Genomic DNA, 141,297 nt, shown 5'->3' with positions numbered 1-141,297 from the left:
ATTCTGAGAAATGTTTTATTGTAAGTAACTGATACTGTATGTGATGTATTTTTTCTTTGTATTTTAACATCTGATTCACCACCAGAATGTTGCAAATCAAGTAACACCACAAACTAACCTAAAAACTCTGTGCCGCATGCAATTTTCACAGTGCAATTCCCCTCCTGCGGGCCGGTTGAGTGCCAGGTTGTGGAGGATGCAGAAAAATACCACGATTAGGCATACGTTGCAGATATTACATTCTCATTCATTTCTTATTTAACATTCAGACCAAATGCACAATTAATTAATATGCAAACATAGTTGGAAATAAAATTTGAACTGACCATGGTTCTTTTAATTAAAGGAAAAGACCTATTTACTTAGAAAAGAGAAATTAATTTTATGGTGTCACTCCTTTTTAACAAATAATTACCTTAACTTTTTCATTTATTCAGGATTTCTCAATAAGGATTTGTAACAATTATTTTCTGAAGATTGCACCCCTAAAGAATCATTTACAGTGCTGTTTTAAAGCTTAAATAAGTATTTATATATAAATCTACCAATTATATAAAGAAATAATGAATATGAATATTAATTATAGAAATTTCCATGATTTCAGATTGTATTAATATCCAGGCAATTTTGCAGGTGCAATCCAGACCCAAAATATTAATTCACTATTTCCAGATTTTCAATGACAAAGGGAAGCCTGAGTTTATGGTCTGAAAATAACAATAGTTTTATGTGTACAAACTCACAGTATTCTTCAAATATCTCCACCCAAGAACAGCTCTTCAATGGATGTATCCCCTCGGCTCTAATGTTTACAGCTCTGAAATAGGAAATCCTTCCTAAATACTCTCCATCTCCTTCCTCTGCATTATAACCGCATTATGTTGAAGTAATTGAATTTATTCGCATCTCCTCTGCAACATACTGATGTTTCAAATGGTATAGCAGCAATTTTCATGTGCAGATCCACCCATTGTATGTGTATTTACTAACTGTCCCTAGTGTATGCTTTGCTGCAGTTTATTGAATTGCTTCTCAATTACAAATCAGTAAAAAAAAAAATGATAAATGTTTTTGTTGCGTTTCAGTTTTAATAGCTGCCGAAACAGATTTTGCTCTAGGGAAAGATACTGAATGATAAACAGCGTTTCTTGCAAGTGTCCTTAGACCAGATGAGATCAGTGTAAATTCTTTATTATGTAATTAAGTCACAACAAACATATTGTTTTCTCAGTCTTGAATCTAATCAGCAGCTCCTAACTGATTGTTTAAAGGTTTTCCAAGGCAATACTCCTTCAAAAACAAAGAATCCATTATTATCAATCAAATTATAATCATGGAGAGTAGAAATTATTATCTGTCATTTAAGTTTTTATAACCGTATTTGGGAGTAACAGTTGTGATTTTTGCAGATTGGACTTTTTCCAGTGGCAATTTAATGGGTAATGTTACTCTAAACAAACTGAATTTGAAGTAAATGTGGTACTTTAAACTGTTACAAATGTTTTATTGTGAACAAAATCAATTGTACACACATCATAATTATGCTTCCCAAGAGGACATGAAGGCAGCAAATACAAATGAGTTTAAATTCATGAAGTATGCTGAGTTGCAAACAAACATTTGAGGGAGATGCCACTATCTAATGATGAGTTGGACTTCTCACAGGTCGAAAGCTAGCTGGAAACAATCATTACAGTTTCTGTGCCCATGCATTTTTATGACTGAGACAACAGTTAGTCATTTTGTCCCTATAATCAAACAGCGTGGTCCTGGGACTTACCATATTCCCCCTCTGCTGTGCCATGTTTGAAGTCAAATCTGTATGCAGTCTTTATGACAAATCTGCCAAATGGAAAAATGCCTACATTGTGTTGTCTTTGATTCATGGTTGAATCTGATTCAGCTAAAAAAAACAGTCATGAATGTGTAGATAAGTGGTAGCCACGTTCACAGTTTTCCCTTGAATCATACATTTACATTAATGCGTTTAAGACATTGATTTTTAGAGGGTTTCTAGTGTTGGAAGAAATGAACATTCTTACATTATGTAAAAGTGTTGAGATCAGTGGTTCTCAGTGGTTTTTGCTGTAGATCACACATTTTATATTGAGCAATAAGTAGCAATAAACACAATACCAAACTCATAACCCATAATTAATGTAATCTGTGCCATATTTTCTTTTATCTTGCATAGTTTTGTTCATAGTTTTCGAGTTATTGGATGCATGGCATTTGATGTCAACAACAAAAGATATGGTAAGCCTTTATTCTGCGATCCTAAATGCATGATCCCCTCTAAGACCGACTTACACCTTATTGTGGTGAGGGGGTAATACAATTACAATTGTTGAGGCAAGGCCATCAGTGGTGAAGGTTTTGGACCTCACAATGTGAGGTGGACAGACTCAACAGGCTTGACATAGTTGGCTAACATGAGTGGCAAAGGCTTGGGCAGCAGCGGGTCTTGATGGGCAGAGGAACACAAGATGGTGTCATTGGTCTTTTGCGAGTTAGAAGGCAGAGATTTAGTGTATCTGGAGCGTGCTGAAAAGAGAAGTCTATATGGGATTAAGAGACTTCAGTGTGAAGGTGGTAAAAACATGGCTATATGGATTAAGACAAACCAATGAACAGCTCAGAGACTTTTGTGCAGCCCATGATCTAACCTTGATGAATACGTACATGCAGGGCCGTATCTAGGCATAGGCGAACTACACGGTCGCCTAATGAAAGAGAAAACTTCCACAATGCACCCCAAAGACCAGCAATAGGGATCTCGCCTAGGGTGCAAGAATGGTCTGAAACGACCCTGTGTACATGGTTTCAACATCATTCACAACATCTGTATACATGGAACTCACCAGGTGGAAAGACAAGGAATCAAATTGATGACAATGCAAAATTTACCCGCAGGCAGATTACTACATAGATCACATTTACTTGTAGAAACAATGAGTATTAGGACTAAGAAAACAAAGAAAATAGAACATGGATGTTCAGTACTTAAAGGTGTAAAAGTATGCAAAGTGAAGATTGCAAATAAGTGGATTGACAACATCAAGAACTTGACAGTGGTGTCATTCGAGAGGGTAATAAGGGCAGCTGAAGACAGAGACAAATGGAGAAAAATTGTGCATTATGCAGCCAAACTTCAGATCGAGGATGGGTGAAGAAGAAGAAGAAATGCATGATTATATGGTTAAATTCATTTTATTATTGACAGCCGCCCCCCAAAACTCATCAAGTTCTAAACTCTAAAGTTTTATACTTAGAACTTTTCGGATGGTCTACACGCATTTTCCACAGATTTCTTTGTGTTATCCGTATGGCTATTCACAAAGATTACTGTACTTTTCTTGAACCAAACTACCACTGTTTTGCATCCTGGACTGCAATTATGTTATCATCTATTTCAGATTTATGCACCCTTGAACTTCAAGTATTGTTTATGTTTACTCATTGGTTAGACACCCACTTTCCAATCTAAATGGGTGGTTCTTAGCCAAAATAAACTTCAAAGTGGACATCATGTGGATAGTCAAAATCTAGCTCTGTGATAGTAGATTGCAGGACCAGGACAAAGAGGAAGCTTCCGCTCAGGGCATTAGAACTTTTCTAGCAGAGATTTCCTGTTGATTGGCATCTGGATCAGTGGGAAAACATCTTTTCTCCAAACACAATTCTGTAATGAGCGTTTCAAGTGTGTTTTCCACATCATGGACAAGTAAAAAAAGATGGTGCTGTTGTTTGTAAGGTTGCAGAGCACAGCCGAGAAACAATCTGTGTGGGAAAAAATAAAAACATTTTGGAACAGCACAAAAATTGGATATTGATTGACCACTTTTTTATAAATACATTTATATATATATATATAAGCTTTTAGCTGCAATTGGATTTGTTGTGAAATATACCATTTTGTTCAGAAAAATTATTAAAAAGGGAAAACTAAAAAGTTACATTCTTTGCAAGGATGTAACCAGTTGTTCAAGACTGCATGGGGTGGGGGGGACCAAAATGAGATGTTATGTTATGTTATGTTATGTTATGTTATGTTATGTTAAGAAAGTAAGTCTTTCTTCTGTGGATTTGTAACAACACGAGAATGAGTAAATGATGGCAACTGCATAACAGTTAAGCGTTATGAAATATCCCCTATCAACAACTATATAAAATATATAAATATAGATACCACACTGCTTTTATTCCAAATTGTTTGTGGGACTCTCATGAGGCAGCATTTCCAGACTTTAAAATAAATAAATAAATAAATAAATACAAGCCTTGTCATGCCACTTGGCATGGCACTTACATCCCGCAGGTCAAAGGTTGACTTAATTGAAAATACCAATGAGCACTCAGCAGTCCCTCATCTGGCAGCTCCATGTTGGTACCAAAAGACTCTTGTAGCCTTGGCCAGTCTACGTTCTCTGCTTATGAATTCAGTGCATTCATAATGTAGCAAGGTCAGGGGGGCAAGGATGGGTTATGCTTGCTGAGGACATCAAACATCCTTCAGTGTCTCTCTCTCCCTGTCTCTCTGAGAGGTCCATGCATTTATTAAATAGCCATCAGATTTGCTGTGCAATCAGGCATTGGTTTGTATTGTAGTGCCTGGGAATTTAAATGAAGGAGGTGGTTCATCATATTCTTTTGCTGTAGCCAATCAAATCGAGGCAGTCAATCAAGTGTGGTATAGCATGTAGATTGACAACTCTGTTTGCTGTTTTGATTTTAGACTGTTTTGGGTCTTTTGCTGATATAAGAGCAATAATTATTGATTTCATTATATATTTATACAGATCTGGAAAAATTTTCATTTTCTCTGGATTTACAATTTATAGGTATGTTTTTGAGTAAAATGAACATTTTAGTTTTATTTTATAAAGTACTGACAACATTTCTCCCAAATTCCAAATAAATGTTTTTGTTATTTAGAGCATTTATTTGCAAAAAATGCCAACTGGTCAAAATATAAAGAGATGCAGTTTTTTCAGACCTCGAATAATGCAAAAAAAACTAGTTCTTATTCATTTTTATACAAAACAGAACTAATTTTTAAACTTAGGAAGAGTTCAGAAATCAATATGTGCTTTCATGTGTCTTGGCATACTCGCTACCAGTCTTTCACACACTGACGTGCGGTCTGGGTAGGCAAACTAGGCACTGCCTACCCTGCCAAAATTCTAAAATAAAATGTTTATTAAATAATAAACTTGTATTTGGATTTTTACTTTTTATTCTTGTGATTTATATATGCAATATGTGTGTTATTCCAACTGTTTAGACGTTATGATGACAAATGTAGCAGTTACGCATAATCAACTAAAAACAAATGGTAGAATAAGCAGTGCTTTTACGGTCCATTCATTGCAAACGACAAGCGGAAAACCCATGTTGCGCATGCGCACTTCGATCCTGTATTCTTTAACATGTATGGCAAAAGCACAAATCTGCTGTGCCTTTTGACGTAAATATGTTATGCCCGTAATCATCTCCGTTACGTGATCAGACATGGACCAATTAAAATCGAGATATTCCTGGACATTTGCGTAGCTAACATCATTACACCACAGCTAGTGTACATGCCTAATCCCCACGAAAATTCAAAATGACAGCACCAGCCGTAATCACGGAATTAAGAAATTTTTCCAAGCTCGATTTTAATTCCAAATAGGAGTTAATTGCAAGAGGGAGGTCTACGCCAGCCTTAGATGGGGCCCAAAAATTATCTGATCATTTCAAACTGATTGGTATGTAAGAAAAGATTGGCTATGTGGCTGCGCTAACAATCAGCGGCTGTACTGCTATCCCTGCCTGCTTCTTTCAAACAGTCAGACTGTTTGGACTTCAGCGGGATATTGTGATTTGAACAACCTGCCCGCAGCTTTAACCAAGCATGAAAAGTCGTCAGCTCACATCCAGTGTCAAATTACACTGAAAACCTTTGGAAAATCTCGAATCGACCTTGCACTTGACGAGCAAAGGAAGCTGAATATAACCTACCACAATGAAAAGGTAAAGGAAAACCGAGAGGTTTTGAAGGATCTGATAAATGCGTAACGTTCACTGTTTACGCACTTGTGTGTGTGCGTGAGAGAGAGAGGGAGAGAGAGAGAGAGAGAGAGAGAGAGAGAGAGTGTGAGTACACGATATACATCCTGATTTGTACATTTCTTGATATGCCGCGCTTGTGCGTAACGTTCACTGTTATTACGTATTATTAGCTTAAACAATAAATCAGGTAATCTGGCTTTCATAACTCAGTGCCTAGCCTCTTTAAGACATCACCACACGTCACTGCTTTCACATTGCTGTTGGTTGATTTTATGCCACTCCTGGTGCAAAAATTCAAGCAGCTCGGCTTTGTTTGATGGCTTGTGGCCATCCATCCTCCTCTTGGTCACATTCCAGAGGTTTACAATGGGGTTCAAGTCTGGAAATTGGGCAGCCCATAACAGGGTCTTGATCTGGTGGTCCTCCATCCACACATTGATTGACCTGGCTGTGTGACATGGAGCATTGTCCTGCTGGAAAAAACAATCGACAGAGTTGGAGAATATTTTCAAAGCAGAAGGAAGCGAGTTTTCTTCCAGAATAACCTTGTACGTGGCTTGTTTCATGCATCCTTAACAAAGACGAATCTGCCAGATTCCAGTCTTGCTGAACCATGCCCAGATAATCACCGATCCTCCACTTGGTCATCTAATGGTTTGATGGAGACCTGGAGAGGAATTTGGGAGAAATGATGGGGAGGATGTTAGTGCCGAGAACTCCACTATGGCGCATCCCTCCTCCTAATATTTTTGTATATATATATATATATATATATATATATATATATATATATATAGTATGTATACACACTCACACACATATTTTCATTCTGTTTTATTTTAATTTGTAAAACAAGTAGTGTTATGAAGAAAATGAATCGAATTGTGTAATTATTTACCCAAATATGAATTCTAGTGGTGAAGTTAGGGTTCTAGAATTATTATTAAAATTTGGGAATTGAGCATTGGTTAAATTTTACAATAAGGTTATATATGTAAAATATGTATTTTGAACTTAAAAGCTTATATATTCATCATGATAAATGTTCATTTCTATAGTGTTATTGCATTTTTAACATTAAAACCTTTGTTAATATTAGCTGATGTATGAATATTATGATATATGTTGAAACCATCTGCAAACAATAGTAGCCTATTTTCATACATTAATATTAATCAAGAAGAATAAATCGTATAAAAATTAGGGATGAACTGATTTATTGGCCTCCGATATTTATTGGCCAAATATTGACAAAATTAAAACTATCGGCATATCAGTCATGTGCATTAAAACACATTGTTTATTTATCATTAATTACATACATTTTTTGTTGTCTAAAAAGTTTATAATCATGATTTTTTTTATGTGTAATATAAAGAAATACCTACCAAAATAAAACAAATCTGAAAAATGTTAAACATATCGAATATACATACAGTAATATGAATTTGTACTGTAAAATAATTAGTAAAAAAGAGTTCTGTTGTTTAGAACTGCAAAAACAGAAGCACAAAAATAATTCAGAAGTGCAAAATTGCTTTAATGCATGTTATATAAAGCAACTTTACTGTGTCAAAGAATTATTTGAAGAAATGTGTACTGTTCTATCTTAATATGGCTTGATAATATAAAATGAGTTCCATTGTTTAGAACCGCAAAAACAGAAAATATTTTAGAAATGCAAAATGCCCTTTTTTATTTAATTTTCAAATTCTCATAATGTTGTCATTTGTATTTTTTATGTTTAAATATTTTTATCTTTATATTTTTTTATTTTGTATGTATCTTCCTGTTGCTCACTCAAAAATGTTGGCTGTCATTTGTTTATCTGTATCAACCAATAGTTTTTCATTCGATACTGTATATCATGCATTAGCTCATATTAATGTACAGAGCCTTATTGTAAAGTGTTACTGAAACATTTTTGCTCATCAAGCTAGCATGCACCACCTAGTATGCTTGTGTAACCGTACAGAAAGCACTGCACTCCTCAGCAAATATTAATGCCAGATGTGACTTTGATTTAGATGCTAACTGTCAGTTTTAAGATTTTTGTCCCCCTCTCCTCAGACAGGGGGTTTAAAACAGTATGACCTTTTGATAGAGCTAGTATAAGTTTGATTTAACTCAGCAGAAATCCATTCTGTGTCGTCTTAAATACACCTGTCAAAACTGTTCTATCCGTCGCCTCCACAGACAGTGAACACTAGCATGGAATAAAAAACAATGTCATACACAAAATTATGCTCTGGGAAACTCCCACTTGAAAAGCCCCGAAGCAAAGCAAGAGAGAACTTCATGAAAAATTCCAGGCTTTGCATAGACATAACAGGGCAAATGCCTTGTCAGTAGAATTAAAAGGTCAAAAATATGAAATAACTGTAGTAGCTGGCTGGGAGCAATATGTGAAGACCCATTGAAGAATTGTTTGCATCACAGCTTGTTTACCTTGATCTGTGTGAGAAAATTTGGGAGACTAAGTTGATACTTAAATGAAACTTAAAAATATGTCTTATGTTAAATATGTTAAGTCTCTGTGAAGAACAAACTTAAATCAATCAGATTTGTTGAATAGCCTAAAATAGCCTTAACTAGAAACACTAACACCATGATTTTATAGAAAACCTATTTAAAAACATAATCTTTTAACATTACCTAGCTGGAGAGCAACCCTTTTATGCCCAGAGGCAGACATTGCCATTCAAAAACAGCCCAATATTTAAATGGGGGAATCTGAATTCATATCTTATTCACTCCTATAACCAGGGTATAATTAATGGAGCATTTTGTGCTATCAAATAGACATTACACAGCATTGTATCTAATATCTCTCTGTCTATGTGCTGTCATGTACAGATGATCTGAGTCAGGCACTGTAAACAGAGGCAGTGGGGAAAGAGATAAAATAGGAAGCTGTCAAGCGATAACAAAACCCAGGTTGAGCTCGTGTCTGGGGGAGGGCAGAGAGAGCTGTATGCTAAAATGGCAAGATACAGTGTGCTGATCCAGACAGGGATCTAAACATATAGAAAAGTACTTTTCAGAGAGATCTTTTGTCATTCTAAAGGCAAACCTTGTCTTGGCTTTGAAATTGTTCATGTTTGTTCAAGCTCCTTTGAGACTTGAGTCAATTACCCACATATTTAAATGTATGTCAGTGTATGGCACGACTACTGTGTTGCATAGCTCCTGACTATCAACAGAACGTCTGGTCCACTTTGCAGCTTATTCTTGGCAAGAATCGCCCAATACGCGCAACAGTCTGGTTAAAAATGCCTCCCCATAGGGGAATTCGATTCTTTACGATAATTCATAAACCTTTAAAGACAGACCTACCTTGAGCTCCAAGGTTGTTAATCAATGTATATGCTTCTGTTTAAGCAGTTGGGGTTCTGCACTACTGCACTACCCATGAGCCTAAGAGGGAATAATTCACCAATCAGAAAATCGAGGGAAACAAATTCGGCAAAATAGAACAGCACTAATCAACCACTCCAACAACACACTGAAAATGATGCAACTGATTCGGTCCCCCTACTGTACACTTACTAACTACTTATAATTTGGAAAACATTTATGGGAATAATGGGAACCAAAACGCCTGAAAAAGTGTACATACTGCTAATTATGTTGGCTCTTGTATGCTACTCGCTCTGGACACAGATTTGCTAAATGATTAAATGTAAATCAAAAGCTTTTAAAAGCTTTATATGTAGAGGGCACCACACAATAATGGTGCATACTTGGAAAGAAAAAAGAGTTTTTGATTTGTAATTGTAAAATATTTGGCAGTGTGCTACATTAGGAAACACTGAAAACCCTAATAAGTTGGGTCTATATAATGAATTGAGTAAACTCTTTCCCTCCATTGATTAAGTAATGGCATCTCCAAAACTTGTGTAATTAAGTTCACATAACTTGGTGTTCATATAGAATGAACTTAACTATTTAAGTTAAGGTAACTTGATGCAAGTAGACATAACTCAGATTTGCTTGAAATATTATTGTTTCAGCTTAATCGTTTTAATTGAACGGACTCAAATTTGGGTCACACTGACTCACACCGTTTTAATAATGAAGATTATAAATGATTATTGATTAATAATCAAATAAGCATATTTCTCCACAGAAATACACACATGACTGTACTTCAGTTGCACATGCTCAAGGAGAACTGTGATAGTGTTAAAAGGGTCCAACTTCACCAAAGGGGATGCATATCTCTTTAATAGTGACATCACACACAAAAAAAAAACTATTTGCAGTAAAACAGCATCAATAATATTTAAAAAGAGCTAAAACTCTTTGAATTCTTTGAATTCTTAATAACAACTTGCCCAAAACCTGACATTTCAGTACTGTTTAATTAAGACAACTTGATTTGTCCAGTAATGGCAACATTAGGGTTTATAGTACATGAAGCAAGACTGTATCTCACTGAGATTTGGGGCCTGTGATTATCTGTTCTGCTCCCTTTAATGAGTGAATGAAAGCTGTGATCAATACATTACCTCAAACTACCCAGTGCTCCTCCGCTTTTAGAAGACCGGTTAAAATGCAGTTAAAAGATGCTGAGCAAGTGGTGATGGACAGCTTGTAGCTCCTATCTCTGAGGAGGTAACCTTCCTCAGACACAGACACAGATATATAGGGGGACACTTTTGTACTTCTTTTTCTGTTTTCACTGGGTCCTTTTTATTTAAACCTCATCAAGAATAAAAAAAAGAAAAAAGTCCCTCCATAGGTTCACAACAGGAATCAAAGACTTTATTGCAAAGTAATTCGTATAAACTGCTTTATAAAGCTCATGGTGCAATCAGAATGTTCCAGATAAAAAGGAGGGGAATTATTTGTATTTTAAAGAACAGTTTGCCCAAAAAGAAAAATTCTGTCAGTCACTGTGGCAGCGGGGGCGTGGTCAAGCGCCCGTCCGGGAGAGAGAAGCGGTAAGGGCGCTCACACCTGGGCCAAATTATGACTAACACCTGTCTCTAATTGCAGTAGAGTGAGGAGAGCGGTGAAAAAGCCAGCAGCCTGAGAGCAGAGGAGAGCCGACCAGAGCAAGCCAACCCAGTGCGCTTGTGTTGTTATGTGTTGGTTGTTTTTGTAAATAATTGTGAGGCAGACAGCCATTAAAGAACCTTACCTTTCTCGTGTAACCTTCGTTTCCTGTCCTCCTTCCCGTGAGGGTTGTACAGTCACCATTCACTTTCAGCGTATGGAAATGAGCAGTAAACACATTGTGCCTAACATCTCCTTTTGCGCTCCACAGTAGACAGAACATCAGTGCACACAAGTGGAATTAAATAACAGGGGAACGGTTTGAATGCAAACCACAGCCAGTTTTCAAAATGCGTGAGAGAGCTCCAAGCAAAGCAATCTGTTGGAGGACAACAAACCCATTCTCTGTTTAATTAATTAACATGTTAAATATGGCCATTTAAATTCTACTTAAGTTCAATTGTGCTATGTGGTCTAGAAAGAGACACTATAAAGTGTATTTTTAGGTACTATTATTGCAGTATATAAGTACTTCTGATGGTAGAGAAAGAATATTTACGTAAAGAAAACAAGCTACACTTGCTTGCTCTAATGCAAGCTGGGCCCAAAACATTGAAATACTCACATTTACGAGCAAAGCTTACTTTAAATGTATGTATCATACACTATATATTATCGTTTACTAATTGACTTTTTTATGTACTTTAAGTAACTATGAGTTTACTGATAAACCATCTAAAGCATAGAGCTTCAAGTCATGCTGAAATGATGAAATTTGCAATTAATTTTACAGCTGAACTGTGTGCATAGATGTATGCTTATAATAAGTCTACCTCGAACAGCCTGACGAATTAAGTTTGGTTTGGATTAAGTTGGAAAATGGATTGCTGATGGATGGCCAATGATACATATGTTTAATTTGATTATATGGAAATAAACAGTATATTGCCTTCTAATTAGAGCCTCTCTTTGTGTTATCTAATCAACGCTGTACTAATCAGCCACAATAATCGAATGTATTTTAATTGTCTGAATGATTCATTATATATTTATAGTTATTTAACTATAACTATTATAACTATTTAATAAATATATATGTATTTAATCATTATATGTTTATTTAATTATTATATATATAAATCTAATTATTAAATAAATATATAATTTATATATATATATATATATATATATATATATATATATATATATATATATATATATATATATATATATATAGATGTGCACTGATTAATTGTGCACAATAAGACAGGAATGTGCAAAGCAATAAAATAAATAACTTATTAACTTATAATAACAAGCAGTCACTCCCTCTCTCCCTCTCTCTCTTTCTCTCTCTTCAGTTGGTGCTGGGTGGAGAAATTGTTTTAGATAGAGTTGATTCCCAGGAGGGGTCCACTTTCTGGACAAAAGTTCACTGTGTCTAGTAATCAAAAGTTTGTGGAGTCAAATTCAGTCAACATTGTCTTTGAAAACTAGAAAGTTGATAGTTCCACTAGGGCACTGAATCATCTTTAAAATTCCTTTAGTTTAAAGTTTAAAGCAGAAGTGTGTAATTTCTGCTCCACTAGCATCACCAAATGGAATTGCAAAAATAATGACTTTTTAAACAGCTTTCCAAAACACTCCCCTCATCTGTGATTGGTCAGAACATACAGACTTGCCTGTCTCAAATTCACATCATTGGTTGAGTCTATGTTGCTGTGCCAGGCTGCTCAAACAAACAGAGTAATGTTTTGATAGAGCCACAGTGTTCATACTTTTTTAGTAAATTAGCCTACAAATGTCTTACTTTTGGTTGTCTCTACATATCAAATGAATATTCTGGGTCCATTCAAAACAAGTTCATCTTAATCAGCATCTATGGATTACAGGGTTTACACGTCGACTTGACAACAAAGTTGCAAAATTAAATATAACGTTATGCAGAAAAGCTTAGTAAGTGATTTTATCACACAGAATCATGTTAACATGTAAAAATGTATGTCTTTCTTGCAGTTATACTTTTGAAACAGTGAGAATTTTGACTTTTATGGACTGGCCTCATTCATTTCCATTGAAAGTTCCTCACTTTTACTAAATACATTTTTGTGGTAATCTGAACATAATGCCACAAATTTCTGTTGATTGAACTTTACTTGGAATATTAATTTAAACTGAGAAAGGAAAAGTTTTTTAACCTTAAAATAAAATCAGCTTAATCAGTAGACACACACACATATATATATATAAAACATTTGTCAAAACACAGCTATTTGATTTGACTGTGCTTAAATCTCTCTGATTTCATGACACTGGCAGGCCTGTGTCATCTATGGTCTGTATAGACAAAAAAACATAAGGTTCATAAGAACCTTCACTCTTTATTTTTCTCTCATGCCACGCTCGCTAAAAAGGTCTGAATAGATATCCTCTTGGCAGTGGCAGCCTCCATATGTTTGAATAAACCATCACTGAAGTATGTTGTACAGCAAGGGTCGGACAGAGAGAAGACAGGGGATCAGAGTACAAACTGTTCTAACGATGGCAACAAGAATTGTTGTTTTAAAATACTCCAATATATGTGATGATACATAAAACATGCCTCCAGCTAAATAAACAAATGTCTCTCTGACAATATCAATAGTTCACCCAATAATGAAAATTCTCTTGTCATTTACTCACCCTCGTGCCATCCCAGATGTGTATGACTTTCTTTCTTCTGCAGAACACAAATGAAGATTTTTAGAAGAATATTTCAGCTCTGTAGGATCTCTGTAGGTAAAATGCAAGTGAATGGTGACTAAAATGCAAAGCTCCAATTAATCTCATAAAGGCAGCATAAAAGTAATCCATTTGACTCATGCTTTAATCCATGTCTTCTGAAGTGATCTGTTCGGTTATGGGTGAGAACAGACCAAACTGTAACTTCTTTTTCACTATAAATCTTGACATCAGCAGTCTTCATGATTTCATGCTCGATTACACTTCTGAGGGCCATCTGGCACTCTGTGCATGAGTCAAGCACAAGGTAAATGTAATCGAGCTTGAAATCATGATCGTGCCTAGAGACTGCAATGGCAAAACGGACAGTTAAAAGGGAGTTAAGGTTTGGTCTATTCTCACCCAAAACCCACTGGATCAAAAGACATGGATTAAACCACTGGAGTCTTCTGGGTTGCATTTACGCTACCCCAGAGCTGAGATATTCTTCTAAAATATATCATACAAATGAAAATCACTTATCTTCATTTGCGTTCTGCAAAATAAAGAAAGTCATACACATTTCAGAATAGGATATGGGGTGACTATTGTTAGCTATTTTTGTTTTTACTTAATGCCAGTGTAAAAACAGGATAATGTAAAAGATTTACACCAAATGAATAAAAAATGGAAAGTATAAAAATGTAGCAGCCTAAACTAGATTTACACTGCTAAATAAGGCAGAAACACATCCTCACAATCTCTGTTTGTATCCCATTTATCTCAATGGACCCTTTTCAGAGTATGCTCTAGGTATTATAGACCTCTTTGAGAATAATGTGCATCTATGAATTGTGTATACGCACAATAAGAATATCTCTCTCATAATCTGTGCTATGCACTTTACCAGCTAAGTTGCATTTGTTATCATATTACTATGATGTATATTAATTTTCTTAAAACTAATATTTCAACACGATCAGCCATTTTAGTACACAATGTTCTTTTCTCAAACCTTAAACAGTATGACTAACTTGTTGTTGCAGTTCTGGCAGTGCAAGTGAAGCATGTCTTTCAATTAGATTTGAAGGCTGGGAAATTACAAGTGCCATTTCCAATTAATGCCAAATACTGAACATTAAAAAAAAAGGCCTGTTACTCTTATACCACTTTGTCACTTTCAAAAATAAATAGAATTTTGTTTCACAAGATTAGTGCCTGTAGTAGTGTAATGTCAAATTCCAGCTCAAGCTATTAACTTATCTTTATGTTTTTGCGTCATTACCACATACAGCATATACTGTACAAACCTCAGTGACCACTAGTGAAAATGCTTCTATTTTGCCTTTAATAAAGCATTCATTCATTTTTATGGTGATAAAATAATTGTTAGAAAAGTTTGAATTTTTAATAAAAAAAAATGTCATATACCTGTAGTCATAGTTGCTTAGTATTTAGCATGTTACTCTACTGACAGCATGCACTCAAGCTGGCATATACTGATGATTCATTTTATCCTATCATAAGAATGCTCTCTTCTGAGAATTCTACAAAGAGCATCTTGTGTGCTCTTCTAGAGAAGCAAGGAATTCTGACCTTTCGAACAAGGACATACATATCACAAATTTGTTTACATTTGATTAATGAAAGACAAATTGTGTGGAGTCATATACATTTCTTAGTTTTTTATGTCAAAACTTTTCTGTCTTTTAATTGATCAAAATACTAAAATTGTGTCTACTTTCCAGGATTGAATGAAGAAGAAAAAATGCCACATTTTCATTGAGGTCTCAGACCTATAGAGCCCACTGTATGTCTAAATACAATTTCCTAGTGTTTATCTCCAAACTCTCTCTACAATAATTTGTTTACAACTAAATCAGTCTTTTAATATATTGTTTTTTGTTAATATGTTAATGTTTTGATTGCTCTGATCACAAAAGGCATTTAATTTTAAAAGATAAAACAAGATGATTACCTTACGTGTCAGACATTAAAATATATTTTTTTCTTCATAGATCTTCTCTTATAGTCTTAGCTCCCCTGAACAATAAGATTTTCCCAAACAACTTGCTTGTGAAGTAATTAAAAAAGGTATTTTGAGATAAGTGTTTACCAATAAATTAAGCCTTGCGACTTAAACTAAATAGGTATGATAACACATGTTTAGGTTCCGTTCTCCTGTTATGCTATTGCATACTTAATATACTTAATAAAAGACTGATTTAAATGCAGATAAAACATCAAAAATCACACTGTTTATTTCAGAGTCCTGGTTGCATTCAGGATGCAGCACTGAAGGCAACTTTTAAACAGGGTGCTCAGTTATACAGATAAGTAATTTGCTCTGCTTTTTTCCTAATTTCTGTGACGTTTTATTATTTTTTTAAATTTTCTCCCCAATTTGGTATGCCCAATTCCCAATGCACTCCAAGTCCTCGTGGTGACGTTGTGACACGCCTCAATCCGGGTGGTGGAGGATGAATCTCAGTTGCCTCCACGTCTGAGACCGTCAGTCCACACATCTTATCATGTGGCTTGATGAGCGTGTTACCGTGGAGAATTAGCGTGTGTGGAGGATCACGCTATTTTCCACAGCATCCACGCACAACTCACCACGTGCCACACCGAGAGCGAGAACCACATTATAGCGACCAAGAGGAGGTTACCACATGTGACTCTTCTCTCCCTAGCAACCGGGTCAATTTGCTGCTTTGGAAGCTTGACTGGATTCATTCAGCACGCCCTGGATTCGAACTTGTGACTCCAGGTGTGGTAGTCAGCGTTTTTACTTTATGAGCTACCCAGGCCCCCTCTGTGACATTTTTAATAATTTATCAGGTAATTACATTAGCTCCTTATCAGCAGAATGTATTTCTACCCAATTAGCACTACAACAATTGCACATATCTTAGGTTTGTCTTAGCAGAGACTATTTATACAACACCTGGAAAAAGAGTCTAGCTGTCTCTTTAGAGACCCAGTCACCTCTGATTTATTCAAAATGGCCAATGAGAATTGGCGAGTGGAATTTGCATGTCACTCTCCACCCTGGACATATGGGTATAAAAGGAGATGGCGTGTACCACTCATTCAGACTTGTTCTTTGGAGCCGAGTGCATGTTTTGTGTTCTTCCCGTCACCTCATTCCATACTGCTGGATTTAAGGTGCAGATCAGCAGTCACTCTCACACGGTTGCCCTAGCAGCTGTAAACTTCAGGCTTGAGTGGAACCTTCCGCCCTGCCATGAGCGGGGTGGCCAAGGGATCTGTCTAGCTCCCCCAGGTCGAGCGCGCAGTGGCGGTGCACCTATGCCTGCAAGGTGCAGTCCTTCCAAGGCTTGTAAGTTTACTTCGTCATTAGTGGCGAAGGCTAATAATGCCACGGGCCAGGCCGCCTCTGCCCTGTACACCATGGCCATCCTGCAGGTCCACCAGGCCAAGTTGCTTAAAGATTTGCACAAGGTAGTACTGACCCGGGGCTGATTCAGGAACTGCATACCGTGACCGACCTCGCTCTATGGGCGACGAAAGTCATGGTCCAAGAGCGACACCTGTGGTTCAACCTCACGGAGAGGCCGAGAAGGTTCGCTTTCTCGATGCGCCCATCTCCCAAGAGGAGCTTTTTGGCAGCACTGCCAAGAACTTCGCCCATCAATTCACAATGGTGTAAAGCAGACAGAGGCCATCAAACATATCCTGCCATGGAGCGACTTTTTCCAAGCACCTCATTTGTCATTATACAATTTACTTAAAGCTTTCCAAACAACTGTCTTAGTTTCAACTTCACTAATGTTGAGCCAGTTACATTTGGAAGATTATGTATTTTTAATCACTTTTTTATCATTTACAAAATCAGCATAATTGTTCCTCATCATTTACAGCAATACCAAGTGGTTGTTCTGTTTTAACTCGATTGCAACATCAACACTGAACTGGCAGGGGACACTGTGTCTTGGGAGTAGACTAAATTACACCATATGAGATAAAAAAAAAACTGCATTAGAGAAGATCCTGACATACCAAAGGGACTAATAAATGGTCTTGATCTAATCTGCCGTCTGTGATGAACTGGGAGAATTGCCTTGCAGGTGACACCTCCAGTCCTCTGGAGGAAGAATTTTTGGCAGCATGTACATAACGAGCTTCCACAACGAGCCACAAAGCTCTCCGGATAAAGCCAAGTTTTCTGCTTCTTCAAAAGCCATCTAGAACACTGTCAGATAGAGTTTACATAATGACTTCTCTGCACAATAGGATAGTGGCCAAGGCCTCATTACTTTCAGGCCACAAGGTTTCTCCCACTTAGCATGTGTCTCTTTAATAGCATCTGCTTTAATTCATGTTCATAGAAATAATTATTCTAAAATGGCTTCAATTTAGGGTAAACACACAGGAAAATTCGATAAAGAGTTGAGCCACTTTTGTAAGTGGTACTTTATCACCAAAACCTGCATTTTATTTACAAACCACCATCTGCAGTTCAACTGTTTGATTGATTCTTTGTAACCTGCCAAGAAAATGTCCTGTTCCTATTTTGCATATAGAAAATGAAGCCTATTTTTAGGGCCGCTGATTTTTGTAACTTTGTGACAATATTATTGCAACAATTTTACTCAATGCCAAAAAAAAAAAAAAAAAAAGCTCACTATGATATTCTTGCTGGTACATTTATTCTTTGCAGATTTAAATTTTTTTACAAAACATTTTACAATACCATCTGTTTTTACTATAACAGAGTAAACAAAAAATACTGTGTTATGTTAATGAGAATTGTCATTGAAAATAATGGGAAGAGTAAAGGCTAGGGAGGGTAAATGTGTTTAAGTGTCTTGAAAATGATGTCACAATGCAAAAAAAAACTAATGTAGGCATAATTGTTATTTGTAAAAATATATTTGCATGTTTTTTTGTATAAAGTTGGGGTTAAATATGACCAGGACATTTGTTTTAGAGTTTTTGTGAGAATCACCAATTTAAATGAAAGAGATGGTTCACCCCAAAATGAAAATTTTGTCATAATTTACTCACCCTATTAGATTTTACGGCAGCATTTCATCTTATTGATCACAAGTTTCTTCTTGAAAAGCTTGAGTGTTATGGATTTAGACCATCAGCAGTTGCCTTGATGGAAAGCTTCTGGTAAATAGATCCCACAGTGTATTCTTTAATGGAAGCTACTCAGATAGAATGTCTGTGGAATGTGGAGTTCCTCAAGGGAGCTGCCTAGAACCTCTTATGTATTCATGTCATTTTTACAATTGATTTACCTTTCATTATAAAACATCCTAAATTAACGATGTACGCAGATGACATTACAGTATATGCATCTGTAACAGCAGCTGCTGACTTGAATGCTATCTTGAGCAGGGAGATAGATATTATTGTAAAATGGATCTTTGAAAACAAACTGAGTACATTATTTGGTTCAAATCATTCTTTAAGGTGTGAGCCAGAGCTCAAACTTGATATATATATACTGTAAAACACCCATCCAGCAAGTAAATGATAGCAAATTGTCCTGGTCAAAACACATTGACAACATTGTTAATAGGATGGGCATGGCATTAGCTGTAGTAAGGCAATGTAGAAAATATTTTGCATCTGATATAATGAGACTTATAGAGTACTAAGCACTCTTAGCCGCACACCTTTCTCTCCTGTGTCCGTTTGATACAAATACTAATAGCATGCATTTACACCTTAACTGGTTGAAAGTTGAAGACAGGATGATCACTGCAGTTCTACTAGCAATATGGAAAGATTTACCATCCAAAATCCTGACATTTCTGTACAGTCAATTAAAACTCAATTTAGAGGCATATACATATGCTACCAGACAGGCAACAGAAAGAGGTTTTTCACTCCATAAAGCAAAAACTCATTTCCATAAGCGTACAGTACTATATAGGGCAATGAATACATGGAACTCACTAAGGGCACACCTTGGATCATCATATTCATAGGATGTAATGCATATGGGTATTTGTAGCTTTACTTTGCAGGGAACTCAGCTGAGGGAGTCATTAGAGTTAGTTTTTATACATACATATGTAACCGGTCCTGCTTGCCCTGCTCCGAACGGGACTCGAACCGACGTCTCCGGCATGGGAGGTGGGTGCGCTAACAAGGAGGCTAAAGGCTACAGCCTCTAGCGTCAGTGCACCTCTTGAGATCAGGAGAGTGAGGTTTACACACTGCACAGCTATCTACCAGCTTGCTCCCATTAAACTCATCCCCCTAAACCTCACTCCCATCCGGGTCACGGCACCATTGCAACGCTCCAGTTCTATCCGCTCCGTATGGGACTCAAACCAACGTCTCCAGCGTGGGAGGCAGGTGCGCTAACAAGGAGGCTAAAGGCTACAGTCTCTAGTGTCAGTCGCTAGTGCACCTCTTGAGATCAGGAGAGTGAGGTTTACACACTGCACAGCTATCTACCAGCTGGCTCCCGTTACACATATACATACACATATACTCAGATATACATATATAGCAATTCAAGTCTTACTCATAAATTCTTAATGTTATTTTTATAATATATGTCCTATTTTGGATATTTGTGCTGATTGTAATGTCAAGTCAAGTGGTTTTTATTGTCAGTTAGTATAGTACACAGCGAAACGAGACAACGTTCCTCCAGGACCATGGTGCTACATAAACACAACATAGGACAAACACAGGACCACATGAGACTACACAACTAAATAAAATACCTATATATACCAATTTACCTATATAAAGTGCACGTGCAAACATGTGCAAAAAGTACGGGACAGTACAAGACATTTCTGACAATGAACAGGACAATAGGCACAGTGAGAGACAGTGCAGCGCCGATCAGTACACAGTAGTCCAAAAAGATGACTGTTTCTAAAATCGTAAACATAACATACTATGAGATAGTGTTCTATGCACATAGCAGTTATTGAGGTAGCAGACAGTTATAAAGTGACAGTAATTAAAGTGCAACTCAGGACGTGTGTGTGTGTGTGTGTGTGTGTGTGTGTGAGCGTGTATTTATCACTTTGTGGGGACCAAATGTCCCCATAAGGATAGTAAAACCCGAAATTTTGGACCTTGTGGGGACATTTTGTCGGTCCCCATGAGGAAAACAGCTTATAAATCATACTAAATTATGTTTTTTGAAAATGTAAAAATGCAGAAAGTTTTCTGTGAGGGTTAGGTTTAGGGGTAGGGTTAGGTTTAGGGGATAGAATATAAAGTTTGTACAGTATAAAAACCATTATGTCTATGGAAAGTCCCCATAAAACATGGAAACACTACTGAGTGTGTGTGTGTGTGTGTGTGTGTGTGTGTGTGTGTGTGTGTGTGTGTGTGTGTGTGTGTGTGTGTGTGTGTGTGTGTGTGTGTGTGTGTGTGTCAAACCAGTCTCTGAGTATTGAGGAGTCTGATGGCTTGGGGGAAGAAACTGTTACACAGTCTGGTTGTGAGGTCCCGAATGCTTCAGTACATTAATGTTATGTTGGTATAATGGTATACCATTCATTATAATGGTATATTAATGTTAAATATATGTTCTTAAATGTGTTGATTTGGTATGGATTGTAATGTTTCATGCATGTACTTAAATGGTTGTTTTTTATATGTGGACCCTAGGAAGACTAGCAGTGCTCTAGGGCACAGCAAATGGGGATCCTAACAAATAAACAAATAAACAAAATAAGATTCATACAGGTTCCAAACCTGTACAACTTTCTCTCTTCCATGAAACATAAAAGGAGATGTTAGGAAAAATAACAGCCTCAGTCACCATTTCATTTCATTGTATAGACGAAAAAAGAAAAAAAAATATGCAATGAAAGTGTGGCTGTCAGTCCCTAACATTCTGCCCAAGATCTCCTTTTGTGTTCCATGGTAGAAAGAAAGTCAGACTGTTAATGTCATTCTTTTCAGTGCAAATACAAGCATCTTTTCAATGTGATTTAGACCATGTCAACACTTATACATTAAAAATTCGTTAGCCAAACTAAGCAATTATTGAGATCGTTTTCGAAGTCCTTTTTCAGTACGTAAAGTGCAATTCTAGTGTGGAAGAAAGGCGTAAATGTACCAAAATCAATGTGTTTTCAAACGAAATCTTATTAGTGTGTATGTGGCCTAAGGCTTATTATAGATCGCGCCTTATTAGCAAAACCCAGCACTACATGCCTGGTGCAATTAACACTGTATAATTCCTAACACTGCAGACAGCACATGCTAATACAGTAAATTACACTATGAAACACTATGCATGCGCAATTCATTCTTTGTGATTTCTTGTTAGTGTGTGCTGAATTAATTTTGAAGAAACAATACTGTAGCCTTCCAAAACATTTAGACAACTGACAAATTGTTGTTTGCTACTTTGGACTAGACGTGTCCTAAGAAAAAGTTGAAGTTAGGATTATTGCAAAGACCACACAAGGGTAAAGGGATAAATGTGGAACAAGCCCGAGGTCAGGCTTATACTTATTGCCTTGCTCTATCCCTTAGAACAGCACTTACTCCTTAGACACCACTGTGGCCTTGTGCGCTGTTCTGTAAATGCCGACTATAACAGTGGATGGCTTAAGTGTCCATCATATGTGACACCGCATTGAGGTGTGCTGTTACAGAGCTCTGCCTCGGGCGCAAGTCGGGCAAATGAGTCAGGACTGGTTTGAAAGGTGGGGCGGGAGCATTTCAGATCTCGAGGACACTAATGGGGTGAGCCAGCTGTGGCTGTGACAAATGCACCTGCACCTGTGGCATTGACGTTTCATGTTGCATCAACACGGCTGACTGACACATCACCTTGACAAGATTCAGAGGCCCTAGATAGCTGAGATGAAAAACAAAACTCTGAATGACTTGTGTCAAGTTGCCGGGCACAGACACACAAACCACCCTCTTGCTATTTCCCTGTATTTGTATTTTTATCTCTCCATCTTACTACCTTTGACTTGCTGTCTCTCTCACAGTCTGCAACTTGTGTGTTGTTAAAGAGACAGATTTAATGTCTGACATCTATCACAATCAATTGTCTTCTTTTCTTTTAAGGAACCATTAAACCTCTAAAGTAGGTCTGTTATTTTCCAAAACCGATTGGGTCACTTCAGAAGACATCTCTTAAACAAGTGGAATTGTCTGGTTTAATTTTATGCTGATTTTATGTGCTTTTTGGGATAGCATGAGGGTGAGGAAAAGATGGGGGAACTATCCCTTTAATGATCACTATAAGGCTGTATAATGCATAACATATAATTAGATATTGTACATTAAAATGGTCATGAAACTTTGAATGCAGCCTTCATGAACTACTGATTGGTAAACCATCACATAATGTTAGATGATTATTTATTAATGAAAGTTTTTGTAAAGAATAAAAAAAATGTCTCATCATAATACTGCATGTATAATTAAATACCAAAGATCAAATGTACCAAATGTACCACAGATTTTCATATATACAGCGTATTGAGGGGAAGCTACATTCTAAAACAGATTCTGTGGTAAAATCACAGTAACACACTGCCTCTTGTGGCTTATAGCTTCAACATGTTTTCAAACCAATTTTAAATAGAAAGTGGAATTCAACTTAATGTGGGTTTTCAAAAGTTCTGACATTTATGACAGATCACACAGTGAATTCGGCAACATATTGGTCTATGCTAGGATCCTGCGAATGCACTAACTGTCTTCTTCTTTAAAAATTAAAATTAAAATTCACCACTGTACTTCTCTGAGCAATTAGAAATTTTGCATTGCAGCACTTCTCATATTTTTGCCTCCTCAGAATCACTTTTGATGTATTCCTCATTTGTGAAACACATTTGAAGAAAAATAGAAAAATATCTTTGCTCAGTAGGTCCTTAAAATGCAAGTGAATGAATGGTGATCAGACCTTTGTAGCTCCAAAAATCAAAGACCGTCAGAATAAACGTCATCCATACAACACAAGTTGTTAAATGAATGTCTTCTATAGCGACATGGTTGCTTTTGGTTAAAAAAAGATAAAATATCAGTATTTTTTTTTTACTCTAAATCATGCTTCCATTCTGCAGCGGTGTGAGTGTCTGACGTAATCACATTGGCATTTGAGATTTGAAACACATGTGCGACACAGCTGGAAGAGCAGCGCTGTTTACAACTGTGTAGGAGGAAGACTACAAAGGTTTGTTGGTTTAGATATGTTTTTATCTGTTTCTTTACTCACAATGGTGCCTTTGTGTGCTTATCCTGGATGTCTCAACTGAGAGGAGAATAATAATAATTGATCTATCGTCACACATTATACATACATTTTTGCATATATATGCACAGTGAAATTCTTTTTTTTTCCACATATCAGAGTGCAGGGTCAGCCATGATACAGCACCTCTTGAGCAGATAGGGTCAAGGGCCTTGCTCAAGGGCCCAACAGTGGTGTCTTGGTAGTGTTGGGGCTTGAACCCCCAACCTTCTGGTCAGCAACCCAGAGCCCAGCAATCCACCCAGCAATCCACCTTCTCGTGAAGCTTTGCCCTCACATTGGATCATAGTTAAAAAAGCACATAAATATTTATCTTTTTCATTTAAACACTTGAGTCGTATGGATGATGTTTATGCTGACTGACTGACTTTTGGAGCTTCAAAAGTGAAATCTCCATTCACTTGAATTTTAAGGACCTACTGAGCTGAGATATTTTTCGTCAAATGTGTTCTGGTGAAGAAAGAAAGTCAAACACCTTGTGTGAATATTGAACTTGACTGAACTTGCTTTTGGCGCCCCCAGCTGGACATTTCACTGGATACCTGCAGCCAAACATTTTATACAGCATGTAAATTCTGAACTGGAAAAATGTGGTACATTTCATGAGATCAGGCTGAGAAACTGTGTCTATGGCTTACTTGAGAAACTTGCTATCAGTAAAGCTAGAGGGATAGTATTCACACTTGAACTGATGAAATATGTCATATAGGGGAACTTCCAAAAGTAACATGTTGATTTCCTGTGTAATCATGTTATATTTGTTGTGCTAATTTATTGCACTGAAATCACAGTTTGAAATCTTATACTAACACTGATCTCTCGTAACTGGCTTTCTGCTTGATTAACTACACCTTTGTGCAACTAATTGTTTCATGGCAAATGTCAGAATCCATATTTCTTCAGCAATCACTGGTGTCCATATGCCAAACGGTAACAGGGGTTAGACTGCAGACAGCTGTGCAAGCTAAGCGATGCTTGCCAAACATAGTGATAGGGTTCTGGCAGAGGGCTGACCACTCAAACACATCTTTAAGCAGCAGTATAAAACTTTGACAGGCCTGTTCTGTGACACATTCAGAAGACTTTATCTGTATAATTCATATAGGCTATGCATATTTCATAAGGTTTGTAATGGAAATTGCATCCATACTTAATATTCTCTGACTAATCCCTGGGTGCAGAAAACCAGTATGCATGCATTTATTTTATTTTTTATGCATTCATGACAAGGGCTGAAAATATGAAACTGGTTTTACATATAGGCCTATGACTGTTCTGATATAAAAAAAAATTTAAACAGGCAGACTGTCTTAGTTACATCCCTTAGTTCATTGGTGGTTCTGCTCCTAAAACGGCATGCCCATTCAAAGATTTTTGTGCCATGTGGATAAAAAACAATGTATCTTAGATAATGAAACAGGCAAAAAGTGTTTGTGTAAGGTCAAGTTTTTGGTTGAAAATGCATTGATTTAGCTATGTGTTTGCCTCTCATCCTCCACCAAAAACGAACCCTTAAAAATGCTCTCTAGTATCGTAGACTTTGGGAAACGATGATTTTCATCTGAAAATGTATGGCCTAAAAAGCTGTGGCAGAAATAATACATTGAAGAGTTAGTTCACCCAGAAATGAAAATTCTCTCATCATTTCCTCTCATGCCATCCCAGATGTGTATGACTTTCTTCAGCAGAGCACAAACAAAGATTTTTAGAAGAGTATTTCAGCTCTGTACGTACATACAATGCAAGTGAATGTGATCAGCACTTTAAAGCTCAAAAAAACACAGACAATGTTAGTAAAAGTAATCCAGTGTTTAAATGAATGTCTTCAAAAGTGATACAATCGCTTTGGGTGAGAAACAGAAACTCACACGTGATGTAAGCATGTTGGCATGTTCACACGAGAACTGACGCAATACAATTGGAAGTGCAGCTCGATTTGTTAACAACAGAACGCTTCACAAGATTAATTGATTTTGCTTTAATTTGAACATGCCAATGCAGTTATCACGCGAGAGGCAGCGTGAACTGATTCCCCTCATAGACAATCACATTGGAAAGCGACTAGAAGTACACAATTATAGTGAAATGGACTTAAATATTGATCTGTTTCTCACCCAAAGTGATCATATCGCTTTAGAAGACATGAAGTTAACCACTGGAGTCAAATGGATTAATTTTACTATGATTGTCTGTGGTTTTTGGAGCTTTAAAGTGCTGATCACCATCCACTTTAAAAAGAATGAACATTAACATTTATGCATTTGGCAGACACTTTTATCTAAAGCAAATTACAGTGCATTTATTACAGGGACAATCCCCCCAGAGCAACTTGGAGTTAAGTGCCTTGCTCAAGGACACAATGGTGGTGGCTGTGGGATTGAACCAGCAACCTTCTGATTAACAGTTAAGTTATTAAGCCCACTACACCACCACCATCATATGGACCTACAGAACTGAGATAATATTCTATAAATCTTAATTTGGTTTCTGATGAAGAAAGTCATACATATCTGGAATGGCATGAGGGTGAATAAGTGAAGAGAGAATTTTCATTTTTGGGTGAACTTTCTCTTTTACATTTCTACATTTGGACACGCCGATCCAGTCGCAACTTCCACTCATCATTACCTTTAAACTGAAACTATTTACCTACCAAAATATTGCTCAAAATATAACTTGTATGACTTTTTTAAAGTTGCTATTTTACATTAAACATGTATGCTGAATGCTAGCTGTGAAGTTCAGCTGAAATTTAGCAGCAAATATAAAAATAAATTTGGGTTGGGATTTGAACCCAGACCCCTTTCAACACAGTCGATAATTGAACCACTAGGCCAAAATATCTTAATATTTAGAGACAATAACTAATTGAAAAAAAAATGTTTTTAGCCAATAGCCAATGGCACAAAGGGAGACTTGACTGGCTCTGGTGGCCACACATTTCACTCCCTGAGATAATTGTACAATGTACTGCAAGGATTTTGAATATCTCTTGTGGTAAGCTCTCGAACCGCACCAGACAATCAGACAGCTGGAACTGGCTGCAGTCCAGAAGGGCAGACACATTAGTAAACCAAACACTGGGTGTAATGCGGCCCAAGTGAGCGAGTGATTAAGGCAGACTTCCACTGTGACAGATTCCCCTGGAAATCTGTTCAGCCCTGGTTACTGTCATGTTTCCAAATCAAAGGTTATTTGTCTCAGTGAGCGGTCAAGGAAAGGAGTATAAAACATATGTTACTCACAGGCTTTTGGATTTTATGGAACTAAATAGAATCTTAGCCAAAATAAATAGAGCACACATTCACATAATGAATGTGGCCATTGACTTTTTTTACATAACCATCAAGAATATGTCCTGGTCATATTGAACCTCCAAAATCAAAAGGAGGATATATGAAATTATAAATTATAAAGGATTCCAGAAATTCCAGGTTGAAAATACGTTTAGCTCAATCAAAAGCATTTGTAGCATAGTGTTGATTACCCAAGAAATTATATAACATAAGTTATATTAAATATTTACTTATCTTTAATAAAAGTAATAAATTTGACTCCAGTGGTTTGATCCAAGTCTTCTAAAGTACATGATAGGTGTGGGTGAGAAGCAGACCAATATTTAACTCTTTTTTTATTATTATAAATTGTTATGAACAATTAACGAGGCAGACAAGGAGATGCGGATCCAAACGCAGTTTGAGTTTATTTGAGCAGAAAACAACAAATGAACAACCCACGATGGGGAAAAGAAACATAAACTAAGTAAGCTGACCAGGGTCGACACGAACAGGGCACAAGGAAGAGAGGCACACGCCAGGACAACATCAAACAACGATCGACGAAGACTGAACAAAGACACGGGGTATAAATACACAAACATGGGAAAAGGGGCCAATGAAAGAACAGAACTCAAACAAGATAACAAGGTGATTAACAGAAACCAAAGGCAAATTAACAAGGGCAGGTGCAAACAATGAACAGTGAACACAAGACTATGGAGGTACAAGCGTGACAAAAGTGAAAACTAAGGAATAACAAAAGTGACAAAATCACAAACAAAGGGCAACAGAGGGACAAGACAGGGTAACCGTTACATAGCCCCCCTTAAGGATCGGATACCAGACGATCCTTGATAACAAACAACAAAAGACAAAACTCCACAAGAACAACATGAGGGCACCAGGGGCAAACAGACAGTACAAGTGGGCACATGGGCAGACAGGCAGACCAGGGGGGTACACTGGGCAGGCAGGAAGTCCGGGGGGCACAGAGGGCAAGACAGGCAGGTCCGGGAGGTGCCAGGGGCAGATAGGAAGTCCGGGGGGGAAATGAGACAGTCCACGAGGGCACGAATGGAGATGAGAGTTAGGGGGCCAGGGAGGTATCGACCGGGCAGGGACAGGTTTGGGGAACCTGGGAGGAGGCCACTGGATGGGGACTGGGTCAGGAGGCCAGGAGAGAGGACTCAGGACGGGAACAGGGTCAGGAGGCCTGGGTGGAAGCCACGGGACAGGGGCTGGATCAGGGGGCCTGGGGAGAGGCCACGGGACTGGGGCTGGGCCAGGAGGTCTGGGGAGAAGCCACAGGACAGGGACTGGGTCAGGGGGCCTGGGAGGAGGCCACAGGACGGGAACAGGGTCAGAAGCCCCGGGAGGTGGCCACAAGACAGGGACCGGGTCAGGAGGCCTGGGAGGTGGTCGTGGGCCAAGGGCCGGTTCAGGGGACCTGGGAGATGACCACAGGACAGAGGCCGGTTTTGGTGGCCTAGGAGATGGAGTGGCCACAGGGGAGGCCGGCGGAGCCGCGTGAGGCGGAGCCAAGGAGGACCTCTGAGGCGGAGCCGAGGGAGGTGATGGCTCAGAAGGCCCAGAAGGCGGAGCTGAGGGAGGCTCAGGAGGTGGAACCGAAGGAGGCTCAGGAGGCGGAGCCGGGGTAGGTGGCGCCGTGGGAGACTCTAGGAGCGGAGACCAGGAAGACTCTGGAGTCTCTGGGGGCAGAGACGTAGGAGGCTCTGAGGGTGGAGCCGTCGAAGGCTTGAGTGGCTTGAGAGGCGGTGCCGGAGGAGGCTCGGGAGGCGGAGCCATAGGAGGCTCGGGAGGCTCTGAGGCCGGAGCCGTCGAAGGCTTGAGTGGCTCGAGCGGCGGAGCCATAGGAGGCTCGGGAGGCTCGGAGGGCGGTGCCGTCGAAGGCTTGAGTGGCTCGAGAGGCGGAGCCGTGGGAGGCTTGGGAGGCGGAGTCATAGGAGGCTCGGGAGGCTCTGAGGGCGGAGCCATAGGAGGCTTGAGTGGCTCGAGAGGCGGAGCCGTAGGAGGCTCAAGAGGCTCTTGGGGCAGAGCCGTCAAAGGCTTGAGTGGATCGAGAGGCGGAGCAATAGGAGGCTCTGGAGGCGGAGCCATAGGAGGCTCTGGGGGCAGAGCCACAGGAGGCCCCGTAGGCGGAGCTGCAGGAGGCTCGAGAGGCTCTTGGGGCGGAGCCGTAGGAGGCTCAAGAGGCTCTGGGGGCGGAGCCGTAGGAGACTCGGGGGGCGGAGTCCTGGAAGGCTCGAGAGGCGGAGCCCTGGAAGGCTCGAGAGGTTCGAGAAGCGGAGCCCTGGGAGGCTCGAGAGGCTTGAGGGGCGGAGCCCTGGCAGGCTCGAGAGGCTTGAGGGGCGGAGCCCTGGCAGGCTCGAGAAGCTTGAGGGGCGGAGCCCTGGAAGGCTTGAGAGGCGGAGCTCTGGGAAGCTCAGGGGGCGGAGCTCTGGAAAGCTTGGGAGGCTTGAGAGACGGAGCCCTGGAAGACTCGAGAGACTTGAGGGGCGGAGCCCTGGAAGACTCGAGAGACTTGAGGGGCGGAGCCCTGGAAGGCTCGAGAGGCTTGAGAGGTGGAGCTCTAGGAAGCTCGGAGGGCGGAGCTCTGGAAAGCTCGGGAAACTCGGATGGCGGAGCTCTGGAAAGCTCGGGAAACTCGGATGGCGGAGCTCTGGAAAGCTCGGGAAACTCGGAGGGCGGAGCTCTGGAAAGCTCGGGAAACTCGGAGGGCGGAGCTCTGGAAAGCTCGGGAAACTCGGAGGGCGGAGCTTCGGAAAGCTCGGGAAACTCGGATGGCGGAGCTCTGGAAAGCTCGGGAGGAGGAGCCCTGGAAGACTCGAGAGGTGCTGGCTCTTGGACGATCGAGGCTTCTGGTGCTGGCTCTTGGACGGTCATGGCTACTGGCACTGGCTCTTGGACGGTCTTGGCTACTGGCTCTGGCCCGTGGACGGTCACGGCTTTAGGCGCTGGCTCAGGGACGGTCGAGGCTACAGGCGCTGGCTCAGGGACGGTCGAGGCTACAGGCGCTGGCTCAGGGACGGTCGAGGCTACAGGCGCTGGCTCAGGGACGGTCGAGGCTACAGGCGCTGGCTCAGGGACGGTCGAGGCTACAGGCGCTGGCTCAGGGACGGTCGAGGCTACAGGCGCTGGCTCAGGGACGGTCGAGGCTACAGGCGCTGGCTCAGGGACGGTCGAGGCTACAGGCGCTGGCTCAGGGACGGTCGAGGCTACAGGCGCTGGCTCAGGGACGGTCGAGGCTACAGGCGCTGGCTCAGGGACGGTCGAGGCTACAGGCGCTGGCTCAGGGACGGTCGAGGCTACAGGCGCTGGCTCACTGACGTTTGAGGCTACAGGCTCTGGCTGGGTTACCGTGGTATGCGCCGGCGTGGGTTCGCCGGGCGCTGAGGGCAGAGCCAAGGGGGGTTTAGGGCATGGGGCTGCGGCAGGCGGAGGCTGGAGTGCAGAGACCTCTCCTTTTCTCCTCTTCCTCCGGGCTGATGCGACTAGCGAAGCTGGGATGCTGTTCCTGGTCAGCGTGGCTTCAGGCTCACTGGCCGTGGTTGACGAGGGCTCAGGCTCGCTGACCGTGGTTGACGAGGGCTCAGGCTCGCTGACGGTAGAGGCCGTAGGCGCTGGTTCGCTCACTGTGACATGCGTGGCCGCTGGCTCGCTCACTGTGACATGCGTGGCCGCTGGCTCGCTCACTGTGACATGCGTGGCCGCTGGCTCGCTCACTGTGACATGCGTGGCCGCTGGCTCGCTCACTGTGACATGCGTGGCCGCTGGCTTGCAGACCGGGGCAGGCGTGGGCTCTGGCTCGCAGAACGGTGCAGGCGTGGGCTCTGGCTCGCAGACCGGTGCCGGCGTGGGCTCTGGCTCGCAGACCGGGGCCGGCGTGGGCTCTGGCTCGCAGACCGGGGCAGGCGTGGGCCGGGAGGCGGAAGCCTGTCTTCTCCTCCTCCTCCGGGCAGACGAAGAGGGCTGCGCTGGCTCGCAGACCGGGGCAGGCGTGGGCCGGGAGGCGGAAGCCTGTCTTCTCCTCCTCCTCCGGGCAGACGAAGAGGGCCGCGCTGGCTCGTTGACAGGCGTGAAAGGATGAACCACGGGCGAATGGAGGGTCAATACTGTGGGAGGCGCTACGGGGTTCTCCACGATGATGTCCACTGTTAAAGGAGAACCGCAGGCCTGTAGGGTCTCCTCTACAAACGCGTGGAGCGTCCAGTCGCGCGTTGGCGGTGGCAACCGCTCCTTCAGCCCGTCACTCAGGTTGCCTCGGAAGAAGACCACAAGGGAGGAATTAGGGAAGTCTGAAACGTTTGCCAGAACAAGAAAGTCGTGGATGTGGTCTTCTATCGGTCGGTCCCCTTGCTTCAGGCAGAGCAGTTCGTAGTTCGCTCTTTGAACCGCTGGATCCATGTTTTTGGTCGATCGTTCTGTTATGAACAATTAACGAGGCAGACAAGGAGATGCAGATCCAAACGCAGTTTGAGTTTATTTGAGCAGAAAACAACAAATGAACAACCCACGATGGGGAAAAGAAACATAAACTAAGTAAGCTGACCAGGGTAGACACGAACAGGGCACAAGGAAGCGAGGCACACGCCAGGACAACATCAAACAACGATCGACGAAGACTGAACAAAGACACGGGGTATAAATACACAAACATGGGAAAAGGGGCCAATGAAAGAACAGAACTCAAACAAGATAACAAGGTGATTAACAGAAACCAAAGGCAAATTAACAAGGGCAGGTGCAAACAATGAACAGTGAACACAAGACTATGGAGGTACAAGCGTGACAAAAGTGAAAACTAAGGAATACCAAAAGTGACAAAATCACAAACAAAGGGCAACAGAGGGACAAGACAGGTTAACCGTTACATAAATCTTCACGTTCACTTTCAAATTCTTCTACTTTTGATTTTGGCAATTTGCATTCTTTGTGCATATCGCCACCTACTGGGTACAGAGAATTCATAGAGAACATTTTTGGGGGGTGAACTATTCCTTTAAGATTTTTTGCAACGTGACATTACTTTCATGACATGTAAGCATATGTTTACCTCCATTTCTCTTTACATGATACAAAAATCTCTTTCTCGTGACCTTAAAGGTGCAATCAGTAATTTGGGGCTAATTTCATTTAATTTCATTTAAGTTTTACACATTAACAAATGAATTGTGTTTTTGTGAAGAGTGATCTGAATGGTATACACTCACATGCGATGAAGTCTGTACTCCTAATAGTTTTCTATAAAAAGTGTTTTTATTATACATGGTGCAGGTCTTCAATGTGTTTCACCATGTTGAAATGACACGGTTCGCTGTGTTTCGCTAAACGTCGAAGAAGAATATCTTCATGTTCATTGGCTGCTGCATATATAGATACTCGTGTCTATGCTTAGCACAGTGTTGTTTGGTGATGCGGAGCAAAAAGAATACAATGGAACATACTTATTATCGTGCTTTAGAAGCAGTGACAACAGGAGATTCAGTAGCTGTACTGCCGAAGAAGCAAAGGTCAGAAACAAGAAGACAGAACATGAGTAGTGATGCAGATGCTGCTTCTTTTTTCTTGGACAGGTAAGACATAATTTTTTTTCTCCCCTTTTCTTCCCAATTTGTCATGCCCAATTCCCAATGCACTCTAAGTACTCGTGGTGGTATAGTGACTTGCCTCAATCTTGGTGGCGGAGGACGAATCTCAGTTGCCTCCACATCTGAGACATTCAGTCCGTGCATCTTATCACGTGGCTTGTTGAGCGCATTACCGTGGAGACGTAGCGCATGTGGAGGCTTCACGCTATTCTCCGCGGCATCCACGCACAACTCACCATGTGCCCCACCGAGAACAAAAATCACATTATAGTGATCACGGGGAGGTTAACCCAACGTGACTCTACCCACCCTAGTAACCGGGCCAATTGGTTGCTTAGGAAGCCTGACTGGTGTCACAGGTAAGGCATTATTAATTGTTTAGACCACTCTCTAAAATATTATCAGTGGAATTTACAGAAAACTCATACAAGTTTCCCTCGAACTTTTTAAAATGATGTGTGTAGTCAACATATGTTAGTAATGGACAGTTTTCATTTCAGTCTGCATTTACAAACGCAACCAGAAAGCAACGTGTAATTTTCTTTTCTTAGTTATCACAGCTATAGCAAGGGGGGCCCCATCTACCTCCACCTCTATGAAATGGCATATGTCTTCATTTTATTAGCTTGGTTTGCAATTGTTGTGGATTTTTAGTAAACTATGACTTTGAAACAAAATGAGTTCTTCTAATACTGTATTCATGAACATGCTAAATTTGATCATCTTTCCTTTACCATAACATTCTGTATCGCTAGATAATTGAGGTTTATTTCATGCTGAGCAGGTATCTTATTGTCCCAACTTCAATGCAGCTGAAATATTTTTGTAGCCTTCCCCAGATGTGTGCCTCAACACAATCCTGTCTCTGAGCTCTGCTCATTTTACCTCATGGCTTGGTTTTTGCTCTGATATGCATTTGCAGCTGTGAGACCATATATAGACGGGTGTGTGCCTTTCCTGGTAGAAGTCTGCTCGCTTGAATTCTAAAGTTTGTTATTAGGCAAAGCTATTATATTATAGTACACACTTATTTCACAATAAAGTCTAATAAAGTTTCTAAAAAAAGGCCCCAAGAGCTCAAATGTTTATTTAAATAAAAAATACTTGAGGTCTTGGCTATGCAGTGAGTTCTCTTTTTGTAACTGGGCAACCACTGCAGTACATCTTTGAATTATAATACCACTACCAGAGCCCTGTAGGGTAGACATGCTGCTCACAGTGAGGGTTAACGTGATACTGAGAGAACAACTACAGTCTGCCTACAGGAGGAGCCAGATTCCGTTTATAACCCACGCTGGAGTGTTTCAACCTGTGGATAATAGGCAGTGTGGTTTAAAGGGCCTCAGTAATACCACTGCAATCAAGTCATTCCTCCGCTGCTAATCTTAGCTGGCCTTGTCATTCCTCTGTAATGAGGTGATCAGTTAGGGATACTTTCTGTTGTTTGTATGCCATATAATCTATTTACTGTTGTTCTGCTTACAAAAAAGTGCTCTCCTGCTGACAGTAGGAAAACTCTCTGTAGCCGCATGTAATCTTACAGCACACTGGGCCTTTCAAATACCAACCAAGCTTAATGACTATTAAAGGCTAATCTGAGAGCATTGTTTGAGACACAAGCAGTGATTATTGGTACTGGTGTTGCTGCATTCACAGTTGGCATTAAATATTAAGCAGCCTACATCACCCCATTGTTTCATGTCAAAATTCACTCTCTTGAGAGAGGGCCTGTATTTTGCTGAACTGTATACACCTAAACTGGATGGCCAGTCAAAATGAAGTCTGTGGGCATTCCTTAAACATAGTCAGGAAAAAATGTGTTTCTAATTCTAACAGTAAAAAAGAAAAAATAACTGTAACATTTAAGGTAAAAGAAAAGTTATAGTAAAAAAACTTAAATTAAAATAATAATAATAAAAGTTACAAAACTTCAGGCATTATGGGATTGCATTTTGGTGACTGTATATTTTACAGTTCATAACCATATCATTAAATGAGATTTACGTTATGGAACTACACAAATCTGCTAGATACTTAAAAATATACTGAATATTTTAACAATATTTTACCATAAAAATGACATTTGGCTAAACAACATTATAATTATTTAGGGGCGGCTGTGGCTCAGGTGGTAGTGTGGGTTGCTTCTAATCGCAGGGTTGGCTGTTCGATTCCAGGCCCACATGGTGAAGTGTTGTTGGGCAAGACACTGAAACCCAAGTTGCTCCCAATGGCAGGTTAGCACCTTGCATGGCAGCTCTGCCATCATTGGTGTGTGTGTGAATGGGTGATTGGGACACAGTGTAAAGTGCTATGGTAACCTCCAAGGTTAAAAAAAAAAGTGCTATATAAGTGCAGACCATTTACCATAAGGTACATTTTCATATTAGTCACACCTTTTACCTACTTCTCAAAACTGTAAGATGACATATGTTTTTAAATATATATAATTTTTCATTGCATGCCCATATACTGTAGTAAGATTTTTACAGTAGCAAATTAACTTTTATCCATTAAAATTATGACTACATTTACAGTGTATTCTTGCAAAAATTGTGATGTTGATTTGAACGCTACAAGTTATGCAAGAATGGTTTTAAAGTATGAAAAATGTACACAGAAACTCTTTCTGGTTGAAGTTCCGGTTGTACATATTAAATTGTTTTCTTGCATTTCTGTGGTGTTACAAACCTCAGTAGCCTAATCAAGGAGGTGATAAAGTTACTTCAAATGTTTGTGCATTTAAAACACGTGCTAGTATTCAGGTAAGTTGCTATAAATACAGTATATCGACTTTAACTTACTTGCTCAGCAATATTATCTTTAAACTGTTGCTCCACCATTACAGTAGTTGACTTGAAATAGAAATGCACAGTTTGCCCAAAAATGAAAATTCTCCCCTCATGCCATCCCTGATGTATATGACTTTCTTTCTTCAGCTGAACACAAACAAACATTTTAGTACAAAAAAACTTAAATATTGGTCTGTTTCACACCCACACCTATCATATCGCTTCTGAAGAAATTGATTTATGGATCACTTTTATGCTGTCTTTATGTGCTTTTGGAGCTTCAACATTTTGTTACCCGTTCACTTGCATTGTATGGACCTACAGAGCTGAGATTTTCTTTAAAAAATCTTTATTTGTGTTCAGCAGAAGAAAGAGAGTTATACACATCTGGGATGTCATGAGTGAGTAAATAAAATAATAATTTATCAAATAAATTGGATGAACTAGTCCTTTAATGTCCGCTATAGCGCCCCTCATGGCAATGTTGAGAATGAAACGCATACTTGCATTGATTGTGTTATACTGTATTTCAGAATCCTACAATGCACACAATTGAGCTTGTGTAGCTAGAAGCATCTGAATTTGTGTACTTGTGTATGTTTCGAACTTAAAATTTAAAGTCAATTTGCAATTGTTATGTGATTACAAAATCTACCGAATTACTATTACTCAGATCTCCATTGTTAAATGACATCTGAGCATACAACACTATAACGTTGTATTATTTTAAATAAAATTAAAATCATACTCTGCAATTTTGTCCTATTTTCTTCCAAATATCCTTAAAACACGAAGCAAAATTGTGTAAGACTTGTTTTCAAAGAATATTTGTTTAAAATACGTTTATTTTTCTCTCCCCATTGGCAAATTGTGTTTTCTTGTTTTGAGCATAAACCTCACAAGTTTTAAATGAGTATACTTCCTTTACCGTTTAAAAAAAAAAATTTGCTTTGTTTTTGTTTGTGGGCTACCGCTTGCCAAGAGGACAGACTGAAAGAGGGAGTTTTACAGGAAATGTGCTCCTTGGAGAGAATGATCAGTAAATAAGCCCCAAGGGACGCTTATTTGATCTGGAGCTGAAGAAAGAAAAGGTTTGGTACAGAGATGCACAAGATGACTCAACATCAACAGAAAGACACAATTCTCAAGACAGGTAATGCTTTTTTTATCTAGAAGAAGAATGTGCTCTGCCATGATCTGAAGTGCAGTATATGATCTCATATTTATGGACACACATATTAAAGGAATGAAAATAATTGCATTATTTATTCATCCTGGAGTTGTTCCAAACCTCTTTGAATATTTTTCTTCTGCAAAACACAAAAGGTGAATTTTTAAAGAAAATCACGGCCACTCTTTTCCATATAAGAAACAGTGATGACAAGCTCTGACATGGTAAATGGTCTGCAATTACAAAGCACCTTTTTAACCTGTATTCAAAGCACTTTACACTGTGACTCATTCACCCATTCACACACACATTCATACAACAAGGTGCTAGACTACCATTGGGAGCAACTTGGGGTTCAGCGTCTCACCCAAGGACACTTCAGCATGTGGAGTCATGTGGGCTGGGATTCAAACCACCAACCCTGCGATTAGTGGCCGACCTGCTCTACCAACAGAGCCACTGCCGTCCTCTAACTTAACAAATAAAAGTATTTTTATTGCTATATAAAAGTATAATGGTGACTCATGCATTACATTACATGTCATGAGGAACAGAGTGAAATGGAACCACAATATGGTAAATTACACAATAGCATGATTAAAAACTGTGGAGACTGCAAATCAGTTAGCGAGAAATGCCTCATTAGTGATTTTAACTGTTATTATTAGTGTGAGTGAACAGAACTGTTCCTAACGTTTCTCTTCAGTTACTATCACCACTACTATTACCTGAATCAATACCTACTGTAAATCTACACTAAGTGACAGTTTAATCCACAGCATGCACTTCAACATTTATTTAAAGGTTGGAAAAGGAAAAATACTGCACGTATCCTCCTTGGGTCACTATTAAGTGCCACAACAACTCTTTACAGTATTTTTAGATCAGTTTTGTAAACTTTTGTTTAAAACTCTCTAAATATCAGTGGAAATCCACTGACAGGTTGCTTAAACATATAGAGGAATTATTTTATAATAGTCATTTTATAGGAATTATTTTATTGTTTTGTATTTTATACTATACTATTATTCTATACTATATATAATTATTTTACAGTGTTAAACTTTCATTTAAAAATCAACCTACAAATGGTTAACCACACTAATATTTGTTTTGGCATATTAGGCTGGGATACAAGACAGACGATTAACATAGAAAAAATTACATGTATCCACTTTAAAGCAGGGCTTAGAAAACAATCAATTGTAGGCCTTAACCAACAGTACCTGCAATCATATATGAAAATCACTACTGATGTCCGGAGTTGGGATAAAACGGTGCACACAATTCCATCACAGATTGAGACACAAATGGATGGGCAGAGCATGCCACACAAGTCACCAGAGATCAATTAGAAGCCGCTCTCTGTTCTAAACATCCACGACCTTGTGGTGATTGACTATTTTGCTGGCACATCAACACTCGATGTTCATTCATTTTGTCAGGTCACACAGAGTATCAAAGAAGCATGAAATGTTGCCACTTACAGGAGCAATTCACTGAAAAATTATGGGCCAATTTTGAATCGTTTTCCTACCTACTGACTCAGGAAATGACCGGCAGTGGAATAGAAATAACGTCTAGAATAACGATTTGGCACAAATGCTGAAATGACAGTTGTGGGGATTAACAACTTTTCATTCACTCCCACTGAATTCAAATGTATAACAATATACTCGAAAATAATGTATACTCTTTTAGAAAAACAAGGCAACGTTAGAGCCAAATTTTGTGTTTATGTCTCAAACACAACTTTGATACCTTGACTTTTCAAACTGTATTTTGAGATAAATCAGAGACATTATAAGAAGAGGAGATGGACAATTTTAATGTTCAATATCTTGAATGCTCAATATGGCAGCTGTTGGAATGGAAGTCCCAACTTACAAAGTGTTTTTTGGCAATTTTGATAGTTTGTTTACTCTGAAACATGCCGTACAAGCACAGCTACTATCTACTTGAATGAGGAAAGACAGAAGACAAGATTACGATCAAATAACATTGCCTATTTCAAATCCGCAAAAGATAAAATACAGGCAAAGTCTCTATCAAAAAGGTTATTGCCTCTTAACAGTTTCAATATTCAACTATATTCTGATAAAGATTTATGGCTCTATTTTCATACCCAAGGTAAACAAAACATTATACGCCATGACAATAAGCTATATCTTATCCAAATTTCAAAAGAGTAGGGGTGTAACCCCAATGTCTTGGCTAAATTCCCCCCATTAGCCCTTTTAAAACATGGCCTCCTTGTAATTCCCATCCATGAATTGGCTCTATCGCTCTACAACTGTATCTCCTCTCCACCAGCTGGTGTGAGGTGAACGTACTGGCACACTATGGTTGCCGTCGCATCATCCAGGTGGATGCTGCACACTAGTGGAGGTTGAGGAGAACCCCCTGTTCACTATGTAAAGCGCTTTGAGTGTAGTGTTAGAAAATAGATATATATGTCTAACTTTAATTTCTTCATAAATTCAAATTTCTTGAGAGTCAAGTTTTCATGCCTGGTCGACCTGCAAATGGATGGGAGTGCCTCACAAAAAATAAAGAGTTCTGACAAAAATGGCCCAATCTTGCTGAAATCTTGCTGCAAATTTTCCTCTAATTATTTCCATATGCAAATGAGCTTGCGATTCACCGCAAATGTTTGCCAGAAGTTTGCAGCTCTTCACTGGTAGTGGTGATCCTGCAGCAAACCTTTGGTGACAATAAAGAGTTTTCTACAAAGCTTATTAGCATTTGAAAATAATGAGTGGCGAATTTGCAGCAAATTTGCAGAAAGTTTGCCACAACTCTCAATTTTTGTATTGGTGTTCTTGCTGTCTGTGGGTGTATGCATGCAAACTGTGGGTATTCGCAAATATATATGGGAGGTCCATGTAAATTAAGTGACACGAAGCCTAACTGGCTTTTATCAGATATAAGTCATTGTGCTTTAGACGTCTGAGAACCACATCTGTACTCAGTGCAAAGTCTGAACTTTTTCTGTGCATTTGCAGTTTGGGGATTCTACCAGCAGGTGCTATCAAAGTGTATTTTCAAACTCTAGAAGGACAATGGCATATAAATTGATTTCCCTGACTCTTACAGTTATTTGCCATGGTATTGAAAGTCAGTAGATCAATATCATTAATAATACTTACATTCTCTATAATCATCCATATACATCCTATACATCCAATTAGTCCTGACTAGTACAGCCTTTCCATGCGTATATAAAGAGCATGTCACAGAGGTATACCTGACATTTAAGAAGAACACAGCTACTGCTTAAATTAGACACAAATGGTTCTAAATTGTATTGTTCACTAGCTACTGTAGCAAAATCTTATTAATGAACTGTCTTCATTTACATCCCACACCATTTCGCCAACCCACGTATGCCTACCAAAACTACATGGCAATGCCCCAACTTTTTGCATATGGTGTATTAGCTTGCACTGTGCTTAATACTTACAAAAAATTGAGAGATCATTGCAAATTTGCCATGAACTTGCTGCAAATTCACCACTGATTATTTTCACATGCAAATGAGCTTTGCAGCAAACTTGTGGCAAAATGTCCATTGTTGCCAAAGGTTTGCTACAGGTTCACCACTACCCCTGAATAGCTGCAAAGTTCTGGCAAACATTTACTCAGGAATCACAAGTGCAATTGCAGGGGGCCTGGGTAGCTCAGCGAGTACTGACGCTGACTACCCCTGGAGTCACAAGTTCGAATCCAGGGTGTGCTGACTGACTCCAACCAGGTCTCCTAAGCAACCAAATTGGCCAGATTGTTAGGGAGGGTAGAGTCACATGGGATAACCTCCTCGTGGTCACAATGAATGGTTCTCGCTCTCAATGGGGTGCGTGGATATAGCATGTGCACAATTGCATGTGAAAATAATGAGTGGCAAATTTGAGGCAAGTTTGCAAGTAGTTTGCCAGAACTCTAGATTTTTTGTAAGGGTCCATAAAAGGGTCCAAAAGGTCCATATTAATCTGGATAAATTTGAAAACTGCATTTTCATTTCGAAATGCTCTTCAATCACACTGCAGTTTTCAAACGTTTTACAAAAGTTGCTAGTCCACACTGAACATCTGAAAACGCTTTAATCCCCTTTCTATGCATGCGAAAAATCCATTACATTTACGGTCTGAATTGAACAAATTGTCCTCGTGTTCTGCCATCAGACCGGGTAAACATCCCATCGCCTTTGATGAAATGCAATGTGAAGGTTGTACAAAGAATCATTTATCTTTAACAACGCTATCAAAGTAGATAGCAGGCACAACAATGCCGCTACAACGTGGGCTGCTATCTTGAATGTTTTGGACATAATGGATCACATGATTGCATAACATGACAACAATACATCATCGTTTTTGAATATCTCAGTTTGCCTGTCCACACTACAACTCAAAGACTGTGTTCTCAAATTTAGTCACTTAGGAGAGCATTTTCGAAAAGCTCAGATTTTGCTGGACAATAACGCCATCTCATTGTAGATGGAAGGCCAAAAACAAAGTGAAACAAATGCATTTTTAAATGAAAAACTTTGTGTGTAGGTGGCCTTTTAGACATTCCAGTCTTAAAATGAGGCCTCTCATTTGATTTAACACACCAGCCAAAGTCATTTTGTTGTTCAGTGGTGCTAAGGCCACACTGTCCAAACAACACTCCTTTGATTAGAAGAGTTGTGCTTACATAAGCGAACATTACAGGATTTTGAATCATGGAGGTATTTCAAACATACTGCATGTCAAATGAAGACACTTCCGGCAGAACTGTGTTCTTAAAGGGTTAAATAAAATAAAGCAGGAATTTGGGGACTTTTCAAATGTCAAATCAGCTCTGGTAAAAATGTGACGCAGGGACAGTTAATACAATTAATCTTGACAGATCCTTCTTGGAATCTGTACCTTGAAGGGACTGCTTTTTATAAACATTTTCTTACACTGGAGAGCTGGGACATTCCTACTCTGCAGTATATTTTCATGTCCCCATCTTAAATGTTTTAATATATTTGATAAAATAAAAATGTGAGACAATTTGCCACTACTGGCAAACCCATCTATGGCTGAGGCAACAATGAGGAGTTTGCCACAAAGCCTGTCTGCATGCTAAAGTAATGAGTCACAAGTTTGCCACGGGGTTTGCTAGAACTCAGGTAAGACATACATTTTGGACATAATTTATTCAGCACAGACATCACTCAGTATTTTATGAACTTTGTGATGTTTTGTTGTTTTAGTTGGTTTGTCTCACTATAACAGTTTGTTCTGTTTGATAAAATAACAGAAATTGGTATGCTAATTGTAGGCTAAAATTGTAGGCTAACTCTCAGGCTTACTGAGAAATTGCTAACTTGATCATTGGCTAAGAGAGAGAGAGAGAGAGAGAGTGTCCAAGCCAATCCATCTACCGTTTTCAGAGATAACAAGATTATGCCATGCATTGGAATAACGATGCCGCAACCCCCCAAAAAGAAATAAATAAGAAAAGGATTCAGTTTATGGTACATTTACTAGCACTGTCGACTTGATGAAGGAAGGTCTGTGTACAGTGCGCCATCTAGTGGTCCTATTGAAAACACCAACTGATGCCAAAACTGAGTGAGCAATTGTAACAGATGACTTGTTGTGCAGTGCACTGGGCCGTTTGTTGGAGGTGTTAATGGAGCTCAGCAGCATGATAAAGCCGTTTATTATGGTTTGCCGGGTCTTGCTAAGTTACATGTTCTTTGCAGGAGGAATACATTTCAATTAAGGTCAATGTTATGGCTCACACAGGTCTTGCCACAGAGACCTAACAACTGCCAAATGTAATGTGCAGTGCAGTGCTGTGCAGCCAATGCCGATTAACTGCTCCACCTGAATGAGTAGGCATACAAGTGTCATTATTTACTGCAGGAGATGGAGCATCACTTGAATATCACTTCACTATTTGTCCAATCTGACTAGCAGTGATTAAAACTAAAATTCGCCTGGGCTATCAGGCATGAGAGGAGTAAATAAAAAAATAATGAACAAAACAGTTGAATAACTACATGGATCTGAATTATACATAGTTGGTTATTAGATTAAAAACAACAGTTTATCACTCAAGTCATGTTCATTTCATTTTGAATGAATATTTAAGGCAAATCAGCCTCCCTTGCCTCCTCTAAAGGACTGTCAAAGATATATGTTGTGTTAACTGTCCACCTTGATGTTTACATTCATTTATACCTGTAGTATATGTGGTAGGCTACTTTCTGTGTACTGTACAGTGTTACTGTCGGGATGCTCATGCACCCTAATTTTCCAAAATCAATAAAAAAGCATCAGTTTAATAAAGACTTTCTCAGAGGAGGTACATGACTTAACAAAAGAGGAATATGAGCCCTGCACGATTTATATGTGTGGGTTATGATTTCACTGCTTTTGCAGTTGTGAGAACATCCAAAGTTTTTCATCTGAAATAATGGCAATCGGCAAAAACAAATGGTTGAGTGCACAGATTTGACACGTGGGGGTGAGGCAGACAGATCACAGACAGCTGGCAAAGCAGATGATGTTGTTACCTTTAACAGTTGTTAGCCTTTATACACTGCCAATAAAATGTTTGGAAAAACCTAGTTAAATAGTAAAGATGTCAAAAATATTAAATGACACAAATGGAAGAATGGGAATTATGCAGTCACTAAAAAATGGTTAATCTAATATTTTTTTAAGAATTCCACTCTTTCCCAAGATCTGCACACTCTGGACATTCTCTTAACCAACTTCATGAGGTGCTACCTGGAATGCTTTTTCAACATATGCTGGGAAATTGTGGGCACCACTAATATCAAGCATTTGATGCCTTTAGATCAAAGTTTTTTAGAAACAAACTCAGTCGTGTATCCCAACATTTGACTAGTAGTGTACATACAGCTGTTCACCAGTACTTAAAATGACAACTTTGTCACAATTCATGACACATTTATTTACAAATTTGTGAAAAATATAAAGGATTATATTTACAAAGAAATTAATCAATATCTTATTTACAATAATACAATATATGTACAGTATAAATAGTTTGTCAAGGTAACTGTTGTAAACATCACAAGGCATTAAATGCAAGCCAAAACAACTAGTGTACATAATGTCTTCCGTTCTTTCTCTGCAAAGCACGGCAATATATATCATTTGCAGACTCTGTGCTGAATTCATTGGAGCTTAGGTAGCCAAGAATAGAGTTACCAGCCCAGAGGCTGACCCCTATCAGGCACAAACAGAGTTGTGGGGTTTTCCATGCAGATGTGGTGAGCTGGGTGTGGATCATGAAGATGACAAGCGCCAAAGTCACCTGGATGAGTACAAAAAAGCCCTGCTTAATTCATAGATTTTGGATCATGTAACATCATCTTGGCTTTCAGTTGGGAGTACTATCTTAGATCATATCTAAATCCTAATATGGCATAACAGATTATCTATATCTTTTGAAAATGCTAAAATGTGTACAGGTTTGCAATATGTTCTGAAGAATGATTTACAATAGCACGGCTGCTGAAGACAGATGCCTCATCTGTTCTCATTCCCTTCTGAATTGTAAAAGACACAAAGCTGTCTCCAACCATCATGGCTCCAAAAGCATGTGTGAGATGAAGATTATCCTCAGATCCACTGATCTGTTTTATACACAGATAAATACATTTAGGTATAAATATAGCAATAGAGGCTATGCATTCTTAATTCTGAACAGTTTTTCTACTGTTTATCATTTAAAATCTAACATTTTGAGACATATTGTGATTGAAAAAGTGTGCTTGTGCACTCAAAATAAATGTCACTTGGTTAAATGATATTTATACATTTTAAATTATTATGGCATAAGTGTCCAACAAGTGTACAAACGTTTTGGGGCCACTGTATTTGTATCAATTAAAATTCAAGGGTGTGCAAGGGGGGTTAAATAACAATTAAGTGTCATACCTGTGACCCAAGCAGCCATCCTGGAAAAACCAACCACATCAGGCCAAAAATGAAGTTGGCAAAAAAATCAATTTGAAGGAAAAACTTCTGGGGCTTAGTGAATAGATCAGATTGTATCAAAGAGCCTTTAAACTGATAGTGATCCAAGAACAAAAGTGTCAAGCTGCTTAGAAAAAAGAATGAGAATACCGCCATGTCCAACATGGGAAACTTGAGAGAAAGAGAGAAGAAAAAAGCATATGATTACGTCTGATTTATGAATTAAACCTGCATGTTGGATTTAGAATTTCTATTTTTTAATGTAACAGTGAATTAACAAACACAACTTGTTTTTTGGCATTAATAATGAGAGCATTGCATCATATTTATAAATGCTTACTACATATCAAAGTGACTTGCTATAATCAAGTGCACATCTCATGTTACAATGTTTTAATGCATTACTTACATATTTGTGTTTACTTCCCTCAATGTGTCCCTCACTACAAGCTCCTAACAATGCAAGGAAAGCCTGTACAGAGAGGATACAGAATATTACATATTTTTGTAATGTTATAATATTACATGTAGTAGGATTGTATGTCTATATATAATGCCTACAGACAGACAGACAGACAGACAGACAGACAGACAGACAGACAGATAGATAGATAGATAGATAGATAGATAGATAGATAGATAGATAGATAGATAGATAGATAGATAGATAGATAGAGCTGACAGACAGATAGATAGATAGATAGATAGATAGATAGATAGATAGATAGATAGATAGATAGATAGATAGATAGATAGATAGATAGATAGATAGATAGATAGATAGATAGATAGATAGAGCAGACAGACAGATAAATAGAGCTGACAGACAGACAGACAGACAGATAGATAGATAGATAGATAGATAGATAGATAGATAGATAGATAGATAGATAGATAGATAGAGCAGACAGACAGATAAATAGAGCTGACAGACAGATAGATAGATAGATAGATAGATAGATAGATAGATAGATAGATAGATAGATAGATAGATAGATAGATAGATAGATAGATAGACAGAGCAGACAGACAGATAAATAGAGCTGACAGATAGATAGATAGATAGATAGATAGATAGATAGATAGATAGATAGATAGATAGATAGATAGATAGATAGATAGATCAGACAGACAGATAAATAGAGCTGACAGATAGATAGATAGATAGATAGATAGATAGATAGATAGATAGATAGATAGATAGATAGATAGAGCAGACAGACAGAAAAATAGAGCTGACAGATAGATAGATAGATAGATAGATAGATAGATAGATAGATAGATAGATAGATAGATAGATAGAGCAGACAGACAGATAAATAGAGCTGACAGATAGATAGATAGATAGATAGATAGATAGATAGATAGATAGATAGATAGATAGATAGATAGATAGATAGATAGATAGATAGATAGATAGATAGATAAATAGAGCTGACAGACAGATAGATAGATAGATAGATAGATAGATAGATAGATAGATAGATAGATAGATAGATAGATAGATAGATAGATAGATAGAGCAGACAGACAGACAGACAGACAGATAGATAGATAGATAGATAGATAGATAGATAGATAGATAGATAGATAGATAGATAGATAGATAGATAGATAGATAGAGCAGACAGACAGATAAATAGAGCTGACAGATAGATAGATAGATAGATAGATAGATAGATAGATAGATAGATAGATAGATAGATAGATAGATAGATAGAGCAGACAGACAGACAGACAGACAGATAGATAGATAGATCTGACAGACAGACAGATAGTGTGTGTGTGTGTGTGTGTGTGTGTGTGTGTGTGTGTGTGTGTGTGTGTGAGAGAGAGAGTGTGAGTGTGAGAGAGAGAGAGAGAGAGAGAGAGAATAGAGAAGCACTCACTACAAGTCTTGAGACAGAATGTGCAGAAAGAGAAAGTGGATGGTTGTTGCTTTTGAAGAAAATGAACTTCACATTACTCGCAAACCACACACACACGAGTGAGCGCGTTACTTGAAGCCGAGCACCACCATCACTGACACTCTCCCCCTGAAAACAGAGCGACTCATTACTAACGTGTAATGGAACTCTTATAAAATATGAACAAAGTGAAGATAGTAATTGTTAATACAACAAACGTGTGGTAAATTGATAGTAGCCCGCACTGCAGTTAGAAAAAAGGAAATTAACAAATAAGGGGTTCGGTCATAGACGTCAGTCGTGCGTATACGTAGAAAAACAATTACAGTGCAGTACACGTTCGGTGTGAACGACCCCTTGTGCTGTTTGAAGGAGACCCCATTTTTATTATGGTTTACAGTTTAACAATAATTGCAACAAGTATATCATTTTTACGGGTTTTCACTTATAAGCAGGTATTGAACTGAAGTCTCACATATCAACACGTTAGGTAATTAATTTCACACATAAATATAGACTCACCTCAGAAGAAAACGCCACACTGGAAAACATTCGATACACGATGGTGAGTAGTAGTCCCACCACAAGTTCAGCTGAAATCACTTGACTTGCAATTACTTTGACCCTGTTCGTTTTCATGGTTATTTCACTGTCTGTGTGCTGTAATCAATGTTTTCAGTCGGCGAGGAACTGCATTTGTAGCCCGCCGGCTTCCTAAGTCCTCATACGTCAACTTTGGTCCTTACACAACCTAATTATGAAACGCACTGGAGGGGATTCTCTTGAGTAACCCGATGCGGCTGGCAACTCAAATGTCCCTCTAGCAGCTACAGACACTTTCTAGTGACTGTTATGTAATGATCCGGAAAAATAATATAAAAAAATCAAAACATATAGCCTACACGGTGGAATGCAGTCTTGAAAGATGAATAGTTATTTTCAGGAGACTATGCTGTTAAAATAAAGCAGACACTATTATCAAAATTTGACTACAACAAACCTTTGACAAATTGATGGAATGCGTTATGAAATTGAAAAGCTTAAATTTTAAAATGATGATGTATATTTAACCCCTTTATCCACACTTTTTATTATTATTATTTTTATTTATTTTTTTGCAATCAGTAACTTTCGTCTTTGTGTCATCTTAGATTTACACTGACACCTAGCGGCTTGGATACATGATACTTAAAATCGATCGTTTTCAGTTTCAGATGTCATTGTAGAAATGGAGTGCTCACATTCAGCCATGATTTCTTGAATTGCTTAGTGAAAGGATGGATTATATAATATATAGGCTGTGTTATATAATATAGGCTATAACACATAATTTAGAGATTAAGGACATAATTCTCATTTTCTGAAGAATATGGGTTTTCTAAACAAAGTCAAATATCACATGGTTCTAAGCATGTGCACTTACTAGACTGTCTCATTCTAGCGCTGAATGCTGAGTCGTCGTCTAGTATACAGCCTCAGAACGACTGGTCTAGGAAGTACACAACCTAACTATGCTGCAGCCTTCCGTTTGAGAAGCACCCAAAGTGTCAAACAACAGGACGGTTACCGAGATTAAGCAAGTAGTATTCGGCTGGTCATGTGATTCAAACATGGCAGCCCCCAATGTGCAGACCCTCTCCATGTAGAATAAAACAGCTTTTAGAAGGTTACTGATATGACTGGAGTCTTCATGTTAATGTGAGTGGTCTTGATTTCCTACATATATTGCAAAATTACATTTCATGTCTTTAGAAGTTAAACCCTTAGGAAAAAAATACTGAGTGCACCCTTATTATTCTAAAACGTGGACAATAGTAATAATAAAACCATCAACACAATAAAATAACTACATTGGAATTGTGTATTATCCCACCTGGGATGCTTTATAAACAGTATTAAATGAGTTTCCATGTACTGCATGCTGAATACTTTAGTTTCTTTTCCTCCACCATCCGGTCCATATAAATGTAAAATAAAATTTTTGTGTTGTATACTATTAGAAATGTATAGCGGAGCAGTTTATGTCTACAAAAGCATTAAACATAAGCCATTTGATCAAAAGTAGAGTGTGTCCAAACTTTTGACTGGTCGTGTTTTTAATTTTTAAAAAAGAGAGAGATTTTTATTTTTAATGTACACAAACTTTGAAAAATCTATAAATCTAAATATGGCAGGTTTTGGTCTTCCATAAACCTGGCTTATGCTATACATAATGTTTAACACCCTTATATATTACATTCCGTATACGTCAGCCTAATACTTGTGTATTAACACTTTTTTTTTGGCAACACTTCATTCAAGGCAGTCCAATAAAGCTGCTTAAAGCTGAGCATTCTTAACATCACATGAATTATTTTCCTTTTAAAGGCTTTTTTTTTAACATGCAAAGACATAAATAGCCTGTGCGAATTAGGTCACATGCTGGGACATTAAGATCAAATAAAAATTAATTCTAATTTTGGTTCTGGTTATTTCCAAGTAACTGATGCAGTTAAGAATGAAAAAAAAAAAAAACTTTTTCTAGATTTAATTAACTGTAAAAAAACAAAAAAAAATTGTATATATATATATATCATTTACCTGCTGAAAATCATCCCTTATAATATACTTGTTGATTGACAGAGCTGATCAAATTGGTTGTGCTAAAAGATTTGAGAATTCATTGGAATGATTGAAAGACAAACAAAAACAGTAAATAAATAGATAAACAACATAAATACTGTACATACATTGTTTATAACTTTGAGTACAGTGCTTTATCGCCACACAACCAGGGAGAATGTATTTGCATGGCTTTCATGTGATATTGCCATAAAACGCTACCATGAACTTATGACAGAGACAATCCCCCTGGATCAACCTGGAATTAAGACTTGGCCTGCATCTTTAAAACTAAGCAGAAATCCAAATTGGTAATGATGAATTTTTAACTTAGAGTGAAATGGATCCTTAGCAGACAATCATTCCTTTTGCTTTTTATTTATTTATGCTTTTTAGAATATACACAAGACAATTTCCAATCCAGTGGGTGCTTACAGGAATAGTCTGGGTTTAATAGTTAAGCTCAATCAACAGCATTTGTGTGGCATAATGCTGATGCCCACAAAAATGTATTTTGACTCGTCCCTCGTTTTATTTAAAAAAAAGAAGAATAGAGGTTATAGTGAGACACTTACAATGGAAGTGAGTGGGGGCCATTTTTTGGAGGATTTAAGTGAAGAAATGTGAAGCTTATAATTTTATAAAATTACTTTAATACTTCTGTTAAAACGTGCATATTATTTGAGCTGTAAAGTTGATTAAATTGAAATTTTACAGTTATTTTAGGGTTTTAGGGTATGTGGAGTTCAGTTACATTGACATTACATCGTCATGGTAACGAAGTTGAACACAGAAAACATTAGTAATTGATTTTATCATACTAAAATCATGTTTACATGCATATTGTTTGTCTTGTGGTTATACTTTTGAAAAAGTGAGCATTTTAATGTTCTAAAACTGGCCCCCAAATGCCTCACTGTAACCTCAATTTTTGCCTTTTTTAAAGAAAAGGAGGGGCAAGACAAAATAGATTTTTGTGGTAATCCATATTATGCCACAAATGCTGTCGATTGGTCTTAACTTGTATTACTGAATATACTGAAAACGTCAGTATTCCTATTCTTCGATAAACTGCTCTTTTCACAGGTTGTGTTTTGTAATTGTCTTGCATTGGAATGGAATGAAAGTCTAGCTGAACTTCATTGGTCTCTACCCATGTGGTTGATATGAATCATGGGAACTTCTCTATTGCACTTTTGTTCCTGGACTATAGCACATGTTGTGCAATAAAGGTTCAGTTTGGTTTGCACTGATGGGAACAATTCCAACTAGAAGAACGGTTAAAGAGAAGTGTTTTGTCCAATCACATGATCTTATGACACAAGCAAGTGGTAAAGACTGTATATTTATGTATATAACTTAATTGATCCATTTCTGATTTACATAAAGACTGTGTGCACTCACGATCCTACTGTAGACAACCCCCTCTAATGTTCAAATAAGTGGATGCCCTATGATGCATTAACAGATTATTGCACATACTGTAAAAAAATGACTTCTTGTGTGATATCTACATTCTATTTACACAAGCCTACAGTACATTAACAAGTCAGACAGAGGAACATAATAAAGAAATTATTTACTATCTCTCTTGTTCATCTATATTTAGCACTCTTTGTCCCTTGGTCTCTTTCTGGGTGTATGTATTTACCTTCGAGATCGTATTATATATATTAATAAATAAAATAATGTGTGTGTGTGTGTATATATATATATATATATAACATCACCAGAGGCAAAAGCAGAGGGCCACTGGCATGCTTCAGGCGAGCATGTCATGTATTGCTGCTAAGAATAATTTTATTATTACTGTATTTTAACAATGTATTCTTAAAATGTAGTCCATCATTATATCGGGGGGACATTTTTAACAATTTAAAATAAAGAAATGTTATGATGTAATTAATTTTACATCATAACATTTCTTTATTTTAAATTGTTAAAAATGTATGTAGACATATTTAAGATTCTGGACCATTTCAAAGTTACTTATAAAATGAGCAAATTTGTGCCATTGACCATGTTAACTAATTTTTACAAAGTTGAGATTTTCTTGCTTCCCTTGAAGCACACAAGATGCTCTTTGGAACATTCACAATTTTGTTCCCATTATGCTGGGATCGCATGGATTATCATGTTTACTCAAAACCTGTGGAGTCCATAAAAGCTCTATTGCTTGAGTGGATGAATATACAGGAATATGACCATTTTAAGGATCATGAATGGTGAAGCTCCGTCCAGTCCTGAAATAGTTCTCAATCTCCTCCAGAGTTCGGCCTTTGGTTTCTGGCACACATTTTGCAGTAAAAATTATGTTCACTACCGAGACGACACAGAAGAACAGGAAAGGTACAAAGAGTCCATATGCATCCTGTAGGAAAAGATGTGTAGGTTGATCAAGTTGAAAGTGTAAACCAAAATCAAAGTTCTTTGATAATACAAGAACAGCCTTTTACAACAACAGTTATATTTGGTTCAAATTATTTTTCTTTAAAATCCACAGAATAGTGCATTTGAAAATATTAGAAATTGCAAGATTCAAGAAAATCAACATAATCATGTAGAACGTGATTAAATGATTAGGAGAAACTTAAAAATCTTTTGATGATCTTGAACAAGCATGTTGTTGTTCGTACTGAAATTGTATGAGGCAATATACTGTATAAATACATCAGGTCAATTGGATATATCAGATAAAGATAAAAGAAGAAGCATTACTAATTTGCGTCCTATATGTCTTTAAAAAAAAGAATTTTAAAAAAGAAGAAGAAGAGATTTAGCTCACCACCACATGCATGAAGAGCTGTGTCAGAACAAAGGCTGTGACCCAGCTAACACCAACGCACAAACCAGATGCAACTCCACGTGCACCCAAAGGCAAAATCTCAGACATTAGCAGCCATGTGATTGGACCCCAACCCAAAGCATAACCTGTATTGGAGAATCTAATTAATAGGAAATAGTACAAATTCCAAAATTCTAGTAATTGTAATTCTGAAGGTAATAAATTCTTATTCTAAAAGTAAATTCTAATTCTAAAATGATAATAATTTCCAATTCTAAAAATATTAAGTTCTAATTCTAAAAGTGCAGTATAGTCCTTTAGTGCCTTAAAGGGATAGTTCACCCAAAAATTTAAATTCTCTCATAATTTACTCACACTCATGCCTTTCCAGATGTGTTTGACTTTCTGTCTTCTGCAAAACACAAATTATGATTTTTAGAAGAATATCTCAGCTCTGTAGGTCCATACAATGCAAGTGAATGGGTGCCAAAAATGTGATGCTCCAAAAATAAGCACATAAAGACATCATAAAAGTAATCCATATGACTCCAGTGTTTTAATCCATATTACACCCACACCTATCATATCACATCAGAAGTGATATGATAGGTGTGGGTGAGAAACAGATCAATATTGATGTCATTAATATTATAAATAGTCCTCTCTGCCCAGCAGGGGGCGGTATGCATGAAGAATGTGAATCATCAAAAACACTAGAAGAGGAACGTGAAAGTTATCTGTTTCTCACGCACACCTATCATATCGCTTCTGAAGACATTGATTTAACTACTGGAGTCTAATGGATTACTATAATGCTGACTTGTATGTTTTTTGGAGCTTCAGGATTTTGGCAGCCATTCACTTGCATTGTATGGACCAAAAGAGCTGAGAAATTCTTCTTAAAATCTTCATTTGTGTTTAGCAGATGAAAGAAAGTCATACACATCTGGGATGGCATAAGGGTGAGTAAATCATGAGAGGCTTTTCATTTTTGGGTAAACTATTCCTTTTTGTTGTATACTGCACATAATGAAACTACATGAAATCAAGCAAACTCACCAAATATAATGACCATAGTGCTGATGAGAGGGATTAGAGTAACTGGATCGAAGGCAGGGCCCATTGAGGCTCCACAGGCGCCACTCATGCCCTCTGTTAAGGTTAGATTGCCTTGGTTGCATGGTGTTTTGTGGGTGTACATGGTCATTGTGAGCATGGCCAGATACATCAAAAACCCTGAAAGAAAACAATAGTGATTATTTTTTCAGTGATTTGCTTCCAATGAATTACTGGTGTTTCTTGGTAAGAACTGAGACTATTTCAAATGTTAAAAACGTCCAAATAAGTGAGAAGGGTGGATGCTGTATAATAAAAAAAATAATGCTGTGGCTTAATAAGCTAATGATTGTATATTCAAACTCCAGAACGGTTAATTCATAAACTTAGTAAGTCGTTTTCATATTTAAGTCAATATTAAAAAGTATAACACTTGTAGTTCTACACTAACCTGATGTGAAGAGGAGAGCTTTTCGACCTGCTTTGTCCATCAAACTGGCTGCAATAGCAACAGAAATCAATCTTACAACTCCCACTAATACAGCATCATATTTTGGTTCCTGGATGCCAAGAAAAAACATGGTTAAACATGCTTTCTGTTATTTCAAGGTGATAAATAAATATACTATATGTAACATACCAGTGATATAGCTGTCATGTGGAAGATGGGTTCCAGATATACCAGAATTGGGGTTATACCAGTCATCTGCTGCAGGAATCTCATGAAGACTGAGATTAGGATTGGTTTATAGTATAAAGGTGTTCTAAGATCACTCCATTGCATGCGCTGTTGGATAGAACATGCAAATCATTTAAAAGCCTGAAATAATTCATTTCATATAGCAGTAAACAATTAGCAAATTCTAACCCAGGACACATGTTGCTTTAGTCGAGCAGACTAGTTTTGGTTTATGGCTTTAAAGGGGTCTGTTTTTTGTACCAAAATATTAATGTTTTAGTGTTCATTACCTTTTTCCACCCTCTTTCTGACACTTAGAATTAAACGGTCAGTTTTTTGCGAATGTGCTTTTAAGAAAAAGTCTATCTTTAACATTGTCAGTATGTTATTCAGTGAGTGCTGCATTCTATTTGCATGAGCTTTAAATTCAATTTAAATGGCAATACCATCTGGACAACATGATGCAATCCACTGTAATATGCCATTTACCTGAGAATTAATACTTCGCTCAATCTTGTTGAACTCAATCAAGTAATCAGAATTGGTCCCCCTGAGCCATTCAAGCGATTTAACTGCTTTTGTTTTGTTTCCTTTCATGATGAGATAACGTGGGGATGTCGGCATGAAGCATAGCAAAATCATCATGATCACAACAGGAATTTCCCCAGCCACAGCCAGCCACCTCCACGGCAGAACCAAGCCTGCAGAAAGAAAGCAAAATAACATAATTTATTCAGATTATACAGGACAATTATTGTGCATTGTATGTTAAGAATGCTTATTAATTCATGGATGTTTTGGAGAGAAACTAAATTGGATTAACATGTCTTTATCAACCTAACTACATTAGGCTTCACCAACAGGTCGTTTTTAGGGTTAGATCAGGTAGAAATAGATCTTTAATGTAACAATTGCATGCCCCCATTTTTTACAGTCCATAACAGTCCCTGGAAATACAAGAATCTGTCTCACCAAGAGCGTAGAGGGCTAGACTTCCAAAGACAGCCGTAATCTGAGGACATGAACCCAGCGCACCCCTCACAGATGGGTGTGAAATCTCTGAAACATATACCTGTGTGTAAATGTCAACAAGAGCTAATGTTAAAGTCATCATGTCATAATCATTTTGTTAATTATTGTTTCGCTGATATCAACTTATTTTGTTAGCAAGTTTTTAAAATATACCAAACCAGTCATATTTTAGTTTTTCTTGACCATTTAAATGTTTTCTCTGAGCCTTACATTTAAATGCTCGGTTTGTTACTGCTGCGCCTTTAACAAACGTCCCCTTTACATGTGACATGAGCAAGAGTGAGTGCTCTTCTCCAGCACTCACACTGACTTGTGGGTTACCTGTCATGTCAAATATACTTTTGAACCCATTCTTCAATAACAGCCTATTTGCAAAGCCTGCACTACATTGTGACAAGTAAAAAAAAAAGCTAGATTTCTATTACTTTTTATCTTCTGCTGAACACAAATGAAGATTTTTTTAATAATATCTCAGCTCTGTAGTTCCATACAATGCAAGTGAATGGTGACCAGAACTTTGAAAAAGCACATGAAAGCTGCATAAAAGCAATTTGGTCTAACCCATGTCTTCAAAATATTTAAAAAAAATTTCACAATAAATTTGGATATCAACAGTCACCTTGGCGATCATGATTTTAAATAATGATTTCTTTCCTACACAAATTGTTAAGGTCAGACTGAAAATAAACATCTAGGTTATGTATGTAACCTCCATTCCCCGATGGAGGGAACGAGATGTTGTGTCAGAGAAGCGACACTAGGGGTCTCTCTTGAGCGCCGATATCCACCTATGATCTATGAAAAAAGGCCAATGAGAAGTTGGCTGCCGGTATTTGCATGTCCCGCCCCCGGACATACGGGTATTTAAGTGGCGCAAATACGGGAGTTCATTTAGGATTTTTCTGAGGAGCCGGAAATGGTCCGGCCTCAACAGTGGCTCGGCTCAGCGACGTGGCGGGGAAGACAAAATGTCTCGTTCCCTCCATCGGGGAACGGAGGTTACGTACGTAACCTAGACGTTCCCCTTCTGTCGCTCTCTCCACGTTGTGTCAGAGAAGCAACACTAGGGGTCCACTTATAAAAGTGCCATGCGCTGAGCCGTGTACGTGAACTGCTGATACAGGAGCGAGCAGGTATTCTTACGTGCAGGACGACCAACTGTATCAGACTGCATGTACCCTTCCCCAATGCCCCATTCAAGCCATCAGAATCCTTTTCGTTACCCTGGAGGGGGGAACAAGGTGATGGACGCCAACCTGGGAACGGGCCAGCCTGGCTGGGCCTCTTTTCTCTCTATGTTTCTCGCATAGAGCAACTACGGCCGGGGCCCTTACACGCATTGAGGGAAGGGGGTCTTAGCCCTTCTTTCAGGGGTAGAAGACCCTGCGGAGGCCACACCTACCCGGCAGGGGAGGCAAAGAGTGGCAAATACATCACATGGCCTGTTAGGACCTATGTGGAAAAGTTGGTGCGGTGGTAGATCCAGCCTCGTAGAGGGGGGAAGCATACAGCATGGTGACCGAGGCAGCTGTAACTGCCTAAGGGAGACACGGGGGTCCGCTCGTGAGGGGACAGTACCGCGGAATTACACACAGGGGGAGTCCGAGCAGGATGCCTTACCTGTGGAGCACCTATTCCAGTACAGGGTAGTTTTGGGTACCTGTTGTGGCTTGGGTCGGCGAGTTCCTCCGCTGAACTGCGGACCCAAAAGGGCTAGGGAGGAGTCAACCAGCGACCCGAAGATGGGGTCTCCTGGGAACGGAGGCGCACTATTTTACCTCGGCTGAGGGAAAGGGCGCTAGGCGCAAGCGATTCACCCGGCCAGAACGTCAGCGTGTTACCGAGTTCTATTGGCTCGGACCTGAGAAAACACGGGACGATACTGACTCAACACGGAGATTGTAAAACCTCGAGAAAGTGTTAGGTGTTGCCCACCCTGCTGCTCTGCAGATGTCTGCTAGGGAGGTGCCCCTGGCCAGTGCCCATGAGGACGCAACACCCCTAGTGGAGTGAGCTCGGACCCGCAAGGGGGGGGGGGGGCACGGCCTGGGTGTGATAAGCCAATGAATCGTTTTAGAGGGACCACGGTACCTGGCTTGAGAGAAGTGAGGCATGATGTGAGAGATGGCCTCCGTCTGTTTCTTCACCATGGAGAACTGCTGGGCAAAGTCGCCGAAGAGGCCAAACTGGGAGACAGGAGTGTTGAGGAAGCGAGTCTTGTCTGCTTCACGCATCTCGACCATGTTCAGCCATTGTTGACGCTCCTGGACCACAAGCGTGGCCATCGCATGCCCGAGCGCCTGCGCTGTGACCTTCGTCGCTCTCATCATGAGGTCGGTCGCTGAGCGCAGTTCCTGCAGCTTGTCGGGATCAGGACCACCCTCGTGCATGTTTCTTAGTGCCTTGGCTTGATGGACCTGCAGGAGAGCCATGGCATGCAGGGCAGAAGCGGCACGTCCGGTGGCCCGGTGGCTTAAATACCAGTATGTCCGGGGGCGGGACATGCAAATACCGGCAGCCAACTTCACATTGGCCTTTTTTCATAGATCAGAGGTGGATATCGGCGCTCAAGAGAGACCCCTAGTGTCGCTTCTCTGACACAACGTGGAGAGAGCGACAGAAGGGGAACAAGGTTGTTCTAACCACTTGCTCCAAATTTTTTCATTCATCTCAAAAGATCAAGAAAAATGTTATCCTTCATGATATGACCCCTTAATCGAAAACCAGTTCAATAAATAAACCAGATAAGACTTACAGGAATTGAAGCAGCAGTCATTCCACCAGCTAAGCCAGTCAGAAATCTGCCCCATAATAACATCCAAAAGTTTTGTGCGGCCCCCATCACAAGGAGACCTGCAACAGATGGCACCCCTGACAGCATGATGCTTAGTTTTCTCCCAACTCTGTCATTCAACAGCATGGCACCAAGACCCCCCAGAGCTGCTCCTAGGGTGAAAATTGACTAGAGAAACACAACAGAGAAACTTGTTACAGTTCAAATGATGTGATAATGCACTTTATACCTGAAAAACATCACAGGACACACAAACGTATTTATCTCTAAATCTCATGTACACATTTTTTTCACTTTCTGTGAAGTGAGACAAAAAGCTTTGAAGTAGCCTTGATTAATAAGCTTACCCCAAACCATGATATCTGATGGATGTCCATTTGCAGCCGAGGGTCGTCGCCCTTTTTAAGCTGTGGGATCACAGGGGAAGGAAATACCAAGGCAAACCCAAAATTAAAATTGCCCAGAACTGCAGAAAACACTGCAAGGAAGAGCCTTCCATTTCTGGGGAAAAAAGAAAGACAAAAGTTGTGTTTAAAAACAATCAATCATATAAATGAAACATTTTTTAAAAATCCTGCCCGGATCAATTAAATAAAAAAAAGTATAATTAATTCACCTGATTTTGGCTGGTGTGTTATTATGAATTAATGCGGTGGTTTCATGCGGACCGTCTGCCATCTCTTCTTCAGATCACCCTGCAAAATGAAGAACTTTAACAGTTGAATGAGTATAAGCAGATATGTCAAAGAGAAAGTAAAACCCCAGTATGAACCAGTTATTTGAAAATTGCAATACTGGGATTTCCTGAGGTAGCAAACAATTAAGAAAGCAAACACAACCGAGGTGCCATGTTGAGCAATACAATTTCCCATCTGCAACCATAGGCTATCCAGAAAGTGTTTCACTTTTCAAGATGCACACTTGACATAATTCGATTTCATTTAACTGGACATCACTGTTTTTTTAACGTTTCATAATTGGACGGTGTCAAATTCTTTTGTTAATCATTTCTAACTTAACATCATTTTCATAACTTTTAACAACTTGCCTAGTTTGTTTCATTCATGTTTATCTGATTATCTCTTTAAAACCAGTAAATTAAAATGAATGTTACAGTACATACACTGTATGTTTTATTTATTTATTTACTTATTAATTAAATTAAAGCAAGTAGAGTGTTATGTCATGTCCTTAGATGTTGCAGAGTCCATGATTTATCATAATTATCCTTTAGTAGGCAAATGTTACATTCATAGAAATTATGGGATAGACTTTTATAAGAGACAAATAAAACAAATATTGTATCATTATGAAAAAAAATGTATTAAAAAACAAAAACGTCTTATATAAAAGACACACACACACACACACACACACACACACACACACACACACACACACTATATATATATATATATATATATATATATATATATATATATATATATATATAATTTATTTGTGCTTTTGAAGAAAAAAGGTATTTGAAAATTGGACAAGAGACAAAAGGTACAAGACTGTACATGAGGGCACAAACTATAATCCAAATAAGCATTACGATAATTGACATAATTGAATATAAAACGAAGGAAATGTATAAAACTATTGATTTTAGGTTGTTGATTGTAAGTATAGAAATAATATAGTATACATTTAATGTGAAATATTCCGATATATACACATAGAAGTAATTTGAGTGTGAAGGGAGACCAACTTGTTTACGTCAAACAAGTCATGGTAGTGGGCGGTCGCTTCCAGGCTTGTCTGCAGTTCTCCTGATTGGTGGATCTTTCTCTGCTGGACCATGGGTAGAGTAGTTATTCACCAGGTACTCAGCTATTAAATGCAATTTTTAAGCAATTCAGCTGAAATAATGTGGACTGAGGTCTTCAACAGAAGCATCGATGAACCTTGGAGCTCACAGTAGGTCTGTCTTTAAAGGTTTGTAAGTTATCAGTAAAAAATGTATGAATCTATGGAAAAATAATTATGGGATTTTTATATCTGGAACACAAGTGTTGTGCTCTAAATACTGTTGTTAATCCAGAAACATTTTAGCAGAGACAGCCTGGTATTAAAATGAAATTGAAATTCCCAAAAGATTTGGAAAAGGAAGTCTGGCCTCACAGGTAAAAGAGCCAGTTAACCTTTAGATACAGACATCAGTGACTTCTCTTATAAAACATCAATTTATCGTAGTAAACTCGACACATACTGTAGTTCATTCCAAAAGCATTTTTTAGTGTAAAACATGTTGAAGATTAGTTGAAAGGCAGTCAGTTCATTAAGTGGCGAGCTGTTTCCTCACAAAAGCTGTTTATTCAGCACACTGAGGCATCTGCTCCATAGACATCCATTCAAAAAGAGCGGCCTCTTGTCTCCTTGCCAGTGTACTGCCATAGAATGTCTATGGGAGTGCCACATTACACTTAGAAGGGTTCTGGCCTAGTGTACACACTAATCACTACTGCACAAGATTAATCGAGTAGTATTCGGCTGGTCATGTGATTCAAACATGGCAGGCCCCATGGGGGACCCTTGTTTCCATGGAGCAGATTTGATAAAATTACTGATATGACTTGAATCTTCATTTCATGTGATTGATCATGATTTTATATTAAAAAAAAGTTTTTATAACACGCATGCTGAAAGACACAAGCACAATAGCGCTTGCGACATCACAAGGCTCGTTCAAATAAGAGAGATCAGTGTTTTGTTGGGGTAATGATAGAAAAACAAAGACAGCTTCTGAAGGAAAGTCACCCTAAAATAACAACATATCTAAAGTTGACATTTCTTTTAATGAGTTTGTGGGTAATTGTTGCTAATACATTTTACTAAAGTAAAAGTGGTGGTGTTGGCGGCGTAGTGCACTGGTTTGATCCCCACAACCACCACCATTGTGTCCTTGAGCAAGGCGTTTAACTCCAGGTTGCTCCGGGGGGATTGTCCCTGTAATAAGTGCCCTGTAAGTCGCTTTGAATAAAAGCATCTGCCAAATGCATAAATGTAAGTGTAATATAGTAGTAGTAACCAGGCACAGATTTAGAAAGCAAAGGCCCCTGGGCACACAATCTTGGACAACAATGTTGTGCTAAACTTCTCTTTGCTAGCATCACCGCAGGCGCCGCCAGGCTCTTTATTTGCGTCGAGCCGAAAAAGTGAGATGGTTGGAATATTTCTCCTAATTAAATCCTCTCTGCTATCCTTCTCCCTTTTAGCTTTCCATTTTTGTGGCTCCACTGTTTTTTCGATGTCCTCAATTCTCTTTTATTCTCTTTTATCTTCAACCGCCTGTCTTGCCGCTATCAACAGTTTCCGAGTTAACCTGACTCATTGTCATCATCAGACACAGCTGACACAGCCAAAAAACTGATCATGATACTTTTTTTGTGTGCAAATAAATTATTGTTAACACACACACACTCATAATTAATTTTATTTTAAGAAAAAAAAAAAAAAAGGATGAGGCCAGTTAGTGGGGTCATGGAGGCCCCCTACATGTCACAGGCCTAATCGGTCCGGTGGTAAATCCTGCCTTGGTAGTAACCATGGTAAATTGTGTGGTAAGTAACTGTGGTTTAACTAAATACCATGGTTAAACTATAGTTACTGTAGTGAGTCTAATAATTTTCTGTTTAGGCTCACAAATGTAAAAACAAAAATTATAATTGCGAATTACAATACATAAATAAGGAGATTGTGCTACATTTGCCCTGTCCTTTAGTAGGCAAATGTTACATTCATAGAAATTATGGGATAGACTTTTATAAGAGACAAATAAAACAAATATTGTATCATTATGAAAAAAAATGTATTAAAAAACAAAAACGTCTTATATAAAAGACACACACACACACACACACACACACACACACACACACACACATATATATATATATATATATATATATATACATATATATATATATATATATAATTTATTTGTGCTTTTGAAGAAAAAAGGTATTTGAAAATTGGACAAGAGACAAAAGGTACAAGACTGTACATGAGGGCACAAACTATAATCCAAATAAGCATTGCGATAATTGACATAATTGAATATAAAACGAAGGAAATGTATAAAACTATTGATTTTAGGTTGTTGATTGTAAGTATAGAAATAATATAGTATACATTTAATGTGAAATATTCCGATATATACACATAGAAGTAATTTGAGTGTGAAGGGAGACCAACTTGTTTGCGTCAAACAAGTCATGGTAGTGGGCGGTCGCTTCCAGGCTTGTCTGCAGTTCTCCTGATTGGTGGATCTTTCTCTGCTGGACCATGGGTAGAGTAGTTATTCACCAGGTACTCAGCTATTAAATGCAATTTTTAAGCAATTCAGCTGAAATAATGTGGACTGAGGTCTTCAACAGAAGCATCGATGAACCTTTGAGCTCACAGTAGGTCTGTCTTTAAAGGTTTGTAAGTTATCAGTAAAAAATGTATGAATCTATGGAAAAATAATTATGGGATTTTTATATCTGGAACACAAGTGTTGTGCTCTAAATACTGTTGTTAATCCAGAAACATTTTAGCAGAGACAGCCTGGTATTAAAATGAAATTGAAATTCCCAAAAGATTTGGAAAAGGAAGTCTGGCCTCACAGGTAAAAGAGCCAGTTAACCTTTAGATACAGACATCAGTGACTTCTCTTATAAAACATCAATTTATCGTAGTAAACTCGACACATACTGTAGTTCATTCCAAAAGCATTTTTTAGTGTAAAACATGTTGAAGATTAGTTGAAAGGCAGTCAGTTCATTAAGTGGCGAGCTGTTTCCTCACAAAAGCTGTTTATTCAGCACACTGAGGCATCTGCTCCATAGACATCCATTCAAAAAGAGCGGCCTCTTGTCTCCTTGCCAGTGTACTGCCATAGAATGTCTATGGGAGTGCCACATTACACTTAGAAGGGTTCTGGCCTAGTGTACACACTAATCACTACTGCACAAGATTAATCGAGTAGTATTCGGCTGGTCATGTGATTCAAACATGGCAGGCCCCATGGGGGGACCCTTGTTTCCATGGAGCAGATTTGATAAAATTACTGATATGACTTGAATCTTCATTTCATGTGATTGATCATGATTTTATATTAAAAAAAAAAGTTTTTATAACACGCATGCTGAAAGACACAAGCACAATAGCGCTTGCGACATCACAAGGCTCGTTCAAATAAGAGAGATCAGTGTTTTGTTGGGGTAATGATAGAAAAACAAAGACAGCTTCTGAAGGAAAGTCACCCTAAAATAACAACATATCTAAAGTTGACATTTCTTTTAATGAGTTTGTGGGTAATTGTTGCTAATACATTTTACTAAAGTAAAAGTGGTGGTGGTGGCGGCGTAGTGCACTGGTTTGATCCCCACAACCACCACCATTGTGTCCTTGAGCAAGGCGTTTAACTCCAGGTTGCTCCGGGGGGATTGTCCCTGTAATAAGTGCCCTGTAAGTCGCTTTGAATAAAAGCATCTGCCAAATGCATAAATGTAAATGTAATATAGTAGTAGTAACCAGGCACAGATTTAGAAAGCAAAGGCCCCTGGGCACACAATCTTGGACAACAATGTTGTGCTAAACTTCTCTTTGCTAGCATCACCGCAGGCGCCGCCAGGCTCTTTATTTGCGTCGAGCCGAAAAAGTGAGATGGTTGGAATATTTCTCCTAATTAAATCCTCTCTGCTATCCTTCTCCCTTTTAGCTTTCCATTTTTGTGGCTCCACTGTTTTTTCGATGTCCTCAATTCTCTTTTATTCTCTTTTATCTTCAACCGCCTGTCTTGCCGCTATCAACAGTTTCCGAGTTAACCTGACTCATTGTCATCATCAGACACAGCTGACACAGCCAAAAAACTGATCATGATACTTTTTTTGTGTGCAAATAAATTATTGTTAACACACACACACTCATAATTAATTTTATTTTAAGAAAAAAAAAAAAAAAGGATGAGGCCAGTTAGTGGGGTCATGGAGGCCCCCTACATGTCGGAGGCCTCCGGTCACAGGCCTAATCGGTCCGGTGGTAAATCCTGCCTTGGTAGTAACCATGGTAAATTGTGTGGTAAGTAACTGTGGTTTAACTAAATACCATGGTTAAACTATAGTTACTGTAGTGAGTCTAATAATTTTCTGTTTAGGCTCACAAATGTAAAAACAAAAATTATAATTGCGAATTACAATACATAAATAAGGAGATTGTGCTACATTTGCCCTGTGACGGTCCTCCACTTACTATGGTTGCCATGATTACCTAAACTGACCGCTCGCAAGCAGCTCATACTAGCCTATCCTGACGCAGGAGGCGGGACATGTGTGAAAAAGAAATCGCAAGTTGAACGTCCCTCGCGCACGCGCTCTACCTCTTTAATGTCTTGCGCTGTGGCCGCCTCCCGGTTTTGATCAACACGGAACAACAAATGTGAAAAATTCAAAAATAAACACTATTTTGAAGTTCCCGCACGCCCGTCCTTTTGAGTGTATCCTTCACCCCCATAAATGAGCCATGGCGGTGAGCTTCGGCAAGATCATCGTGGGGATTTATGTGGAGATAAAGCGCAGCGATGGTGAGTTCATATTTGGGTCGCTTGTTTCCGACCGTTAAAGTCGTTGCCCCGGTTCGGCTAACGGATGCTAACGTAACCTCACACATAAACCTCACAGAAACAACAGGGTTTGGTGGTCAGGTCTGATTAAAAATACAGTACGTTGAGTTTGGTCTGTTGGTGCTGATTGCCGTGGTAGTTAACTAGCTTGTGTGTCATTCAACATGGCAACGGGCGATTCACGTTAGCCACCTGCTAAACCCGGGTGGAGTTTGTTTAGTTATTCACAATGTGTGAGATCATGTTTTATTTGAATCCAATAACTGGATTATTTGGAACTGATTAGTGGGGAACTATTTATTACGTGTGTGTTTAATGAGAAACCCCACTTGATGAAGAATATAATTATTGAAGTTCTATGGTCTGGGATGTTAACTGTCTTTTACTCGCAAATTTAAGTTTTGCCTAAGAAATTGGATGTAAGTCAGTTTAAAGAGAGATAACTTAAGGTTAGTTTTGAGAGTCACTTGAGATTTGAACCAACCGTACAATTTTGACTCTGCTCCATAGTCCTGACTTGACCTCAGTCACAGATTGTGAAATCTGAGATGTTTCATATTTATAATGAGCTAGCATATATATAAATATGGACAGATGACTTTCGCAAGTGGCATGAGTTGTTGATGACAAGTCTTTTGAAAGTTTATGATTTGGCATCCTCTGTCCCCAAGAGTTTGATCTCGTCCTGGATTCCATTCCAACAGTTGGGACTTTTTAATTTTTATAATGAAGATTATATATAGTCATTCTGTAATGCCAAGTAAACCAATAGTAAATATAACTGTGAACAGCTGTTATGGGGCCAAGAAATGGCATAAAATTCTATCTGACCTACAGGGCCCACAGTGTGGCTATGACATACTTTGCAAATGCACACTGTTGTATGATTCTCCGTAAGTAGGGTTCTAACTTGTACCTTTCCGATCTCAAATCCAGCGTGCAATCCATTGCACCACATGGCCACAATATTAATATTCACCAAAAGGGAGATGACAAATTGAGAGTTCAGAATGATTGGTAAGAAACGTTTTGGGACAGCTAAGTGGTTTTGAAGTGAATCAGGATTTGTTCTGTGAAGAACTGCCTATGCTGTAGGAAGCCCAATGTGGAGACCCAAAGGGGAACAGAAGAACAATTTTCAAAACTTTACTTAGTGGGATCCAGAAATTGCCACACTGCGCCACACATTTGATACATCTCGATGACGGCAAACAGACGTGCCAAGTTTAAAGTCAGCACCCAAATGTGTTTGGTTATCTTTTGAAAAATTGGTGACGTTGTCTCCTTTCTGCTCTGGTACCCTTAAGACATGATGTTGATGATGCATAACATTTCTTTTAAATCAAACAAAGTGTTCAAAAGATACTTCACTTTTTATTAAAATTAGAAATGGTGAAGTGGAAATATGGCCCATAGACGTTATTCACACTAGCGCCATCTTTGATTTTTAGTGGGAATGACAATGAGTCTGTTTATGTTGGCTTAAAACAGTAAAGCTGAATGACTTTATATTTATTTTGTACAAATTAAATTAATATTGGCCTACTTATTAATATGACAAAACAAAACACAGAAGTCGAGCAATGTGACAAACTCTCCCATTACAATGACTGCTGTCATTCACTTCAGGTTTACACTGGGAACTGCATTTCAACGTGAGCTCAGTGACGCTCCTCACAAAGTTCTGCACTCTCGTGAATACTCTCATTAAAAACATGGCTGTCTAATCAGCATTATAAATCAATTATTTACATGGTGTCTATGATTTGATTATAATGGGAGCATTTTAGTTTTGTCATGTATTTAACATCTACGTTCAAAGCAAGTGGTGCAATATGCAATGAATCCAAAATAATTCCAAAGTGGTTTTCGCTCTTGTTCTACAGCTTTTTTTCAAGTGTCAGGTGATGTTTCTTCAGTATTAATTTTCATATGCCTCCACAAACAGAGGTGGAACATAAAGCAAGCATCTGGTTATTCAGATGGTTTAAAACTTGTGCATTAGGATCAGTTGTCATTACTGATAAGACGGAGGACCAATTTAAGTGGCTCTGTTTGGCCATTGCCGTTTCATTGCTCAGTGGACATGTTAGTTATTGGTTAGAATACTCAACCGCTGCAAAAAAATGTAAATGGAAACCATTTACACAAAAGAGCAGACTTTGAAATTGAATGCTGTAATTGTCAGTTTTCACGATTACATAATGTGGCAGCTGTAATCGTAATCGCAATTAGTTTTTCGATTAATTGTGCAGACCTATGCCATTGCCTCCCATTGGGAGAAGATCTGTAATAATAATAATAAGGGGGAAAAATCATTCAGAAACCATCAAAGCACCTTCGTTGCTTAGCCACTAGTTTATCCTAAACATGAAATTTACAGAAATAGTGGTGTAGATTCAGTCAAACCAGTTTTGTTGGTATTAAGAGATGGTATTACATTGGTATTGGCACCAAAGTTATTTGGTAGACTGTCAAAACAGATGAGGATAGTATATTTTATGTTCTCCCTTTTGAGAAGACAGTGTGATTTAATTTTGTGTTCTTTTGAGGTTGTAACAACTATAGCTAAAGGTCAAATAATACGGAAGCAGGTCATGTAGTTACCTACAAACTCCGAAACTGGCATTTCTCTGTGCGGTCAGCGCCTCTTCTATGAGATGCGCGAATGTCCCGATCTGAGGGAGGAGAGATTTAAACTGCATTCGGCTGATAAACTCTGTCACAGGGGCGCTCGTCCCTCGAGTGCACGCGCTTGATTCAGCTAGATTATAACGCGATGGCTCGCGACTTATTGAATCATAATATATGTCACTGTGCATTTCTTATAGTGAAGAAAATTGGCAATATGCGGCTTTATTAATAAGAGTTTTTTTTTTTTTTTTTGTGAGTTAAAGATGGATTGAAGTGAACAGAAAGGTGAGAGAGTCTTCACCCCATTGTACACTGCAACAAAGTATGTTTTTGATTTGTTTTTGTTTTGGCTTGCTTTCGAATATAAATATCTAATACTAATTTAAAACAATGTTCATTTACTTTAGGAACTATACTGCAGAATAAAGAATTGTTATCTGTGAATGTTGAATATATATGAAAAATACAAATAGAGAATAGAACTTGAATATAAGTATATTTTGTCTGTACTACGCTTACAGAAGTTAAACCAAGTGAAAAAAATACACGTATATACAAAATACACTTACCGGTATATTTAAGATAAATTCTCTTAAAGCAAGTCTTAGTAAGTTGCTTTTCAAGTAAATTGATCTTGTTTTAAGGATTTTTAGACAATTTTAAATGGAAAACAAGACAAAAATACTTGATAACAATAGGATTATTTTGCAGTGAATTTCTTCACTGAATTAAACTTAATAAAAGTATTTTTTCCTTTAATTCAGTGAATGTAATTTAGAGGTATTTTTAAAAGATGATTAATTCGGGGCACAAGGTGAATAATCGGTTAAGAGCTAATGATTAATTGTGGCAATAATCGCAGAATAGTCAAATAATTGTTCTAATGATCGTTAGATTAATATATTATCAAAATAATCATTAGTTGCAGCACTATTACAGAGAAACACTACACTGTAATAATGAGCCTTTAAAATATAAATTTTTCAAGTGCATGCAGTGATTTTTTTTATTTTTATTATTAAGAGCAGATAATAGAAAAGTCATCTATTGGTATGTATGACACGTTTTTTGTTCGGAGGCATGCAGTCTCATGGAACACGCACGTGTTAAAGGTTCTCACTCTTTGTTTCTGTCTTCTGAATTTCTTTTTGCAAGAACAGTATCATCTATGAGTGCTGCAAAAGACCTCAGACATCTCAGCTCAGGAGGTACTTTGAGTTCAGTTTGCTTTTTCCACAGACCACAACTCTGCAGCCTATACATCTGTAATTAAAACATACAATAATACAAAAACACTTTGACTTCGAACCATGATTTATATTTCAGTGATTATTAGCATCATATTATTTTTATATTTATAATAGTTTTTATGTCTTCATTTAAGTAATGTTTAGATGGATACTTGCCTGATGGTAAATGGCAAGGTTGTTACTTATATATATTATTATTATTTTTTGATCTCTTCGTTATTTTAATTGCTTTTTTGTTTCGTTTGGAGTGCAATTTGAATTTAGAAATGTATTTGATTTAAGTTTTTCATTTTTTTTAAATAAAGTAATTCAATTTTCAATGCGAAATCACTAAAGCATGAATATTCACCGGAGGGGTTGCTGATGTAATTGGATATTGCAATCTCAATATCATGAAGGAGGGAACAAAACAAAAGTATTACAAATTTTGATTTGAATTTTGGTAGAGAATGCACAGATGAAGTAGGTTCTTTGCCAGAGAGATGTTGCCCTTCACAACTTTTGTAAAGCCATCTTTCAAAAAGTTTCTTTCCAGTTTAATTTGAATTTTTCGTTAAAATAAATAAAAAGTTAAAAGTTTTAAATCAAGGCATATTGCTTTATTGTGTAGGCTTAACCCTAACCCTGCTTACAGGAATAGTTCACCCAAAAAAGAAAATTTGCTGAAAATGTACTCACCCTCAGACCATCCAAGATGCATCTGTGTTTTAAGATTTCATTTCAGGCCTCCTCCTTTAAACAATGCAAGTGAATGTACTAAAATACATTTATGGTACAATGATGCATTATCTTCCACATGATGCATGACCTTACCAACGAGCTTACGTCATCCCTCTCATGAGCGCGTGTCACAGAGATGTACAGAAGTGAACATTTGTAGTTAAAAGTATTGTTTTGTTTCTAAAAACAATCAATCGTTTGCATTCAGAAGAACTTTATTTGTTGACTGGAGTCTGGATTATTTTGATGCACCCCAAATATGCATTTTGGACCATCCAAAAATAAAGTACATTCAATTCTATTGTTTAAAGGAGGAGGCCTGAAATGAAATCCTAAAAATCTTAAATTCTGTTTTGATGAAGAAAGAAACTCAGATACATCTTGGATGGACTGAGGGTGAGTAAATTATCAGCAAATTTTCATTTCTGTGTGACCTATTCCTTTAACGAAAATTACCCCATAGAACCAACTAGCATCCAACCAGCAGTTATACGTCGGTACAGATGTTAATACAGCGGTATTTCGTCGGTTTCCTGTTGAGTTTTTTTTTCCTGCAACCAACCGGCCAATCAAAACTTGGTCAACCAAGACTCTTCTCATCGACTACTAGCCTTTGGTCGATTATTAGGGGGCAGCCCTAACTTGCGTCCTGTTGTTTGTACAGATAAACGTGGTTCCTTCAGGCGTTTGGAAATTGTTCCCAAGGATGAGCCAGACTTGTGGAGGTCTTTGCTGATTTCTTTTGATTTTACCATGATGTCAATCAAAGAGGCACTGAGTTTGAATGTAGGCCTTTTAATATTTCTACAGGTACACCTCCAATTCACTCCAATTACCCTATCAGAAGCTAATTGCTTAAAGGCTTGACTAAATTAGATTTTCCAAGCTGCTTAAAGGCACAGATAACTAACAGTTAAGTGTATGTAAACTTCTGACCCACCGGATTTGTGATATAGTCAAATAAAAGTGAAAAATCTGTCTGTAAACAATTGTTGGAAATATTATTTGTGTCTTGCACAAAGTAGATGTCCTAAACAACTTGCCAAAACTATAGTTTGCTAATATGAAATATGTGGAGTGGTTAAAAAATGAGGTTTAATGACTTCAACCTAAGTGTATGTAAACTTCTGACTTCAACTGTATATTTTTGTCAATAAAGATAGTTCTAAAAAGCAGGTAAAACAGATCAGATTGATGCCAGTAGTGCATATCAGGATATGTTTATCTTCCTGCGTCATATGATGAGACTCATCCCATTTTAATTAATTACATTTGCTGAAACAAAATGTAGAAATCTAGAAGTTTCATAGATGCTGGGCCTTTTCTATTAACTAGGGCTGTCATGATTATGAAATTTGGCTGATGATTAATTGTCAAAAAAATTATTTTAATTATGATGAGTAATTGTCTCTTAAGACTTTCATGATTAACTGTCATATAACTGTCATATTTCTTAATGTGTGCTTGTTCTGCATGTGTACGTCATACACCTCAAGATGTCATTTTTACACATTTAACTTGAAACATAAAAAAGTAAAACAAATAATAAAATGGGTATATTTGATTTCCTTTTAAGGCATTAAAACTTAAGAATGACATGAAATATAATGTTTAAAATATCAAAACATTTCTAAATACTTAAAATACATCTCTAGTTTTGGTCAATTTTACATTTACACTGTTGTTTTTGAACTAATTTATTTTCTATTATAAATCTTTATATAAAATATTTTTTTAATATTTGTATATTAATATATTTAAATAATATTTTACTATATTATATAGTAGTAAAATATTTCTGTCCTAATTTCTTCACATTCACACGTTATTTTTAATGCTCTTTGATTAAACAGATGAGCTCTTGTTTCATGAAGCAAAACCTTGAAGATGGCTGTGTTTGTTCGGTGTTGAACTTCTGAAGTATCCTGAGGAACAGGATTTCTGCTTTCATGCTGTCTTTTTCATAACCTCACTTTTCAAGATCTCTTCAAACTTGTATAAAATTTTAAGTTAGTACATTAGTACACTCATCTCTGTTGGATATCTTTCAGGGCGAATACACCAGGCCATGGTGACCTCCTTAAATGAAGATAATGATAGTGTTACTGTGGAATGGATAGAAAATGGAGACACTAAAGGGAAAGAGGTAAGTCTTGTATCCTCATAGCTTCCTGTATTATTAATAATGGATGGAACAACATTCTTGTGTTGTTAGCGTGCCGTGCAGTATGAAACTTGGTACTCGGATAGTACAAGCACTCAGTCAATGGACTTGTGCTGTATTCCTTTTAAAATATGCATTCTGCTATTATGTAATCAGTACAGGAAATTCTGCTTAACTAGGATTTAAAAGGGTAGGATTTTTTTCTTGTAATTTTCACAGCTGTGTTCTAAATAGTGTCCTTTTTTTGGAACAGATCGATTTGGAGTGCATATTCTCATTAAATCCAGATGTTGCAGCAGAGGAGGAGATTTCCTTGAGCCCTGTAACCCCACCACCTCCTACGCCCAGCTCTGTGAAGGTCAACAAAATCGCTAAGGTTAGAATAAGATTGAATTTACTTGTTAAACTTGCACTCTGATTGTTATTTGATCCTTTTAACCTTTTGAACTGGTTCTGTTTGCGTGCAGAATCGTAGAACTATTGCACCGGGAAGGAGCGAAATACCATCCAGGGACAACAGAGGTATATTTGCTCATATATTACTCAGGACGTCTTCATTTGTAATTCAAATGTTTAAACATTTGGTCCATTCCTTTCTTGTGTTCTTCTCTCATTTAGTTGTTATTGATTGGTTTGTAGTGAGAACACCATTATATTAACTGCTTTTTAAAGGGGGTCATGTCACAAGGGATAACATTTTTCTTGATCTTTTAAAACTGAAGAGCTTCATGGACCATGATAAAACATAGTGTAACTAAAAATCCAGGCTCAAAAATATATAAAATGCAGTATTCATGCTGCAATAATTACTCGTTTTGAACTTCTGCTACCTTCTGACCAAGTGATGCTTAAGGGTTTTACAACACACTTGGTTTGTGTAAGTGTGATTTCCTTACTCTTGTGCATCCTGTTTTTTTATAGTTGGCTCAACTCGAGCACGGCCGGCCCAGCAGCAGCAGCCAGAATCAGCACCTCCTCCACCACCAGCACAACAGCCCTCTCAGCCCACACAGAGCCAGACCCAAAGTCAGCTAACTCAGCAACAACAAAATGGTAATATGACACTTCTCGCCCATTTTCAATCTGTACCCATCAACCCCTGTGTCCCACAGGAAAACGTTAAAAGTCAAAGGAGGCCTCCTGCAGAGGATGTGTGTCATACACTGTGACAGAAGAAGTCTGTATTTTGCAGTAAACCTTGTTCATCTGTCCTGTCTTGGCTCTGTCTCATCGGGGTTAATTTGGCCACCCCTATGAATGCTAGTGTGGTTTTTCATTAGACTGTCCATGACTGGACAGCTTTGATCTGTCTCTGAACTTCCCTGATTAATCCTCTTGCTTTGAAGTCATGAAACTTACATGAGTCTGGCTGCTGACTTAACCTGGAATCAAAATCATCAAACTGGTTGTACCTTCCATCCACAAGCATGTTTGATTGGCTTGTTCAGTTTAGAGGTGGAGTGAAATTCAATCCCTTATGGATTGTTATTATTTATTTATTTTTTTGAAATTTAGAACTATCCACAGACATTAATACATCTGAATTTTAAGGTTTCATTGATAACAGCAATGAGCAACCATAGAAAGTAAAAAGCTGCATGCTTTAATGAAAATGTTTAAGGGGATAGTTAAGCCAAAAAAATAAAAATCTATTATTTTCTCATCCTTATGTCAAACCCCATTTCACATTGTTTCTTCTGTGCAATGCAAGATTAGAAATTTTGTTGCTGTGTTGTCCCATACAATGAAAGTAAAGGGGGCATCTTATGTGTTCCACTGAAAAGAGAAAGTCATACAGGTTTGGAACAAGGTGAGAAGTAAATAATGACAATTTTAATTTTCATGTGAACATTTCCTTTAAGGTTGCTCTGATGGAGCATGTTGTTTACACAGAACGAATGGAGGAGAGTCGACTCTGATGCTAGCTTATTCTATTTCTATTGCTGAGCAAACATATTTTAGTGCAGATGTTTTTATGCAGAATCTAATGCTCTGTTTTTGAGTAGATTAAATAAATCTGATGAATATTAATGACACCCATTATTTGAATTTATCATATACAACATTACTGCTACAGTGGCACTGCAAACAGTAGCATCAGCATAACATGAAATAAACGATTTAGACAACAGGAGTGCACATATAAATGACTTGTAAAAGCCCTGCTCAATAAATAAGAGCTTTTTTAAGATGGAGAGGGCTGTTATTGGCGCTACCATGTGCCAGCTGCCAGAAGAACTGGCCTGCTTCAATGGCCACTCAGTCTGGATAGACACACATTGGGAGAGAGAAACAGACTGGGAGGCTGGCGGGTTGAAAGAGAGGAAGCAATTGTTGCATTTGCTTAGACAGAATTGTGTGTCGGTCTCCTCTCTGTAGCAGCGAGGAGGAAGTCGAATTGTGTGAAGGAAGTGGAGAAGTTGCAGGAGAAGAGGGAGAGACGTAGGCTACAGCAACAGGAACTGAGAGAGAAGAAAGCACAGGTCAGACTTCTCATCTTTCCATCTCTTGGTCTCATCTCTACTATCTGCATTTATTTGTAATGTGTTTCTCAGGTTTGACTTTGTTTATTTCATCTGATGGCGTTCTTGTTGTGAATGTGCTTTGTTGTTGTTTTGTCTTGAAGGAGACTGATACAACCATTCCAAACTATGAAATACTGCAGATGATTAGAGACTTCAGAGGAAGCCTAGACTATCGGCCTTTAACCACAACAGATTTGGTAAGCATGAACAGAAGTGCTTTATAAAGTGAATCTCATAAATCAAACATCAAAAAAACATTCATCGTAATTGCTTTGGCATTTAAATAATGGAGCCAAAGAGGTAAATATCACGAAAACATGTTCAGGTCATATTTCACTCTAAAATCAAAAGAAAAACTAAGAAAAAGCTCTTTTTTTTTTTTTCTTCGTAATCATAATTGTTTTTTGCTTTTTTTTTGCAACGTGACATTATTTTCATGCCAAATAAGCACATTTGCCCTTTAATCTTATAACTGTAATGCAAATTAAAAAAATATATCAACATAAATTTCAGTACAGAAAATGCTTCCATGATGTATAATCTTAAGTATATTACTAATTTTCTGCATTACAGTAATAAGAATTAGGAGCTAAATGTGCTTAAAGCTGCTCTACTTACTTTGTGCTCTCTAGCGACATCTGTGGTTGAAACTTAACATTGCAAGCAATTTGCAGAAGAACACTAAACGAGGCACTGCTATGCTGGCGGATGAATCTTATGATTTGAGCTTACCTGGATATAGCCATGTGTAATCATGACTGTTGATATTTAGAGCCGGAGTCATAATGTGTTATTTTCATGTTGATATTATAATATTATATGATTAAACATTTAAAACTGTAATATTACTTGCTTTGATGAAGATACACAACACACATTTTCACATGTTTTGAATGAAGGAATTTTACACTTATAGCGCTTTTCTGACACTACAGGCAAAGTGCTTTTACATAAAGAACAGCGGACTCAATCACTACCAGTATATTTAAATATACATTTCACGTGTTTTATCTGCTATTAATGTTTGTGTTGTAATACACATCAATTTAAGAGGTGATACTTGTGATAGGGTTGATACGAGTTCAATTTATTATTTTTATATTATATTGTACAGCCTCAGTTGAACATGCAAGTGAACCGTAATACTAAAGTAAATAAAATAAATTGATAATAAATAAATTGATCAATTGTCACACATTATACATACATTTCTGCATATACATGGTGAGATTATTTATTTTTCACATATCCCAGTTAAGCTGGGGTCAGAGTGCAGGGTCACGAATGCACACTATAACACAGTAAACATAAAACATGGATTCAATAATGATGGAGATAAAATATACTTTATTAAACCTGAAAATAATGTGCTTAAAAGTGCAATATAACAGTTAACAGTCAATTTCAGACATCATAAATATTAGTAAACATGTCACTGTAAATAGGACAAAAGTTTAAATCTGTGATTCTTTTTTTGACAGATTGAAGAGCATCGAATATGTGTGTGCGTAAGGAAACGACCCCTTAATAAAAAAGGTTAAAAAAAAAAGTTACAAAACAAATATATATTTTATTGTTTAGAATGCATTGTTAATTATCTCTTAATTGGGCATTTTAGAGTTGACAGTAAAGGACTTGGATGTCATTACTATTCCAAGTAAAGATGTTGTTATGGTCCATGAACCAAAACAGAAAGTGGACCTGACTCGATACCTAGAGAACCAAACATTTCGCTTTGATTATGCCTTTGATGACAGTACAACAAATGAAATGGTTTACAGGTAGAGGATGATTTTATATTTTGATATATACATTTTTCTTAAATGCTATTGTTAAATAAGCTAGAATTTCCCTTTGGATGTCAGGATTTAATTATTACGCTGTCTCCGCAGGTTTACCGCAAGACCTCTTGTGGAAACTATCTTTGATAGAGGAATGGCCACGTGCTTTGCTTATGGCCAAACAGGAAGTGGAAAAACACATGTGAGTGGTATTTCTTTTATAGCAACAGGGTAAAAGTACAAATAAATATAGCCACAAGCGGCAATTAACGGGGTCCAAGCACATGTGAAGAAGAGATGATGTCCAAAATAATTACATTTGATTCTGTGGATCCTGTGGACGCTGTTATTTTTGTGTTACATTTCAACTCAGGGATGCATGTAAACTACTCACCTTTTAGCTAAAGTCACCTTTTTTAAGCTCATTCACCCAAATTGTTTGGTAAAATTATTTTCCTTATTAAAATAACTTAAAACAGTTACTTTAAGCTTAAACAATTAAAAACTTTAAATAAAACTAACAAATCAACAAAAAAATGTACATCTTGAACACCTGCAATGACTTTCTGATCTTTTTTTACCTCTCATTAGTTTGCATCCCTGCAATTGCTCTGACAGCTGCACAAGTTATAGTGTACTTTCATGCTACAGGCCAATTGCTCATAATAGGTCACACCCAAAAACATCAGCGTATAACTCTGAAATGCCTTGAAGAATAAAATATTTTAACAAGTTTTTGTCAGGAGGGTCTTTAGATGATACATAACTCTTTGCATGTGAATCAGACAAATGGCCTGCTACCATTTCGAAACAGTAGGTTTAAAAAAATCAAAGAACCTGTAGTAGACAAATTTCATTTGGAAATGGAAATCAACATGAACATATGATTTTGGAGCAGTAATGGATTCAGAGGAAATACACATTTTTATTCTAGTCACAACAGTTCCAAAGTTATTATCTAAAACCTTAATTATTATAGCAACAGTTCTCACAAACTTTGGGAAACAGCCTAATTTCGGGAACCTTAATGTGGATGCCAAATTTCATAATGATCAGCCTTTCACAACGCAACTTATTAGCTGCTGAAATTTGATATGCATTTGTTGATTTACTCAATTGATATTTTATGAATATTTTAGCACTTGAACCAAAGAAGATTGCCTTCCTTGATGAAACGGTTACAGAGCTGTGACATTTCTTTCAGTTGTAGTGCAACATATGTCACTTTTAGCTTGCTCGCAGGGGTTTTAAATACAATTATTATTTAATTTCCATACACTATTTACAATCATATTTAATCAAACTACACAATGATCACTCTAAGACTTTATAGATATACATTTACATTTTTGTTAATGCATGATTTCCTGTAAAGCAGCTTTGAAACTATGTGTGTTGTGAAAAGTGATATACTAATAAAAATGACTTGACTGGGCAGAATTGGACAAAATTTTGTGAGCATCCTTAATACTTTGGCAATGTTAACCAAGTTTTGCTAAGTTTGGACTTTGCGTTTAGAAGATATAGGTTGATAAGCGAAACGATATACGGTTTCTGGTGCCCAGACACTTTTAATGCAGAAAAATAAGAACATTTGTACAAATACAATAGAGTAATAAATACATAACTTAACAATTAAAATGCTCTTGAGTACATAATCAGAACCACATTGTATGCACAGTTTAACCATTTTACATTCAAAATATCCACAACTTTATTGGCTTTTCCACAGTACTGTATTTCTTATTTTAATATACTACTGTTATAGGACATAAAGCTTACAATGATTGTGTTCTGTTTTAGACCATGGGTGGAGATTTTTCTGGAAAGAACCAGGATTGTTCGAAAGGAATCTATGCATTAGCTGGTAATTAATGTTTGTTAGAACTTTTAATTAGTTTAATCTCTTTTTATTTCCTTCAAGCAAGCTTATTCATATACTTGTTATACACACAGCTCGAGATGTTTTTCTCATGCTGAAGAAACCAAATTATAAGAAGCTGGACCTTCAGGTTTACGCAACTTTCTTTGAAATCTACAGTGGAAAGGCAAGTGGCTCTGTTTTACGTCATCTCTTTGTCTATAAAATAAGAGGTATGAATACCCTGTCAAGAATTTTGCCTACATGGTAAGGTGGTAGTTAGTAATTCATTGGTTCTGTAGGTGTTTGACTTGTTGAATCGGAAGACTAAGCTGCGTGTGCTGGAGGACGGGAAACAGCAGGTGCAGGTGGTTGGGCTTCAGGAGCGAGAGGTCAAATGCACGGAGGATGTCCTCAAACTCATTGAAATGGGGAACAGTTGCAGGTAATGCACAGTGAGGGGTACAAATATGCTTTGCTTGGGTGTTTGAGCATATCAGCCATCATATACATTAAATATTGCTGTAATTATCTGATGTTGCTCAATGAATATGACTTCTGATTCACTTTTCATAAATGATTGCGTGATCTTTAATCTGGAATCAGTTCACAGTAGGGTTGTCATGATACCAAAAGTTCAGTAGTTGATGCCAAAACTAGTGAAATGTAATCCATCTGTTATTTATTTTGTCATCATTCAAACTCCATTAGTTACATGCTGCTACTAAACAACGTATGTGGCAAAAATGTGTGCATGTGGCAACTTGTGTTCACACCCTGCAGGCTAGCCTACAAGACTCGCTGGCCCGTCAGGTAAAAATATATAGAAATAATCAAACCACCTTGAGATTAGCAGAATTATCGTAATATGCGTACACCGATATTTTCTTTGTGGCTGCCATGATCAGAGGGACAGTCCTCGGGTACCAAATTGAAATGGTTCCACAGATGCTGCAGAAAGATTGTACCAAAGTATGTTGATACCAAAGTCCCAGTACTTTTGACATCCCTAATTGACACTACATGCATCTGAAACCCCTGACCAAATTTTACCTTTTACTCTTCCATGTCAGGACGTCAGGTCAGACTTCAGCCAATGCCCACTCATCCCGTAGCCATGCCGTCTTCCAGATCATTCTGCGAAGGAAGGGCAAAATGCATGGCAAATTCTCACTCATTGATCTGGCAGGTAACGAGCGTGGAGCGGACACGTCCAGCGCTGACCGGCAGACTCGCTTAGAGGGAGCCGAGATCAACAAGAGTCTGCTGGCTCTGAAGGTCAGCACCATCCAAAAGCAGCCCTAGAGTATTAATGACAAGCTTTAGATATTATGGATATTTTATTATTATGTAATTAAATCTTTGATACAATTTTTTTTTACTTGATCTATCAGGAATGTATTAGAGCTTTGGGCCGTAATAAACCACACACCCCGTTCAGAGCAAGCAAGCTCACACAGGTCCTTAGAGACTCCTTCATCGGAGAGAACTCCAGGACATGCATGGTAAGTTTGATTAAGTAATCGTTCACACTCATTGGGATTTGGCATAAGTTAATATTAGGCGGTTTACACAGCTCTAAATTGTGACTGTTACCTTCCCAGATCGCCACCATCTCTCCTGGTATGGCCTCCTGTGAGAACACGCTGAACACTTTGAGATATGCCAACAGGTGAGGATGGAATATTGTGTACCGACAGTTTAAAATTATGAAAATTTAAGAGGAATAGGACTATTGTACTGTAGCTTTTAGCTGTTTTCATTTGCCCTTTATATGTAAAAAAAAAAAAAACATTTTCTTTTTTTTTTGAGATCTTAAAATGTCACTTTCAATGTTTGGATATTAATAAAAGTTATCTATATGGCTGTTGTAATTACTAGTGATTCAAAATGCAGGTGCTGATGTGAACAATACTTGTCCTAATTATACTTCTCTCCTGATTGGCTGTGCTCTTCTCCCCCTCTCTTCTCTTCTGTTCTTGACTCTCTTCAGAGTAAAGGAGTTTGGGATTAGCCCCTCTGACATCCCCTTCTCTCAGGGGGGAGGAAGTCGCTCTGAATCCTCTCCCACTTATGAGTATGAGCACACGTCTGCGCATTTAACCACCCTGTTCTAAATCAGATACACGCTCAATAGCAGTGTTGGGGAGTGACTTGCAGAAAGTCGTAATAATACTAACTTTAAGTCAACATGAATTCAAAATCGTACTTATTTACTTTAATACACATTCCTGGACTTATTTTAAAACGGATTCATTTCAGTATGTTGTATGTTGAGACCAGTTCAGATTCATTTGAGTCGTCACTCAAATGGTTTTCACCAAGATTGTAGTGTAATAAATATTTCAACGCTGCTATATGTAGCTCTATGTTTTCAGTTCAGTTATATAATCAATGTTTTTTATTTATTTATTTAGCATTTGGTGAAAATTTTGGTGTTTTATGTTTGATGCTTTCACTGTAAATTAGAACCTTATTGTTTTTGTGCCAAATAAATACTGTTTCATGTCTTTTAAGTATATAGTACAATCCGATTATATAGATCTGGTTATATTATTATTAAATTATTATATAGTTTTCTTTTGTATATATTGTGATGAGTAGTTTTTAGCTTTCCTAGTAGCTCCCCAACACTGCTCAGTTGGTAACAAAAGTCCCCTTGTTTGCAACTGATGCATGGGAAGACTCGTGCACTACAATGCATATAACCACAGTCTGTTGCGTTATATACTAGACACATTTGCTGCACTCACGACAATGGTTGTGCTTGGTGTAAACATTTTCATTTCCCCCCTGATCTGCTGTCATTTCATTTTTCTAACCCTGGGAATGTGTGTCATATTTGGTGGTGCTGTTTTGTCCTTCCTTCTCCTTTGGGAATAACTCATTAATATGATTATTAATGTTAATGAACAGTACACACAAATAATATAAAAACATTGATGACACCATAAACAGTCACAAAAAAACAGTCCATGTTGAAATATGTTTGCACAAATTGCTACATATATTCCTCATTTTTGGCCTCGGTTGCATTGTTCAGAAGACTGATTTTATTTGTATTTATTTTTTGCGTGGCTCTTGAAATGTTCAGTTATTTCGGTTTAATTTTATTTAAAAGCAAAAGCTCTTGCTGTGTGCTGGAGAAGGTTGAATTTACATTGTGGTCAATTTAATCATCGAATGCTTGTTAAACCTAAAACATCCCACACACGAATGCTCCTGCTGCATTATCCTCTGTTCACCCACTCTCTACCCACAGTGATTTTCTTTCCAACTACTCCTGTTCCCGCAACCCAGCATTTGTTTTACTCAAAGGGCAAAAGCCATTCAAATAGACAAGAAGTGTACACAAAGAACGTTTTGTTTTTCCGTTATTACTATTATCGGATGACGCATGACATGATGCCATCTGACTTGCCTGAGGTTGGTTTCTTAACACTAAACTGACCGTTTTCCAGTTTGAGTTTTACAACCTAGGATGACACAGTGTGTCCAAGCTTTGTTCTGCCATTCTTCTAATGCACCGTTGACTGCCGCCTTAGCCTGCTCTAAATGTTAGATCATTTGATTCTTTTTTTTTTTTCTTCTTCTTTTTTGTGTTCAAAAATTAATAACTTAAAAAAGATATCCACATTGGATATTTTAGACTTTTCTGTGACCATCCGCTACCGCACACCACACTTAAGAAGTACTGTCAGCTACCGCATTCAACGCGGAATTGTTAGCCCAAGCTGCGAGAAATCTAATCGGGTCCTGCAGGAGTTCTGTAGGAATGCAAACCTCTAGCAGAAACCTTAGGTTAAAATGGTAATCTTTTGGATATTAGACTTTTTTAAGCTGATGTAACTTTTTCCTATCCAAGCTTAATATGCAGAGGCAGCTATTAGTAAGCTGTTCATAGGTTAATTTTCTCAAAAACCACGTGTAACAAGGTAAAGGGGGAAGGAGGATGCGAGAACCAGCTTGACAATATAAATGTAATGTAAATTAAATTATTTAATAATGAACATAACCAAAAAGACAAACACACACAGGTGTTGGACAGTTGCCCATAACTCTCTCTCTGTCGCACTGCTGTCACCGTTCGGCCTTTATCCCTCTCAGAGGCTTGATTAGCCTGATTAGGGGCCGGGTGTGCAGAATCATGACCCGGCTCCGCCCTCTGCCCTGCCACACTACGCACTGACTTTGTCTCTGTTTGTTTAGAATGACCCTCTTAGACCAACGGTACTCAACCAATGGCTTGAGTTGGTGGCGAGTTTTTTGAGTATTTTAAACCAACGGTAGACGTATTCAGAAAGCTGTTTTGAAAACAGTTTATTTTTGCTATTACGGTTATTAGCTTTAAATAAACAAAGTTAAATTCCATTTTAACATAAGGCAAGAGTATACAGTGGCCATGTAAATGCTGCAAATTTTTGGGATTGTCAACCGTGTTTAAATGCAGACGTAACCCCCAATGTATCGTTCTGTGTGTAAATTGTTTACGGGAGTCACTCAAGAACCCGCAATGACTGACTCAAGTGTGTTTGGCTGCAGTGTGAACATGTCAAGTTTTGCTTTAGGAGGTAAGCCTTAGACGCATGGAATTTTCTAAATATAAAAATCCAGATTACATTAAAGAATCAGACATCTCCAAGCATTCATCTCTGCCCAGTTGATTGGAGTCCTGTGAGCTGTGCATGGTGTCATTCAGTTCAGCATGTTTAATATCAAAATATTCTTATAAACATGATGTCATCCTGTGCCTTTAGAGTAAAGGAGCTGACTGTGGATCCCAATGCAGTGACGGAGGGCATGCGACCCAATGTCAACGCCATCAACCAGCTGGAAATCATGGATGAGGAGTGGGATTTGGGCAATTCCCCTCAGAGAGATGACCTCAAGCTCCTCTGTGAACAAAATGTAAAACAGATCTTTACTAAAGTCTTTATTCGTAAAGTTACAGTTCACTCAAAATAATTAGTTCATCATTTACTCACTTTTATGCCTACACAGACTTATTTTACTTTCTTCTGTGGAACCCAAACAAAACCCATTTATTTTAAATAAATATTGTTATTGCCTATACAATAGAAGTCAGTGAGTTTCAAACTCTAAAAAGGACATAAAGGCAGCATAGAGGTAATCCATACAACTCAAGTGGTTAAATCCATGTCTTCTGAAGTGATTCGATAGGTCGCTTAATTTTTCCTTCAAAAAACGTTGTTTGTGTTCCGCAAATGAAAGAAAGTCATACGAGTTTGAGGTGCCATAAGGGTAAGTAAATGGTGACATTTTTAAATTTTGGGGTGAACAGTTCCTTTTAAGTGTAAGAAAGAAACAGTAGATTTTCAAATAAGATTGACATATGTTTCCTTGACTTCATCTGCTCTCAAATCAAGACACGCTACTGTATTAAAAGCTGTTGTTATTATATTTACAGGAAGAAGAAGTCTCCCCTCAGCTCTTCACGTTCCATGAGGCTGTGTCTCAGCTGGTAGAGATGGAGGAACAGGTTCTGGAGGATCACAGAGCTGTGTTTCAGGTGTGTATGGCCCTGTTTCCAACTGGTATTAAGGTGCGATTTTGGTGATCCGATCACATGATCTGAAACCACATACAGAGGCAGTCAAAAACGCATGTGACCACATTCCATTTGAGGTGTGAAATGCCTTGAATACCTTTTAGAATTTTTTTTTTTTTTGCTTTCTTTGTATATTATTACTTTTTTGCGGTTTATGATTATGCAGTAACACACTGACATAGTGATTGATGTCATCATGAACTCAGAGACCCTTTCCTCAAAATCTGTACACAAGCGATCACAGGAGATGCATTTGAGACACATGGTAATACCAGGTAGAAACAGGAATGGATCTCGGTCCACCACATTTGATCGGATCACTGAAAATGCATCTTAATACCAGGCGGAAGCAGGGCCTTTGCTTTTAAGAGATCATGATTTCCCAAAACATGCGTTGAACTGTGAAGAGGGCAGATGGCTAATGATGTTATTGATGCTCTCTGGGCTGACAGGAGTCTATCAGGTGGCTTGAGGATGAGAAAGTTCTCCTGGAGATGACAGAGGAGGTTGACTATGATGTAGACACATACTCCTCTCAACTTGAGCAGATTCTTGATCAGAAGATCGAGATCCTTATTGAGCTACGAGGTAATGCATCTCCTAGAATAATCTTTATGATTCAAAGAAGTGTTCAGAGTTTAATATTCTTGAGTCATCAACTGTGTGTGTGTGTGTGTGTGTGTGTGTGTGTGTGTGTGTGTGTGTCTGCTCACATTATCAGATAAAGTGAGGTCATTCCGTTCGACACTCCAAGAGGAGGAACAAGCTAGCAAGCAGATTAATCCCAAGCGGCCACGTGCGCTGTAGACTGGAATGCACACTCGCTGAGGAACGACAAATACAAGAGTCCTGTAGGCTACTTGATAGTATTCACAAGTGTTCTAAAAAACTCTTTCCTACTTTTCCATGTGAAAAAAATTAAAACGTTAGATAATTCTCTTACAAATCAGCAGAGGACAAAGAATGGGATTTTGCTTGTCATTAAACCTCTTGACTGAATGACGATTTTGTTGAGAAAAGCTTTAGTGTTTTAATTTTTTTTTTCTTTTAGTTTTGATTTTATTTATTTACTTTGTCATTGTAGGTATAGGGTACAAACTTGGATCAGTTGATACTCACATATTCCACCCTTTTGGGGTTGTTGTTTGTTTGTTTGTTTTTTGTACCACTGAAATCCTTCTTTCAGAGTTGTTCTTAATCGTATGCATGTACACTCAGCAACTGATTACCACTCCGCTCCTAGCATGACTGACTTGGTTCATCTGCACTTTAAATAACCTTGTTTTGGGGGTTTGTTTTCCATACTTGGCGCTGTGTAAAGCGGTTTTGTTGATTGGCTGTTATGGCATTTTATTCCATGCCATTTTTTTAAGGCATAATAATTGAAGTTTTAAGATGTTCTCAAAAAAGCGTTTGATGCACTGGGAGAGAAATGTTGTGCGAATGAATGTGAGAATTGTCAGCAGTCATTGTTAGATGTTGGCGGTTTGACAGCTGTCCCCTTCCACATGACCTTCCCTTTGACGTCTCAGATCAGTTTTTGGAATGCTTTTGTGCCATATCATGTTTCCTATTGGAAAGAAAGTTAACAGTCTACCAAAACACTCCTCCCTTAGTGTTTTACCTTTGAAACTTCCAACATTCTCACATCACCTGATAACATTTCTAACTACGTTTGAAACTACAGCAAGATTCTCATTGCAAATGAATTGGGAATAACACTTATCCGCTGCTGATGTTTTCAATGTTGGCACCTCTCATCTCGGTGGTTGCTAAATAAAGATTCAACAAATCCTGTTTCCTGGCTTTATTTTTTGCTTCTTGTTAATTTATACGTCTTGTTTTTAAGAGTCCTTAAACTGAGATTTCTTACCTCTGTAAAACTGAGGAGGAGATATTTGATTTAGACCAGAGAGATTATGGTGACCTGGCCTAAAGGATAAGAACTAAAGCAGCTCAGGGCTTCCAGAATCAGTGTGAAATATTTGTCACCAGTTAATTTCATAACTTAAGTTTGGTAGTTTCAAGCAAGCATGACTGAAGCATTTTTAATTGAATAAACCTTTATGAGTCCCAACACTTTTTAATGCATTTAAGCATTAAACCTGGACTGACAAGCATTTGCATCAAATAATTCTTAATGTAAATGCTTGCAAAAATAAAACCAGACATTCTATGAACAATGTATTAAAATACTGTTATTTTATATACAGTATGTATAAATAAATGGCTTTACTGAGTGTATTTTACACAGTTGTTGGCTTAGGGGGCGCAGTTTTCTTAAGATTTAATGTGGAACGACAAAGGAAGAAAACGAGGGATGCCTTAAATGAGCAGAACAAGAACAGCATTATTATAAGCAGATAGCACGAAGGCTTACATTTTCCACTATATTACTATGAATAACAGCTTCATATCAAGCAGGTTTATTCATTCACTATATGCATTTAGAATGTAATTAATTCTTAATTAATAATTGAAGATAATAGTATTTGTATCATAATTATATTATTTTAATAATATAAAAAATATGTATTATTTAAATAAATATAATTGACGTTTGTTTTTGCTTTTATTTTGAAATGCATACTTCCGGAAGGCGAAGTCGTCTCATTTCTGAAGCGTTTTTCACGCTTGTCTATCTCATCCAAGCTGTATGCGCTCAAAATCTCTGATGCGCAGTTGTCGGTTAACTAGTGATACTTCAACGTACCGCGTCTTCTCAGTCTGCGTGAACGTTTGTTCGGAAACCTCTGCCGTCACATTTTCTCCCCTGATATATTTATAATTTAATCATCAATTCAACTCTCCGCATCACACGGGAACCTCCAGTGTAATGCTGCGTGGAGCAAAGACATCTGCACCACGTAAACAAAGGTACTGTTGGTTAGACACGAACTTTAGCAATCACATTGGCTCTAAAAACAGTATTAAGTACGGTTTTACACGCGGTGTTATTGTTATTAATAATGTACATCACAATTATTATGTCAGCTCAAGAGGTGTGACAGGTTGTCATCAAGCTGACGTCAGAATTCAGCAGGAGGATTTTACATGGGCTGTTGCAGATCTCATAAAATAAACTCTAAAGTCTTCCGGTGAGAATTTAAAGAAACAGACACAAGGCAGTTTTATGCCATAGTGCATGAGTTTTATTAGAGACCGGTGCTGCCTTTATTTTATCTTTCTTTATCTCTTCGTTGAGAAGCAGGTGTATTTTGGGGTATTGGGATTAATGAATGGCTAAAGAAAGACCACATGGAATTTTTTTGGGCTTTTTGTGCCCTGTCTGTTAGATTTGATGCTATGCATATTCTAGTGTAGTCCTATTTTTGACCAATATAACAATTAAATCATATTTGCTTTAAAAATGTACAGTATTTATATTCTGAGAAAATGGAACAAAAAATGTGATGACTCCTCTTGCACTCAGGGGCATATCCATATCTTTGTCCAGTCAAATGCTCACTAGAAAGAGAATGTCCCTCCCCTAATACCACCTGCTAAAGCCTGTTGGCTGTTTAAAACAGCCCTTTAAACACCGTTTTAACACAGGAAAGAAGGCAAACTGGGGACAATTTATTGACATTTTTAACTTAAGTTAAGATCTGGCCAGTTAAATGGAACATATATCGATCATAATTGAAATTGCTGTGTTAACTAACTGATAAGATATTGTTCTAGTGTTTCCAAATGTTTCTGAAATAGGCTTATGTTTTTGTCAAGCCATTTAACGGGGTCTTAAAGAGAAAACCATAAATGAAAATTCTTTCATAATTTCTTTCTGCAGAACACAAATGAAGATTTTTAGAAGAATATTTCAGCTTTGTAAGTCCACACAATACAGGTGAATGGTAGCCAGAACTTTGAAGCTCCATAAATCACATAAACGCGGCTCCAGTGGTTAAATGCATATCTGCTGAAGTGATATGATATGTGTGGGTGAGGCACAGATCAATATTTATTTCCTTTTTTACTATAAATCTCCACCTTAAAAAAGCATTCTGGCCCAAATCCAGGTGTGCAAAGCTTGCCGCATCATACCTAAAAAGACTTCAGGATTTAAACGCTTCCACCTAAAGTTCTGGCCACCATTCTATTGCTTGTATGGACCTACAGAGCTGAGATATTTTTATAAAATCTTCATTTGTGTTCTGCAGAAGAATGAAGTTGATCTGGGATGGCATGAGTGTGAGTAAATAATGAGAGAATGTTCCTTTTTGGGTGAACTGTTCCTTTAAAGTTATGAGGTCCTTTATCCTTGAGGACTTAACTTAACTTAGTAACTATGCACCACCCCACAAAATATGTTGTTAATAATAGAATGCTGTTCCTGTTGAAACAACAACAAAAGTTGTTTCACTTGTTTAATAGTAATATACTGTATAGTGATGATAATTTATGAGTGGTTATGTCTTTACTCCCATAGATATAATCCCATAAGCTCATAGTGGACACAGACATTTGGCACACCTACACAAATTCCCAGAGAGTCATGAGCTCACACAAGAGACCTGTCCGGCCTCAGACGGATTCTGATGTCAGTTCCTCCTTGGTCCGTGACCCGATCAGACCAGGTCAGGAGGAGGGTGCCAGTCTCCTGATCAAGCTGATGGAGTTGCCTGTGGCCCGCATGTCCCGACAGCAACTAAAAAGGTTGGAGGAGCATCAATACAGAAGTGCAGGATGCTCCCTCCTTGATCCCGTCATGCAGGGATACTGGTGCTGGTTGGTCAGCAAAGTGCCTCTCTGGATGGCCCCAAACCTCATCACCATAGTGGGTCTCGCTACCAATATTATCAGTACTCTGATACTGGTGTATTACTGCCCAACTGCCACCGAACAGGTATTCTAAAGTTCCAGTGCGTTAGTCTGATGGTCCATTACTTTTTATACTGATAAGCCACTAATCAAAAGCTTAGTTTGGAATGGCAAACTACACATAGACCTTATTCACAGGAGCACCATTTTTTGTTTTTGACAGGAAGGACGAGGCTTTGAGGGAAATATGCGCTGTCTCATCAATGATCAATTAAAATAAAAAAAATACATTCTTTCCAAGAAATTTCAGTTGACAAAAAACTCCTGACAACATGAGTTGAAGAAAATAAAATGTTATCTAGGACCACTTTGATATCTTTATACTGTGCATGTCATTTTAAATGATGGTAAGTCTATCCAGCACAGCCTCATTTTCATTCATGGCAAAATGAGAATAAGGTCTATACTACTCTTTCTTTTACAAATCGAATGTGGAATTCAGAAAAAACAGAATTTGTGAAATAAATAAAACATTTGGGGGGAAAAACAGATTCCATGGTGCCATAGAGTGGTTAACCATTGGATATAATTATTTATTATGTTGAAATAAGTTTAGTGCAGGGATGAACCATTCCGATACCTGGATCGGTATCTGCTACAATACTGATGTTTTTAACTGGATCAGGTTAAGTGCCTGATCCAAATCCAATTATAGTAGTGTTCTAGTAGTTAATGTGAAGCTCCAAAAATGACATAAAAGCACCATTAAAGTAGTCCATATGACTCATGTATTTTATTCAAAGTTTCTTGAAGACAAACAATAACTTTGTGAATTGCAAAAAGCTGCATTTGATAAGTAAATATATAGTCTTTATATGCATGCGTTTCAGTGACTACGTTTTCATGGACACCAGAAAGCGGGTTATTGTGAGGAAGCAGCTTTCTTGTTATCATGCACTGTTTAAGCGTCGTACCTTTACTCCTGTATACATGCAGCTCGGTCAGTAAGCAACTTTCTCCAGAGCTTCCCCATGATTATGTAAATAACAAACATCCGAGGAAGACTTCACTATTTTGTTCTTGTTGCTTTGCTTTATTTCCAGATTTTCCAGAGTTGTTGCTGTGTTTGTTTCCTTACCCTTCTAACGCTGTCTGCAGTGGAATTGCGCTGCAATAGTGGGGTTTCCTTTATGTAAAATTCTGGGATTCCCTCACTGTAGGAGCATATATATGCAAACGTGAGGGACCATCAATATTTTACAGTGGTGTTTATAAATGGGTTTATAGAGTGTAAGTGCTTTTCCAACTGTATTCCCAGAAATATTTTTTTTGTTGACTTGTTGTTTGGCTCCATCCTATGATGTTTGTTATCTGGTCTGTTCCATGAACATGCGCACTCTTCAAATACCTGTTAGAATGCAGCTTATGGGTTTATATGGCCACATTAGTAGCCTTGTCCGGGAGAAACCTAGGTGTTTTAAACTGATTTCTCTTAATCCCTTAAATGGCATAAGGAAATCGTTGTTCTCATTTACATGACGTATCAAGCATGGTCAGTGAATGCTCTACACAACATCTCAGACAAAGATGCTCAATAGTTCGGTTCGTCTATAGCATGCATTGAGAACCGTATTGGAGGAGCATTTCATCAGAATCTGAATGAGAAGCATATTAAAAGACTGAGTTACACTACACACACACACTCAAATGACTTCCTGGAATTTTCTGACTGTCAAAAGAAAAGCCTGAGGGTTTTTAAGTTAAGGAAGCACGACTTAATTTGCATATATTACTATTGATGTATTAATGTATTACTTATTTCTAAAAGTTAATTATAATAATAGTTATTATTATTATTTTATTATTTGTTTACAAATTACAACAATACTTAAAGCTAAAGTTTGTAATTTGTCCAACACTCAGCCGCCAAACGGAATTGCAAAAATATTGTTTTCAAAACGGCTTTCCAAATACACCCCTCATCTGCTATTGTTCGAACCATCAGATAGTCCTACACCCAACTCACCATTGGTTGAGTAATGTTGTTGGGTGGGGCTCAGCAGTTCGGTCCAAACAAACACTCGGAATTTTATAGTGTCACAGAGACAAAGCATTTACAGTTTTCAGGAAAAAAAATGAATCTCTGAATGACACTTGTAGTCCTCTCTGCATATTAAGCTGGGATAGAAGGAAGTATTTTAACACTGAAAAAGTTGCATAATTCAGTTTTAGTTAGAGGTTTACATTTCATTTTATATAAAAAGAGTACTCTCAATCAGTTCCACACAATGAGGTAAAGATATTTTACACTCACACTGATAAAGAAATAACTACTCTGGTATCAGTCGATACTGAGATTTTAGCTTTCGAAATCGTTTTTTTAGAGAAAAACTGGTATCAGTCCACCCCTAGTTTAGTGGAATATTTAGCAGCTGCTGTATGCTAGAGGTGACCATAAGGGCAGTCTTTGTTGTTTATTTTTATATCAGTTTTAATCTATGAATTATACATTTTTAGCAGTTAATGCATTGGTCACCATGAGGGCATTGTCTTTACTGTTGATTTTAATATCTGTTTCAGTCCAATTGTGAATTTCTAGCAGCTATTGCAGTGGTCACCATCAAGGACATTTAAGGCATTTAACTTAAAGTATTTTCTTTATTGCTGGACTTAACCTGCCCCATAGAGTAGTAGGACATAGTTTAGTGTATACTGAGCTCTCATTCATTCAAGTCAAGTAAAATGTATTCGTATAGCACTTTTCACATTATGATGGATGGTCTCAAAGCAGCTTTACAGAAAATTATACTGTAACATTGCTGTGGTCTACTATTACAGAGTGCAATCAGATACTATGTATCGTCTGCTTCAGCAGCCTCATTTATCAGCTGTGACAGTGAATCCTGCAGCTATGGGAAAAAAATCAGCATTGCTCATGTCCGCAACTTGATAGCCCCTTAAGTGAATAGAAAATTAGGCCTTAAAAGACACAAATCTTTTGGTCCTAAATTAAAATGACCATGATTGTTCCAAACTGCATTATTAGAGTTTTTAAACTTGCTATTAATAATCTGATTAATCTTTATTTTTCAGGCACCAACATGGGCATACTTAGCCTGTGCTGTGGGTCTGTTCATCTACCAATCATTGGATGCCATAGATGGGAAGCAGGCAAGACGGACCAATAGCAGCACACCTCTGGGCGAGCTCTTTGACCATGGCTGTGACTCCCTATCTACAGGTCTGCTCATGTTTGTGCATGCAAGTACAGCTAACTATGATATTACACTCAGGATGTGTTCAGAATAGCATACTACTCTTACTATTTCTGAAGTATGCAGTATGTATACTTTAAATGCATGCTTTATATGTTTGCCAAAATGTGCAGTATACAACAAATACAATCAACCTGAAGTAATTACAGCCATGATTTTAAACACTACTTTCTTGACTCATTATATGATCAGGCCACCAAAAGACATTTCACTTACGATTTAAAACAAATATCAGTATGCAGCATATACTTTGGAATATTCAGAAAATAGTAAGCTATTGTTCCATTTCGTACATAACATTAGACTCATGGAATTATAATATTTTTATTTTATTTTTTAACTTTGAAGAGTTATGTCATTTAAGAGATGGAGCACCATACTATAAAGTGGATACATAATACATTTTGAAGTATGGCACATAGAATTGGCTAAGAATACAAACAATATACAGTGAATTCATAAAGTATTAAGACCCCTTCATTTTTTTCATATTTTGTTGTTGCAGCCTTATTTTTCACATCAATCTACACTCCATACTCCATAATGACAAAGCAAAAAATAGATTTAGCAACTTTGCAAATTTATTAAAAAGAAAAAACTTAAATATCACATTGACATAATTATTCAGACCCTTTGCTCTGACACTTGAAATTTAGCTCAGGTGCATCCCATTTCAGATGTTTCTACACTTTGATTGGAGTTCACATGTGACAAATTAAATTAACTTGACATGATTTGGAAAGGCACACACATGTATATAAGGTCTCACAGCTAAAAATGCATATCAGATCAAAACCCAAGCCATTAGGTCAAAAGAACTGCCTGCAGAGCTCAGAGACAGAATTGTGTTGAGGCACAGATCTGGGGAAGGCTACAAAAACAATTCAGCTGCATTGAAGGTTCCCAAGAGCACAGTGGCCTTCATAATTCTTTATCAGAAGAGGTTTGGAACTCTGGTTGAGCTCCAGAGATCATGTGTGGAGATGGGAGAATCTTGCAGAAGGACAACCATCACTGCAACACTCCATCGATCTGGGCATTCTGGCAGAGTGGCCAGACGGAAGCCTCTCCTCAGTGCAAGGCACATGAAAGCCTGCTTGGAATTTGCTAAAAAAAAAAAAAAGCACCTAAATGACTCTCAGACTGTGAGAAACAAGATTCTCTGGTCTGTTGAAACAAAGACTGAACTGTTTGGCCTCAATTCCAAGCTTCATGTCTGGAGGAAACCAGGCACCGCTCATCACCTGTGCAAAACCATCCCAACGGAGAAGCATGGTGATGGTAGCATCATGCTGTGGGGGTGTTTTCCAGCGGCAGGGACTGGGGGACTGATCAGGGTTGAAGGTAGCAAAATACAGAGATATCCTTAATGAATACCTGGTCCAGAGTGCTCAGGACCTCAGACTGGGCCGAAGGATCACCTTCCAACAGGTCAATGACCCTAAGCACACATCAAAGACGAGGCGAGAGTGGCTTAGTGACAACACTGGGAATGTCCTTGAGTGTCCCAGCCAGAGCCCGAATTTGAACCCAATGGAACATCTCTGGAGAGACATGAAAATGGCTGTCCACCGAAGGTCCCCATCCAAACTGACATAGCTTGAGAGGATCTGCGGAGAAGAATGGCAGAAAATCCCCAAATCCAGGTGTGCAAAGCTTGTCGCATCATACCTAAAAAAGACTTGAGGATGTAAACGCTTCCAAAGGTACTGAGTTAAGGGTCTGAATACTTATGTCAGTGTGATATTTCAGTTTTTTCTTTTTAATAAATGTGCAAAGTTATCAAAATCAGTTTTTTTGTGTAGATTTGATGTGAATTTTTTATTTTTATTTAAAGCATTTTAACATAAGGGGTCAAAAATGAAGGGGTCTGAATACTTTATGAATGCACTGTATATGCCTTTTTGACTGAAGTCTGTATTGTTCTGTTTTCTTTTTGTCTGATGCAGTTTTTGTGGTCCTGGGCACATGTATTGCAGTTCAGCTGGGTACCCACCCTGACTGGATGTTCTTCTGTTGTTTTGTTGGCATCTTCATGTTTTATTGTGCCCACTGGCAGACATATGTTTCTGGAACGCTGCGCTTTGGCATGTGAGTGACAACTGTCCTTTATGACTATGGGATCTTGGTTTTAAAGTTGGGTTTACCGTTTAATTGGAGATTTAGATCATATCAAATTTAAATAACTTTTAAAATTAGGATTTCTGTTCTTTATGTTGCATATACGTTGTGTTTGAGCAGCTGTCTGCTCATGGGAAACAGACTTCCTTAAGACAGCTGTTGTACTGTTGATAAAGCTTCTTTTTTTTTTTCTTCCGAGATTAATAATTTACAGATTTTCCCTTCTTGTAATTACTCTTTGGTATTTCCTTGTGCAGAATTGATGTGACTGAGGTACAAATCTACATTATAAGCTTGTACTTACTGGCTGCCTTTGGAGGAACAGCTTTATGGCAATTTGTGGTAATTAAAACAGATCTTAATTCTTTTTAACATCTAATGATCACATGAATAGCCCATATGCATTTGAACAAATGTGCTGATTCTATTATGGTCCTATCATCATGGTCAGAAAATCTGTTTCTCCAGCATGCTGCATGTGTTCAGTAAAGTGACAAAATTTCCATGATCATCTTGGCAGAATTATTTTATATTTTAAACATTTACAATGAAAATGAACTGTATTTAATGCCATGATATTTTGAAATGCGATGTAAAGGAGTTGCTTTAATCTTTTCAGATTCCTGTGATAAATATCCAGATTAAAATAATACCTGCCCTTTGCACTCTTGTGGGTGCCATATTTTCCTGCACCAACTACTTCCGGGTTATATTCACCGGTGGAATGGGTAAAAACGGATCCACTATTGCAGTAAGTAAAACATGAAATTGAAATTATTTCCCATTTAAATTCTAAATTCTGTTAAATTATAATTGCAAAATATTTGAAAATAAATAATATGTAATAAATAACTAACTTAAAAGAATGATGTAACTGTGTGAATTCTGTATCAGTGGCCCAACTGTTTTGCTTTTCTTCAGGGAACAAGCGTGTTATCTCCATCCTTCCATATAGGAGTGCTTATGACACTTGCTCTAATGATCTATAAGAAGTCTTCGGTGCAGCTCTTTGAGAAACATCCCTGTCTGTACATCTTAGCATTTGGGTTCGTCTCAGGCAAACTCACCAACAGATTGGTGGTACGATCAAGGATAAAGCCAGAACATTTGATTTATTTCTTGTTTAGTCAATATGTTTTTGCTGGAATGTTTATATATGAGTAAAAATAAAATAAAATGACTCTTGATAAATATGAATACCATTTCCTTGTTATTGGTTTCACATTGCAAGATCTTTTGTAACTGGTAATGTAATGGCTTTGACACAGGCTGTGAAATGCTATTCGTAAGACACATTTTCTGCACATTTAAATGTAAATACTTAGTCTTGTTTTCTGTAGTTCATAGCCTTAAACAGCATTAGTAACAGTTATTCTAAATGTCACTACTTTCGTGTCTGTTTTGTTTGCCAGGTTGCTCATATGACAAAAAGTGAAATGCATTGTAATGATTCAGCCTTTGTGGGACCAGCGCTGCTGTTTCTGAATCAGTACTTCAACAGTTTCATTAATGAGTACTGTCTTCTCTGGGTCGCTCTGGTACGTATAACATCTGTCAGTCAAATGTAATATTTGAATTGGACATATCTTGGAAAACAAGACGTTCCTTGCAGTTTAAAAAAAATACGCTGTGTAGACTAGGAGTGTAAGGGTTAAAGTAAAAATATAAATGGCTAGTCTGTAACATAACCATTTGCATGTCGTCTTAAAATGAAATGAAATGCAAATGAAAGAAAGTGCTGACTGAGGCTAACATTCTGCGTATCATCTCCTTATGTCTTCCATGGAAGAATGAAAGCTAAACAGGTTTGGAACAACATGAGGGTGAGTAAATAATGAAAGGTTAATTTGTTTTTAACTGTTTATGTTTACTCTTGTTTGTAGGTGCTATCAGGGTTTGATCTGGTGCGATACTGTGTGAGTGTATGTAACCAGATCGCCACACACTTGAACATCTGCGTTTTCAGTATCCAGACTCCATCCACTTCCACACTTCAGTCAGAGTGCAAGAAATCACCACTAACAGCTTGTCCCCTGTTCCTCCAACCCCACATCCAGTAGGTCACGTATTTCAGTGAATGTAAAATGGAAATAACAGAGAAACAGCCCAAATGGCTGCAGTTATGAACTTCGTTATAATGGGGGTTTTCATAATGTAGAGAGAATATTTGAAGGGTGAAAGGGAATTATTAAAAAGAACAAAGTACCTCCCACATGTGTTAATCCATTCTGTTCTCAGTTTTACATTAGGAAAGTTTGTATGCAAAAATGAAAAATCGAATATCTGCCACAGAATAGAATGTACAAAGATCTGCTATATTTTACCATTTTAATGCATTTTTTATTTAAATTTTTTTTTTTAGATTGACCTGTTTTGGCATTTAAGATATGAACACCTCAATTTTGGCCAACAATGTATAATATATTCCAGCAGCCAGCCAATACTCTATCTGAACGTGTTAAGACATAATAACTGAATGCTATAGGTGTTAAGAAATTTGCTGCTTAAATGAAAACCTGAGACTCTTAAAGGGATAGTTCACCCAGGGCATGCTGATTGACTCCAGCCGGTCTCCTAAGCACCCATGGTTGCTGCGGTGGATGGTGTGAAGCCTCCACACGCGCTATATCTCCGCGGTTACGCACTCAACAAGACACGTGATAAGCTGTGCGTGATTGGCGGTCTCAGGCGCGGAGGCAGCTGAGTTTTGTCCTCCGCCACCCGGATTGAGGCGAGTCATTATGCCACCACGAGGACTTTGAGCACTTTGGGAATTGGGTGTTCCAAATTGGGAGAAAAGGGGGAAAAAAGGGATAGGTCACCCAAAATTATATCATAATTTATCCTCCATATAGTTCCAAACCCAAATTACTTTTTCTTCCAAGGAACACTTAGGAGAAGTTGGGAAGAATGTTAACCTCAGTCACCATTCATGTTCACTATATGGAAAAAAGAGCAGTGCTAACATTCATCAATATATTTCGATTCTTGTATTCCATGTAAGAAAGGTTTGGAACGATATGATTAAATGGGTGATTCCTACAAAAACTGTCAATAAAATGTCCTTGTCCTATTTTACTTGAAAATGAAAAGAATCTAACATTTGTATATAAAAAATTGAGCCTTTTAAGGGCCATTATGATTTTTTATATTCTGACATTATTTTCATGACAGCTACGCACATTTTAACCCCCCAGTTCTCATTACCAAAGTATATTTTTCAGATTTTTAATTTTTTAATATATTATTAAACTTTGTATTTATATATCATAGTAGTACTCCCTTGGTATTCTGTTTCATTTTCACTGGTTTAATTTTTTAGAATCAAACAATAACTGCGTTAACGGTAATGAGAATCTTCATTGAAAACAATGGGAATGGTAAAATTAAACACAATTTTGAATCTCCAAAAAGCACATAAAGCCAGCCTAAAAGTAATAAATAAGACTCCATTGGTTAAATCCATGTCTTCAGAAGTGTTATGATGGGTAAGGTTGAGAAACAGATCAGTATTTTAGTCCTTTTTACAATAAATTATTTTCCCTGCCTAGTAGGTGGATGTGTGGAGATATTTACATTTGCATTTACATTTATGCATTTGGCAGACGTTTTTATCCAAAGCGACTTACAGTGCACTTATTACAGGGACAATCCCTGGAGCAACTTGGATTAAGTGTCTTGCTCAAGGACACAATGGTGGTGGCTGTGGGTATCGAACCAGCGACCTTCTGATTACCAGCTATGTGCTTTAGTCCACTACACCACAACCACTCCATATTATATGCACAAAACAAATTTGATCGCCATAAACCTAGGATGAATTCCTAGGGGAGAAGATAAAAAAGGCATTCATAAAACAATAAAAGTGGATATTTATAGAAAAAAATGACTAATCTGTTTCTCCCCCACAGCATATCACTTCTGAAGACATGGATTTAACCACTGTAGTCAATGCATTTTTCATTGTATTACTGTAAAACATTGACTGCATTAACGGTAATGAGACTTGTCATTGAAAACAATTGGAATGGTAAATTGGGGTGGGTGGGGTCAAACATTTTGTGTTGCCTTCCATATATGCTTAAATGTCCTGAAAATAATGTCACAATGCAAAAAATCATAATGATCCTAAATCTAGGCTTAATTTTTTTTCATGCAAAATACAACATAATATACACTGGCTGGTCAAAAAGAAAAGTTGTAGTTTGGATTTATATAATGGTTATGATCTGGGGTTGTTTCAATTGGTCAGGTCTAGGCTCAGTAATGTTATATGGCAATAGAATTAAGTCAGCTGAGTACATGAAAGTACTGAAGGACCAGGTTATCCCATCAATGGATTTTGTGCATACAGTTGAAGTCAGAAGTATACATACACTTAGGTTGAATTAAAACTTTTTTTAACCACTCCACAGATTTAATATAATTGTATTAATATATGAAAAACCTTATGCAATGTCACAACATTTATTTCCATCCAGAGTTGCATAAAGTTTTGCCCGAGATCTTGTATTGACGACGGGAGAGTCGAACCACTGCGTAAAGTCTTCTCCAGCACATACCAATGGGGTTAAGGTCTGGAATCTGTGGTGGCCAATTCATGTGTGAAAATGATTCCTCATGCTCCTTGAAACACTTTCACAATTTGAGCCCAATGAATCTTTTCATTGTTGTCCTGGAATACAGTTGATGTCTGAAGTTACATACACCTTAGCCAAATACATTTGAACTCAGTTTTTCACAATTCCTGATATTTAATCGTAGAAAACATTCCCTGTCTTAGGTCAGTTAGGATCACAACTTTAATTTAAGAATGTGAAATGTTAGAATAATAGTAGAGAATTATATATTTCAGCTTTTATATCTTTCATCACATTCTCAGTGGATCAGATGTTTATCTTGGGTCAAACGTTTTGTGTAGCCTTCCACAAGCATCTCACGATAAGTTGCTGGCCCATTCCTCCAGTCAGAACTGGTGTAACAGTGTCAGGTTTGTAGACCTCCTTGCTTACACATGCTTTTTCAGTTCTGCCCACAAATTTTCAATCGGATTTAGGTCAAGGCTTTGTGATGGCCACTCCAATACCTTGACTTTGTTGTCCTTAAGCCATTTTGACACAACTTTGTTGGTAAGCTTGGGGTCATTGTTCATTTGGAAGACCCATTTGTGACCGAGCTTTAACTTCCTGGCTGATGTCTTGAGAAATTGCTTCAATATATCCACATCATTTTCCTTCCTCATGATGCCATCTATTTTGTGAAGTGCACCAGTCCCTCCTGCAGCAAAACACCCCCACAACATGATGCTGCCACCACCATGCTTCACGGTTGGGATGGTGTTCTTCAGCTTTCAAGCCTCACCCTTTTTCCTCCAAACATAACGATGGTCATTATGGCCAAACTAACCAATATTTGTTTCATCAGACCAGAGGATATTTCTCCAAAAAGTAAGATCTTTGTCCCCACATGCAATTACAAATTGTAGTCTTGCTTTTTTATGCCAGTTTTGGAGCAATGGATTCTTCCTTGCTGAGCAGCCTTTCAGGTTATGTCGATATAGGACTCGTTTTACTGTGGATATAGATACTTGTCTACCGGTTTCTTCCAGCATCTTCACAAGGCCCTTTGCTGTTGTTCTGGGATTGATTTGCACTTTTCACACCAAACTTCATTAATCTCTAGGAGACAGAATGTGCCCCCTTCCTGAGAAGTGTGATGGCTGTGTGGTCCCATGGTGGAGGTACTTGCGTCCTATTGTTTGTACAGATGTGTGTTGTACTTTCAGGCATTTGGAAATCTGAGGTCTTTGCTGATTTCTTATGATTTTATCATGATGTCAAGCAAAGAGGCACTGAGTTTGAAGGTAGACGTTATAATATATCCACAGGTACACCTCCAATTAATGCCAATAAGCCTATCAGAAGCTAAGTGCCTCGAGGCATGACATCATTTTCTGGAATTTTCCAAGATGTTTAAAGGTACAAACTTGGTGTATGTTAACTTTTGACCCACTGGAATAGTGATATAATCAATTAAAAGTTAAACAATCTGTCTGTAATAAATATTTGGAAAAATGACTTGTGTCATGCACAAAGCATATGTCCTAAACGACTTGCCAAAACTATTGTTTGCTGATATGAAATCTGTGGAGTGGTTAAATTACATTTAATTCCACCTAAGTGTATGTAAACTTTTGACTTCAAATTTACGCCCATGCCATCAGTGAAGAATAAATCCATTGTTGGGATAACCTGATCATTCAGTAAATTCATGTTCCGACTCCAGATAATAACCATTATTGAAATCTAAACTGAGACTTTTTTTGGCCAGGCAGTATATATTGTATTTTGGTTAAATATGACCAGGGCATTTCTTTTAACAGGTTTTGTGATAATGTTCTATTTATACCTTTATCTTGGCCAAAAGTGGCAAGTTACTGTTGACAGTACAGAGCAATGTTTTTGTGTTGATAGGAGTGGAGAAAGTGCAGCCAGTTAGATAAGACAGAATCGCAGTAGATTTATTTTATGAGAAAATCTTATTACAAGAAAAGCAGCTAGAGGATTTTCCAACACAGAAATGCAGGAAGACAATTTCACATGTTAAAATTCTGATTATTTAATACCAATTCATAGCGCTTTCATCTGATCAGTCAGTAAAAATCTATACATTATAAATATAATTTTTCTTTCTTTGCTAATGTTTCTTCTTCGTCTTGTGTTTTGGAGGATATTATTATTTAGAAATGGCCATGCCACTAAATTAAGAAAAGCTGTATTAGTAAAAGGATTTTTATAGTGCCATATTTTTCCATATAATAGCCAATGACAAGATATGAGATAAAAGTCTAGAATGGTTCTTTGTGAGTTATATTACACTGTACATAATATGAACCCTTCATTATGGATATCATGAATGTCTTAAGTCAGTGTTTGAGGTCTAAATTCTTAGTTAACTGTGCAAAAAAAATGTTGTGCCTTTTATTATTCAGTGTCGGTATACTCCTCTATGCATCGTAAAATTTGGACTCTGTGATTTTGTTCATTTTTAGCTCCTGTCAAAGTTCTCCCACGTAATTTGTATTTTGTTTCTTAGTTAATTCTACTCATAGCATCGTACTTGATAAAGATGCTTGCATTCCTGCATGTTACGTTAACGTCATTGAGTTCGCAAAGCGTGATCAGTCAAATACAGTATAGTTACATTTATATGATGCGTTTTATTCAATTTTCATTTTTACATACATGCTTTTTTTTTTTTTGAAGGAAAAGGTTGATATAACAAATAAAAGGACAATAACCCTACAGGTCCGCACTGAGTGCTTCCAAGGGTAATGTATAAAAAGAATGGCCAGAGTTTATGTATATTTCTCAAAACATGTCATTGTTTTGCATCTACCTCTGAGCAGTTGTTTATTTAATGAGACTTTTAGTGGAAATGTTTTTAATCCCATTGAGAATTTGCTAAAGTTATTTAAGTGGGTTTTTCATGTATTTGTGTTACTGTTTAACACAAATCTCACAGCCACTCTAACAGATGGCCACTATAGGGTCAGCCAAAGCTGCAATGCACACATAGTTAAAGAAAATAATGTCTGCCACTGCAACTAAATTTACGTATGTATAATTTGCATCTTTACCAAGATTTTGCTGTTCTGTTGATTTACAGTGAATTTCTTACTTTGTAACAGACTAATGGACATTAAATAAAGATTGTTATATTTATGTAAACAGATTTATTGATGACTTCCTCAGTTTGTCATAGTTCCTTTACTAAGAAAAGTACCATGGTAAAACTATGGTGTTTGGACATGCACCGTTCTGTTCCAGCTACAATACAAGTTGAGCTCAATTGACGGTTTTGTAGTATAATAGTGATTACAAATAAAATACAAATTTACTCGCCACATATTTAAATGAAAATTCAAAATCAAGGCACATGCAATGGAAGTGAATGGGCCAGTCTGTTATATCTTTTAACATGATTTTAGTGTGATAAAATCACTTGCTAAACTTATTTGTGTAAAGTTAAAGCCAAATCCTGTAATCTGGTAAATTGCTGTAAAACCCTGATTTTATTACAATAAAATAATGTTAACTAGTATAATGTTTACATCTTGTTTGGTACTTGTTTGTTTGTTTGGTACAATGTTTAAACTTTTGAAGTGGTGTCTATTTTAACGTGTATGGACTGGCCCCATTGACTTTCATTGTATGTGATTTACTTTAACATACTTATTTTATTTTTAAAAAACAAGGAACGGGTCAAAATAATTTATGGTAATCAACACTATGCAAAAATAAACTTAATTGAAACGAAACTTTCCTGTACCATTTTTTTTGCATTGTGACATTATTTTCATGACGATGAAGCATATCTCCCAAATTTCCATTCTAATGCAGTAATGAAAAGCATCTTATAATAACATAAATGGGTTTTGTTTTTTATTGAAATCTGCATAAATTAAAAGTAGTCAAATTACAAAATGAAAATGGGTCATTTGGTCTTACACTGCAGTTAATAGTGTGTTTATAGTATTCTACTGTATTTATCTTGGAGTTTTCATCCAGTATCATATCATTATCATTGGAATAGTGCTTTCGGTTGTGAGTCCCACCCTTGATTTCCTCATTTTTGTGTATGTAACATCTTGTGATCAGGTAACTAATCTATTATATATGCATTGTGGTTCCGTATACTGAAAGGACACCTGTGTTTGTTTTTGTGTGTGGCATGTCTAGGTGCATGCAAGGTTAAGCTTCTTGAGAGCAGAAAGTGATATCACGCTGAATGAGTGTCAGCTGACTTTTGGTCATAGGACTTTAGGCAAAGCATCACATTCACACATACACAAAAGATCATTGACACAGCGCAAGACTTCAGATATCCACAGACATTTGAACTCCCTCTAACTCTGAACTTATAACTAATATTTCTGATTGCTTCTTATTATTTATTACTGTGTGTGTACCTGTGACTAATCCAACTAAGCAGATAAAATGCATGTCTATATCATTGACTAACAGACTAAAAGCCTGGAGGCTGTTGCACTGACCAGCGTCATGCTGTTTTAACAGTTGACCCCTTATTTCTGGGTTTGCATGCGAAAATAAGAAAATATTGAATCTTGTTGTTTTGTATTATTGTGGTGTTTTCAACCCTCCTGTGTCTTGTCGTATGATTGTATAGATGAGCAACTTTCTATTTGCTGGGTTGATTTGCCTTTTAAGCTTCATGCTTGATGCATTGATATCAAAGTGTTGATTCCTCTGAGTTTCTCGGGACCGTCTTTATGTGAGTGCGTTATGTGGTGGTTTCAGCGAGGGCTGTGCGCTCTCCCTTTGGCTGTGGTTATCTGGTCTTCGGCAACATTCCTCCTCTCGTATGCCACAGCGGTGGTGTTGGGCCATGCCGACCTGCTCATTCCATACATTAGGTGAGTTCTGCTTTCATTACAGCATTGCTGAAAGATAATTACTGCTTTTGCAATGCATCATTAAACCTTTGTTCTGTTGAGATTGACTTATTAAATTATATTTGGGGTCCCAGAAACCCCAAACTTGTGTTTTAAATGTAATGGTATTTATTTTTAACAATCCAGTAAGCATATATTAATAGCAGTGGCTTGTACTTACTTATTTTGATTATTGGGGGTTATCCCCCCGGAATCTACGCCCCTGGTTAAGTATGCTTTTGGAGTTATATCTAACAGGTCCTGAAGTATGTCTGATCCTAAACAGAACGTTGGGGTATCTAAAGGTCCATGTGGAAACACAATGCATAAAAATAATACATATTTGTAGTGAAATTTAATAGGGAACATTTCTTTTTTCAATGTATTAGTTTGACTGTTGATCAAATGCATTCAGTAAAGATGCAAAGTGCTATCTTTTTCTTCCATCTTTAGTTGACTGTGTTGTGTTTTATTTTGTTTGTAGTGACACAGGCATTGAGGTTCCTGAGCGCTGCGTGTTTGGCTTCATGCTGTCAATCTCAGCTTTCTTAGGTAATATTATAAACATTGTAAACTCGCATTTGCATAGGTGTATAGTAACAAAGTACAAATACTTCAGTACTGTGCATAAGTACAGTTTTTCAACATTTGTACTTAAGTATAAATATTCCTTTGGATTTTTACTTCAAACATTTTGAAGAGGAAAAAATGATACTTTTACTCCGAAAAATTTCTCTAGACCCTTTAGTTAATTTTGCGACTGAAAAGAAAATTGGTGTATGTGCAAAAATCCATGCCGATCCGTGATAATGATGTCTGATTCATGGAAGAATCATTTGAGTCGAATCTTTTACATCTCATAAATATGATATATGATAATTCTGACATAACTTAAAGGGATAGTTCGCTCAAAAATGAAAATTCGCTCATAATTTTCTCTCCCTCATCCCATCCCTGATGTGTATGATGTTCTTTGTTCTGTAGGTCCTTTCTGTGTAAGTGAATGGTGGCCAGACATTTGAAGCTCTGAAAAGCAAATTAAGGGTGCATAAAAGTAATTCATAAGACTCCAGTGATTTAATCAATGTCTTCTGAAGTGATCTAGTTGGCATTGGGTGAGAAACAGACCAAAATATAACTCCTTTTTCACTGTACATCTTGATAGCAGTCTCTTTGGTGATCATGATTTCAAGCTCGGTCACACTTCCTTCACACATTTACTTAACTATGATGATGACGAATGAATACTTTATAAACACTGCACATTTGTCTCCCAAATTCTTCATTGTTTCGTGCATTCTGTCATCTTCAGTGGAGGACTTCAGGTTAAATTGCTGCCAAGGAATTTTCGTTCAGATAATGTTTACTTGCTTGTTGATTTGACTGCCAGTTTTCTCACAATTGCATACATTTATTATGAGGGTCTCAAGAAAACTTGATTCTGATTGTTCAATCACAACATTCTGTGGACAAATCACTCATCTACATGCCTGTACAGTATCTGCACGTGCCGAACTCTGCATACTCAAAAAACAAACAAAAAAAAACATTTAGCGTATTTTTTTCAATTTATGCATTTCGATTTCATAACAATATTCCATCATAGTGAATTGAAAAATATTCAAGAAAATTTTATTTTATTAAAGTGGATGTGACATGCCTTTTTTTTTAATTATTATTTTAACATATTCCTTGAGGCTCACTTATAATATTAATAAAAATTTAGCACCAAAAAAGGTCCCTCAGCTGACCCTCTGTCAGAAACGCTCAGTTCTGGTACAGCTTTTCCTTTAAGAATTGACAGTAAACGCCCACTGCTACAACAGTGAGCTCTTGACTGACCTGCTCTCTCTTTGCCATCTCACTGCTCACCCCTACTGGGCGGGGCTACAGAAGTAATAAGATAAAGTAGTTTTTGTAGAGGTGGTCAGATGCAAATGTCTTTCGTTAAGCAACAGCCTACACAATAACGCAAAGCAGCTTGATTTCAAACTTTGAACTTTATTTTTGATTTATTTTAACTAATAATTCTTATGAAACTGAAAAAAAATGCTATTAAAGTGCAATTAAAATTTTCAACAATTGTGAAGGGCAACATATCTTTGGCAATGAACCTACTTCATCCGTGCATTCTCTCCATCATGGCTACTGGTCGGTAATTTAGTTGTCTGGGCAAATCCATAACTTATTGTGGGTTGTTGTGGGTTTAATGTTGGTGTTTTATTACCTTTAATCCCAGAACCCAGTTTAGCTGATGACTTTGAATGTGTGTGAATACATTCGTTTTGTTCCCTCCAAGGGCTGGGCGATACGCAAGAAGTATGTTCACAATATTTTTATTAAAAAAAAAATATATATATATATATATATATATCACAATATCCAGTCGTCAACCCCCCAGGATGAGGGATTGGTGAATGTTCTTGCTTTAGTGATTTTGCATTTGAAAATGTAATTCATTTATTTAAAAAAATGACAAACTTAAACCAAAAGACATTTCTAAATTCAAACTGCACTTCAAACAAAATGAAAAAGCAATAAAATAATGCATTGGTAAAAATAAACATGTATAATCACCTTTCCATTTACCATCACACAAGTGGAAAATTACTATTACAAATTAAGATCTAAAAACATTTATAAATGTAAACATAATAATTATAATGATGATAATAATCACTGAAATATAAATCGACTGTTTTTGTATTATTTATGATTTAATCATAGATGTAAATGCTATATATAAAGTAACTCTGCAGAGTTGTGCTCACAACAAACTGCTCAATAAAGTGAACTGGACTTAAAGCACCTCCTCCTGAGCCGAGATGGTCTGAGGTCATTTGCAGCACTCATAGACGATACTGTACAAAACAAAACAAAAAAAGACCTTTACATATGTGTGTTCCATGAGACTGCACGCCTCCGAACAAACAGGGCATCAGATATGCGCATAGATAACTTTTCTGTCATCTGTTCTTAATTATATAATAAAGTGTGTTTCTTAAAGCACGTGTCTGTGTGTCTAACACATCTTGTGTCATTCCGAATCCGAGACATCTTAAAGTTACCCACCATGCACATTATATTCGCTACCTGTAATTAAACGTCTTCTGTTTAATTTGATACGTTGATAAAGAACATCTGGCTTTCAATGTGTTCTTTAGGTTAATTTATCACCATATGTGCTACTTTATGTTGGCTAATTAGAGTTTGCTCTCAGCTCTGTTTAATACATTTTACTATATCTAAATCTATTCAGCAGAATTCCACAGATTTTGCCCAAAAATACGTGCAGAAAATGTAGGGGGCGTGCTGATTTACAATATCCACCTTTTTTCCTGAACACGGAAGTGAACCACGATCCATAACGGAAGCCTGTTTTCGTTTTCCGGTCTCTGTTTTCACTTGCATTAGCATGAGTTTTTATCAGATAATGTAAAAACATGTGGCTCCATGGTGCCGATACTTAAGGGATGACCATCTTTTGACAGTGCCTCTCCTGAGTGGGAACATAACATGAAGCGATTGCCCGAGGTTTATTACATTGATATCATTAAATTCTTTGAGTCGTTATGACAGCCAAAAACGACATAAGTTGAGCCTGAACAAATTCTTACTCAAACTAACACTTAAAGTTGTTGTTGTTCTTTGTCTGGATCACTCGGTATCACCTGTCAGTCATGGCGGCTCTATGGCGATTAGGGAATACCAATATGGCGTCACCTACGGCTGTCAGTTTGCTGTTGCGTCAGTAATCCATCTTATATATCAGTAGGTCTAATATTTTATGTATAATCACAGCTAAACTGTATAATTGACTTGTCCCAGGCAACATTTGTTTATCCATTGCTGTACTAATTTCATTCATATCAATATTTAATATCTTTTATTTTTTTGGTAAGCATGTAATGAGCATGATATTGTACAGTTAGTTGGCCATTATGGCACTATAAACCTGAACAAGGAGATCAGGACACCGACACGAAGGCTCTTTTGCATGGGCATATTTTGATAACTTGAATGTGTGTAATTTATAAATTGGGTGTGTTATTTAAGTGTATGTGTACTTGCAGGTTTGGGCACTATGTATGTGCGATATAAACAAGTTCAGGCTTTGATTTTGGCCTCTGAGTCAAGTTTACAGTTGCTCAACTACACAGCTCTTCTCTTGGGCATCTTCAGCACTGTTGGGATGTGTGTTGTCGCCAACTTCCAGGTAACACCCAAAGATTCGCTCCTCTACGTTTGGCTTTATATTGATGGGACAGTTATAATGATGTGTCTATTTAAAGCATGTATTCTGAAACTGTCTGTAGAAAGTTTTTCTGGTCTTTCAGAAAACAGATATGATATCCATCCACCTTTTGGGGGCGGGGCTGACCTTTGGCCCAGCTATGTTCTATATCCTGGTTCAGACTGGCATGTCATACCGAATGCAGCCCCGTTTCCATGGCAGGGATATTCTGTGGGCACGCATGGCTGTGGCAATGTGGTCTCTCGTTAGCATAATTACATGTATCCTTTTTAACTGTGCAGACTTCAATATAATAACATTTAATGTTGTGGCATAGTGGTTAAAGATCCTTGCCATTGTCACATTTGGGTTGAAGTTTGATACACTAGTCTCTGTAAAGCAGCTTTGGAACAGTACTGTATTTATTGTGAAAAGCACTAAGCAAATGAGTTGCATTGAAACTGAAATGGTTACTCATGCTACTTTAACTGAATTAAAGTATTCATATCCTCTGTGTTAATGCATGATGACCAGTCTGATGTGGATGTGGCCAAGAAGTTACACTGGCAACCCGAAGAGAGTGTAAGACTGATGATAAGCTTGATCTTAAATTCACTCAGTGTCTTTTAATTTCTCAAATGTCCTATAGCTGTTGGATGCTAATGGATGAGTGTGTAATATGTGAACTATATTTTGTGTTTTAGGGTTTCATAGCACACCAGGTCAGCGCTGCAGCTGAGTGGTCTCTGGCATTCTCCTTCATCAGTTTCTTCCTCACTTACATTCGTGATTTCCAGGTAGGATCTTTTGCTATGGTGGTTTACGGTACGCTAAATCAAATGGCACATTGCAATAACACTTCAGCAAAGGGGGCATCTTGTATAAGTATTCAAGAATCATTCAAGTAATCTAATTCCCAATTATTTTTATTTACAATTGTGTATTTTTGTCTTGCCTATACAGTATATGTGCATTTTGATCTAGTTGATCTAATTTGCATCCAGCTTATCACCTGTTTGATCACACATTCTTTTTATTTTGACTAGAAAATAAATCTGCGGGTTCAGCCTATACTTCAGAGTAACCATCTTTATGAGCAGCTTCACTATCAAGGGAGAGAGCAAGTCCAGCAAGGAGAATGCTCACCCCTATTGGCTGCCACAATCTGAGAAACTCTGCCATCATATGTCTGATATTTAACACTGCAGTGGACATTTAATATGTCTTTATTTCAAGAGACACGTTTTCCCTCACAAATCTGAGTATTCCAGGAGAGAAAGAGCACCCTTTTTGGTGCTCATCCTGCAGCTACATCCTTCTTTTTAGTTTACGTCACCGCCAAGAACCCTGATTTGCTATTTGTTAAAAATGTTTACGCCTCTGAGTGCAAGATAAGTAATCAGTATTTGTCGTCTGTTTTCTCCTAAAAGAAAGACTACATTTTAAAATGTGCATGTCTGTGTACACTAGTATATTGATGGCCTCAAAGCTAACAGACATGGACTACAAGCCACACACACAAAAACAGAGTACTTGAGTCTTGAATTGTACAAATATTTTACATATTTTATAAACAGTTAAATTGCAAATGTACAATTATGCAAGTCTTTTTCCAATTTAACTGTACCTTTTAATACCTTTTTAATTAACAATTTAATACATATTTTGACATCTTTTAGTGCTTCTTACAGGCATTAAAAAAAATTGGAGAGATGAAATGTATCTTTTGTTTAGTTTTAAATTAAACTGAATTTGTATTGTTTTCATTTAAAAATACATACTTACACACTTTTCTTTTATTTAAATTCTGCATTTTTCACTGGCTCAGCTTCTGCAACAATGAACCCGTATGGTCAAAATCAAAGCCCTTACATACATTAAATACAGCAGCTTATCACATTACAAATACCCAGACACCCAACAAGACCCACACACAAATGACAAACAGCAGTTAAAGTCTGTTGAACCTAACAGATGAAAATCATAAATAAAAAATGAAATGTAATGAAATTAAATGTAATATCTACATTCCTTGAAATAATTTTCCTACAATTGGATTTATTTCACAAAAGATTTACAATCAGTCTCGTTGGTGAGCATTGCCACTAGTGTTTCTTTGCCTTCTCTCTAAACTTTTTTTGGTATTCAGCAATCTTTCTCTCAAAAAACCCTGGAAAAGAACAGATAAGGAACTTTGAGACAATCATCTTGTCAAGCAAGAGGCAAAATACAGTTCTGCAGTGCAAAACATTAAGTGTATCACAGTATTCTGAAAGCAAGAAGGATTCTTTTTGTTTTTGTAGTTCGCTGATTTCAAATTTAAATTCAGTTTTAAATTCTTAATATAACTTTGAATAAATGATAGGACCTCATTTATAAATAAAACCTACTACACTAACAAACTGGCATTTATAAAGGCAAAATTTACATTAAAATGTTCTTCTGTATGGCAAGTGTAATCATGCATGCATTTATGTGTAAGAGAATGAATTGAGAATGAGTACTTAAATGTAGCACAATGAATTGTGAAGAGAGAATGTACACGTATGAGGGGCATGTTTAAAAAGCTTGACAACGGTCAAATATGTCCATCTAGCACATATAACAAACACATCCTGTGTGAACGGTCCCTTTGTTGGTTTGGAAAATAGAGCTAATGGAATATTCCTAAGCTCAAGCATTCTCTTTTTCGGAATAAATGCTTTCTTAATAGGAAACTGGTGTGCATATAATTGTGGTAAATACATGAATATTGTTTCTAAATAGCTTTTGAAATGATATCACTGGTTAAGATATTGAGTTGAATAAGAGCAGAATAGTAATAGTACGGACCCCATGAGTGCACTAACTTTTAAGAGCACCTTGCTATAACAGCACATTATGAACATTAATTATGAATGAATAACTTAGTTCTCATATGCAATTTATATTGCATTCTTTCCTGTAGGTGGAGTCCATGCACATGATTTTGAGATTATTTGTGATTATTAAAGTGGAATGGATTTAGGAACATTTTGTCAGTGCATACAGACAAAAAAAAAAATAATTTTAGGCATATTCTCTAGCTATATTTGGAAAACATACTACCTATACTTTTTCTGCAGTACGTATACTGAACTATGCAAGTTTTATTCACGCAAGGTATACCTGGATGACATTGTGCATTTGCCAAAATGTGAAGCACTGTATATATCAGAGCAAATTATTTTAAAATATATCCATTTAGGAAATAATTGTACATTTAGAATTAGCACATCTTTATAAATAAGGCTCCTGGTCTTAACAGTAAGTGAATGAGGGTGTTTCTTACCTGTGCCGTCCTGAGATGCGGGTCTCTGTTCAACCTCCTGAATAAAGAGGTCAAACATCTGCGTCTGTACAAATTTCTTAACAAACCGCTGTGTGCTCTTTGATTCTATAGCTTTACAGAATCTTTTTCGCTGGAACACGCATTGTTTATCTTGGCCATTCCGTACCATGTACTTAGAAAAGTGGCCGACCGTCTTAATAAAGAATGGCAAAAATGCTTCTGGGACGACCCGGTTCAACTCCTCAAGACCTGAAGTGATGAGAAATTATATAAGCAATCAATGATTTTGACCTAGGACAAAATAAATCTTCATACAGTGTGAACTTGGCTTTATGCAACAGAAACGTTGCTTACTTGATTTCTTATTTTTGGCACCGAGGGCCTGCTTGATTTCATCTTTGAGTTTGTGAGGTAGTATCGTGTCCTCATCTCCCATCTGTTTGAAGAAATATTTTAACTATAGTACATTCTGCACATCAATCCCTTTCTATGACAACACATTTCAAAATGAACATTCTCTATGAAATAAACATGGACGCTCAAACTTACACGCTTGATAAATGTCTCCTTTCTGCCTTCTGACAAGTCAACAACAAGCAGCTGGTTGAGCAGAGATATTTAAATGTTAGTTTACATAGATTGAAGTGTAGAGAGCTTGTAATGTTTTAAACGTTTAATTCACTCAAAATGTTAAGTTCTTTCATCCTTTACTCGCCTTCATGTTCCAAACCCATAAGACTTTCTTTTGTGGAAAACAAAAGGAGATTTTGTGCAGAATGGTAAGGACAGTCACTATTCTGATTCATTGTGTGGAAAAAAGATAATGAAAGTGAACGGTAACTGAGGCTAACATTCTGCCTAATATCTCCTTTTGCATTCCACAAAATAAAGAAAGTCAAATGGGTTTGCAACAACATGAGGGTGAGTAAATGATGACAGAATAATTATTTTTTTGGGTAAACTATGCCTTTAAGAGTGTCATAAGGCACTCACATCTGTCTGGTCAGTGGCCTGTTCAGCAAGCCGTTTCTGGACACCCAGCAGGTATGGTGTGGGTGCCATGACGACGTCAATTAGGATCTCTGGTACGATGGAGATGAGAGTGTGCTGCCAGATGAATGGATAGAGGAGAACTGCCACTGCATGGATCACCTGTGACAATGTACTAGAGAGAGAGAGAGAGATTGGTTTGATCATTGTTATAAAGTACATGTAATCTAGACATGTCTTTGAGGTTCCATCATTTCACTTTTGAAAAATACTATTACAAAATAGATACTTCTGACTCTAAATTCCATTTGGATGAGCCATGTTTGAAGCCATTGTAAAATTCCTATACGTAAATACACACCTGTGAATTGTTGTACATTCTATATTAATGCACCAAATTGCTACATTGCTTGGTTACAGAAACATCCTATCCACCATTTTCCTAGGGGGTTCTACTGGGGAAACTAATGTGGGTGCGACTTCTGCCGGAAACCGTTATATAGCATTCGTTAACTCCAGCTGCAGTCATATTAGACCATGTTTACAGCTGGTATAAGACACTTCGGATGAATTGATCGCAAATGTTCAGCACTATATATAGTTGTAAACGGGGTGCAAAACGTTTTGTGATTGGATCACAAAACATTTACAGAGGAAGTCAAAAAAGCATGTGGCCACATCACATTTAAACAGCGTCCTGATGCGTACAATGTCTCTGCTTTGATTGTTTATGATGTATTTTAAATTCATTAGAACTGCATTTTGCATTTTTAAATGCCCGATGAAGGTTGACCCGAATCGTTGCAATAAAATTTTTATTATTGTATTCCTTTTTTCTTTTATAATAGTTGATATCTTACACCTGCCAATAATTTATAATATTTTACAGTATTCTGAGACAACCTTGGAAGAGCTTGGCAAGGTAATTAAGGCCTTGCCTACAGGCACGGCTCTGGGGCTAGATGGCTTTGCCACAGAACTGGCTCCACTTTTGTTATAAGTTTATACGGACTCATTAAAGAATGGAAAGCTGACACAAGTCCGGATCAGTCTGATTCTTAAAAAGGACAAAGATCCAAGTGAGTGTAAGAGTTACCGTACAATTTCAGTGATCCAGCTAGATGTTAAAATCTTGTCAAAAATTTGGGCTAACTGATTAAGTTATGACATCTCTTATACATATAGATCATGTGGGTTTATTCAGGGCCATATCTCTTCTTATAACATTAGGCGTCTCATCAATATCATGGGGTCAGTGGAGAATGATCAGACTCCGGTCACTGCCATCTCACTTGATGCCGAAAAGGCATTTGATATAGTAGAAGGGGATTATCTTTTTAAGATTTTGGAAATGTACGGGTTCGGGAATACTTTTATTGGATACTTTATAGACACCCGGTAGCGGCGGTACAAACAAATGGATCCATTTCAGATTATTTTACTCTGGATATGGATACCTGGCAGTGTTGCCCTCTTTCCCCATTATTGTTCAGTCTTGCCCTGGAACCATTAGTAGCAGCGATAAGAAAGGAGAATGATTTTCCAGGGGTGATGGCGGGAGGTGTGGTGCATAAGTTTTTGCTTTACGCAGATGATATTTTATTATTCATCTCCGACCCTACTAGATCTATGCCTTGCCTCCACAGAATTATTAATTCCTTTTCTCAGGATACAGAGTTAATTAGTCTAAATCCGAAGCTTTGGCACTGACAGCATACTGCCCTGTAACAGCTTTTCAGCTGGGCGCCTTCTAGTGGCCCAAACAGGGCATTAAGTATTTGGGTATTTATTTCCAGTGTAGGGCTGTGCAACTCTGCGAGAACCAAGTTATAAAAGCTCTCACACAGAAGAACATCTCCACATAAATAAATGCACCCTACACAGCAAGGACCGTAAAATGCAATCTCACCCACATCTGCTCCCCTCTCTCCCATACATCACTTCAGGTCATTCTAGAGTCACCTAAAACTAAGTAATAACTTATCCTGTTCTGTAATGTAAAAGGTTTTTGGATCATGCATGTTTGATATCATTCAAGAAGTCTCAATGCAACTGGCGAAACAGTCTCATTCCACTTCAGCAAAGTCAAACCACAGGTAAGATTTTAGAACTTCGTAAAATACTGCATTTTATTAATGACATGTCCCTCCAAAAATATCTCAGAGGGACCAGATGCTGTGTGCAGATTAGGTGCATTCTTTGTAAACATCAAACGACTTAATCAATCACAAGCTTCAAAGCTCTACTTACAGCTCCCTAAAATATAAACCAAATCCTGGATAACATCAAACACACACATCTATAAGAACAATAGAATTGCTTTGTAGTTAAGTAAAGATGACAAAGGAATCAGGGAAGTCTGTAACCAGATCTCCCATGTTTTGCCATTGCATGTAGTTGTTCAATTGCCAGGTATGTTACCTTGACTTGTGTTTTATTTTTAGGAATGTTTCTTTATTCTGATCTATTCTGAATTTGGCTCTGATTGATTTTTGTAACTTACGTTTTTAATCCTATCTGGCAAATAAATAGTTATTATTTTATTTATTCTGTATTCCTCCGAAATCATTTATATCATTACTGGAGCTTTAATATAGGAGAAACTGCCCCAGCAAATTTGTGTGATTTTTAGTTTGAGTTAATTTTGACCCTTTAATAAAAAGATTTGAGCAATGTGGACGTCATTACATTTATCTATGATTGGGAAGGTTAATGTTATTAAAATTAATTGTATTCCAAAATTCAACTACCTGCTATTCCTGTAGATTTCCACCTCTCTTATTTAAAGCAATTTGATAGCATAGCGAAGTCCTTCGTTTGGAATGGTAAGCCTCCCTGATTACACTCTAGTAAATTACATAGGCCGATTGACAAAGGTGGGGCTGGGCCTACCCAAGATTTTTATTCACTAGGGCTGTCAATTTAACGCGTTAATTCAGTGCTATTTAATTTTACAAAAAATAATGCGTTCAAAAATGTACGCAATTAAATCGCAATGCCCCTGGACCATAATAAGAAAGATTCCTGAGAAATGCAAGCTTGTAGTACCACCTCTTTACTCCAGAGGGCAGTAAGTGAAATTTCAGCTGTATGAGCAACATGCAGTTTATACAGTGAAGAAAGCACTTCAGTAGGCAGAACAACACAAACGTGCATTACGTTCTTGCGTTCAAAACACTTGAAGGAGCGCAAATGCGAACTAAGGGATCTCAAGATGTGTTTAAAGATTGAGTATTAAACTATATTTAACTTGAAACAGTGACCTAAACATTTTATGTTTATGGTGCGACGCACCATATATATATATAAATGTGTATATATGTATCATTTTTTTATATTTAAAGAAAACTATGTATAATTATTTCATCATTATATATTGAATTATTGTTATATGAGGGGCTTTCTCAGCAAATATTTGTATATGTGATTAATTAATCGGGACACCATGTCATTAATTTGATTAAAAAATGTAATCGATTGACAGCCCTAGTTTTTACTATTATGCATTCGGTCTCAGACATTTGGCTCATTGGTCACTTCCAACTGAGAGAGCCCCTCCCTGGTTTTGTAGCGAACAGGAGGTTCTTTTGGGATTCCCAGATCTCAGTTCTATATGGGGAGGGGTAACTATATTCTAAAGGGGGAGGGGTAACTGTGGGGTTTAACCCTCTGGGGTCGGCAATACTCCGTCATTTATCGTCATATAAATACAATCAATACATGATTATAAACTATAGAGGGTCTTCTTTTTTTGTGTACACTCATATTAACATCAAAACCTTGTGTTTTTTTTTAAATAAATAAAATAAAAAGGGTGAGCTTTCAGCAGTCTCTGTGTTCACGATCATATTTCAGAAACACGTCACTAAAATTAACTTAAACTCCGCGAATTCTTCTCACACAAACATGAAACATATGTCTAAAGAAAGCTTAAAATGTCTACTTTTAAATAAAACAATTCAAATTTAAAACAAATATTCTCCTGCAATGTAATCTGTATGAAACAAAGCGATGTACGGTTTTCCTGGCACAGCTTCATTATCTCTAATGTGATCCCACCCACCAGCAGAGCACGCCATTCATACGCTAATGTGCTGAGGCGATCAAGGGAAAACTACACGCCCCCGACTGCGAGATTTGATGTAAACACAACACAACTCAACTTTTGTTGAGGCGATCTTTTGTTGATACACAGGCGATCAAACTCTTGGCTATTAAGGAAGAGTTAACATTTTTCTCAGACGAAGAGGTGGACATTTGTATTTTGAAAAGTGTCTTGATCCAGCAGAGGATACAATTTCAAACGAGTAAGTCATTTAGTTTTCATTAGCTGACATGCTATTTTATATAAACGTACATATTTTACTAGTGGGACTGTTTCCAGACAGGATTCAAAGTTTGACATTTGACATTCAATGTATTGACATGTCCTAATAGGCAAGTTTTAGTTACATGTAAATGTTGTTATTTACATTGTATGCTGTATGATATAAATATGATATGTAATATGATATAAAAATAATATGAATGTTAGATTATATTTTAATGTGTTTATGCTGCCTCGTTATCATCAACAAAGCTTGTGCTTGCAAATATGTGTTCAGGTTAAAATGCACTTTAAATATGCCCATATTAGAAAATCAGCATATTATCATATGTATTTTGGATAAAATAAATGCAGTCTTGGTGAGCAGAAGAGACTTCTTTTAATGGTAGTGTAGGTCTAAAATTAAGTAAAGTCTTTATGTAAAGAAAATATATAGTCAGATTACTTCTTTTAACTTAAAACTTGATTTGATCATTAAATCTCCTCACATTAATTCTCTCTCTGTCACATTCCTCATTGATAGGCCCAGAGGAGTGGTCTTTGTGTCCTCAGGTGTGAATCTCATCAATATTCATGATAGTTCACGCCTCCACGCATATTGCCACACAAAAGTTAAATGACTATATTGTTTTGTATGAATGAGTGATCAGGATGATTTTCACATAATTTTGTAGCAAAAACTCAAGGCTACAAGATCCAGTTCTCAAAAGTCTTGTGGACAAATGTTTAGTATGTGTTATATGGCCTTATTTCAGTGACTTAAAATTTTCATTTTTTCAAAAACCATGCATAAATGTTATTTTCTCAAAAATACAAACCTGTACATACATGTTGCTCACATATTATTGTAGCCCAGTTTGTGCTGAATACATTGTTATCAGACTTTAGCCATTAATATGTTTTTAAGCAACTGAAAAAAGCACAAATGTCAAGGCATGTCAAAACTTCTCCAGGGCCCAAAACACCCTCAGACCCCAGAGGGTTAATGTTAAATGTGATTAATTATATATATGTTGTGGTTTTTTCTTTGTGATAAGTCTATGAATCAATAAAAATGTTCAAAAAAAAGTCTACATCTAGAGATGCAAGGGTGCGCCTTATGCAATTTAAGATTTTACATCGATTCTATTGGACCCCCTCTAGATTATATAGGCTTGATCTTAAAGACACACCCACCTGCTGGTGATGCCAATCAGAAGATGGGGACACAACCCATGTTTATTGGTGTGTGTTAAGGTCCAAGAATTTTGGTTCATGGTTCAGTTTTATTTGTGACGTACTAGGCACTCAAATGTAATTTTGCCTAGACTTTGTATTTTAGGCGATGGGGCGGTCATTAATATAGGAGATAAATACATAAAGAATTGGATCCTAGCCAGTGTTATAATCATCAGATCATACATACAAATACATAAAAAATAAAAATAAAATATATATATATATATATATATATATATATATATATATAATTATTTTATTTTTTTTACAGTAGTTGTGAGGTTTATTTATTAATTGATTAAATTGGACATTCATTAAAAGAAACAGATCATAAGTCATATGTCTGTGAATTGTACCACACTGGTCTCACTGTATGTTTTTTTTTTTTGTATGCAGCCAGTGAAGAAAACAATAGAAATACATGTTGTCTATTTATTGTCTCTGTATTATTTCCCTGTACCCAGTCTAATTAACTCATCACATTCAACTCAGACTTCAAGATGACAACCTGAAAAGAATACAAGTTCTTTTGCCATGAATACAACAATAGTGGTGCAGGTAACACTGATGAATGTGCAGGTAAATATGTTATTACCCAAGCTCTTCAGCGATGAAAATGATCCGTCGCTCTAGCACTGTAGCAGCAAACACCTGGATCACCTCCTCATCTGACAGACAACTGAACAATGTGCGGAAATCCACGTGCTCCAACCACGAGTCTGTCGGGCGAGTCAAACTGATTATCTACAGATAGAAAAACTGATATTTTATTATTGCGTTACATAAGATTACATAAAAAAAATAATTGCTTGAACAAAAATATGTTTTTGTAATACAAGGTAGGCTGTTTTTGTTTGTTTTATTAGTTATTTTAAACGTAAAGTGTTATACATTATGTAGGCTGTAAAAAAGATTGATTAACCGAGAGATTAGATACTGTAGATAGATGGATATATAGACAGACAGACGGATACTGTCAGCAAGCTATGCTGATGAAACAAACTATTTAACTACACTATTGGTAAACATAACTATATACACCTTATTGCAGAATTATGTGTAATACTATGATGTAGGGTATGTCGAGATCACTTGAATGGAATGTCACATACAAAAATGTGCTGGAGGAGAAATTCAAGCAGAAATAAGTCAAGTTGGTACACATCACAGGGACATGCCTTAAAAAAAGTCTGACCTTCTCCCTTGAGCTATTAGCTCGGCTCAATTTCCTGCTGTTTTGTGCTGCGTGTTTGTGGATCGCATGTCTCTGCCTGTAAGCTTGCAACAGATTACCTTTCACCCCCTTACACTTACTGTCATTTTTACTGCTCTATGGTTTATAATTACTGGGAGATAAACAAAACCAGCCTTTATTCTCTGACACAATTTTACACACAGATTTGATTTCCTCTTCCTTTGTTGTTTTTGGATGGGAATTTATTGACTTAAATCAAGTAAACTTGTGTTTGTCCTTGTTATGCTGTTATCAGTTGACTTGAGTTGACCTACCGCTGGCTTGCGCAACACTGCTTCTGTAATTCACTGATGTTTAACTCTAAACACATTGGTTGTGTAGCTGAGCAGTACCGTAATCAGTTTCATGTCTAATGGTGCATCTACACTGGCAGCCAAAAGTTTGGAATTATGTACAGATTTTGTACAATTATGGCAACTTCCGGTGTGAGAACGCTGTGCACTTTTGGCTACGCTTAACATTCGGACTATTATATATATATATATATATATATATATATATATATATTTATTTATTTATTTATTTATTTATTTTTCCCTCACGTGTTTGTTTTCATTTATTAGTCAGTGTATAAAGTTAAAACCTGTTGGCATCTGGATCAATAACACGTTTGGAATTGGATTCTATGCCTCAATTTGTTTCTGCTCACCAGAGAATAACAGCATTCACCTGCCCTTGGAGACTGGATAGCTCACACTCCATTTCACAGGTATGTCACAAGCTCTCACTTATATCTGACATTCACTTCTCTCTGCATGGGCATTGAGTGAGTCTCCACTCTCTTTATCACCTGTGTCGACAGTTCTTTGACAGGTAGGGTAGTCTTCCTCTCGATCAACTGTTAGATGTAGACTAGGCAGGGTTCTGGCTAACGTGATATTGTTGATTGTGGCTGCTGTAGCTGGCATCTCATGACTGTTCTTGCTCTATAGCTCTATATGTCTTGGATTTCATCTATTAAAGCACTTTTATCTTCCTTGCTCTCGTCCTTGGCATTCATGCCATGGAAATCCATCTACTGACATCACGACTTAAGAGTCTTAAACTGCCATCTGCGTTTAGACTCTGAGACATATGAACTCTGTTGTGAACTCGGAATACTCCGGCGGCCGCAGTACATCCATCACTCGCCACAGAATTTCCAGTCTGTCTATCACTCATCTCCCGCAGCAATTATATCTATCTGGACAAAATGACAGTGCTGTAAATCTGATGTTGCATCGGCAAGATGCTGAAACTCACTTTCACTGAGGCATTTAACTAAAGATGATCACTACTCCACATTAAAACACTTCAGATTTGTTTGTCAGGATTTGGTACTATTGAACTGTCTCTCTATAACGGACAATGCGTAAATTCTCAATGAACTCATCACTGATAAAAAACTGGACATTCTACTGCTAACTGAAACCTGGCAAACACCTAATGACTTTGTACAACTAAATTTGCTTACTCTACATGGATACAAATATTTGTCTAAACCCCAAACTCACAGAAAAGGGGGCGGAATAGCTGTTGTTTGTCAAGATGGCATTAGAGCGGTTTTGAATGAATTTCATAATGTCACGTCTTTTGAATATCTGGCTCTCAAGATTGTTGGTGAAACTCCTCATTGTGTTATTGATTTACTGACCTCAAAAGTACTGACCTCACTTTTTCCTCTGAACGTAGTGAAATACTCACTCTTGCCTGTACTATGTCTCCCCATGTTAGACTGCTTGGTGATTTCAATATCCATGTTGATACTGACTGTTCAAATACAACTGAACTCATGAATGTTCTTAAATGCTTAAATTTAACACAGCATGTGAATTTTTCTACCCATGGTCATGTTTGCACATCAGGTCTTAGTAATGTTTCTACAACTGGTACACAAATTGGCATTCTCGGATCATAATCTTATAGAATTTTCATAAAATGTTCCTCTGTAAGTCATATAAGAAATCTGTGGTACTTATCTCAACCTAAAAGCAGTCAACCCCTCATCATTCTCCACCTCTTTCTGTGCACCCTTACTTTCTGACTCTATGAAACTGTCCTGTCCTTCAAACACCCTCTCTAATTATGATTCTTCTATCTACACCCCCATCAAGACACAGCTGGTGCCTTGTTCTTGCTCATCGCCTTGGTTTGCTCCTGAACAGCGTGCAATGAAGAGAGTGGGTCATCGTCTTGTAACAACTCTGTAAAAAAAAAAAACGGGCTCCACTGTTCATTCATTTTCTCTTACAGAATATCAGCAGAAGTACAGAGCAGCACTCAACACAGCACATTCAATGTGCTTTTCCTCTATCATCCAAAAAGCTGTAGACCTAGAGCCCTCTTTGCAGTAGTGGAGTGCAGTAAAAAGGCCAATGCTGAAAACTTACTACATGCCAGCACATTAGCTGGAGTACAGATAAAGACCTTCCCTCGTCCAACTCTGATTTATAATAAAGGAGTAATCCGCACTAGAGAGCTGGACAACGTGGATGAAGAAGAAATAACACATGAACTCAAGACTCGAGGAGTAACAAATGTTAAAAGAATAATAATCAAAATAGAAGAGCGAACAATCAAAACTAGTACGTACATACTCACTTTTAATAAACCACTATTTCCAGAAAAAATTTGAAATTGATACCCAAGTGTTCCGGTGGACCTATTTGTACCCAACCCTCTGCGGTGTTTCAACTGTAAAAGGTATGGGAACGGATCTAATGGCTGCAACAACAAACATACCTGTTGCAACTGTGGGGAGGAGGGCCACGACATAAACGGTTGTGAAAATCCACCTAAATGTTGTAACTGCTCAAGTGACCACTCAGCTGCATCAAAACAGTGTCCAATGTGCATCAAAGAAAAAAAAATACAGAAGATCAGATGCATCAGTTATCTTGAAGCAAACAAAATGGTGGCTGCTGTGCTGTCCCTGTGATTACTCTGAATAAAACCTTCAACTCTGCTGCAAAAAAAGCTGTGAGAACAATAGATTGCCAGACAGATATTACAGGAACTCAGTGCGAAACTCTTCTAAATGACATACATTCCGATCAGAGCTCAATAATAGAGAACCAAAAAGCAAAGAAAATCAAAAGAATGGCAAGCTCTCCACAATCAAAAGCACTCTGGGATGAAACTTCAAAGACCAGGCAAACTAGAGATTTGGAAATGATAGAGGGGGAATATCATAGTAGAAGTCTGTAAGCCTGTTTATCGGTCCAATGGCAGTCTCCAATAATATGGGTGAAGGTCTCTGTGCGTTATTGTTTTTGTTGTTACGCAACACAACAAGATTAAATGAAATACATTTTCTCTTATGTATTACCTCGTCATTTCATCTGACTCCATAAATGAAAAAGGTTTTTAATGATATCTGAGCATCATTAAAAGTGAGCGAATGTTTGATTATTCTTTTAACTTCTTTAATTATATTTTACCCATTTAGATTAAGAACTATGTCGCTTTGAGGTCCTCGTGTGTTTTTCTCTACACCGCGGGTCTCACGATCACAAGCGGTGAGTATTGGATCATCAAACAGAGGTAATTGCTATATACCTGAGATTGGTCATGTTCAAGTTCACACAATCAAAGATACTTCAGTATAGCCCCATGGAATTGCATACACTTGAATGTAACTTAACGTTTTCTTCAGTAGAGGTCACGGCGGGCCACTATTACAGATGTAAGTTGACCAACATAACTTCTCTTGTAATAGCTTTGGATTGGCCATGCGTGGTTTCCCACATACACATATCTGGAGAAACATCAAATTAAAACAGAAGTAAGACACACCCGAATTTAGATTTAGAACAGCAAACGCTGCTTGACCAACGGAAATTCCCTTTTTGTCTTTGCAAACCAAGTACACTTGAATCGATGCCAAATATTAGTCGTCACTAATCTGATGCAGACTTGCGGTAACATACGAATCGTTCAATCTGTTTGGGAAACACAATGTCAGAGTCAGTCAGAATAAAATCAAATTTTGACAATTTATTGACCAGGTAACATAATCAATTCATCAATTCCAATTAGACCGTGATAAGTCAAAGTTAGACATTTTATCAAAACATAAGAAATTTGAATTGCAATCACCTGATATAAATTACACACAGTAAACTGTGTGGGATCGACTGACTACAGAGAACCATGAACAATGTGTCACATCTCCTTAAATACCCAGATAATTCAATATGCTTACCAAATGGTGGTGTCTGTCATTATAATTAGATTTTGGTCCCCTGTTGAGGGGGTTCCTGTAGATTTACATACAGGAGGTATGGAGGATCTGGGGGAGGGCACACCTTTAAGGGGCACACCACAGTTCTCATATTTTATTACTTCTTTTTGCTTTTCATTATGGCTGGGAGGATGAAACCAGTTTACCAGGCACACTGAGACACTTTAAATGATACCAAACATGTTATAGTTACTTTTTTGTACACACTTCACATTGCATAGGTTTTTAGTGAGCTTTAAGTGAGGAGGAGTGAGATGAAGAGACTTTAGAAGGGAGGTGTTAGCTGCACAGTTTGTTGCATCTCGGATGTTGCTGTTAGAGAGTTCAGATGTTAATTCTCATGAGAGCCTTTTGTTTTCTTGAGGAGTATCCCAGACTCACTGGCACCCGCCTTACAAAATCAAAATCAGATCATCTGTCCCTATTCTTCCTAACAGGTAATGGAGAATGTTATCATCCAATGGAACTGTCGTGGTATTGGGGCTAAATTTACGGAACTACAATGTTTAATTGCAATCACCAATCCTATAGCCACATGTCTTCAGGAAACACATTTACCATCAGACTGTAATCTCTCTTTAAAAATGTAAACATTTTGAATACATTCGGTCCCAGTGACAAGCAGGCTTCTGGTGGCACAGCCATTTTAATAAGAAATTATGTGATCCACAGTCATCTAAATATTAAAAGCAACCTACAGATGACAGCAGTATAACTGACTCTGCAGAAAACCAGCACAGCTGATTCTATCTACATTCCTCCAAACTCAAACTTGACATACACGGACCTAGATCACCTTGTTGCTCAGCTCATTGGTTCTGTTATTCATTGTAGTTTATATGTAGACGATGTCTGCATTTGCTACAGAAGCAAGTACATGCATACTATCGAGCGAAACATCCAACTGAAGATAAACTAAATGCACGTCTGGTCAACTCAGAATGGTTTCAAATTCTTACAAACCAAAATGTCTGTATGCATTTCTGTCAGCTCCATTCGTTGCACAATGAACCAGAGCTGTTTATGGATGGAGTCGTTAAAGAGAACAGTTTCTTTGGTATCAACTTTAATAGCAAGCTGTCTTTTATCCCTCATATTAAATTATTGAAAAATAAATGTTTTAAAGCTATAAACGTTTTAAAGGTTTTAACCAAAACCAAATGTGGAGCAGACAGTTCAACTCTTATGAAGCTGTACAGAACCTTGATTCGCTCAAAGCTGGACTATGGTAGCATAATTTATGGATCAGCCAGAAGATCATATATTCGACTTCTAGATACTGTTCACCACCAAGGTATTCAACTGGCCTTAGGCGCATACAGAAAATCACCAATTCAAAGTTTATTTTGTGGAAGCCAATGAACCTTCCATGGAAATCAGATGCCTAAAGCTGACCCTACAATATGCAATCAAACTGAAAACAAATAAAGATAATCCAGCCTATCCAGTAGTTTTCTCAACTCAACATTCAATACTATATGAAAGAAAATCAAGTCATATTTGTCCATTTGGCCTACGTGTAAAAACCCATCTGGAGAATCTGAAAGTGGATCTAAACATTCTGGAGCAGACACATTTTTGCAAAATCCCACAATGGGATCTCAAAAAGCCCAAAATCCATCTGGATTTAACGAGAAACCAAAAATAAAAACTCATCCGAATGAATTTTACCAACAATTCCTGCATATAAGAGCAGTGTTCCCACAACATATCCCAATATATACAGATGGATCCAAATCCGGAAATCAAGAGGCAGCAGCCTTTTCAACAAGTCAACTGTGTAGGCAAATGCTTTATTACTAGCACTGAAGTTCATTGAGACTGTTCCACAGAAATCCTTTTTAATGATAACTGATTCTAAATCATGTCTGGAAACATTGGAGTCTATGAGAACTGATCACCCAACAATCGTGAAGATTTTAAACAGTGTCATCTCTGGAATCAAATAATTTTAGTATTACTTTCTACTGGGTACCTGGCCACTCAGGAATCTCTGGAAATGAACAAGCAGATAGAGCTGCCAAAGAAGGATTATCCTCAGAACCAGTAAAATGCTCTAATCCATTCACAGACCTAAAACCAACATTAAACGTATACACTAAAAACAAATGGCTGACAGAATGGGATCAATGGTTAACCAACAAATTACGGGACAAGACACGTATTCCCTTTTAATAATCGTTGGGATCAAGTCACTTACAATCGATGCAGGATAGGACACGCAAGGCTCACACACCAGTTTTTACTAGCTGGAGAAAATTCACCAAAGTGCCCATCCTGTCAGAGCCCACAATCCATTAAACATGTCTTACTGGACTGTAACGCTTCTACACACTTGAGGAATCTGTATTATTCTGTTGACACTTTTGAAAAGGTTTTTAACCAAGTAAATCCAAATTTAGTTAGAAGGTTTTTAGATTTTTTTTTTATCTTATACACATTTTTTTGTTTTACTCTTGAATAACTAAACTGGCTCTCGCCATGAATATAGCCATAGAAGCTGGTATGGCGTTAAAAAAGGAAAAAAAATCAAATAAATTCCTCTTGCAGATTTAGTGTGGAGTTAAAGTTTGGTGAACTTTGACAGGTGAATTTCGCTGCAATGACCAGCAGGAAGTTGCTTGGTTTGGCAGTGACCTCTTTGTGGGCGATGCTTTGTACACGGTTACACTGAATCATTACAATGGACGACATTTTAATTTTAGCAAGTTTCCTTTTTAACCTGTGCATAGGTAAATTTGTTCACGCCAGTGGGTGGATGTTGGTGAGACTAAGCTGCAGTATCGACCAGACTTTATTACACTGGTCAAAAGACTGGGTCAGGAATTCATAATATCTGTATATGTAAGTTACGCTTTGAAACGCTTAGTGTCAGAAGGCAGAAACAACATGACCAATATCCAATGCCCTAAAACTGTGATGTGGTTCTGCAAATACATGACGTTATACTAAAAAGTTTTCTTTCCCCAAAGCTAGAGAAACTATATTAGCTTATTTTCTGTAGCTTACATAGAACATCCTAGACCTGGTTCTTACCTCAGTTCCTCTTTCAGGAATAAAGCTCTTGATTTTAACAGTATGTCCAGGGGCAGGAAATGCTGCCTCCCTTAGGCTCTGCATAAATGGATAGATCATTGCCATGGATATCTTCCTACGTTGCTCAACCTCATCAAAGATCTAAAATAGAAAACAGATTAGTTAAACAATGCTGGAAGCACATTGTATACTCATCAGGCAATGAGTGAAGATCACTGAGAGTAATCACTTTGATCATTGACAATAGCTGGTGAAAAACTCTTACTGTACATTTCTTTTTAAACCTGCATGAAAGAAATATAACACATGAGATCTATTTACCATCTCAGTTGTTGTCTGAGACAGCAAATGGAAGTACTGGGACACTTTTGAATCAAACACTACTATCTCCTCTAGAGTTTTAGAAGAGACCTCAATTATTTTAAGCCATTATCTGAGCTACAGTATGCTATCAACGTTAATTTTATAGCTCTTTAATCTTACTGTATGTCAACAGCTGTCTCATATGTGTACAAATTTCCCTTAAGAATTTTTGGAGAAACATCAAAGAAAAAGTTCATACTTAAAAAAGAACTCCATTAAGACAACATGATCACACAGAAGCTGGCATGTTGTTTCCGATAGTTCCGGTTCCTGAGGATCAGCCACATTATGCCGCCCCACCGAAAAGCGGCATTTCCTATCAGACTTTTTAGCATTTTGGCAGTGTGTTTATCTTCTGTGGCTCGACCGAAAGTGTGTTGCATCATCAGTGTAGGAGTAATCGCATTCGCATAATCATTGATGAGTACAATTTGGAGGTTGCATTTTTCCAACTAACATGTCATTTTTACTCCACTGGTGGTTAGATTTAGGGTTTGGGATGGAGGGGAAATTTTATAAAATATGCATTCCTCTTAATTGTATTACAGCCTGTATACAGCTGAAAACATCTCGCTTTTGGTGCCCCTCTGTGGACATTTCACAAATGGAGCTCACGTGTGTATACGCACCCCCAACAACACTTACCACTTTGGCCATTGGGGGCAGTGTTTCGCATTTCAGTAAGCACGGCCTGATTTTAGCTAAAGAAAAGTCAACCTACTCTTTCTGATTTCAATGTGATATCAGTATGATTAAGACTCCTGAACTATGAAACAGTGACTTCTGAGCAATAATGTCATTTATCTAGCTTCTTATAGTGTATTATTTTTAACATAAGCAATAACTTGTTTACAAATGCCCAATTTTGAGTGTCCATTTTTTCAAGGTCACATTAGCTTGTCTTTGGTGTTTGTCCTAAACGAAGAAGTACTCACCTAATAAAGTACCTGCACAAAGTTCAGCTCAAACAAACAAAATATTCACCCACAAATGTAGCATTTAGCGCACACAGTGAATGGTGAATGATAAATTCACCTTCAGACAGCTCAATTCAGTGTTTCTTGTAATTTAGAGAACTAAGAAATACACATTTCACAAAACCAGACTAATAAATTACTTCAAAGATTAGCAAAGACAACAAACCCTCTGTCTGTGGATTAAAACTATGATAGCAAAACTAAATATAAAGTTTGCAAATGCTATACATTAGCAAAACAATTCATAACGTGCAGAGGCAGTTACAGTTGACATACATAGCACAAAAGAAATGTACATGAGCCAGTAAATGACTTACCTGGGAAAAGAGTCCAAAGCAGGCTAAATTACTGATGACACAGTAGGCCTCAGGAAGACGAGCACCCTTTCCATCCGGCTGAACAAGAAAACAGACAGAAAAACAAGCAAGTTCCTTATAAACATGAAACAACAACTTCCATTTATATATGAATATTCCTTATTAAAGTTTGACAATTTTTCTGTCTTTTTATGCCTTCAAGAATAACACGGTGCCTGCCCATGCAAAACTCTCTGACACATTGCTAGGGTGTTCTGGGTGGTTGTTAGGAGGTTACCTACTAGCCCAAGTCAAAAGAGGCCAACCTCATGTCTCTATGATATTCCGGTCCCTCTTTTAATACAAGTCTATGGATTAATTTTCTTCTTTTTTTAATTAATTAATTTATTTTATGAAAATTCGCTTAAATTCAGCATTGAGGAGGAGTGTGCTTTTAATCTTTTGAGGTTTAATTTATGTATTTTGAAGAAAACAAAACGAACCCAAAATAAGAGTAATAGTCATGGTGATAATTGTTTTATCAAGCAGCATTAATAAACCCAGTCAAAATTTACCAGCAGCCTCCTACAGTATCCGTTCTTCCTGGTTCCGTCAACATCTGTAAGCACGAAAGAGAATGTTTCACTGTGAAGTAGAAGAAAGGGAGAGAATGTAAAAATACGGTTTCTGTGACCACACATTATGCCAGAAGAAATGACGTGTCCAATGTTAACAGTACCTGCGATATTCTGTTAAAGGAGCCCAGTTAACACCCTCAGGAAAGCAAAAGAGTGTGAGCGCCTTCAACGTCTTCTCTTCCTCCTCTTTCTGAAATCGCACCATTCCATCCTTCTGTGGTCATTAGAAACAAAGAGAGAAACAATGAGGAATATATTTACAGTACTGTGCCAAAGTTCTAGGCAGTTATGAAAAATGTTGTATAGTGCAGATGTTTTAAAAATAATGCCATGAATAATGTTTATTTATCAATTAACTTCAAATTGGTGTAAACATGCACTGTGACCACCATATGCCTTTAAAACGGCACCAATTCTCCCAAGTACACCTGGACACAGTTTTTAAGGTTGTTGGCAGATAGGTTTTCCAAGCATCTTGGAGATTATTTAAATACATCTTAAATGTATAATTTTCACTAATATCTACCTTAATTTCCTCATTTAATCAATTATAGTGTACTCCTAAAATTGACAAAATTAAAACTGCTGTCTGAAATGAGATTGTTCCTTTCCCATATAAATTATTTTTATTGCAATTTTTAAAAACTGTGTTTTTGCCTGCATGCAGGACACATGGTCTGTCTGTATCACCTTGGGAAACTGATAGACGATCTGTGGTTCATATGTCCCATCTTTGGTATTCTTAGGCCTCACCACCACCAGATACTCGAAGAAAAATTGCCCGCTATTGTAGCGCTGCTCCTTGGACTTCTCTTCCACGGAAGAGAGTTCTGTGCTGACAGGTTGGTCTGGTTCATTAGAAACTACTACATAAACAACCACATATTAGCTTCCATGATATGCGTGCCTCTTCCTTCAGACGATAACAACACAAATGCTCCAAAACCACTCAGAGGTTAAATGTAAAGTGTGTACTGTAATATCTGAACCACTAGCATCACCAAACAGAATTGCAAAACGAATGTTTCAAACAGGTTTCCTAAACACTCCTTCGCATGTGCCATTGGTCGTCCAAACAGAAACAGATTTCCCAAACTCACGCCATTGGCTGACCCAATGTTGCTATGTTTGGCTAGTCAGGCAATATTTTAAGCAATGCTTTGATAGCACCTCAGTGGAATCAACCTACTACACATATGACCTTCTTATAGTTTTCTCTGCATATTAAGCATAGATAAGAGAAAGTATTTCAATATGCAAAAAACAAATTGCACTTCACCTTTAAGGGACAGAGTCTTTTCTGTTTTATTTCATAGGATATGCGGCCAAAACCAACTGTATATAAATGTTATATTATTTAAACCTTTACAAAGGTTCTCTTTAGTTTCTCTGATCAAGCAAGGAACACAGAGCTATGCTCAAATACGAACCACATACAACATTCGAGAAAAGCTGAGCTCATCTGTGCGTTTCCTTAACATTTCCTTTGAAGCCTGCTTTTTTGGCAGCCTCCCCCAACACAGTGAATGGAATACCAGGACTCCACTAATTCACAAAGTCTTGTTCTAGCTTGACTTGCCTCACCATAGTAACCCCCAATGTGCCTTTCTATAGAGGACAGAACAATAACGGTTGCTTAGACAACAAATGCACTAAGGAATAGATGCAAATTAAGCGCTTTTACAAACTTTGTGATCTTCCATACGACTTCATAAATTAATTCTTAATGAAATGCAATAGCAACAGTACAAGCAAATGTTTTTAAATAACTTGAAATAGAATGTTTAAGCACTAAGTCAAAACTGAGAGTTAAAAGATATACTTGTAGCCATTTTACCATAAGTACTTTTACACAAGTTTATCATGATTTCTGGTGAAATGTTTTAACTACTATGTTTGTTAAATGCACTATAAAGCCAACGAACACAAATATAACAGTTTAATTTATCCACCTATAATATGTGATATTCATAGCAAATAATAATAATATTAATTAATTAAAGTACTCATTAAAAGACTAATTTAAAATGCTTTTTGCTACTTAAAACAAATATAAACATCCACTCAATGCAGTTTATTATGCCACAACATTTTGAGAATATAAATAAAAAAGAAATGTCTGAATAGATTATTCAAGTAGCTAGTTATGTGTTTGTAAGGGTTATAAAGCAATATTTAAAGTTTTCTCACTGTCTTTGCTGTTTTTCCGACGGAAGGACGAAAAAAAGGTACTGAACCTCTTCATGGCTCCCATCTCTCGGTCTTCAACTTCAACTGGAAGGAGGGCACCAGAGCAATGACAGTACAAACAGAACAATCATGGAATCAATTAATCAGCTGCAACTAAAGTTGCTCAAGAAAGCGTTGTTCATAGAACTGCCTACAGCAAAGAAACCGCTTGCCTATAGTGCACAGCATGTTTACATAGTTATAGTAGATCAAACTGCATGAAGAAACAGGGTTTTAAACAAATATTTTGGGTTCAGTACAAGTTATGCTCAATCCACAGCATTTGAGGTATAATGTTTAAAAATGGGCTATAATTGTAAAATTGGCGATACCTGTATAAATTGTACAATTGGTTATACATCTACACAGAAAAGGTAAGTGATTTTATCTCACTAAAAACATGTTAAAACGCATATTTTTTACGTTTAAATTCACCATTTACTCCATTGTAAGTGTCTCACTATAACCCAGATGTATTTATTTTTTTAAAGAAAAGGAGGGGCAAGTCAAAATGTATTTATGTGGTAATCAATATTATGCCATGAATGCTGTCAATTGAGCAACTTGTATTGAACTCAGAAGATTCCTTCAATTGCTTTAAATTACTTTTTGAATTTATTTCAATGTGGACTCAGAACTTTGAGCCCCACTGTATGTTCCATTCTCAGCCAAAAAGGTTAGTTTCTTAAGCTGAAAGATAAATAAGTTCTACTCTCTTTTCTTCTTTCACATGACAATGTTAAAGTTAACACTAGATCAGTGGTTTCCAAACTTTTTACAGTGGCGTACCTCTCCAAACATTCAAAATCCTTTCGCGTACCCCCTCTTTAACGCATAGATAACATTCAGGTATTTAGAAAATATGTATATTAAACACAATTATCTTTGTAAACAACTCCCTTATATTAAATATGTTATATTTGACATGTTTTGTACATGTTATATTAATCATATACTGTACATATTGAATAAATGGCTTATTGATTGAGATGGGAATGCTAGATATGATATAACTGTATAACTTAAACTCCCCCCTCATTGCGTCACGGTATGCAACAATAGCATTCATTTCTGTGCCTGGAATTGCGCATCATTGCAGGTATGTCACTGCCGGCCGTCTTTGAGCATTGTGGTTATGTATCTGTGCAACTGCGTGGTCAGCTCAAGGCGCCTTTTTAGGTCACATTTGACATTGTTAGCAAGGTTGAGCTCATTTGCAGAAAAAAATCATGCGGCAATATAAAAACAGGCCAATAGCATGCGAGCAAATGTGTGTGAAAATGACTGCGTGTGAATTTGGAAAACGATTTGGCCGCACCGGATGTCTGACACCTGTCATCAAAGCTAATTAACTTATACCATCAGACTCAAAACTCCCTATATATCTAACCTTGAATACAAATTAAGTTTTAAACTGCAAAATAAACCCCAAGGCAATCTAAAATGGTGGACTTCTGAAATGTGCAAGTCTGGAAACAGCAAAGTATCAATTTTACTTGCAGGGTCGTAGCAAGTTAATCTGGGCCCCCTGACAGTATCTTGCTCTGGGCCCCATTCCTATTAGAAAATACAGTTTAGAATTTGTTGTGGGGCCCCTTGGACCTTTGGGCCCCTAGAATCAATACCAACTTTCACCCCACTAGCTATGGCCCTGCTTGCTATCACTAAGCTACATCACCTAGCACTGGGCTGGGCTGGCGAAAAAAGATCCTTGTGTTACGAACGACGCATGAATAGATATTTTTTTTAACCGCATAAAAAGTTTATTTCATTGCATATTTATCTGACCTCTATGACACAACCATTATGGTGTTTCTACACTACAGGACAAACAAAAACATATTTGCCAGTGAGAAATACATGAACTGGGTTTGAATGGTATTATAGACTGTGATGAAATTAAAAGTAAGTCTCAGAATTTGATTCGCATACACCCATTGTCACCTCACGTACCCCCAGGGATGATCAAAACCACCAAGAATACCTGCATTGTATGTTATTGAAATGCATTAAAAAATATATGTATACATACATACACACAGTATGTGCTGGAAAATCAGTATGCCTGATCTACATATAAGCTTTGCATATGACTGTTTACACTTTATATAATTCTTAAAGAGTTTTTGTAGTACAAAAAAGACACATTAATATCAGAGAAAAAGTTAGGAGGATAAAAAGTGGCAATATTATAACAAAAACATCTCTCTCAGCTCAAGCTCTGCATTCCATAAGAGCATGAATACATGTGCAATTCTCAAAATGTACACGTTATATAGACTCCATATGTATTAACACACTGTGCAACTTACTCCGGAGTTTATAAGATTTGGTCTTCGTTCCTCTTCTTTTGACACTGGAGAGAGTTGTTCCATTCATGTTCCAATCTGTCGTGAATTCATGTGACATTTACCATATGTAGTGATCTAACGCGGCAGTCTTTCCCACGACGACGCAAGATCTCGGTGTGAACTGCGAGGCATGAGAATGCGCGGCTGATATCAGCAAATGAATCGCTCGTTTGAAATGGTTCCTTTTGGTGATTTGGTCAAACCGATTCGTAATGCGTTGGTGAATCACTCAACGTTTTTATCCTGCGGGACTCAAATCCTTCTGTTTTTTTAAAGGGTATTGAGGTTTGGTGACAAATATGAACCATAAACTACGTCTACGCAACATGTGACAAATGTTCTTCAGACACGACTTAAACAAACAAGACCGGGATCTGTGAGTGGGTGACAGCATCAAACTATAACACATAGGCTACATATGTGTTGCATGTATACATAACTATTTCACTACGAGAAAAAACACCCCGTACTAGGACGTTTGTAAACACTATTGTTTGTAAAACGATCAGTGATTCGTTTTTTTTTTTTTTTCAGACGATTCATTGAAAAGATCTGTCCGAGCGAACCGAGTCGCTAAAGCGAATCGGCCCTTGCAATTATCAACGACCACGCGAATTTAAATATTTCCCTGGGACCTCCGTTAAGTTGGCATGCCATATAATTAAATAATCTCCAAAACTATTTCATTCATTTGTGATGTGTTTGTGCTGATTTGTGCCGCAGAAATGAACGTTTGTGCTGGTTTGGTGTTTGAGATATTAAGCATTCTTTTTTTGGGCTGTGTGACGTCACTTTCCACCCCATGTCGTCCGAATCGTTCCAAACGATTTGTGCCGGTTTGTGCTGTTGAAAGAAACAAGCTAACTAATTCCATTACAAAGAAATAACAAAATGATCTTCCGGATCTTTGACGTCAGTCATGCATTTACTCGTCTAGTCCAATGCGCTCATTTTCTGACTCGTTCGTTTGTGCTCGCTCGGGGCAGGTTTCTTACCGTTGCTGTCATTTTTGTTGTTGTTGTTGTTGTTGTTTTTATTGACAGTTTGATCATTGCAGTATCTTCAAGCTTCAAATCCAAATCACATATTATTCTTTATAAAGCATTCAATTATCCCTATAAATCTATTAAACTCAATGAATATAGAATTATAAATTAAATTAAATTAAATAATTAAAAATATAAAATATAATATTAAAAATAATATAATAAAAAGTACTTTTAAACAGATTTTATAATTCTATAGTCATTGACTAATAGATTTATAGGGATAATTTAATCTGTAAAAAAAGGACTGAACGTGTGCTCCCAAAAACAAGTCTTGTGCTGTATGAAGAATAATATTCGGAGTGTTTTACAGTTGGTTTCATGTCTCAGGTCAAGCGGTCAAGTTTAATGGAATTATAATATTACAAACATTTACACACTATATTTATTTGAACACTTATCGAATGTAAATTCCAACAGAGTCTTGTGTCATGAGCATTGCATATTGTTTGTGATGTCATAATATCAAATGGTTAAATTGTTTAAATGATTTATAGGGCTAATAAAATGTATATGAAAAAGTCTATTTTTTTATTATTCAGTTTTGTGCTATGCATAGAAAACCTATTCATGCATGTCCAGGTTGGTTTGACATGAAAATGTGATTTGCACGGAGAGTTTAATGGGAATTGTCGCCAATGTCAAACAAATGTCAAATATAAAGCTAATTTTCCGCACTCACAAATACAGGGCATATGTGATTTTAGATTCAGTTCACATTTACAGGGGTTTTTCCAACAGCACAAATCGAGCACAAACGAATGCCACCGGTTTGGAACGAATCGGACGACATGGGATGGAAAGTGACGTCACAGCCCCGAATCATATTTGTTATTTCTAAGGAATGGAAATAGATCAAGTGTTCATTTTAACGGCACAAATCGAGCACAAACGACCAGCACCGGTTTGGATCGATCTGAGCGAGATGGGGTGGAGACTGACGTCACACAGGCCAAAAAAGAATGCTTAATATCTCAAACACCAAACCAGCACAAACGTTCATTTTTGCGGCACAAATCAGCACAAACACAGCACAAACGAATTAAATAGTTTTGGAGATTATTTAATTATATGGCATGCCAACTTCACGGAGGTTTCCATTGGCATTTGTTTTGCTGTAGGCTATTTCAGGTCAGGTTCAGTGACAATTTTCACAGAGGATTCAAATGATCAAACTGTTATATGATCTGACTCTTTAATGGGAGGTCCTTTTTTTCCTATGCTGTCTTTGTTGCAGTTCTTTTCTTTCTTTCTTTCTTTCTTTCTTTCTTTCTTTCTTTCTTTCTTTCTTTCTTTCTTTCTTTCTTTTTGTCTTTCTTTAATGAGCAACATAACAATATATTGCAATCAACTATGCACAAATATAGACAATTATAGACAAAAAAAAGTTCATTTGAGAACATGCATCATAATGCTATGATAAAATGCTAATTTTGTTATTACCGTTTATTATAGAAATTATTGAATACAATATCTATAATTTTCAGTAAGAAGTCCACAATGTAAATTTGCATATTCATATAAAATGTGACTTACCAAATAGACATGACATGAAATATAGCTATAGGCTATCTTTCAAGGCTAAAGCATATCACTTCAGTTACTTTTGGATAAAACTTGCCCAGCTTAATAGTTGTGTTGATTTAACTACTGGCTTCAGTTCTGGTTGTAGTTCAAGTGCATTTGGTAAGCCACAAAAACATTATCAGGGGCAGAGGTGCTTTCTGGTTTTCTAGCCCCACGACATTGGCATATACATTTTAGACTAATTGACCACAAGAGCTGTACCACTGAATGAGACAGATACAGGGCCTTTCAAACACCAAATTATGAAAATAGCTTTAGGCTATATTCAGTATCTAAAAGCATTAATTTGTTGCCCATATCAAAATGTACATAGACAGCGGACCCAAAACTGACAAGCCAAAACAAATGCATTGGTGGAAAACTGCCTGTTTCATCTCAGTAGACTGACTCAAAAGGTGTAAGCCTTACCTTTGCTGGTCTCAATCCCTCCGTCTGAGAGAGCTCGTCTCTTATCAATGTCACTGGAAAGATCTTCTGATATTTTTGACCTTTCTGTAGGCCAGGGCAGAGAATAGAACTTTGAGCTACAGTCTGAGATAGTGTATACTCTGTAATTCATCTGTACGCCTTTCAGTTTATTAACAAAGCAAACTTTGATGGCTAATGTAAAGAGAGGTGTGTAATCTGTGAGGTGCACATTTACGTCAATCACCTCTGAAAGAGGAAAATAATCGTCTCCTGAAATAATTTCCGCCTTCATCCTGTGATGGTCTAGCTATAGAATTTAAAGAGACAAATTATTAGAAGTATTGAGATTAGTCTTTACAAGCTTGTAATGTATAAATGAAAATGTTTGTTTTGAGTATAGTGAAATGGAACACTTTACTCTCAAAAAACAATTTTATTTTTTTACATTTTACCCATTTCAATTTCCTAACAAAATTCCAAAATCAAACTGAATTGAGAAATCTTGAATAAAATAAAATGAGAAAAAGCTAAATATTTGAAGTTTTATTAAATGTAATTTTGTTCAACCTTACACATTTCAATTTGATGGAATTTTGTTATGAAATTTAAATGTGTAAATATTTTTGAGTGTGGACTACTATATTTATTCTTAAATACTACTACACATAATCATAATAATTCATGAAAATGTATTTAAATTAATGTAGTATACTTACTCGTAGAACGCATGGACGAGAAATTCCATGTTCTCCTGGGTGATGTCATAATGTTCCGTCTACAAGAAAACATACTGTAAGTCACTGCACACATTCAGTCCAATTCCTTCTTGATAATATTGATAATATCTCTTAAATAGTCTCATGTTCAATAACAAAAATGATTAATTACAGTTGGCTAAAATTAGATTGGCAAGAACTTGGCCTTATATGTTAAGGTTGCCATTGTTGCTCAAATGTGAGAAACTTGGATCTTTTTTCCCCAAGGACAAGGTCATAGTCCTTTGACTGCTTAAGTAAATATTAACTCACAGACTGGTAAGAAAGGACACACCCTTCTACGTAGGTGTGCAGAGATCACAGGTATGAGTAAGCTCCACTATAAATGTCAATTTTACGAGTAAGCAGTGCATATGCACAGTTTTAGAGACATGAACTTAACCAGCCAGGAAAAAGTGTTGCCTTACATGTGAGATGCAACACTACAACAGGAAGTATCAGAAAATATTTGCTTTGCTTTGTTGTGTTATATGTGGTTAATGCTTATAGTTGAGCCAAAACCGATAGCAGAGATGGCAATATATTGTCATGTTGTTCTGATGGTATATTGTATGAGGTTATAATGTCATACCATGATGTGATATGACATGTTAAATCAAGATGCACAAAAGAGATGTATGTGAACTTGGCTATGTTGTTGTCATACTGGTTTCAGAAATTACTGAAGTGCTATAATATAATAAAAATATAAAACAAATGAATCATTTTTAAATATAACACACACACACACACACACACACACACACACACACACACACACACACACACACACACATATATATATATATATTTTTTTTTTATTACATTTAAACACCTTAATATTTAACAATATTTAAAATATAATGCAAAAATATGTTTATAAGTAAATTTTGATTTACCTTAACATTTACATTTCAATGTATTATGTTATACTATTATCTAAAAATTGAAAAGTTTAAAATAAACTCTGAAATGCCATTCTGCCACTGTATTTTTTAAGATCCAACACAACTATGTCCACTGATTATTATTTATTTCATTTTACCAGTTCTGTTGTGGTCCAAGTCAGTCAAGGTAAACCACGTTTATACAGTAATCTCCATCCTCTCCCATACATTTATTGCCATGTTTTCGTGAAAGACGTGGTCGTTAGTATTCTCTTGGTCTTTTTATAGCGTACTGTATTCCCCACAGGACGACCTCAGGCCAGCATTAGGTCTTCCTGTTGCGCTAGTGACTCCGTCTCAGCAGTTATGTGGGAATGTTTGGAGGATGCAATTCATGACTTTTGCATGTGGCAGCTGTTTTAACCTAGTAAAGATTCAGAGCTAAATGTACCCATTTAGTTGCATAGATGTTAAGCGTCTTCATTTCAGTGAAGATCAGAAATTGCAGGCAGTTTTTTTTCTCTTGTTCCCCTATATAGTAATCGTAGGGCTGATATTTTAGTAGAACTTGTATCTTTGTTAAATCTCTTATGGCAAATGCAGATGTTTGGACAAATATAAGTGCCAACAAATCTCAATTTTGGTCTTTTTAATCATAAGATTTGGAAAGAAACTGCGATTGACATTCATTGGACTGCAGTCATCTAGAAATGGGGGTTTAAAAGCTGGTGTAACTGGTCCAGCTCGACCGGCTCTGAGCGGGATTCGAACTGGCATCAGCAGGCATGGGAGTCGGGCGCACTAACGAGGAGGCTAAAGGTTATGGACTCTAGCTTCAGTCACTAGTGCACCTCTTGAGGCCAGGGGAGTGAGGTTTACACTCGCACAGCTCTCACGTACCAGCTAGCTCCCGTTATAATCACCCCCCTAAACCTCCTTCCCATCCGGGTCAATGGCACCACTGTGACCGTCGCTCCGAGCTGGATTCGAACCGGTGTCAGCTGGCATGGGAGGTGGGCACACTAACGAAGAGGCAAAAAGTCCCTCGTGTTAGTCGCTAGTGTGCCTCTTGAGGCCAGGGGAGTGAGGTTTACACATACCGCACAGTTATCATATACCAGCTGACTCCTGTTACACTGGGACAAAGAAAGTAACTTAGTAGCATATTTTGTGGAACTCAAGACTCTTCTTGATGGACCAGAACTTGGCAGACAGACAGACAGACAGACAGACAGGAGTGTTTATAGACCTGCTATGTGCTGGCAGCTGGGTGAGGAGGAAAGAGGGAAGATTTTGAACCATCATCAATCATAAACCTACTTATTCTCTCTTGTTTTCTTGTTCTCTCTCTCTCTCTCTCTCTCTCTCTCTCTCTCTCTCTCTCTCTCTCATTATTCCAAATTAAAAGTCACACAGTTTAAGAAACACTTGTAAATGGGCCATACACTATAGTAATGAATGTGGTTGAATGCACCGCTGTTTTATCCAACTGCTCTTCAACTTTTCAGGTTTTAGCGCTAAACTTTAACCGCTGTTATGCAACGTCAGACACTTTTGTACAATCGTTTGCCTCTTTTTTTCCAAAATCAATGTTGATTGAGTGCTAAGAGAACTTTGTGAATGACAAGACCTGATCTCAGACAAGGATTTGTTTGAACAAATCTAAACCCCACCCCCTACGGCCCTGATCTCAGATCGGTCTCCTTCCACAAAGTATACATTAAAATCATCTTGTGAAAGGTACCATTGAATCTAAAATAGCTCCAAAGTATGTAATTCTCTTTAAAGAGGTTTAAAGAGAGCTTTGCAAACAGATGTTCCTGCATGTTTCATACACCTCCTAAAGCACACTCAGACCCCAAAAAAGACACCCATTTAAAACAAAATCTTTGTCTACAACCAGCTCAACCAGGCTATAATACTTATTCAGGATCAGTTTTAATTAATAGCACAAATGTACCAATTTTAACATCCATAGCTTAAAGGGACAGTTCACCTATAAATTAAAATTCTGCCGACTTTTTTAATCGCTTTATGGTAAATAGCTGTCTGAACATTCTGGTAAATATCAAATTTTATGTTCCACGGAATTGGGGGCCGTGCAAGGAAAAAATCTGATGTGGTGTGCGAGGTTAGTTTGTGTTCTGCATAAATGCAATGCATAAATGTTCTGCGACAGCTATAGGGTCCTAGCATAATGTGTATAATGTGTGAGGAAGGGCAGCTTGTGGAATTTCTAGTACCCCCCTAGGGTAAGATGGTGCCCCCCAATGGAGTTGGTACCCTACACAGTCTGTGTAATATGCGTATAGGGAGCGGCAGAACTGAGCTGTAGCTATGTAACTTTCTCCTATCCAATCTAGGAAACAAGAAAACTATTAGTAAGCTGTTTAGTGGAAGTCTCTGTGGTGTCTTGTTCTCAGCTAGAACTGCAAAAATCAAGTCAACTAATTTGGAATTTGAGAACTCCTTTTGAATGAATTTACAGTACTGCCATTAACATTAGCTAAAAGACAAGCATGAACACGAGTGCATTACACACTGCCTTTCAAGCAGGTCATTATTTAATTAGTTCCTCCTGTAGTGTACTGTACGTACTGGAGAGCTGTTGACCAACATGGCAGGGAGGAACTCAAGTAAAAGCACTTACTGTATTTGTTCCTGCTAATAGAACATGATTATCATCACACCCCAGTGTAACTTTTCCTTTGCCTCTAAATTCATTTACAAAAAGCTCTATTTTACGTACTGAAAGTAGTCATTTACACCACTTCCCTAAACACTGTCAACATGGACCATGTGCTCAGATTGTCTGTAGGTGCCTGAGAGAATGTTTAGCCCTATATAAAACTAAATTACTGTATATTTTTTAATCTTTAATTTAAGTTATAATTTATTTAAGTACTGAAGAGTAATAATGTAAAAATATACTACAAAGCAAGCAAATTATAGAGAAATAAAAACACTATATTGTGCAAACCATTCTCTCAGTTTAATACATTGTAGCCTACAGTAAGATCACAGTAGATCACACTAAAATGTTTAGTTTAATCTTAAGAGGAAGTTCTTTAGGTGTGGGTCTTTACTGTTCTCACCACAGGAAATGCAACTTAGCGATGTGTTAAGAGTCCTCCATTTTCCCAACCAAGGGTTATTTGACATTTTTTTTCTTTTATGAAACTGTTGCAAAAGTCACTTTTACTTGTTTGACTTGACCAAAACTCTAGTCTTTCAACAGACTATTTCTCCAAAAGTGCAGTAAGACTTAAAATATGCAAATATGTGTCAGTTTTACTTTGCATGTGACACACGCATTATCCTTACTTGCCTTTAGTCTTTTATCTTAATGTTTGTTCAAATGAAATTGGTTTAAACTAAATAAAATGCTACCCACAAATGACTTTCTTTCTTTCTTTCTTTCTGACTTTCTTTCATTGTCATTCTTATCTTAATATGCAAGTTATATTACCGGTAAGTATAAACATGTATAGTCAAAACATGTTTATGCTTTATATAACTTGCATATTGAGATGAGACATCAACTTCTACCTACAATTCCTACCTATGCATTTTGAGATATTTCATATGAATCAAACATGCTGTGCACCTGTTCGCCTTATGCTAAAAAAAAACTGTGCAACTGCTCATATTTCCTTATTGTTTCCTGTTCTCAACATCTTCATCAGACCCGAATACAACTTGTCAACCAAGAATTTCTCTCATACAGTGAATTTCAAGTGTGCCAACAGGTGTTTCTATGAAGTGAAAGCATGCATCATGGGACATCAAAGGATTTCACTCACTGCCATGAGGTTTGTAGAAAATCAAACTGTTCACAAGGTGACTTACCACAGTGCAAAGTCTTACGTCCCACTGGCTTGTAGATTAAGAAAGTCGTCAATCTTCGATTTGATTAGACTAATTATTTACCATATCACCTTGCAGTTTCAAATATTGTTCGACAATAGCACTGTTGTTCCATTCCTGTATACCTGAACAACTGTTTTCTTTTATTTTGTTTTGACCCACCTGCAGCTAGTCAACTCCTCGCTACTGTGCCTTCGATTCTTTTCAAACTGCCTGTATTTTCCAACTATGCCCTCCCTCTGTACTATGCTCTGGGTGTTTGTTTAAGAGTATGAGTTTTTAATTGCTTTGCCGCTTCTGCTTTCATTTAGAGGAAGTGTTCAGCAGAACTGAATCGGACTTTGCTGTACAGCGTTCAGGGGATTTCCTCATCTGACATATTGATGCAATATGCCTTCTCTGTTACAGGTGTATCAGATGTAGCTTTACTGTAATACATTAAGGCTGAAAGTATCAGTCAGATACGTTTACTGTTGCAAATCTGTCCCAAAGTTTGTTCAATGACAGTATAAACATACTCTGCCACAAGTTGAAAGAGACAAATCTTGGTTTTAATTGCAATCTTAAAATAAGCACATCTTGTTGAGCACCGAAGTCTATAAGAGGCACACAGACTGGTTCAATAACACAGCAAGTGCCGTTTTCGTGACATTTGCTGAATCAATCGTTTAGTTAGCAACCACATGTTGCTAACTAATCACTTCCGCCCACACGCCTTCAACTTTATCGTTGAGGAAACTTGGTGATTTCATTGTCATTGTATATTTCATTCTTCATCAAGATGGAGACGAAACTGGTAGTTTGTGCACTGAGATGTTCAAATTGTTGCAAAATGATAGGCCTACTTATTTTTTGCATATATTTTTGATATAGACAGAAATTAAGAATTTCTTAA

At 37.4% G+C, this 141,297-nt stretch overlaps 5 protein-coding genes across 12 annotated transcripts; 2 read left to right on the top strand and 3 right to left on the bottom strand.

The window, feature by feature from the left end:
• Positions 1-43,808: 43,808 nt before the first annotated feature.
• On the bottom strand, positions 43,809-47,537 carry LOC127631283 (uncharacterized). The gene is made up of 6 exons (XM_052109353.1): positions 47,257-47,537; positions 46,717-46,863; positions 45,237-45,299; positions 44,789-44,998; positions 44,350-44,484; positions 43,809-44,162 (listed from the first exon to the last, which is right to left on the bottom strand). The coding sequence occupies exons 1-6, from the start codon at positions 47,371-47,373 to the stop codon at positions 43,947-43,949; spliced, it is 888 nt and encodes a 295-aa protein (XP_051965313.1). The 5' UTR covers positions 47,374-47,537; the 3' UTR covers positions 43,809-43,946.
• A 4,007-nt stretch (positions 47,538-51,544) lies between these two features.
• Positions 51,545-58,359, bottom strand: LOC127631233 (solute carrier family 2, facilitated glucose transporter member 6-like). The gene is made up of 10 exons (XM_052109297.1): positions 58,298-58,359; positions 58,029-58,182; positions 57,643-57,849; positions 54,828-54,927; positions 54,345-54,556; positions 53,817-53,963; positions 53,628-53,736; positions 53,180-53,356; positions 52,121-52,266; positions 51,545-51,706 (listed from the first exon to the last, which is right to left on the bottom strand). The coding sequence occupies exons 1-10, from the start codon at positions 58,357-58,359 to the stop codon at positions 51,545-51,547; spliced, it is 1,476 nt and encodes a 491-aa protein (XP_051965257.1).
• A 5,684-nt stretch (positions 58,360-64,043) lies between these two features.
• LOC127631197 (kinesin-like protein KIF2A) lies at positions 64,044-84,586 on the top strand. 2 transcript variants are annotated; one of them, XM_052109233.1, is made up of 21 exons: positions 64,044-64,252; positions 70,947-71,041; positions 71,313-71,435; positions 71,527-71,581; positions 71,981-72,112; positions 73,439-73,542; positions 73,686-73,781; positions 75,066-75,120; positions 75,203-75,365; positions 75,477-75,567; positions 77,169-77,232; positions 77,322-77,413; positions 77,529-77,671; positions 78,300-78,504; positions 78,621-78,731; positions 78,831-78,898; positions 79,220-79,303; positions 81,984-82,134; positions 82,655-82,756; positions 83,248-83,383; positions 83,517-84,586. In XM_052109233.1, exons 1-21 carry the CDS (start codon positions 64,192-64,194, stop codon positions 83,600-83,602), a joined length of 2,217 nt encoding a protein of 738 aa, XP_051965193.1. In that variant the 5' UTR covers positions 64,044-64,191; the 3' UTR covers positions 83,603-84,586. The 2 variants fall into 2 exon arrangements, with proteins under 2 accessions (XP_051965193.1, XP_051965195.1); XM_052109235.1 differs by lacking the exon at positions 79,220-79,303.
• An 892-nt stretch (positions 84,587-85,478) lies between these two features.
• On the top strand, positions 85,479-108,006 carry LOC127630536 (choline/ethanolaminephosphotransferase 1-like). 3 transcript variants are annotated; one of them, XM_052108174.1, is made up of 15 exons: positions 85,479-85,672; positions 87,225-87,641; positions 90,650-90,797; positions 92,781-92,922; positions 93,210-93,294; positions 93,572-93,703; positions 93,874-94,032; positions 94,365-94,490; positions 102,273-102,388; positions 102,891-102,958; positions 106,480-106,622; positions 106,744-106,921; positions 107,140-107,222; positions 107,345-107,437; positions 107,687-108,006. In XM_052108174.1, the coding sequence occupies exons 2-15, from the start codon at positions 87,291-87,293 to the stop codon at positions 107,807-107,809; spliced, it is 1,947 nt and encodes a 648-aa protein (XP_051964134.1). In that variant the 5' UTR covers positions 85,479-85,672; positions 87,225-87,290; the 3' UTR covers positions 107,810-108,006. The 3 variants fall into 3 exon arrangements, with proteins under 3 accessions (XP_051964134.1, XP_051964135.1, XP_051964136.1); XM_052108175.1 differs by lacking the exons at positions 106,744-106,921; positions 107,140-107,222; positions 107,345-107,437; positions 107,687-108,006 and adding an exon at positions 94,836-95,008 and having other exon boundaries at positions 106,480-106,617; XM_052108176.1 differs by lacking the exons at positions 102,273-102,388; positions 102,891-102,958; positions 106,480-106,622; ... (2 more) ...; positions 107,345-107,437; positions 107,687-108,006 and adding an exon at positions 94,742-94,977.
• A 198-nt stretch (positions 108,007-108,204) lies between these two features.
• LOC127630538 (DENN domain-containing protein 2D-like) lies at positions 108,205-140,654 on the bottom strand. 5 transcript variants are annotated; one of them, XM_052108181.1, is made up of 16 exons: positions 136,694-136,709; positions 135,610-135,668; positions 135,138-135,200; positions 134,894-134,977; positions 129,463-129,546; positions 127,963-128,138; positions 127,374-127,486; positions 127,210-127,279; positions 126,656-126,733; positions 124,999-125,139; positions 117,081-117,229; positions 110,944-111,115; positions 110,500-110,550; positions 110,305-110,386; positions 109,951-110,199; positions 108,205-108,810 (listed from the first exon to the last, which is right to left on the bottom strand). In XM_052108181.1, the coding sequence occupies exons 2-16, from the start codon at positions 135,656-135,658 to the stop codon at positions 108,746-108,748; spliced, it is 1,626 nt and encodes a 541-aa protein (XP_051964141.1). In that variant the 5' UTR covers positions 135,659-135,668; positions 136,694-136,709; the 3' UTR covers positions 108,205-108,745. The 5 variants fall into 5 exon arrangements, with proteins under 5 accessions (XP_051964141.1, XP_051964138.1, XP_051964137.1 ...); XM_052108178.1 differs by lacking the exon at positions 136,694-136,709 and adding an exon at positions 140,565-140,654 and having other exon boundaries at positions 108,209-108,810; XM_052108177.1 differs by lacking the exon at positions 136,694-136,709 and adding an exon at positions 140,385-140,633 and having other exon boundaries at positions 108,209-108,810.
• Positions 140,655-141,297: the final 643 nt, after the last annotated feature.

The sequence above is a fragment of the Xyrauchen texanus genome, chromosome 37 (assembly GCF_025860055.1).
Source record: "Xyrauchen texanus isolate HMW12.3.18 chromosome 37, RBS_HiC_50CHRs, whole genome shotgun sequence".
NCBI lineage: Eukaryota > Metazoa > Chordata > Actinopteri > Cypriniformes > Catostomidae > Xyrauchen > Xyrauchen texanus.
This window is presented reverse-complemented; position numbering and strand designations above follow the sequence as displayed.

Bases quoted from the DNA above. Each gene is read 5' to 3' on its own strand.
- LOC127631283 (XM_052109353.1), bottom strand. From the start codon at position 47,373: ATGAAAACGAACAGGGTCAAAGTAATTGCAAGTCAAGTGATTTCAGCT. The intron at 44,999-45,236 runs GTAAGTAATGCA...CTTTCTCTCAAG, and splicing joins AGGGAAGTAAACACAAATAT to TTTCCCATGTTGGACATGGC. The intron at 44,163-44,349 runs GTAAATCATTCT...GTACTCATCCAG, and splicing joins TCTTCAGCAGCCGTGCTATT to GTGACTTTGGCGCTTGTCAT.
- LOC127631233 (XM_052109297.1), bottom strand. From the start codon at position 58,359: ATGGCAGACGGTCCGCATGAAACCACCGCATTAATTCATAATAACACA. The intron at 58,183-58,297 runs GTGAATTAATTA...TTTTTTCCCCAG, and splicing joins AACACACCAGCCAAAATCAG to AAATGGAAGGCTCTTCCTTG. The intron at 51,707-52,120 runs GTGAGCTAAATC...CTTTTCCTACAG, and splicing joins AGCTCTTCATGCATGTGGTG to GATGCATATGGACTCTTTGT.
- LOC127631197 (XM_052109233.1), top strand. From the start codon at position 64,192: ATGGCGGTGAGCTTCGGCAAGATCATCGTGGGGATTTATGTGGAGATA. The intron at 77,233-77,321 runs GTAATTAATGTT...TTATACACACAG, and splicing joins AGGAATCTATGCATTAGCTG to CTCGAGATGTTTTTCTCATG. The intron at 77,672-78,299 runs GTAATGCACAGT...CTTCCATGTCAG, and splicing joins GAAATGGGGAACAGTTGCAG to GACGTCAGGTCAGACTTCAG.
- LOC127630536 (XM_052108174.1), top strand. From the start codon at position 87,291: ATGAGCTCACACAAGAGACCTGTCCGGCCTCAGACGGATTCTGATGTC. The intron at 92,923-93,209 runs GTGAGTGACAAC...TTCCTTGTGCAG, and splicing joins GGAACGCTGCGCTTTGGCAT to AATTGATGTGACTGAGGTAC. The intron at 107,438-107,686 runs GTAGGATCTTTT...TATTTTGACTAG, and splicing joins CTTACATTCGTGATTTCCAG to AAAATAAATCTGCGGGTTCA.
- LOC127630538 (XM_052108178.1), bottom strand. From the start codon at position 135,658: ATGACATCACCCAGGAGAACATGGAATTTCTCGTCCATGCGTTCTACG. The intron at 129,547-134,893 runs GTAAGGCTTACA...CCCTCCTTCCAG, and splicing joins AGGGATTGAGACCAGCAAAG to TTGAAGTTGAAGACCGAGAG. The intron at 110,200-110,304 runs GTAAGCAACGTT...TCATCACTTCAG, and splicing joins TGCCAAAAATAAGAAATCAA to GTCTTGAGGAGTTGAACCGG.